The 121896-nt window shown below is 43.4% G+C and overlaps 3 protein-coding genes across 9 annotated transcripts; 1 reads left to right on the forward strand and 2 right to left on the reverse strand.

Moving 5' to 3' along the window:
• Positions 1–3334: 3334 nt before the first annotated feature.
• On the reverse strand, positions 3335–8729 carry LOC105855831 (5-hydroxytryptamine receptor 3C). Its single transcript, XM_012737039.3, has 9 exons — positions 8663–8729; positions 7218–7384; positions 6679–6723; positions 6094–6203; positions 5656–5825; positions 4724–4884; positions 4054–4258; positions 3679–3894; positions 3335–3564 (listed from the first exon to the last, which is right to left on the reverse strand). The coding sequence occupies exons 1-9, from the start codon at positions 8727–8729 to the stop codon at positions 3335–3337; spliced, it is 1371 nt and encodes a 456-aa protein (XP_012592493.1).
• Positions 8730–18686: 9957 nt separating this feature from the next.
• Positions 18687–25296, reverse strand: LOC105855832 (5-hydroxytryptamine receptor 3C-like). Its single transcript, XM_012737041.2, has 9 exons — positions 24936–25296; positions 23345–23511; positions 21943–21987; positions 21400–21509; positions 20962–21131; positions 20624–20784; positions 19655–19859; positions 19280–19495; positions 18687–19163 (listed from the first exon to the last, which is right to left on the reverse strand). The coding sequence occupies exons 1-9, from the start codon at positions 25000–25002 to the stop codon at positions 18937–18939; spliced, it is 1368 nt and encodes a 455-aa protein (XP_012592495.2). The 5' UTR covers positions 25003–25296; the 3' UTR covers positions 18687–18936.
• Positions 25297–36867: 11571 nt separating this feature from the next.
• Positions 36868–119539, forward strand: ABCC5 (ATP binding cassette subfamily C member 5). 7 transcript variants are annotated; one of them, XM_012736930.2, is made up of 30 exons: positions 36868–36991; positions 40377–40560; positions 61084–61241; positions 61728–61883; positions 62533–62680; positions 67456–67689; positions 67843–68016; positions 68790–68937; positions 70919–71067; positions 71574–71681; positions 76420–76776; positions 80305–80376; positions 82649–82773; positions 82879–82951; positions 84544–84747; positions 85848–85991; positions 88962–89064; positions 91239–91423; positions 91830–91976; positions 92266–92395; positions 93717–93870; positions 93960–94088; positions 96006–96192; positions 98140–98229; positions 100504–100693; positions 104771–104930; positions 114736–114814; positions 115808–115921; positions 116567–116731; positions 118081–119539. In XM_012736930.2, exons 2-30 carry the CDS (start codon positions 40432–40434, stop codon positions 118180–118182), a joined length of 4314 nt encoding a protein of 1437 aa, XP_012592384.1. In that variant the 5' UTR covers positions 36868–36991; positions 40377–40431; the 3' UTR covers positions 118183–119539. The 7 variants fall into 7 exon arrangements, with proteins under 7 accessions (XP_012592384.1, XP_012592390.1, XP_075859683.1 ...); XM_012736931.3 differs by lacking the exon at positions 36868–36991 and adding an exon at positions 37315–37472; XM_076003565.1 differs by lacking the exons at positions 36868–36991; positions 40377–40560; positions 61084–61241; positions 61728–61883; positions 62533–62680 and adding exons at positions 62741–66854; positions 66982–67024.
• Positions 119540–121896: the final 2357 nt, after the last annotated feature.

Raw genomic sequence — 121896 nt, forward strand, 5'->3', positions numbered from 1 at the left:
AGGGGTTAAATGTGAAATATGGTACTGTCTATAGACAGTCTGTAGATATTTTGGATTTCCAGAAGGTGGAAGGAATCAAAGACAGTGATTAGACCAAAACATATAATAAAAATGTTCAGGCTGGGCAAGGTGGCTCATGCCTGTAATCCTAGCACTCTGGGAGGCCAAGGTGGGCGGATTGCTCGAGGTCAGGAGTTCGAAACCAGCCTGAGCAAGAGCGAGACCCCGTCTCTACTATAAATAGGAAGAAATTAATTGGCCAACTAATATATATATAGAAAAATTAGCCGGGCATGGTGGCACATGCCTGTAGTCCCAGCTACTCGGGAGGCTGAGGCAGAAGGATTGCTTGAGCCCAGGAGTTTGAGGTTGCTGTGAGCTAGGCTGACGCCACGGCACTCACTCTAGCCTGAGCAACAAAGTGAGACTCTGTCTCAAAAAAAAAAAAAAAAAAAAAGAATGGTCAGATATATGGACTTCCAAAAGAATAAGTAGGGAGAAATTCTTCTTGCAGAAAGTTTTCTGAGAATTGTTTAAATAATAAGAAAATAAACAATGAGGTGTGAAGAGATTCTGAGCATAGGCTTGGATACTGCTAAGGAAAGGAGAGAATGGGAAGTTAAGTAGAAACGACAACCCATGAAGTTAGAAAATAATGTAGTATTTGATGAGAGTAGTATATCCAGGGCCAATGGTCTGGTTTTTACAAAGAGTTTATAAATTTTCAATGTACACTCTTAACAGAGGTTTTTATTTTTATTTATTTAATTTATTTATGTTAAGACTCATCAAATGCAATAGTGAGAAGGGGGAAAGAGTAGAACAAGGAGTTTGATTTGTAACTGACTGTGAACAATCAATTGAGATGGCACACTACCTTTGGACCAGCCTTAACAGATGTTTTTAACAGAAAACAGAGGAAAATAAAATAAAGTTGGCCGGGCGCAGTGGCTCACGCCTATAATCCTAGGATTCTGGGAGGCAGAGGCGGGTGGATTGTTTGAGCCCAGGAGTTCGAGACCAGCCTGAGCAAGAGTGAGACCTTGTCTCTACAAAAAATAGAAAGAAATTAGCTGGACAACTAAAAAAATATATATATATAAAATTAGCCGGGTATGTAGTACCAGGTACTCGAGAGACTGAGGCAGGAGGATCACTTGAGCCCAGGATTTTGAGGTTGCTATGAGCTAGGCTGACCCCACGGCACTCTAGCCCCAACAACAGAGTGAGACTCTGTCTCAAAATAAAATAAAATAAAATAAAGTTCTTATCACAAGGACTATTATATATATATATTCTTATTTTTTTTTTTAATGAGAGAGAGACACATCAGAAACCAGAAGTCCCCCCTCTCAAATTGTGAAACACTCATCACATTCTTGCCAACATGTCTAGGCTAGCACTTAGCTTAAAATGTTTTGCTTCATTGTGAGATCGTGTTTTAAACCACAAGGCTCATTTCAACATGAACATATCACCACGATGTTTCTTTTGCAAAGGGCGTCATCAAAGTATAGTCTTGGCACAGAAAACCTAACGTCATGTGTATATAAGGTTGAAAAAAATTGCAAGATGACATCTACAGAAATATACATGTGGAGATAGAGAAGGAAAAATAAATTATACAAAGGTAATTTAGGACATTTGAAATTCCTCAAAGGCTTGTTAGACACTCTTCATTGTAAGTTATTGGCAAAAACCAAAGATGAGTTTCTGAGTGAGAAATATGTTCCAAGTAGTGGAAAGGAAGAGGAAATATGAGAATCTGTTAACAGAAATGCCTTTATCAGTGTATAAGTAACATCTCTAAGAACTCAGAGATAGTTGTTGATGTGTGAGGATGGGTTACTGATTTTCCACATTAGATATAGGAAATAAAATATACTGGGAAGGAATAAAGGCATTGACAGCCAGAGCTAGCAAGATGTGCATTCTGGGTTGGCTAGCATTCATTCATACCTTCACTCATTCAATGAGTCCACATTAAGCATCTGTGAAGGGTCAGACATGGTGCCATGTGCTCAGCTGTACAAATGGATGTGACATTGTCCCTGACCTTTATAAGAGTACACTCTTGGGGGAGGCAGAAATGTAAATAAATAAATCCTTGAAATGTATTCACCTCACTGAAATGTAATCCAGAAATCTGTCTTTGGAATTCTTCCACTGTCCCTTTCAGTTTCTGTCTCTGCTCAGGGTCTTGCTCCCAACTATCTGTTAGAGCCCTCCCCACACTGCTGTCTGCTGATGACAGCGTTAACAGGAAACTGTTAACAGGGAACTCTTTTTAAAATTTTGTATATTTTCCCCTTTTAATAATAAATGTAATACATACATGCTCATTGAAAACAATTCAGAAAACACAGACAAGAATATAAAGGAAAAGAGCAATTATTCATAATCCCATTATCCAGAACAAAGTTTGCTAATGTTTTGGTGTCTAGTCATCCATACATATTTCTCTGCATTTCTTTCTATTGATCTATTTTACAGAAATTATGGATACATACTGTTTTGTAACTTGTTTTCTTTACTTAATATATCATGGCCCTGTTTCTAGGGCATCAACATAAATCTACATTCTCACTTTAAATGGTTGCATAGCATTCCACAGTGTGGCTGAATGACAACTTATTTAACCTGAACCCTTTAACTAGGGTCCTTCCTGGCCATCCTCCTGACATCAAAAGGCCCACTCTGTTTGATGTGAAATCAAAGAAACCTGTCAGAATAAAAACAAAATGGCACAATATATTATTTATTCCAAAGAGCAATTTCAGGAATGAGAGAAGTAAAGGAAAGTGAAAAAGAAATGGTTGATGAAAGGAACATTTTACTTTGTAAATATTTTATTGCAAATGAAATAATTTCTTACAAATAAGACTTGGTCTTTTTATTCTTCTGAAACCCTGAAAGTATCTGAAACACTTAAATCAAATCAGATTAAACCTGTTTAGCTTCTGCAAGAGGACTCTCCACCCTAGTATTTGTGGCCTTAACTTATAATAAATATACCGAGGAGCCAGTGCTTCCTAGAAAGTTGTTTAATGCAGTGATCAATCATGGAGAGACTCTACTGACCTGGACTTCCCTGATAAGGGAGTGAGGAGTTAGGTGTGGCTCAGGGACACTGAAAATGTGCAGGAATGAGGACCCTGGCATATGAGAAGTCAGGAAATTGTCTTCTGAATCTCTTCAATAGTGCTGTGTTGGAGTTTTTATAGTACAGAAGGGGACATGACAGTCACTGGGGGAAAGTGGCTGAGGTTAGGAAAGTGGCCTGGTCTGGCTGGCTCGAAGACCAGCTGTGATTTGCAGAGAGGTGGATGTCCCTCTAGGTGTTCCAGAGGCCGATGACAGTGAGGATGGAGGAGGCCATGAAGAGCAGGTAGAGGCGGAAGAGCAGGGTGTCCATCATGTGGCTGAACTGCACCCACAGCTCCACCCTGTGCTGCTTCTGGGCCTCCTGCTCCCGCTGGGCCCTTGTCCATCCTGAACCCCCAGCCGCCTGTGCCTCTCCAGGGCCTAGCGACTTCTCCACCAACTCTACTGGCTCCTTCAGGCCTGTGGAAAGGACAGAGACTCAGCTCTGGGCTGTGAAGGTCACCTGCCCAGGGAGGGAGGGGCAGAGAAGTGGGGGTGTGGGAAGAGCAAGTGTGGGGGGCCGACTTCCCTCACCAGGCAGCTGGGCTGGGGGGAGACCCAGGCCCTCGTTCCCTTTGTGGGACGCAGTGGGGCAGCATTTCCTTGGGCCGGTGCAGTGCAGCAGCAGGGAGTGGAGCCACTCCGGCATGGGTGGGGGCTGGGTGGTGGCCAGGTGCAGCAGGTAGGTGATGAAGACGGTCTCTAGCAGGCTGAGCACCATCAGCGACAGGCACAGGGCAAAGTAGACACCTGAGGGCAAAGAAAACTATACATAAAACAGAACTAAGTTCTTATGTCTCTTTCCCAAAGCCAGTCTTCCCTTAGAGCCCCTTCCTTCCTTGATTAGAGCAGCAGCTGGTCCCTGTCCTGTGCTGCCTTTGCTTCTCTAGAAAGTGGGAGGAGCCATACTGATGAGTGGGGTGCCACTGGAGGGGAGTAAGTCATTCATCATTAGCAGGAAGACGTTGTAGCCCAGCAGAAGGGTTATCTTGAATGGGGCGCGAATCTCGCTCTCTGCTGGTAGGTAGAAGCTGAGGGCGTCGATGGCAACCAGAAAGCCACTGGGCACCAGGAGGTTTACGATATAGAGGCTGGGCCTGCGCCTGATGGCCACCTGGAGAGAGAGTGGAGAAGGTGGCAAATAAATTGATTCCAGAGGCTCAACTTGTCTATGTCACTATCTAATCCTTGCCATGTGCTGTTAGGCTGGCTATGGGACAATCTTATTAGGTAACACATGTATATTTCATTATAAGTGCCTCCAATTTGTTGTCTAATTTTTATTTATTTTGAACCTTCCCAGAACACAATGACTGTAGAATTTTAGGGGCAAGGAGGGCCCTTTGGGCCATCCACTTGTTGCTGCTCCATTCTGAGCAGCAGTACTTGTAACAGCCCAGCAACGGGAATGAGTGGTGGGGGTTTTGGGGGGGCCCTGCAGGTCCTGCTTCAGGGCACTCAGGTGGGGGAGCAGGTGCTTAACCCTCTGGGGCTTCTTTTTCTTCTCAAAGAACCTTAGATCAAGAGGAAAACACAGACCAACTGGGACCGGAAGTCAGACAGGGACCCTGGGACTCACGTAGAACATGATCTGGTCATACAGGTTGTCTCCCACCAACATCTTTGGGGAGGCCTTGTTGATGCCCAGGAGCTCCCACTCTCCCTGGGTGCGGATGACGTTACGAGATGTGTCTGTTATCTCCCACACTTCCTTGTCCATGCCCAGGAGCATGCTATCCACTGTAAGACAGGCGGTCGGTCGGCTCAAACCAGAAGTGCTCCCAAACCTCCTGCCCACAAAATTCGATTCCTCCCCTGTTGAGCTTCTTCATCAAATGTTTCTCTGATCTTTTAAGGCAGGGCATCCTGGTTTTCTCAGCAATGGGTTACAGGACTAGCAATTCCTATGTGTGTGGGCTGCAGCATTGATTGTTGTTGAAAACAAGAGTGAGTCAAGGTTGTTTTGGGAATATTGAATATGATTCAAACGTGAGTCAAGAACTTTTGGAGTCATTCCTATTTTCCTTCCCAATCCCCTAGTGGTATGATGTTTTAGTGGAATCAAGCTGGAATTAGCTCAATATTTTTACAATTACATTCATGCCCATTATGATGATTAATTTATCCAAATCTGCCATATGACACTTGATGGCATTCAGTTACATTCATTTACTGGTTTAAGTGTGTTAGCTATTAAAGTTAAAAGATTTGAGCTAAAAATTATAGGTGTGCAGCAGCTCAGAGTCAGATGGGCCTCATTTGGCACAAGGGCATCCACGCTGTAAAGCAGTGGTTCTTAGTCTTGTCTGCACGTTAGCATCCCCTGGGGGCTCACCTGGAACAATTAAACTGGAATCTCTGGGGTGATGCACAGTTATTGGTATTTTTAAAAAGCTTTAGTGGGCAGCTGGAGTTGAGAAACACTGATCTAAAACCTTCCCTAACAATACCTATGCCATGTCAATATCTTCCCCTCAATCTTAAATAGCTATCAAAATGTGTCACACGTACCTGTGTAGAGGAAAGAAGTGAAGGTGAAGGTACAGTTCTGTTGGTCAAAAGGGAAGTAGAAGATGTCCAGGTTACAGATACTAGTCACCCTCATTGGCTTATCGTACTTTATGCGGCCTTCACTGCTGACATAGGCAGTGAGACCCGAAGGCGTCTCATCCTCATCCATGCTGTTTGCGAAAGGGAAGGGAAGGTAGGGTCCAGTTAGCTTTTGCTTCCCTTCCTTCTCAGGCCTTCCCCCACTGTGCTCTCCTTTTGGGCTCTTTCTCTAATGCCTCTCTATCTTGTCTCTCCCTCTCCTCGTAGTGTTTTGTGGAAGTCAGTTCATTGACACTGGGCCCCTGTCTGAGTCTTTTGGTGGCCCCGTGCCCTGCATGGATCCTACGCTGTTCTTGCAGACGGGGCTTCGGGCTGGCTTTCCCCAGCCCAGATACACACGATTCCATGATGAAGATGTCTGGGAGCCACAGGTTTTCAGCTGCTATCGTGAGTTTTTTGAGGCCAACACACTCTTCTGGGTTCCAGCTGATGAAAGGATTGTCCCATATCTGCAGCCAGGGCAGCGAGGGATGGAGGAAAATGACGGTGAGCTCGCCCCATCCGCCTCTCCTGCCCTTTCCACTCTTCTTTAAACCCTCATTCTCCCACTTACATTTGTGACCCTAAGGACTACCGCCTATCCCCCCTTTATTTAACAAGGCTCATCAGCCAAGTATCCCTTAATATCCCTTCTGCCAGGAACATCTCAAATATCGCCTAAAACCACGTAGAGCCAGGAACATACCAATTATTGGCCTGCAACCTCTTGGCTATCTTTGGGGAGTTGCCATTTCTACCTGCTAAAGCTATCCAGGGAGGTTTGTGTCCCCAGGGCCAGTCCAATTCTATATGGAGTTATTTTGTCCCAGAAAGATTTATACCTTGGGAAGAGATTTGGAGTAGAAAACCTTTTAAGTCACTTCTAACTTCTCAAATTTAAAATTATAAATGGAAGTGGGAGGGGGAGAGTTGACTCTGCCTTACCAAATTCATCCACAGGAATGATGTCAGCAGCTGGAGCTGTGCATCCTGATAAAGAAATTCCCACCCAGGATTATTTTTTTTTTTTTATTTTTTTTATTTTTTTTTAGTATCAGATGGCAGAAGCACCACCCAGGATTATTAGTGCAAAAAGATTAGGCTCACACCCAGCTCATATTCTCAACACTATTTACTCATTTGTTGGTCCAGGCATAATTCTAGCTGCGGGACTGTCTACCTTACTCGCCCCCCCCCCCCGCGCCCCCCCCCCCCCCCCCCCGTGTCTAGGTACAAGTCTGATTTTAATTGACATTAAAAGCATTTCAGAGAGAACAGGACTCAAGGACACATGTGCCCTAAAAAAATTTCACTGCAGTATTCTTCATGCCTCTCTCCTGCACAGGAAAACCGTCTGACTTGTACAACATCCATTTAGGGTACGTGTTGTTCACCACTGGACCAGTGCAACGTTGCGTTGACAGGGCAGAGGACACTTGTTCCCTATTAGAAGCAATGGGAAGAATGTGGGGACCAGGTCTCACCACTTCCAGGATGGCAGACAAGGTGAAGGAGACGTTGACGTGAGTGGGGACACTGTAGTTGATGACTGGACGGAAGGGCTTTTTGTCAAACACTGCTTGGAAGGCAGCAGGGTTCACCCCATGCAGGTTAAAGCCTGAGCAATTGATGGTGAAAGTGTCGCCTCTTCCTGTAGAGAGGAGAGACCCTGTGAGAGAGAGCCTCTATTTCCAGGGCTGGACCCTCTCTGCAGAGAGAGAAAATAGGGGGCATACTGGGAGGAGCAGGTGAGCCCCCCCTTCCTGGGCCAAGACTCCCCAAGGCCAAGGTTGGGGCGGATGGGCTGGGCTGGTAGGCAAATGGTGGAAGTTGATGTGGTGAGCTGGGTCAGCATTCCATTCTCATGCCCATTGTTTCGTTCTCATGCAAAATCTGCCCAAATCTATATGCAAACTTGGCCTCAGTGCAATGGCAACCACTTCAAGGAGTCCTTTAATGTACCCATCACAATCCTCTTGTTTCCACCTAGCAGTGGCACTGCTTTAGCACTGCCCTAAAACTTGAAGTCCAGTCACTTAGCAATCTGCTTTACTGTATTTCTCTTCCTGTTAGGGACTTCCATCTATCGAAGGCAAGAACTGATTTATCAAGATGATAAAAGAAGTAAATGCTGCACTTGTAAGGTAGATGTGGGAAACACACAGTAGGTATTCTGAATGGGTGCTTACCTTGGTGCTACGCATTTATTTTGTTTTTCTCAGACTTAGTGACTTCAGACACCTTGGGGGTTATTTCCAGCATGGGGATTGTTAGGCGACACACTGAGCATACACCATGTGCCTAATCACAGAGAGAGGCCTGTGCTGATACTGTCTCTTGGCCATGGCCAGGGAGGTATGTGGGTAGTACCTGAGCAGAAGCTCTGCCACACTGCCATCTTCATGTGGTCTTTTTCTTTGCCTCCTTCGCTGTATCTCCTTCTCTTTCCGTAATATTTAAGGTATGTACCCAGATTAGGAACAAATACTCCCTCATGGAAGCAAATATCTGCTCTTTTCTGCCTCAGATTGATCCTCACCTTCCCTTGGTGTCTTGCGCAAGCCTTCAGGGCACATTTGAAATCAATGGCTACTCTTGTCATAGACATCACAGCAAGAGAAAGAGAGACCAGGCAGGCAGGGGAAGAGGTGCGGTAGGAGGGGCATCAGAAGTCAGTGTAAAGGTGGAATCGCAGAGGTGGCGAAATGGGGCAGTTTGGTAGATCTCTGTGCAGACAGGAATCAAGAAAGGCTGTGTGTACTCATGAGTGATATGTCTTTCTATCTGCCACCAAAAGGAAATCAAGGAACAGACATTATGGAAGAAACATTTAACAGGTTAATTCCGAATGTGCTCCACGTGCTGGAGCTAAGACCTAGGTGTCCCTCAGAACCGCATCCTGGTCTCCCCTGTTCTTGCCCCATCTTACCTGGAAGCAGAAGGCTGACGGTGAGGCAGAGCAGGACTCCCTGCCTTGCAGACCACCCCATTTCCATTCTCCTTTCTGGACTCTTCTCTGGGGACTCACCAGGAGCCCCCAAACCCTTGAGCTTAAAGGAGCTCGGACCACACCTTGGTTCCTGGTTTTGAATACTGCTCGTGTCAGATGACCACTCCCTAACAAGGCTGTGGCCAGAGAGGTCACAGCAGAGTGTCCTGCTTTGCCCCTGCCCAGGTATGCCTTCCGGGCTCCAGGCAGGCAGCAAGTTGGGCCAAGACTCGGGGAGAAGCACCTATTTGGCAGCTGTGTACTGAGATCAATAACAAAATAACTTGCCTTAATGATAGAGCGTGGGCTGGGGAAACAAGGGAATTATGTTCTTCCAAGGCCAGGGAATCTGCAGATTTGGAAAGGTGGCAATATTTAGTGATTTGGTTATGAATGCTAAAGTATCTTTCAGCTTTTTTTCTGACATTGAGATTATTCCAAATACCAAATTATAAAGCTCGGTTTATACCTTCATCATCTCATGTCTGTGTTTTTCCAGTAGCCTCTAACTAAATTTCCTCTTTCCAGTCTCTCTGCCTTTCTGATTCATTCTCCCCAAACCAATGTTCTCCATATATTGTTTATGCTATGCACTGATTACATGATGATAGAAGTCACAAAGTTAAGACTGCAGCACTTTGTGCTGTCAATAGTATTATACATTATCATAAACTAGTAATCTCAGCTAACATCAATATTATTGGCATGTGTCAATGTTATGTCTTATGTCACATCCCTATTAAAAAACAATCAGATCAAATGAGTGAACTGGAGCATTTTCATATCAAGTATCTTAGTTACATTTCCAGAAAGACTTGGAAATTTTTTCTTTGCTGAAAGGGTGAAGGGTCAGGCCCAGAATACAAAAGAAACTTTGTTCGGAATGGAAGATCATGACAGCCCTAAATAGAAAGTGCTGAGCAAGGCAAGAATGATTTAGAGGCCCAAAGTAGGAAAGTGCAGGAGAAACGGCTGCAATAGATGCCTTCTGAGCTCTGCCATATCTGCTGTCCTTTGGCCCTACCAGCTCTGCAAGTAGTTTCTTCCCTCCTTCGGAAACTTGGACAGCCTGAGGTACAGGTTGCAGTGAAATGAAGAAGGAAAGAGGGGAGAAAGAGAAGAAAGGTAGCTAGAAGTACTGGGGGTGGAAGGAGTGGGAAAGGGAAGAAGAGAGGGGCAAAGAGGAATTGTTAGAAAACCTGTTCAAAGTTTACGGGCTCTCTTTTGTGACTTGAAAGGGTTCAGCTGGGAGGCAAGGGAGCACCAGGCAGCATAAGGTACTGGGTAGCACAAGGAGGAAGCTGTTGGTAGGAGGGCTAGGGCAACTGGCCAGACTACAGATGTTCTCCCCAGCTAGAAAGCCAGGTGGTCCTATAGTGTACCTTTAAAGCAAGCCAAACACAGGTGCAATCAGGGACAGAGCTGGGAGGCCAGGCATGTGGAGGGTTCAGAAAGTGGATGGAAGCAAATGAGATTCTAGGACCTTTGGTTTTGGACTAGAATACAAGGAAGAGATTTGGGAGCTAGGACCTCTGGAAAAACGGGCTATCATTCAGGGGAGATTCTCTGCTTAAAGGGGGAAGAGTGGGGTCTGAGTATGACTGAATAACCAGGCAGAAATTGAGCATAAAATCTGTGCTTCAGATTGGACCCATCATGCCCTGTAGGACCAAAGTACTGCTGTGTCTTTATCTACGTGGATGGACATACAGTCTTGCAGCCCTGGAGTACTGGAGTTCCATAGGCAGCTAGGCTGAGCTTCCAGACCTTGGATCCAGGAAAGGAGGGTTAACGTCAAGCTCTGTGGAAAGGCAGCTAAAGACAGTTGATGTTTATCTTGCTTTTATTGGTGTTGGTTAAAAGGCTGGAGTGGACCTGGGTCTATAGGTTGGACTCAAAAGTAGATTCAGCTGCCAGGAGATGGAGACAATGGAGACACAAGAAATAAGGCAGCAAGGCAAAGACTCACACCTGCCCGAGGAGTCAGCGTTTCAACGCTGCTGTTACTGTCGCTGCTGCTGGTGGTGATGGCTAAGGCACTTTATTATATGAGATAAGTGTCTTACCTACTTTATTTTATTTAACCCTCCCAACAGTTCTACAATACAGATATTGGGTAGGAGCATGTAGAAAAAGGAAATGGGGCCAACTAAATAGAAGGCAATTTGATCTTGCATTTCCTTTCCATATTTTAGAAGATAGGAAATTTGAAGAAAACATAAATTGTCATTAGCCAAAAGAACAAAAGCCACAATTAATTGATCATCTTAATAAAAAAAACCACCTAAAATGATGTGTTACAGACCATTTTCTAATCAAGCAATAAAAATGATAATACTTAAAACAAGCTCAGTTGCAGGTTTTACAGTGCTTATGGCCTACAACAAGCCAGAAGAATCTCATACTTTTTCAAAGTTAACAATCAACAGAGTAAAAAGGGAATCTATAGAGTGGGAGAAAATATTTGCAAGCCACATATCTGATAAGGGATTAATATATGAGGAATTTATATGAGGAAAATATATGAGGAATTTCTACAACTCAATGGCAAAAAATCCCAAAACCCTCAAACCCCAAACAAATAAACCCCCTCCCCAAATTCCCCCAAGCCAAAAAAACAAAACCCAATTAAAAAATGGGCCAAAAACTTGAATGGATATTTCTCCAGATAAGACATACAAATGATCAACTGACATATGAAAAGTTGCTCAGCATCACTAATCATCAGGAAAATGCAAATTGAAACTACAACAAGACATTACCTCACACTGCTAGGATGGCTATCATCAGAAAAACAAAAGATAACTTAGCAGGGCGTGGTGGCACGCACCTGTAGTCCCAGCTATTCAGAAGGCTGAAGCAAGAAGATTCTAGCAAGACTATATCTTGAAAGAAAGAAAGAAAGAAACAAAGAAACAAAGAGAGAAAAGAAAAGAAAGGAAAAGAAAAGAAAGAGATAACAAGTGTTGGTGAGGATATGGAGAAATTGGAGCCCTTATACACTGTTGGTGGGAATGGAAAATGGTAAAATGGGCAGCCTCTATGGAAAACAGTATGGTCATTCCTCAAAAAATCAAAAATAGATCCAGAGGCGAGGTGCGGTGGCTCACGCCTGTAATCCTAGCACTCTGGGAGGCCGAGGCGGGTGGATTGCTTGAGGTCTCAGGAGTTTGAAACCAGCCTGAGCAAGAGCCAGACCCCATCTCTACTATAAATAGAAAGAAATTAATTGGCCAACTAATATATACAGAAAAAATTAGCCAGGCATGGTGGCGCATGCCTGTAGTACCAGCTACTCAGGAGGCTGAGGCAGAAGGATTGCTTGAGCCCAGGAGTTTGAGGTTGCTGTGAGCTAGGCTGACACCACGGCACTCACTCTAGCTTGGGCAACAAAGCGAGACTCTGTCTCAAAAAAAAAAAAAAAAAAAAATAGATCCAGAAATCCCACTTCTAGGTATATATCCAAAATAATTAAACTTAAGATCTTGAAGAGCTATATGCACTCCTATGTTCATTGCAGCATATTTTTTTTTGGAGACAGGGTCTTGCTATGTTGTCCAGGCTGGACTTGAACTCCTGGGTTCAAGTGATCCTTCCACCTATCTCCCAAGCAGCTGGGACTCGAGACATGTACCACCGCACCTGGCTGTTACTGATTTAAAAAAATTTTTTTTTAGGAATGGGGTGTTTCTATGTTCCCCAGGCTGGTCTCCATCTCCTGCCCCCAAGCGATCCTCCTGTCTCAGCCTCCCTGATAGCTAGGATTACAGGCATGAGCCACCATGGCTGGCTGACCACATCATTTTTCATAATAGCCAAGAGATGGAAACAACCTAATTGTCTATCAAAGGATTAATGGATTTTAAAAATGTGGTATGTACATGCATTCAGCCTTACACAAGAAGAAATCCTGCCATATAAGACAACATGGATGAACCTGAAGGACATTATCCTAAGTGAAATAAGCCAGTTACAGCAGGATAAGTACTATATGATTGCATTTATGTGAGATATCCAAAGTAGTCAAACTCATAGAAACAGAGAGTAGAATGGTGGTTGACAGGGGCTTTGGGGAGGGGGAATTGAGGAATTGCTTTTCAATGGGTATCAAGTTTTTGTTATGCAAGATGAGTAAATTCTAGAGATCTGATCTACAACATTGTACCCATAGTTAAGAATGCTGTATTGTGTGCTTAAAATTTTGTTAAGAAGGTAGATCTCATGTTAAGTGCTCTTACCACAAAAAAATACAATTGGAAAAATAAAAGAGTGACATAGTTTTTTGGCATGAACATCAGGTTCCTTTCTACCTTCGGAATCGTTAGGGTGTGCAGGGTACTCACAGAACACACATTACTTTTTGTATTGGCCAGCCCTTCGTCTCAGACGAATAATTAAGCACTTAGAACGCTTGTTTAGGAGGCATGCTCGCTAAGACTAGCTTTCATTTGGAGTCTATCCCAGGACAGAATCCCCTGTTATAATGTGACTTGGACAGTCTCTCCTGGGAGTGCCTGCCTCTTCCTTCTCTTCTCCAGCAGGCTCTCAGAAAAGGAAATTCAGCTGTATTTAGACAGAGCTGAGATATCAGGGTCTAAGGCCATTAGGAATACCTGTCCCCTATGTTCTCTGGAATATTCTGGGGAGTCTCTAGGACTTTAACTCCTGGCACATGTCTCTCCTAAGGCAAGCTGTGGGCTTTTGTGGTGGTTCAGAAATTCTTAGCTGATTCACAGATCATTGTAGAAGGGCCAGCAGGCCTGAGAGCTTGCTTTCCTCTGGAATGAAGGCAGGTGTCACCTGCTGTCAGTTTCATAAGCCCCATGGAGGCACCAGATGAGTATTGTCCTGGCCTAGGGCACATAACTTATTCTGGCTGAGGGCTGCCCAGGGTGGCTGCACAGTCAGGACCAGGGAGTTCCTGAAAGGCCAGAGGCTGGACACAGGAGTACTTGGGCCTTCCTGGGATGAGGAGAGGCAGAGGTGGTTTAAGTCAGAGCCAAGGACACTGCTGGGCTGGGTTTCTGAGGCCTTCAGATTTGAAGGGCAGCCTTGGATCTGTTGGAGAATATCATTAAGTCAGGTGTGGGTGTTTCTAGAAATCTTTGCTTTTCCTTGGGATTCCCTAAGCCTTGGTTGCAGCTCTGCACTAGATATCCCTGAGTTGCCTGGGAAATCATTTTCTTAAGTCTAGGGCTGCCCCACCCTCTAGGTACCCCTTGTTTGGAGGGTAGCCTTGTGCAGCACAGCCAGCCTGCCCAGGAGGGTAGAAAGCCAAGGTGAAGAATTTCTCTGGCAACTGTGCAATACCATCCAAACCCTCCAGCTTCACATCTGATCACCTCCTCAGTGGTCTCACTCCCAGTTTGGCATTTTCTAGTTGTCCTTCCCACTGACTTGCAAAGGTGTCAAAGAATCCTGCTCAGTGTCCACTCAGGTGGAAATTGGTAGAATCTGGATTCAAAGCCAGGTCAAACTGATTCTATTGCTCTTTCCTTGATCTTTTCATTCCTTCATAGCTAGGGAATCTTGTGGACTGGGTCATTTCTCTAGGTTTCCCCCAGTGAAATCCCTGGGCCTAGATGCTTGGATCCAAAGGTAAACAGTGGGAGAAGAGCAGTTGTATTAATAATTTTGCGAGTGACAGACACAAACACCTGTCTTCTCATCTTATTCCGAAAGGATCATGCTATATGGCCCCTGGCAGCCCATCTCATCTGGGACTCTGGGAGATCTGATTTGGGATATAGCTGGCATCTGGAAGGGCAGAATTAGATGGTAGAAGGAGGAGGTGAGGGCCACTGTTTTGCAGCCAGATGGATGGAAATCACACAGAGAGGCCACTGGCCAGAGCTAAGGAGCCAGGAGCACAGGACGCAGCCCAAACACCCAAACTGCAGGGTGGGTCATCAGCTGAGGTCGGGCTGCCATGGTGCCTGGGAGCAGGAAAGTAGGAATGCCCTGGCCCCCTGAGAGGCACCTGAGAAAAGAGGCCCATGGACAAGCCTTTGCCTGTTGCTGCCACTTTCACAGGCCCAGGCTCTTGTCCCAGGCTCCACTGAATTATGACAACCCCATACTTGTCATTTCACTTCATTTTTCTCTTCTAAAAAATGCGGGGGTTGAACTAGAAAGTCTGTAATTCTTTATGTCTGTTGCCTCCCACCTAGGAGTCTATTTTGCACTTCAGATCTCAGCCTGCATGAAAAATGGATGCTCTCTAGTGTTTCACATTTTGTTTTTTAGTTTCTAGAGAATTATAAATAATTTTTCAAAAGCAATATTTCAAATCTAACTTAATTTGTGTTCTTAGCTCCACTTGACAAATGAAGAAATTTAAACTTGTGAGGTTAAGCCACTTGTCCAAGGTTACCCAGCTAGCAAGTAAGGGCATCAGATTAAAACCTGGGGCTGCCAGATTCCGAAGCATCAATACTGTACAATTTTTTCCCTGCTGGACAGGAGAACCAGTGCCAATGTGTGATCAAATAAGAAAGGTTATCAAAGGAAGAATCAGAAATTTGAGAGGTGAAAAAGGACAGGTTGAAATAAAGCCTGTGACTTCAATCCTGGAGTGGTCGAAGGAAGGGGGGAAGCAGAGATGGTTATGAGATGAAATATTCTCATGCCAGGTTAATATAAATCCAAAAGAAAATGGAGGAAAATATGGAGAAATATTGCACACAATGGTTTAGAGAACAAGAAAGTGAACAAAAATACGTGCAAGAGTCACAGGGTAGCACTACAGAGAAATGGACCAGGTGAGGAGCTGCCAGGAAGAAATAAGCCATCAGATGCCAGGAGGCATGGACAGGGCCAGCGCCTGTCAGCAGGTTTGGCTAAAGAGGTCATAAATTACTTTGCAGAGCCTTGCAAAGCTTTACCAGATAACAAGAGGAAAGTCTTTAGCACAAAGTGTGCTTATCATATGATTCCGTTATAGATGGAACAGCAAAGCAGCAACAGCACCTGTTCATTTTGGAAGAAAAATCTAGTCTCAGAGGTTCTGTGTGCTTATCAGTGATATGTTGGAATCACGCTGTTCAGATTTTGCTTTTGGAGAAAATAAAATCACTGTTATTATATCATGCCTTATTTTACTTAAAGGAGGTATAGAATCTTAATCCACTCACCATCAAATTGGTTTTAACTGATCAACACTTAAGTGCACATATAGTAGTAACATTCATGAGGTGTCGGGCAGATGGGAATGGAGAGGAGGGGATGGGTATATACATAAATGATGAGTGCGATGAACACTGTCTAGGCAGGGACATGCTTGAAGCTCTGACTCGGGAGGAGCAGGGGCAATATACATAACCTAAACATTTGTACCCCCGTAATATGCTGAAATAAAAAAAGTTAAAAAAAAAAAGCAAAAGCCCTTTTGGGAAGAAAAAACAAACAAACAAACAAAAGAATCTTAATCCACATGTCAAAAAAGAGAAACTGCAGACTTTCTATTCAAATAAAACTTAAAGCTACATATTGGGGGGAAATGTGAAGAAAAGAAGCAGAGAAATTGTACGTGAAGATGAAGGAGACAAAATGATGCAAATTGATCTTAGGAGTCCAACCTCTAGAGTCAGCCCGCCCAGGTTCAAATGGCAGCTCCTCCACTTAACTAGAGGTGGGTCCTGGAGAGACCCTAACTGGCAGTCACTTCACCTCTCTGTGCTTTGTTTTCTCCATATAAAAAATGAGAATATCAGGCCGGGCGCGGTGGCTCAAGCCTGTAATCCTAGCACTCTGGGAGGCCGAGGCGGGCGGATTGCTCGAGGTTGGGAGTTCGAAACCATCCTGAGCGAGACCCCGTCTCTACTAAAAATAGAAAGAAATTAATTGACCAACTAAAAATATATATACAAAAAATTAGCCGGGCATGGTGGCGCATGCGTGTAGTCCCAGCTACTTGGGAGGCTGAGGCAGGAGGATCGCTTGAGCCCAGGAGTTTGAGGTTGCTGTGAGCTAGGCTGACGCCACGGCACTCACTCTAGCCTGGGCAACAAAAGTGAGACTCTGTCTCAAAAAAAAAAAAAAAAAAAAAAATGAGAATATCAATACAAAACCAAAGTTCTAATTTCTGAAGAGCTTGAAAAACCAAGTGATTTTTCACAAATTATTTGGTGGCAAAACATGATTTGAACTGATGCAAGGCTATTCAGAGTTTTAGTTTTATTTTTGTTACCTAGTATGCATGTTTGTAGATTTCACTGCAGAAATACTGTTTGATTTTAGGGTGCTGCTCCATACCCCACTTTGGGGTGTTAGTAACATGCACAATTATTACCTTTTTAAGATTTAAAATATTCCAAATTCTGTAGCACATTGAGCTCTAGGAGTTTCTGGATCTATAGTTCCTACTTCATAGGGCTAATATAAGATTTAAAGGTGTCAATTCATATAGAACACTTAGAAGAGTGCCTGTCACACATTAGTAGCTTAATGACTCTTGGTTATTATTATCACTATTACTGTGTCTTTTCTGAAGGTCCACCTTGAGGAAGACTGTAAGTTGAGGAACTGCCAAAGTAAAAACAGATATAGCAATTTATTCAGGCAAATGTGAGGCCCCCATTTGAGCCTAGACTGTGTATGCACTGAGTTGTGGGCATGTATTGGACATGCTGGAGGATTAGTGATGGGGAGAGAAATGCACGAGGGGGTTCTGGAAACTGAGGAGCCAGAGGTCTTCCTAGAAGAACAAAAAAATGCATCCTAAAAGGAGAATGAAGGGACACAAATTTGGTTTGAAGCCCATGGGCCTGAGTGAAAGGATGACTCAGAGGACCGCAGGCCATTTCTGACACAATACTCCAAATTCCCGTGCACCCCTTCTGAGTCCCAGAGGAGGAGGACTCAAGGAAAGAGCAAGAAACAGCTGGCGCTGTTGACTCAGCATCCAGCCAGCGGCATCTGCAGCTCTGGGAGCCGGCCCTCCCCTCCCCCAGCTTCGGCTCAGGGAGAACAGATGCTCTTGCAGTGCATGTGGTGGGCACCAGCAGCACCTCCCGTGGACAGTGGAGACCTTGCCACTCTTGGGGCATCTACAGCGACCACACGGAGCTGGGGGAGTTTGAGAAAGAGCAGTGGAGAGGAGGAACCAGAGAAATATTGTTTAGTGGACAAGTCTGTGACACTATTTTTACTCCTAGACTGCTATGACCTGGGAAATACAGACTTCAGATGGAAGGTAGGGATAAATGAATACATGAAAGAAAGGGAAAGAAATCGTTGCTAAAAGTAAAAAATCATGTTTGAGTTGTGGTTAAGTTGCTCTCAAATAGGTGCTTTTCTGAACCAACACGTCGTACCACAGCTCTCATGCACAATGCCACAGTGGAGCTTGTCCTTGCACAAGGCAGCTACTGAGAGAGATGAGCCACCAGGCAAAGATTTCCAAAGTAAAAAGGCAGAGCTAGGAAAAGGAATTTTCCAGTTCATATAGGGGCATTTGTGTTTCTCTGAAGTAAAGGAGATGCCATTTTCAAATGTGCTTCCTTTGGCTTAATGTTCTTTTCTTAGAATTATTAAGGGTAGATCGACTCAAATTGTGACACAGACACTGTTAATGATAATGCAGGATTATGTTAACACTCTAAGTGCTTAATGATGAATGACTCATATGTCAGGCTCTGACAAAAGGCTTCACTCGTTAAGCAAGAGGGGCCTAATTCTGGCACATTATTAATTTCAGAAGCTTAAATCCAGGGTGACTGGATTTAGGAGGTTAATCTGTATTTTATTGTAATTCCTTCTAATAGATTTTGGCCTCTTCTCACCTTTCCCTCCACTTTACATGTTGTCTGATAAGACTTAAAACACACACACAGACATATGTGTGTGCGTGTGGGCAAAAATCCTTCTTGCTAACGAGGGGTTTCTGCAAGAAAACTCTCAATCCTGAGATTTTTGACTCTGTAACATAACTCAGGAAAAAGCAGATACCTTCTGCAAAGGGTTTATTGGGATGATCCGATTCAGGACATACTCCAGGAACCGGAATCATGAGCCCCCAGGGGGGCAGGACCCATGGGAGGGCCGAGGGGGCTGATGGCATGCAGGAGCAAGGGCCTCACTTTTGGAGGGCAGAGGAAACTATCCAGGTCTGGTCAGAAACTACACAGAGGACTGGGTTAAAAATGAGGTGGTTGCCAGGGCATGAGAGCCTGGCAAGAGAAGCTCCAGACAGAGGTTTCCAGATGGGCACCTGCCTAGGTGTTCCAGAGGCCAATGACCGTGAAGATGGAGGAAGCCATGAAGAGCAGGTAGAGGCGGAAGAGCAGGGTGTCCATCATGTGGCTGAACTGCACCCACAGCTCCACCCTGTGCTGCTTCTGGGCCTCCTGCTCCCGCTGGGCCCTTGTCCATCCTGAGCCCCGAGCTTCTGCCTCTCTGGGACCTAGCATCTGTCCTGCTAACACTTCTGGCTCCTTCACACCTACGGGAAAGACAGAGACTGAGCCCTAGGCTGTGAAAGTTACCCACCCAGGGAGAGAAGCAGGGGCAGAGAAGTGGGTGTGGGAAGAGCAAGTGTGGGGGGCCGACTTCCCTCACCAGGCAGCTGGTCGGGCGGGAGACCCAGGCCCTTGTTCCCCTTGTGGGGCGCAGTGGGGCAGCATTTCCTTGGGCAAGTGCAGTGCAGCAGCAGGGAGTGGAGCCACCCCGGCATGGGTAGGGGCTGGGTGGTGGCCAGGTGCAGCAGGTAGGTGATGAAGACAGTCTCCAGCAGGCTGAGCACCATCAGCGACAGGCACAGGGCAAAGTAGACACCTGAGGGCAAAGCAAAGTACAAATAAAACAGAACTAAGTTCTTATGTCTCTTTCCCAAAGCCAGTCTTCCCTTAGAGCCCCTTCCTTCCTTGATTAGAGCAGCAGCTGGTCCCTGTCCTGTGCTGCTTTTGATTTTCTAGAAAGTGGGAGGAGCCATACTGATGAGTGGGGTGCCACTGGCGGGGAGTAAGTCATTCATCATGAGCAGGAAGACGTTGTAGCCCAGCAGAAGGGTCATCTTGAATGGGGCGCGAATCTCGCTTTCTGCTGGCAGGTAGAAGCTGAGGGCGTCGATGGCAACCAGAAAGCCACTGGGCACCAGGAGGTTTATGATGTAGAGTCTGGGCCTGCGCCTGATGGCCACCTGGCAGGAAGGAAAGGGAGAGACAAGTAAGGAGAAGGCTGGGAGGCTGCCAGGCCAGATAAGAGCAAAAGTTGGGATTTGTCCTGGACCATAGTGTCCACTAAGGAAATGTTCCCTCCCGTCCCTCTCAGTACCCTCTCCATCTGAAGACATCTCGAGGTTTGATTCTGCCATGGCACTTACCACTGAAACTATTAGCCCAAGGTGTCAACTGTCTGCACTTAAATTTTTATTCCTCCCGATGTGTTCTTAGCAACACTGTGGGACCAGATACTTAGGTATCAGGTGCATTCTATCCTTTTGTCTCTGCTTGCTTTTCTCATCAAGGTCTAACCTCTAGGACTCTGCAGGTGGACACTTAAGACCAGTCAAAGGGAAAGCAGATAGTGACAGATATTTGGGGGTTGTCAGGATTTGGAATCATAGTATCCCTAAGATAGTGTTTCTTAACTCTTTCTACCATATCTTTGAAAAAATGAACAAAAATTCCTGCCCTCCCGAAAGTTCTCATAGCCCTTGAGGAATGGGAAGCTCACCCTCACTGTGAATCACTGGCACAGAAGTGTTGTATTTTTCCTCAAGGGGAGATTTATTTAGTGAATATTTCCTAAGTACCAGGTATTGTTCTGGTCCTGGAGATTTATCAGTGAAAAGAGTGACAAAAATCCCTCCCTCCATATTTCTCATGGGAGAGCTTACATTCTCATGGAGGACATAAGCTAGGACCCTTAGGAGAAGATCACAAGCAGGGCCCCTGAGCTCACGTAGAAAATGATTTGGTCGTACTGGTTGGAGGACACGGTCATCTTTATTGCTCTTTGGGTGATACCCAGAAGTACCCACTCCCCCTTGCTCTGAATGAGGTTCCGCGATGTGTTCGAGAGCTCTTGCACTTCCGTCTCCGTGCTCAGGATCATGTTCTCCACTGTAAAGGAGACACAGACAACTCAGCCTCCCCAGATTCTCCCACGTCCCTTGCCCACACTGAGTTTCCTCACTACTGAGCTTCCAGATTCCCTCACTGTTCCCAGCTTTCTGTCCTCCTACCACTTGAAACCCTTTCTCTGCCTCTCAGCAGTCTACTTTAATGAGCCTCACTCACCTGTGTAGGCAAATGAGCTAAAGGAAAGCGTGCAGTTCTGTTCATCAAAGGGGAAATAGAAGATGTCCAGATTACAGATGGTGTCCACCCGCATTGGCTTATTATATTTGGTTTGACCTTCACTGTTGACATAAGCCATGAGACCGGCGGGTGTCCGATCCACATTCATGCTGTACGGGACAAGGACAGGGAAGTAGGTGCTGTGGCCCCCATCAAACTTGGCCTTCTGTCTTTCTCAGGTCACCCCATTTCTGGGCTCCAGCCCCACTTGTATGATTTCTCCCTCCCGCCCACCGCCATGTTCTGGGGGTTTGTAAGCTCTGCAGTTCAGACCCTGCTCCCTTCTAAGCCCAGTCTTGGTGTGGCCCTTATTGGTTACACCATGCCCTTCCCTGTAGATGTGGTTTCCTTCTTGGTTTTTTTGTTCCTGAAACTCACAACTCCTGGATGAACATATCTGGAAGCCACAGGTTCTCAGTTGCTATGCTGAGCTTCTTGATGCCCCCACATTCATCTGGGTTCCACCTGATGAATGGATTGTGCCACATCTAGAGGAAACCATGGCATGAGATAAACAGGAACTAGTTTTACTCTTGCTCTGTCTGCTGCACTTTATCTTCCTTTTTTCACCCATTTCTTCACTGTCCCACCCCCTCTCCAGTGTCAGTTGTTACATTGCCGTTGTCTTGCTTCTTCCACTTCTACCTCAGTGTTCTAAGGGAGCCTGTGAGCTTGGCTTTGGATTCCCTGGGATAGAGCCAGTGAAGGACTGGCTTCCATGACCTTCTCCTTGTGCCCCTCTCTGCCCTCCTAAATTGGCAGAACAATCAGAAAGTTTGGTGTTTTTGTTGTTGGTCTGACTGAACTTGTCTAATTTATGGATATTCTCAGCTTTATCCAATATAATCTACAAAGTTGGACCCAGGAGTAGAAAGAGGGAGGTGCCATAGTAAAGTACAGGGGAAGCTGAGTCTATCATACCATACTGAGCCGCAGGAATGATGTCATCAGTTGAAGATGTGCATCCTGGAAAGACAGTTTTCATTCAGGATCATTAACTCCAGGAAGACAAGTCCAATGCCATCACCTTCCCCTTGATCATTTTCTAGGCTATTCCACATGGAAATTAAGATTTTAAATCGTGGGCAGGGGCAATATTTGTAACCCTAACAATATTTGTACCTCCATAATATGATGAAATAAAAAAAAATTTCCGTTTTTAAGCAAAACTAAAAACAAAACAAAACAAAACAAAACAAAAGATTTTAAATCGTAAGCCACTGAAAAATGTAGGTCAAAACAATCCAGGGTACATAGGAAATGTAAGGAAAGACCAGATCTAAGAAAGAACAGATTTTACCTGCAGTGATGTCATTGCAGAATTCTTTATCATGTCTCTCCACCTCATAGAACGCACCTTTAATTTTTTAACACTTTTAAAAACCATATTTTTCTATTTTTATTGTAATAAAATATACATAACACAAAATTTACTATCTTAACCATTTTAAGCGTACAGGTCAGTGGCATTAAATACATTCATATCATGGCACAACCATCACCACCATCCATTGCCAGAACTCTTTTCATCTTGCAAAATGAAACTCTATACCCGTTAAACAGTAACTCACTATTCCTCCCTCTCACCATCCCCTGGCAACCACCATTCTACTTTCTGTCTTTATATAAGTAGACTCATACAGTACTTTTCTTTTTGTGACTGGCTTACTTCACTTAGCATAATGTCTTTAAAGGTTCATGCACATTGTAACATGTGTTAGAATTTTCTTCCTTCTTAAGGCTGAATAATATTTCATTGCGTGTATGTGCCATATTTTATCTATCATTCGTCCACAGAGACTTGGATTGCTTCCACATTTTAACTATTGTGAATAATTCTGCTATGAATATGAATGTACAAATATATTTTTTGAGACCCTGCTTTCACTTCTTTTGAGTGTATACCCAGAAGTGGAATTGTCGGGTTGTATGGTAATTCTACTTTAAATTTTTTGGCGAGCCACCATACTGTCTTCCATAGCAGCTGCACCATGTTACGTCCCCACCAGCCATGCACGAGGATTCCAGTTTCTCCACATCATCACCAACACTTGTTATTTTCTGCTTTTTTTTTTTTTAAATAGTAGCCATCCTAATGGGCGTGAAATGGTATCTTATTGTAGTTTTGATCTGTAATTCCTTAAGGATTAGTAATATTGACTATGCATCTTTTCATGTGCTTATTGGCTATTTGTATAAATGTCTATTCAAATCCTTTGCCCATTTTTGAATTGAATTGTTTGTTTTTTGTTGTGAGTCTCTAATTTTACAAAATCCAACCAGAGGACCCACTAGACCACTCCAATGTTGGGTGAAGACTTACCACTTTTAGGATGGCAGACAGGGTGAAGGAGATGTTGACGTGAGTGGGGACACTATAGTTGGTGACTGGACGAAAGGCCTTTCTGTCAAACACTGCTTGGAAGGCAGCAGGGTCCACCCCATTCTGGTCAAAGCCTGAGCAATTGATGGTGAAAGTGTCGCCTCTTCCTGTAGAAAGCAGAGACCCTGTAAGAGGAGTGCCGGGGCTGGGGCCCAGGGAGTGTTTCTGCAAAGAGAGAAAACAGGGGGGTTTGGGGAAGCATGTGAGCTCCTTCTTCCTGGTCCAGGAAGGGTGGGCTGGGCAGTAGGCAAATGGTGGAAGTTGATGAGGTGAGCTGGGTCAGGGAATCTGTTCTCAATTCCATTGTTTCTGTCTCCATGCAAACCTTGTCCAGATGTGTATGCAAAGTCGGCTCTGACCACCGCTTTACAGTGTCCTGGTATGTTCTTGACAATCTTACCACAAACCCCTCAGCCTTCATTCAGTGTCTTTCTATTGCTCTCCTCTGCCCTTGGGGGGCATGTAGGTGATGTCAGTGACAAATTTCTCAATCATAGTTCTTCTCCATATTGTATTAATAAGGTATAGAATAGATGGTCATAAATGAATAAGGGAAGTAATCTGGTAGGTGGTGTGAGATACACGGGGCCTTAAAGAAGCAACCCAGTTTTTCAATTTAATAAGTATTTACTGTGACTCTACTATGTGCCGTGATTATTCTCCTCTAACTCTCAGCAGTCTTTATCACCAAGACTATCTTAAAGACAGTTCCTTGATACCACTCTATACCTACCTCCTTTCTATCATACTTTGTGGAGTACAAACAGATAATTGTTTGGTAACATCCTCCAGGAGAGTCCATTTTAATCTCTCTCTGATGTTGTACGATCCCTCATTGCTCACCTTTATTAATGTACAAGAAAAATATTCTAGCCTGGGAAAATTATACTGAAAAAATTTCCCTCTGCCACAACAGATTTTCTTATCCACCTCTTTCCCCTTAGGATCTTCTTTGGTCCATTTCATTTGGCTCCATTTCAAGGGAGCTGAGAGAGAAAAATTTTATTTTTCTTAACATTAGTTAAGAAAACTAATGCATATATAATGCATATAACTAATGCATATATAATGCATTCCTGAAAAGGCATGTATAACTACCACTGCCTCCAAGTGGAACATGCACTTATTTAACCTTGCTGCCATCTTTCAAAAAAAAAAAATGGAGGGATTTCACATGAACTGTATTTTTGGTACTCAAAAACCACAGGGACAGCTTATATGCCTGGCAAGAGAGAGATGTGGGAAAGAAGAGGCCAACAGACGCATAGGGAGTGGAGAAGTAGACAAAGAGAGGAGCCAACTCATTGTTAGGATCCTAGAAAGAGGTTCAAAGCTGTCAAGGTCATAAGTTTTCATCTTTACCAAAATGAATGTCCAATCATTGACTATCCAGGTATAATAAAAGCTTATTATTTTTACTTATTAACTGTATAATATTAAAATGCTATTTTTATATAACAGTTTTATGTTAATAGAAACTGTTTTCCGGGAGTTATATGTGTGCTTTGCCATTGCTGTTCTGCTGTCCTACCTTGCAGCAGAAGGTGAAGGATGAAGCAGAGGAGGAATCCTTTCTCATGGAGCCAGCCCCTCTCCATCTTCTCGCCTTGCCTCTTCTCTGGGAACCTGCTGATGATGTTAACCTTAAAAGACTTCAGGCCACACCTTGAGCCCTACCTTTGAATAATACAGGTGTCAGGTGGCATTCACTACCTCTCTAACAAGCATCTCTGGTGACAAGAGAATGTCATGGAGGAATAACTCACCCTGTGCTCCAACTGGGCCTGAATCTAGTCTCCAAAAGTAATCTGGCAAAGCAGTTTGGAGAGGAAAAAGCAAAAATATTTGGGCACTGGAGCAGTGCTAATAGCCTCCTGATACTTTAAAGCCACTCTGGCATATATAATGCATTCCTGAAAAGGCATGTATAACTACCACTGCCTCCAAGTGGAACATGCACTTATTTAACCTTGCTGCCATCTTTCAAAAAAAAAAAAAAAAAAAAAGTGTGTGGGGTGTGTTTTTTTGTAGACTCAACTTCAGATACTGAGGTTTTAAACACAACTTCAGTACTGACAAGCCTTAACTTTTGGTTCTTGGTGTGCATCAGAAGCAATTTGGACCCAAGTCTACTGAAAGAAGGGAGTGATTAGTGGGGTAGGAGATGGTGGCAGAGGTGATACTCTCTTTAGTGGAAGCTGATTTATGATTTTAAAGAAAAGGTCATGAGCTATTAGCCTGAGAGTTCATGTTATTTTTGGCCTTGCTAGTATTTTGAAGAAATTAGTTAGTTGTCCAACACTTAAAAATGGAGGAATTTCACATGAACTGTATTTTTGGTTTCTTTTGAAAACTAAGATCTAGCAACAGTGGGCTCACATTTCTGCTTGACAACAATCTTCCAGGGGTAAGTGGTTAAGCTCTTTGGAGGAGCATGTTCACTCCAGGTCATCACAGTCTCTATCACCCGCTCCTGTTTTACACTTGGACAGCTCCTCTCATGCATGTTACCTGCTTGGCCTCTGTAGGTGTTTGACTTTGCCTTCTGGTGTTAAGATTTTCTTGTGTGATTCCTAAAAAGCCAGGGGAAGTAATTTCAAAATATCATTCCATGACTAGGTAATCATCAATCTTATCAGATTTGGGGGTGTGCAGTTTTTCGGTTCATGGTAGAAACCAGACATGGTATGGTTAAGTGGGCCAAAGTTATCAGTGGCTTAACCTGTTTTATTTTAGAATTATTTCTGGTGGGGAAGGCTTTAGGGAAGATAATCAGTGGCTTAGAGAACAAAGAGGAAGCAATTGCTTCCATGAAGAAGCTTTACAAATTGAAGTAGCATAATGCAACAAGAAATGTCTAAGACTAAATCCTTTCTGCAAGAGTCATGTCACCTCTCTCAGCCTCAGTTTCCTTATCTCTAAAATTGGGAGGGTAAAAGCTATCTTAAAGTGGTCTTATGTGGTTTGAGATAATGTATGTATAATGCCTTGTCCATCTTAAGCAATTAATAAATTGAAGCAGAAATAACAGTAAAAATAACAGTGATAGCTATCCTGTCTAGCCTAAGATTGCCCAGCTTGTTCTAGACTAAATGGAATATTCCAGACATAAAACATCTCGGTTGACTGAAGCAGCCCTAGTTCCTGTGAGCAGAGAGCCCTTTTATTTCTCAGTCTCACTCAGCTAGATACTGTTGGGATTCACCCTTCTGCTCATCTCAGCATAACTCTTCATCAGTGGAGAATCCCTTCCCCTTTGGAAAGTTTGTTTTTCATTTTGGTTTTTCCTTTTTTTAAAAAAGGTGACTTTAGATCAGCATTTGCTGAAGCATTTTCTGCAGAACACTAGTTATACAAGATGTTAAATGTTGTTTCTAAAATATTATTTTTGTTATTTCATGTTCATAAAAGTCTGAGAAATGCTGAATTAAACAATGCTAGCCAGATTTCATTGTTGTAGGACTTCTCAGAGTAGTAAGCTAAAATATTAATGTGAATATTTTGAATACCATATATATAATTTCCCAAACTTAGTTTGCTTTGGAAATTCTTAACTTTCAGGATATCTTATAGGACTAGTATTCCATGGATTATTTTTGGGAAACACTGCTTTAGGCAAATAGAAATCTAGAAGAAAAAAACGAATAATTTGTCTCAAACTTGCTACAGATAGAATATAGAATGCAAGTAGCATATATATAAAGAAAGAAAGAAATTAAAAAAAAACTATGTAAGTATTTTAAAACTTGAAGATTGATTAGAACTGTAAGAAGCTATAAGCAAGTAGAAAGTAAAATAGATATATGTTTCAAGCTATTTCTGAATCCCTGAGAAATATAAACTTCATCTGACTCAAGGAGGAATATTTTTTTTCTTTTCCTCTAGATCAATGACCTTCCAGCTTCAGGCCACATGCTGTCCACCTAGATCTAATTTTAGGATCAAAGTTTTAAAAGATGCTTTGGTATCATTACTTCTCAAATATGCCCACACAGTAACATTAGTAGCTGAAAAGCAATGCTGATTTTTCTCAGCAGTAGTCTCTTATAATCAATAAAACATATAATCCGTGTTTCAAGAATACATATTTTTTCCTCATGGGGCTCAATAGTTGAATAATTTTGATTGAAAAGTAAGTGCAGCCTGCATGAATTTTTAATTTTCTTCAGCTGACATTCATGCCAAAAAGTTGTTGTCACCAATATAGACCAAAGTTGTCTATCCTTTTGTCTGATCAAAAGTCCATATTTATAAAGCAAAACACTCGAGAAGTTCTGGAGAATAAATGGGAGTGACCATTCCTCTAAGTCTGCCTAGGTCTGTTGTTTGGAGAAGGCTCCATCTTGGCTAGACTATTGGTTCTGGCTTCTCTGCCTTAGAGGGACCCTGTTTCCACCTACGTGGTGGCCTGAAAGACGCCCAGTCCATATTTCACAATAACATGGGAGAATTCTCCGTACACATCTTATCATTACACGTGTTAGACATACTGTATCATTTTATGCAGTTGAGTAATTTCTAATTGTCATTCTGGGAAGAGTAAAATCCCAAGACCTGTCTATGGGCTGTAATGTGTATTATTTTAGCTGAGTAGATTTAGAAGGTTGTTCTGGGTGGGAGGAACGGCTAGAGTAAGAACATGGAAATTACAGTGTTGTGGAGACCTCAGATTTGACTAGGAGAGTGAGAGGAGATGAAGCTGCAGTATCATGTTGGGCCAGATCACAGAAGGAGTTGCATACCAAGCTAAGGTTTGGTTTTAATCTACAGTTTGAGTGTTTCCCAAACTCAAATAAGGTTCAGACCTCTTTTAAAAGAACAATTATTTCAAACCCCTGATATCGACTTGTTATTTACATTATAATATTACTTAAACATGTCCATTTATAAAACCATGTACAAAGTCCTTATGCTTATAGCTCTTATACCACCATAAAGTTAAAATAATTTTTTTTTTTTTTTTTTTTTGAGACAGAGTCTCGCTTTGTTGCCCAGGCTAGAGTGAGTGCCGTGGCGTCAGCCTAGCTCACAGCAACCTCAATCTCCTGGGCTCGAGTGATCCTTCTGCCTCAGCCTCCCGAGTAGCTGGGACTACAGGCATGAGCCACCATGCCCGGCTAATTTTTTTTTTTTTTATGTATATATCAGTTGGCCAATTAATTTCTTTCTATTTATAGTAGAGACGGGGTCTTGCTCTTGCTCAGGCTGGTGTTGAACTCCTGACCTTGAGCAATCCGCCCGCCTCGGCCTCCCAAGAGCTAGGATTACAGGCGTGAGCCACCGCGCCCGGCCATAAAAATAAATTTTTAAGTTATATACATGCGAGACTATAAAATCTACACAATACTAATTTAATGTAGTGGATAATATTGTTTTGCTAAAATAAGATAATTGCTGTCAATTGTTTTCCTCTTTTAAACAAGAAGCTAGTTTTTGAACACCTTTTTTTTTTGGGCCACTCTAATAGTACATCTCAATATAATAGTACATAAGAAATTTAAGAAACAATTCTTCATTTTACACCCTTACTGATGATGAAATAAGGGAAGAATGAAGTAACAAGAGAAGTTGTTACTACAAAGTGGGAAATGTATAATACTTACCTTCATGACATGAGTGTGTGATATGACTTACCATAATATGCCTATACTACTGTGTACTTTGATGACTCAGCTTCTTTCATTGCAGTTTTCCATGAAAATTCTGTGAATCCTTTGGCCGTATAACATGCTATGAAGTCATCTGGCTTTCATTTAGCATTGTTTACAACTTAAATCCTCTTCTAATTGCCTGAGACCATTAAAGAGGTGCCTTATTCTTTCACACTATATTGTTTCCATGATGTCAAATAAAAGATTGGTTTATTAACTCACTTAAAAAGAAAGGTCTTATTCCATGAAAATGCTTTTCATTGCAAAATTGATCTACAAAAGAGAACTTTTGTCTTTATAACATGGCAACATGAGTGCCATAGCAGATGTCGGATGATAGTTACTATTTGATATTAGCTCCTGACAAGCTGGGTAGAGGAGGTGTGGGGAGGCTACTGTAGTAGAGCACTTCTCCTGCCAATGAACAGACTGCCATCCATCCAGTTCTACAACAAGGAACCTAGGTGTTATCCTTGAAATCTCTTTTTCATTCCACTGTATCTATTATTATATAACCCATCAACATGTTCTGTTGATTTTACCTCTTAAATTTCTCTTGAGTCCTTCCACTTCTCTCCATCTTTTCCAACATATTAATAATTCTAGTCCAAGCCACCAAGATCTCTTTCCTGGCAGACAACAGTCACTCCTAGCTGGCCTCTTCTCTCCCATGTACTTTTTAGCTTTATAATACGTTAGTGTCTTCGCACTAGCTATCTAGCTAGCTGTATAAAGATGGACAAGTCACTTTACCTTACTTTAAAAAAAAAAAAAATCTGAAATAATCATTGTAAGGTTTTTCGGCGGTGGCGAAAAGAAAAGAGACACAGAAAGAGAAAGAGTGGGGGGCCAAACAACGTGGCTTTATTATACACTCGTGGACGAGGTTCTGGGGCCCCAAGAGCGGGGCCCCGGAAGTCGCCGCCGTTTGAAGGGGCTGAGGCCTTTTATATCCTTTCGGCCTGGCTAGGGACTTTTGGCGGGAAGAGCTGGGGATTTTAGGAGGGGCTGGAGGTGTTTGTGGAATCCAGGAGCCAAAACATTCTTATCTAGGTGGACATCTGGGTGTGGATCCTCTCAGCAGGGCCTGGCAGTTTTGTCCTTGGCAGGTCAGGTCACTAAGCGTTTTCTTTTTCCATCTAGGGAGGGGAGGGGGCCCCTGCCACCAGCCTTACATTCCGGCCTTTTTGGTTATGATGGGCGCCGCTCTTTCTGACTACTTCCTGCTAGGAGGGGGCGTAGTTAGGGGCTATAGGCCGGGTCGGTTGGTGGAGGGGTGGTTGGTAGTGGAAAGTATGGATGAAGAAGTAGTTGGTTTACCGCCACTCGTGTCAGCTCTTGTAGGCTCTTGTAGGCGGCGCTGGAGGAACTGTAAAAGACAGGGAACAAACAGAAAGATTAGGCAGATGATGACACTGGGTCCTATTAGCGGCAATGGCCAGGTAGCCAAAGGGAATTGTATCCAGCCAAAGGGGGACGCATCCCAGTGGCGGAGTTTGTGCAGGTCTTTACTCAGGTTGGTGAGCTTGTCTATGTTCTGCTCCATAAGGCCTGATTCGCCGACATAGCAGCAGCATTCTTTATGAAGGAAAAGGCAGGTTTTTCTTTTTTCAGTCATCGGCAGATCTGCAAAATCTTGGGCAGATATGACACCATGGCCCAGGGCACCTCCCGCGAGCCCTGAGGCCACAATGGAAGAGGCTAAGCTGAGACTTACCATGACAGGTAGAAAGGTGGCTAGTCTTGGCTGGGGCCCTGGGAGAAGCCATTCAAACTCAGACTCACCGTATAGAGTTAATTGAGGGACCACCATGACAGGGAAACAAGGACCCGGGGTGGATGTATTGACGCAGCAGGTAAGTGTTCCGTTGCACCAGAAGAACTGTCCCAGAGCAGGGGAGGTGGTCGTGGTCACAGAATGGTTGGTAAGGTGGCGTCCATGAAGTTGTAGGTCGGGGTCAGTGTGGGAGGTGAGAGAACACATGAGATCTGCATAGGGTTGGCCTGTAGGCTCAGGTTCCCAAAGGGGAACACAAGTGAGCAGACTGGAGCATGAGGGAGTTGATGAGGGAGTTTGGGGGTTAGAATAATTTAGAGGGACAGCAGCCAGTAGGGGCTGCTGAAGGGAGGCATAGAGGAAACAGTGGGAAATATTAGGTATTATTTCAGAGGAATTGAGGAAGGTGAGGGTGTGCTGTATAATATCTAACCAAGAGGTGAGAGTGGGGTTATGGGGACAAGAAGGAACAAGTTGTCCAGCCAGAGTCTGTTCTGCCTTCTGGGAAGTGGTGCCTTTGGGGAGGCGGGACACCTCTGTAACCTGAGAGGTCGAGACAAGGGCATAGGCTGCCTGGCGTTTGCCGTCATCTCTCATGGTCGAGCCGCCATCAGCAAACAGTGTTAAGTCTGCATCTGAGAGGTCCGAGAGGTCAGGCCTAGAGGTGGTGGCAGCATTGACCGTCTCAGGGCAGGAGTGAGAGGAGAGGGTTAAGGACGAGATGGGCAGCAAAGTAGCAGGGTTTAAAGTAGGAGACTGTGTTAGGGTAATGTTGGGATTTTCTATGAATATGAGATGGAATTCCTGTAATCTAGAGGGAGTGAGGGGCTCCAACGAGCGGTGAGTTAGTAGATCTTGAAGGCAATGGGTGGAAAAGACATGAAGGTACTGTCTGAGGGAAAGCTTTAGTGCTTCCCTGGCAAGAGAGGCTGCCACGCCCAGTGCCCTAAGACAAGGCGGCCAGCCATGGACCGTGGTGTCTAGTTGTTTGGATAAATAAGCCACTGGAGTACAGGTGGGTGGGCTCCAGGAGCCTAAAGGCTAGGTGAGGACACTGAGGGCCAAGCCCTGGTGCTCATCCGTGTAGAAGTAAAAGGGTTTTTTAGGATGAGGGAGTCTTAGAGGTGGTGCCTGGAGTAGAGCTTCACGAAGCTTTAGAAATGCATGGCCGACAGCTTGGGGGTTTAGTAAAGGGCCAGCAGAGGCATCATGGGTTGCATCATAGAGGGGTTTAGCAAGGAGAGAGAAGTTAGGGATCCAGTGTCGGAAGAAACCAATAAATCTAAGAAAAGACAGAATCTGTTCGGCGGGCGTGGGTGGTTGGAGATCGCAAAGAGCCCGTTGGCGGTCAACAGTGAGATCCCAGGACATGGGGGTGAGACAAAGCCCAAGATAACTGAATGTAGGCTTGGACAGCTGGACTTTGGAGGTGGACACTCGACAGCCCTTGGAAACAAGGAAGTTAAGTAGAGAGGCAGTGCGGGTCTTAGAGTGCTGTAAAGAGGAACTACAGAGCAGTAGATTATCAACATATTGGAGAACAGTGCTAGGCTGTAAGGGACATTGAAGTAGGTCCTGGGCCAGAGCCTGACCAAATAGGTGGGGGCTGTCCCCAAACCCCTGGGGCAGGATGGTCCAAATGAGTTGTCTAGATGTATTTGTGTCAGGATCTTCCCACATAAAGGCAAAGAAATTGTAACTGACTGGGTCTAAGGGGATAGCAAAGAAGGCATCTTTGAGGTCCAGAACAGAAAAGCGGGCAGTGGAGGGCGGAATATGGGAAAGTGAAGTGCAGAGATTAGGCACCACCAGGTGTATGGGGATAACAGCCTCCTTAAAGAGCCTCAGGTCCTGGACCAGCCGGTAGGACCCGTTTGGCTTCTTTACCGGGAGAATGGGTATGTTATAGGGAGAATTAGTTGGGATTAAAAGCTTTTCACACAGAAGGCGTTCTATAATGGGTTTTAGACCTCTGCGGTGGGTCATTGACATAGGGAACTGGGGGCGGGAAGGGAAGGATGAAGGGTCTTTGAGTCGGATGAGGACAGGGGTGTGGTGTGTGGCCACTACTGGGGTAGAGGTGTCCCAAACCCGAGAGTCTACAATTTTAGGCGGGAGAGGGCACGTCTTGGGAGAGGCGGAGGGTGGGGGTGAGGAATCTGAAGAGAGGGATTGAAGGAGAAGGGCGGATGTCCCTGAGGAAAAGTGGAGTGTGGTGCCTAATTTGGCTAATAAATCTCTTCCTAAAAGTGGAACAGGACAGGAGGGCATGATAAGAAAGGAGTGGGTGATGGGATGGTTGTCTATAAGACATGTCAGAGGACCAGTAGTAGGAGGCCATGAAGGACTGCCATCAATACCCATAACCGACACCTGGGAAGGATAAGTAGGGCCTGCAAAAGAAGGCAGGACAGAGTAGGTAGCCCCCGTGTTAACCAGAAAGGACACTGTCTTACCCGCTACCTTGATTGTTACCCTGGGCTCAGCGAGGGTGATCGGGGTGGCAAAGCCGGGCCTTCGTCGGTCTTCTGCAGCCAAGCCCAAAACTGTCAACGGCAGGTCTGGGGGTGGAAGGACTGACCCTCTAGACCTTTGTCCCAAGGGGCAATCACTCTTCCAGTGTCCCTCTTGACCACAGGCCGGACAAGGCTTATTGGGCTGACGTGGCTGCGGGCATCTGTTGGCCCAGTGGCCTTCCTTACCACACTTGAAGCAGGTGCCTGGCGGAGTGCGGCTGGTGGCTTTAGACGAGGTCAATGGCTTTCCAGGCCCCACCGGCCGCAGGGCTGCAACCAAGGCTTGGGCTTGCAGGTGTGCCTTTTGGTGGGCACAGGCTTTCCTTTGGGCCTCTGCCTGTTTATCTCGGGAATTAAAGATTTTAAATGCCATGTTCACTAGGTCTCGGATGGGGGTCTGAGGGCCTTCTTCTGCCTTTTTAAGTTTGCGTCTAATGTCAGAGGAGGACTGAGTGATAAAGTGAGTTGCAAGGACGGTGGCGCCTGCTGGGGAAGTGGGGTCTAAGCGGGTATATTGGATGAGAGCATCCGTAAGGCGGCTGAGGAAGGCCGCGGGATTTTCATCCGGCTTTTGAGTGATTTCTCTAAGCTTATTAAAATTAACTGCCCGATGGGCAGCAGCCTGGAGACCAGCAAGAATGCATTGCAGCATGCGATCTCGGCGGGTTCTACCATCTTGGCCGGCGGGGGTGTCTGGCTGGTATTCCCACCCTGGCTCACTGCGTGGGACAGCCTCGGCCCCGACCGGCATGGTGCGGTCTGCTAGGTGGACTTGATCAGCATGTCCCTGAGCTGCCGTCCAGACACCTTCCTTTTCATCAGGAGTAAGAGTAGAAGCCAGAATAACAAAAATGTCATGCCAGGTCAAATCATATGCTTGTGTAAGATAGCGGAACTCTTTGGTGTAGGCTGCGGGGTCGTTAGAAAAGGAGCCTAAACGCTTATCAATCTGAGAGAGATCAGAAAGGGAGAAGGGAACATGGACGTGCACGACCTCTTCGGCACTGGCTACCTCTCTCAGGGGACAGAGAAGGGTTTGGCCTGAGGGCCCTGCATGGGATTGAGTGTGGTGACTGACAGGGGATGTTGGCAGAGAGCCAGGGCAAGCAGTAGCGGAGGACGGTGGGGCGCTAGGAGGAGGAGGAGGAGGAGGAGGAAGAGGACCCAGATATAGTGGAGGCTGAGCAGGGGGAGAGGTAAGGGAGTCAGGAGGGTCAGAAAAGGTGGAAGAGGTTTCTAACGGGTCCTTCGGCTGAGAGGTAGAAGAGGCCAAGGACGGTGGAGGACTCAGTGCAAGGAGGATTTGTGACGGGTCACAGGTCTGACAGAGGGAAGGACGGGAACGCAGATGGAAGAAAGCCTGGACATAAGGGATCTCCCACCATTTGCCATTTTGGTGACAAAAGTTGTCAAGATCTTGTAAAATTTTGAAATTGAAAGTCCCATTTTTAGGCCATTGTGACCCATTGCCTAATTTGTACATCGGCCAGGCGGCGTTACAATAGAAAATGAGTCGCTTGGGCCGAATATCAGACTTGAGGCCCAGGGCTGCAAGATTGGCTAAAAGACAGCCCAGAGGCGTGTTAGATTTGATTTTGGAGGGTTGACTGCCCATGGTGTCCTAGTCCAATGAGGGAAGAATGAGATCGGGAGCCGGCGTCCCAGGTCACCGATCAGGCCTTGGAGAGAAGGCTCTGAGCCTTGGAAAGGACTGACTGAGGGGATCAGGCGTCCCTGAGGCACTCTGGTCCTTGTAAATCCTTACGGATGGAAGGACTGACTGAGGGGGCTCGGGCGTCCCCGAGACACTCAGGTCCTTATAAATCCTTACGGATGGAAGGACTGACTGAGGGGGCTCGGGCGTCCCCGAGACACTCAGGTCCTTATAAATCCTTACAGATGGAAGGACTGACTGAAGGGGCTCGGGCGTCCCCGAGACACTCAGGTCCTTATAAATCCTTACGGATGGAAGGACTGACTGAGGGGGCTCGGGCGTCCCCGAGACACTCAGGTCCTTATAAATCCTTACGGATGGAAGGACTGACTGAGGGGGCTCGGGCGTCCCCGAGACACTCAGGTCCTTATAAATCCTTACGGATGGAAGGACTGACTGAAGGGCTCGGGCGTCCCCGAGACACTCAGGTCCTTATGGTGGAGGATCTCTGACTTGGGCTATGGACAGAGACCCTGGAATGGACTCATTGGGCTAGGAACACAAGGGCAGAGGGACTTACCCTGGCCAATTGGTTGGCTGGCGTCCGGTGGAGGTCCTGGTCCGAGGTCTGGATGACACGAGAGGGGACGGCGCGACCACGGCCCTGAGGCAGGCCGGCGCAGCCAAGACTCCCCTCCCGGGTTTCGGCACCAAATGTAAGGTTTTTCGGCGGTGGCGAAAAGAAAAGAGACACAGAAAGAGAAAGAGTGGGGGGCCAAACCACGTGGCTTTATTATACACTCGTGGACGAGGTTCTGGGGCCCCAAGAGCGGGGCCCCGGAAGTCGCCACCGTTTGAAGGGGCTGAGGCCTTTTATATCCTTTCGGCCTGGCTAGGGACTTTTGGCGGGAAGAGCTGGGGATTTTAGGAGGGGCTGGAGGTGTTTGTGGAATCCAGGAGCCAAAACATTCTTATCTAGGTGGACATCTGGGTGTGGATCCTCTCAGCAGGGCCTGGCAGTTTTGTCCTTGGCAGGTCAGGTCACTAAGCGTTTTCTTTTTCCATCTAGGGAGGGGAGGGGGCCCCTGCCACCAGCCTTACAATCATAGTATCCACTAATAGGACTTTTATGGAGATTGAACCAAACAAGAATGGTATGTACAGCACACAATAATGAGAAGGAAAGCATTAAATAGCCTTTATGTTATGACGTTGGAAGTACAGCTGGAACAAGAAATCACGGGATCAGTCCTGTTGGGAGCCTCAGTTTCATTTATAAAAGGAAGGGAATGAGTTAGCATACCATTTCCAAGGCTCTTCAGACTTCTAAAACCGTGATCCTGGGATTTTATTATCCAGAAACCAGGCAGCACAACATTAGGGTGATGGCCAGTTGGGATAAAAGGGAGAAAAGCGATAACTGTGCATAACTGCAGGGTTGAACCACGAGCAAGCAATCGTAAAATGTTAAGTGCCACAAGACATAAGATCTGGGGCTGCCTGGAGGTGATGACGACCCTTAACCCGGCAGAAGCAGACTACGATGACCTTCACGATATTTTCTGGAACAGGAAGGGCCACGCATGGTCAGGATGGCCCTGCCTACGAACACCAGGCTGCGTGCGAACACAGGGCTGTTGTCAACCCTCCCGGCTGCCCCCAGGGAACACGACTTCAGAGAAGTTTCCAGACAAGCTCGCAGAGGTTCGGGGACTGACGGGGCCGCGCCGGGAGCGCGGTGGCAGACTAGTGCCCGCACCGCCTCCAGGGCGCCCGTGGTGCTTCTGGGAAATGTAGTCCTTTGCCGCGTACGGGGCCTCAGGCTCTGGGAAAGGGGACTACAATTCCCTGCAGTCTGGGCCATGCTTTGTGCATCGCGCCTGCGCGGTGTGCCGGCCGATGCCGCTATAAAGGCTTGTTTTGCTCCGGGGCTGATGCTTGGGAGCGTGGTTGAGTGGCCCGCGCGGCTGTCCTGGAGCTGGGGCTCAGGTAGGTGGCTGCTATTGCTGCACTCTTAGCCTGCAGCACGATTGTCACGGGGGTCACCCCCTTGCGTTTCCTCAGGGCGTGGCGGGCAGTGGTCGGGGATGCGAGCAGTTAAGGGGAAGCTGGAGACCCGAGGAACGGGCCTGGCCTGCCTCCAGCCTCCTGCCGTCACCTCCTCGGTGCGCGACCCTCCGGGCCTCGGAGTGAGGCCCTGCGTCGGCAGGCTGGCATGCAGGTGGGGCTGGGATGAGCGATCGGGGACACTGGCGACCGCCGCGGTTGCAGCCACCAGGGGGCGCTGCGCTCGCAGCCCGTGGGTGTGGGTCGCGATCGCCTCGCCAGGCCGGGGCTGGCCGTGGGAACGCCCTAGGACCGGGGCATCCCAGGCGAAGGTGGCCCGAGAGAAACACTCAGCCTGAAGGTTGTGGGGCGGGCGGCCAGGGCACACCGCTCCAGCCCGAGACTGAGCTGCCCGACCTTCGAAGTAAGTCATTCTCTTCGTTTTTGCAAGCGGGTAAATGGAGGTACGTGACCTGAGCGCGCACAGCAAACCTGTGCCAGAGCCGGGAATGGAGCCCAGATCTCTAGACTGTCATCCAGTGCCCTTTTCACTTCTGCCGCACAGAGCTGCGTGTTGCTTTGTATTTGTCACACAGGGGTCATTTGGTTTCTGCATAGACGGGCAGGCTGGAGGCAGGTGGCACAGGAATGATTGGGAAAGTTTCAGAAGGTTTTGAAGGAGGAGATGGCAAGGTTACACTGGGGTCTCTAGCGTGAGTGAAAAGTGAGGAAGCTTGCAAGCGCAACAAGTGGATTGAAGGGGGTGTGGTAAATATGTGTCCTTTCAGCTTCATGTCTTCCTTCTGTAACTTCAGGGCCTGCAGCTAGGTTCCTGAGGTACTGGAAACCTATTGAGGAATGTTGTGAGGCAAGCAATTTGGAAACACCAGTTTGGCTAGTTAACAGTTCTCATAATCCTGTGCACCTTCCCTCCCCCGTACAGTTGTATCATTGTTCAGGGAGAATGTCTGCACTTTTATCTCTGGAGTCTTGATGAAAAAAAGGGCAGCTGGCCTAGTGGCCTCAACCCTGTTGATTTTGAGTCTGGGCACTTCTTTGGGGTTCTCCCACTTTGATTATTCTGCAACTGTCCTTGTACACCTCTGGCTCAAATATAAAAAAAATCTCTTCCCTTCCTTCATTGATAGCTGAGGCCAGTTAGCATTTTTAAAAGACTTTCTGACAACTTTAAGGGAGAACATAAGAAAATAGGGAAATACAAATAGTATCAATCAATAAAAAGTCTGGCCTAGTGATCCTTGCCTGCTTGCTTGCTTCAGCTTGGGGCCTTGTTCCTTTCCAAACCCTACTAGGCTTCCCAGCTCTTCCCTGGTTCCACGTGGCGTGCCCTGTCTTATAGTCCTGATCCACAGAAGATGATGTCCTCCTTATGTTCAAGGCCAAGAGACAGTATCTCTGTGCCTCCTTAGGGCCTGCCCATTCTCATGATTGTGTCCTTTTTTCCAGGAAATTATAGAGATGGGGGTGTTGGAGATAAGGGAAGACCATTCCACACACCCTTCATACATAGAATAACTTGGTCCCTTACGACAGTTTAGCACAGTCCATCACACTAGTCATGACAGGCACAAAACAATCATTATTTGTATCATAACAGGGAAGTCACTTCATTTCTGTCATTCTGTTCAGATGCTCTACTGCTTCTGCTTTATCCTTTGAAGTAAAGTGATTGAAAGAATCTTTGGTTATCATGGGTTGTTAGATCATCGGGAGGGAGAGGATTCTCGTGTTCTTCTTGACATGGCAATTCCTGTTGTAAATGAGTTATGTTGGGCTCCTCCCTTTCAAACTTCTTGCCTCACCTCCTGCCTTTGTAAAAAGTAGCACTAATTTTTTCCTCTTCCATAATCAGCTAGGTGAGGGAACCTTTAAAGGGGAAGGTTGGACTTCTGTGATCCTTGTAACAAGGTTACTCTGATCCATAGACATTGGAGACACTGGCAGATGCTAGGTCTGTTTATAGTTTAAACCTTAATGAGATCTCAATGACGTGATTGCTGCGCTCTTGCTTGGTAAAGCCGGTGTTCTTTATGGTGCAGTTTGTCATTGGACAAGGTGACTTTTTTTTTTTTAAGATAAGTAACTTAGCATTATCACCTTAGGGTACTTGAACCAAAATTCTGAAAGGCAGTAAATCAATCAAGCTTTCTTTGTGCTGGAAAGATGTCTCTGTGGGGATTTAGTCCTTTTTATTTAGAGGATTAGTGTTCATCGTCTTTTTTCTAATACCTTAAAAAATGAATTATGGCTGTTAATATTTTGCACTGCAGAAGTGGTACTTTTAAGTCACGGGGATAGCTAGGCATTTATGGAACCCGAAAGGCAACAAAGCTATACTACTTTAATTTCTAGTGAGGCTGGTATGAAAGTTGTTTGCTCAGCTTGTGTCTGGAAAGCCATGAACCATCATAGAATAGGGGAAATGTTTTACAGAGATATGCATGCGTTTATTTTTGATACAGTGACCAGAGTTGATGCAGGATCCTGCTTACAGTTAGCCAGGCAAGCAGCAGTTTAGAACAGAGTTTGATAGAAACTTAGTAGTACAGGGTGGGACATTTGTTTTTGTTATTGCTTTTTAATAATAGTTTTATTGAGATGTAATTTATATACCATAAAATTCAGCCTTTTAAAGTGTATAATTTAATGGGTTTTCTTAAGTATATGCACAGAATTGTGAAGCCATCACCACTATCTAATTTTAGAACCTTTTCAGGACCCCAAGGGGAATTTGTGTTTGAAGTTAAGTTATAATATTGTTTTGTATTTGAGCTGTGTAACTTTATGGAGCTTTAAAATAACATCAGCTGACTTATTAGTGAATTATAAAACTGCAGAGATGGGATGTATCATTGGTAGAATAAGTGTTTTATAAATTTTCATTTAGTAAAATTTAGTAGGGGAAATGATGTCTACTTTAAAATTATGGAGTTTGTAATGCTTGGGACAAACTGAAATTGTTTCCAAAGAGTGTTTAAAAAAAGGAAAAGCCTCGTACATACTCTATACATCGGATTTTAGCTTAGATGAAGAGGGTGGGTGTCTCTTTACTAAAGTGTTTAATTTTTCTAATTTTTTTTCCCTTAGAGGTAGGACAAGATAATTTTTCTTGATTCTATTATACTGATTTTTTTCTTTAAATAAAATGAAAATCTTTGAAAATACTTAAATTTTTTGAAGAACTTTTTATAGCTGTATCAGTAGAAAACTTTAATACTTTTGTCCTTTTTTCCTATTTTAAAGCACTTGAGCGTATGATTAAGCACAATTTAGGAAATATCTGTTCTTGATGAATTTTTAATTTCAGAAATTCTGAAGTGAAACCAAGAGTCTGTGAGCCCTGGCACCTCCACTCAGAGAAGATGAAGGATATTGACATAGGAAAAGAGTATATTATCCCCAGTCCTGGGTATAGAAGTGTGAGGGAGAGAACCAGCACTTCCGGGCAGCACAGAGACCCTGAGGAATCCAAGTTCAAGAGAACTCGACCGGTCAGTGTTTCCTTTCCTGAGAGTCACTTTTCTTATCTGCTTGTTGTACTAGACCAAACCTTTTTTCATATGACGCATAATTTAAAATTTTATTACACTTTATTGGCTTTAGGTCACTGTTGAGAATTTATGGTTACCTATGAAAGAATCACTGGTTCATATTAAGCACTGAATAAATAGAAGAGAGGTTGGCTTTCAGCCTCCTACCCATTTCGTCTTTAGCATTCTCCTCTTTTTCACTTTTACTCCATTTTGGTGCCTTCTGAAAAGGCTTTGCTTAAGAGAAGACAACTTATTGGGGGGGGGCACAAGGATTGTGAACTATTAAGCTTCATTCATGTACTTAAACAAAATTGGTTTTTCTTCTGCCTCTGCTGTCTGTAGTTTAAAATGCAAATCCTGGGCAGAGTGCGGTAGCTCACGCCTGTAATCCTAGCACTCTGGGAGGCCAAGGCGGGCGGATTGCTTGAGCTCAGGAGTTTGAAACCAGCCTGAGCAAGAGCCAGACCCCGTCTCTACTATAAATAGGAAGAAATTAATTGTCCAACTAATATATATAGAAAAAATTAGCCGAGCATGGTGGCGCATGCCTGTAGTCCCAGCTACTTGGGAGGCTGAAGCAGGAGGATCGCTTGAGCCCAGGAGTTTGAGGTTGCTGTGAGCTAGGCTGATGCCATGGCACTCACTCAAGCCTGGGCAACAAAGTGAGACTCTGTCTCAAAAAAATAAAAAATAAAATAAAATAAAATAAAATGCAAATCGTTTGGAGAGACTTACTCCTAAGTTTTTTCAAGTGAATTCATGACTGTAAAGCAGTCTTTAGATAATAATCTAGTTTCTGCCCTATGGAAATAATGACGATGCATTTTGACCTGGAGGAAATATGTTTTTTCTCAGAAAGAAAAGCATTATACCTTTTCTTGAATTGCAAAAGTAACTAATAAGGCAGAATGGGGGTGACTAGGTGTAGGAAGTTCAGGTTTATGTTTATGTATTTGTTAATGTGAAAACTTGAAAAAGTTAATGGACTTTGCAGGTGACATTACTATTCTTCTTTGGTGTGTTAAAGTTGTTACTTTATTAATCAACATTTTCTCACTAATGAGTCTTCTCTGTTCCCTACTATGTATGGTAGACTGCTTTCCTATTCAGGCCTAACTTTGGAGAAACATAGATTCAATGTGATCAGTGCCAAATACTTCTTTGGTGCTAGTTTTGTAACTTCTTTGTGTTCTTTTGTCTAGACCTTGTGTTAATTAAATACTTATTGAATATCTTCTGAGTGCTAGACACTGTTAGTGTAACAATAGAAGTAAAGGCAATAGAAGTACAGACCCAGAGGTATAGAAAAAGTGCAAAGCATGTTGGGTCTTTGGATAAGCTATTTACATAATTTGTGCCTGAGTGATTTATGTATAAAATGGTGTTGACAGTAGTACCTAACTCATGGGATCATTGAGGAATAAGTGAGATAATACATATAAAATACTTAGAATGGTGCCTGGCACATGTTCAGCGCTCAGTAAATGTTAGGTCTTAGAACTAGTTGTCTAGAGTGTAAGATATATAAAGGGAGTATTATAGGTCAGGGAAAATTCTTCATGCCATGCTAAGGAATCTTTTACTATGGGCATTGGGGAATTTTTTTTTTTTCAGACAGAGTCTTGCTTTGTTGCCCAGGCTTGAGTGAGTGCCGTTGCATTAGCCTAGCTCACAGCAACCTCAAACTCCTGGGCTCAAGCAATCCTGCTGCCTCAGCCTCCCGAGTAGCTGGGACTACAGCCATGCACCACCATGCCTGGCTAAATTTTTCTATATATATTAGTTGGCCAATTAATTTCTTTCTATTTCTAGTGGAGACGGGGTCTTGCTCTTGCTCAGGCTGGTTTTGAACTCCTGACCTCGAGCCCGGCCGGCATTGGGGAATTATTGGAAGCTAATGAGATTTTCTTTTTAACTTTTATTTTGATAAAATAAAAGATTTACATGCATTTGTAAAAAATAATATAGAGAGATCCTATGTATACTTCATCCAATTTCCCCCAGTGGTGACATCTTGTGCAGCTGTACTGCAATATCTCAGCAGCCATTAGCAAAATGCAAATTAAAACCACAATGAGATACAGACACACCTACAGTAAAAGCCAACATAAAAATACTGATAACACCAAATACTGGCAAGACATTGTTACAATCCATTGACTTTGTTAAGATTTCACGGGTTTTACATGTGCTCATTTGTGTGTGTGTGCGTGCATATGTTCTCTGCAGGTTTTTTACCTGTGTAGATTTGTATGACCACGTCCACAGTGAAGATACAAAAGTCCCATCACAAGGATCTCTCATGCTGCTACCTTTTTATAGCCACAGCCACCTCCCCTTGTCTTCCAATCTCTGGCAACCATTAATCTTTTCTCTATCTCTGTAGTTTTGTCATTTGAAGGATGCTGTATAAATGGAATCTAACAGCATGTAACGTTTTGAGATTGCTTTTTTTCAGTCAGCCTGATTCCCCCGAGATCCACCTAATTTGTCGTGTGCATTAGTAATTCTTTCATTTTTATTGCTGAAGAGTGTTCCATGTTACAGTTATACCACAGTTTGTTTAACCATTCATTCACTGAAGGACACAAGGGTTGTTTGCAGTTTGGGGCAATTATAAATAAAGGTACTTTGAACATTCAGGTACAGGGTTTTGTATGAACATAAGCTTTCATTTCTCTGGATAAATGCCTAGAACTATAATAGCGGGGTGGTATGATAAAAGTGCATATTTAGTTTTAAAAGAAACTATAATACTCTTTTCCCAGAATGGCTGGACCATTTTACATTCCCATCAGCAGTTACCCTGTTTTTCTGCATTCTTGCCAGTATTTGGTGTTATCAGTATTTTTATGTTGGCTTTTACTGTAGGTGTGTCTGGTATCTCATTGTGGTTTTAATTTGCATTTTGCTAATGGCTGCTGATGTTGAACTGAGAAGGGTCTTTTAAGACACTTGATTTTTATCTTAGGTTAGTCTAGAAACAATGCAGAAAAAAACCTCTACAGGAGAGAGAAAATACAGGGAGCAGTCAGGAGGCCACTGGGCCTGTCTAGGTGTCTATTTGAAAGCATAGAAGTGAGGATGGAAGAGAGGAGAGATTGAGTGGATCTCTGGAAGGGGGAGGGAGACACTGGGGTGTCTGAGATTGGTAGTAAGAATTTAAAACTATTAGTGGACATATGGAAAGAAAAGGAGACAATTTGAGAGATAAGAATGAGTTTGATTTTGAACATGTTGAAGTTCATCCTGGTAAAATTATCAGTAGATATTAGCATAGACAAGAAAAGTAGGGTGGGAAAAAATTTTTGGAGCCCTTAGTGTGTCCATGTAGATTAAGCTACAGGAGTGAGCAGGCTGGCTCAAGGGTGGCTTACAGAGCAGGAAAAGGTAGAGCTGTGGTCTGGGAAATTTCTGGGGACAAGGTTCTGCCCAGCTTATTAGAGCAGAGTTGACATTAAGGTATGTGGTAGCAGCAGCAAGCTTTTCTTCTATGTGGTGGAGAAGAACTGCAGATACAGTCACTGCTGTGCCTTTTGTTCCCTAAATGATGGCATTAGCCACCACAGTAGCAGTTTTCCTTCATGTGCTTGAAGCCTTGCTAATATCACTGTTATAAAATTTTAGGAGTCCACCTGAATTTTATTTTCATTATTATTCCGTATTTCCTAAACTTTTAAATTTGAGTACTGTTTTCCTGCTTTTTTTAAAGCATATCCTATACTCTCTGAACTTTTTAACTTAAAATCTTTTTTATTCTACTCTTTTACTTAGCCTAGACCTAAGCGGGAGGGGAACCACACACACAAACCAGATAGCTTTATTCAACCTATTTTTGTATACACATTAAAATGAATGCATAGCTATTAAGTATTTTTAAAAGTTCACATATTATTTAGAATCTTCCTGAACACTACCTGTCAAAAAACAAAATTTCTCTGATATGTTTATCTTGAATTTGTCTAATATATTTTGAGTTTGCTGACAGAGGGACTCAGCAACATGACAAAAAATTTTCCAGTCTGAGATGCTATAAAAATGGATAATTTAAGTAGTTGGGAAGAAGAGTGCCTATGTAAACATACAGCTTTTTTTAAAGGAGCTAATTGGGTAGAGATTGCAATTTCATGTCAAAACATCATAGCCATCATTTCTGTATAAGTTGTTAAAGAGGAAACCTGGAGCAGGACCTCCCAGATGCCAGGTATGCCTACTACCCGTCAGAAATAAAACACAGTACCTCCAAGTAACAAAAGATAATGGTATATCTGTGGCCCTTAAGTGGAAAATAAGGTTTCATTCACCACTGTTGGGCTTTGATAGATCCAATTAACATGGAAGCATGAAACTATGTCAATCACAAGTCATAAGCAAAGCACCAAGGAACAAAGTTCTGATTTTAAACAGAATTTTAAACTTAGGGCTTTTTTTTTTTTTTGCCTCAAGCTGTAATCAAAGATGCAGAGTCCACAGTTTGCCCATTTCTTAGATTGTGACCAAGTCTTTCTTTTGGAATACTCTTTGGGAAGATTGCTCTAATCAGTCATGTCTTGAAATATTTGTGGTTTCCCAGATTTGCTTAGAGGTAATTAGGGTCGAAATAATGCATTTGCACACCTACCCTTTCTTTAGGACTAGAAAGCTAATGCTTTATGGCCACACATAATTTGAAGCTTAGCAGACATCCTTTAATCCTGAAGTGTTAATATAGTGGTACCTTCTGTTGCTGTTAGTTCTTTGAGCTGAAGTGCTAACTTTGGCTCTTGTTAGGCTGGCATATTTCAGCTAACGTGAAGATTTATACCCTGGCCACTCCTTACCACTGTTACTGTGCTGGAGGCAGGATTCTTCAGGCAGAGCCCCTTTCTTCATAATTCCTTTTCATTTGTTTATTTAATTTCAAAATATTAAGTAAGGGGTACAAGCATTTTGTTTACATGGATATATGCTTGTATAATGTTTAAGTCAGGGCTTTTGGTGTGCCCATCACCAGAATAGTGTTCATTGTACCCAGTAGGTGAGTTCTTATCCCACACACTCCCTCCTGCCCTTCCCCTTTCTTAGTTTCCCATGTCCTTTATATCACTTTGTGCCTGTATGTACCCATATATTAGTTCCCACTTATTAGTGAGAACATGTGGTTTTTGGTTTTCCATTCCTGATACTTAATAGTCTCCAGTTCTACCTTTCCTTATAATTGTGTTCATTTATACATATGTGGATTGTACAACCCCATGAGCCCTGGTTTGTTTTTTTGAAGATGCAATGTTTATTCATTTTTATTTTATTTTGTTGTGTTTTGTTTTATTTTATTTTATTTTGAGACAGAGTCTCGCTCTGTTGCCCAGGCTAGAGTGCCATGGCGTCAACCTAGCTCACAGCAACCTTAAACTCCTGGGCTCAAGCAATTCTCCTGCCTCCACCTCCCAAGTAGCTGGGACTACAGGCATGTGCCACCATGCCCAGCTAATTTTTTCTATATATATATGTTTTTAAGTTGGCCAATTAATTTCTTTCTATTTTTAGTAGAGACGGGAGTCTCACTCTTGCCTAGGCTGGTTTCGAACTCCTGACCTTGAGTGATCCACCCACCTCGGCCTCCCTGAGTGCTAGGATTACAGCCTTGAGCCACTGCACCCGACCTGTTTATTCATTTTTATATTCAGCAAGCATTTGAGCACCTGCTGAATGCATGTGTAGTGCTGAACCAGGTGTTCTGGTGCAGGTAAAGATAAATTGATGCCTGCCTGCCTGCCTTCCAATAGAAGCTTAAACTCACACACATATACCATACATAGATTACTGTAATTGAGGTGCTATGGAAGTTAATAAGAAGGAGAAAGTGCTTTTCTCTCAGGAAAGACTCCAGGGGGAGGTAACATTTGACTGGAGACTTCAGGAATAGGTAGAATTTGGAAAGAGGAAGAACATGCCAGGCAGAAGAAAGAGTTGTGGGTAGGGACACCCAGGCCCTGTTGGCTTTAAGCAAAAAGTGTGTGAAGTCATCAGTACAGAGGGATAAGTCAGTGAGTTTCAGATTATGTGTGACCTTGAATAAGAAGCCAAGGAGTTTGGATTTTAGATGCTTTAAATTAGTATTTAAGTAAAAGCAAGACAAAGCTATCAGATGCTTTCATAAGCTTTGTTTTATTGTGGTGCTGATTTGTTTTCTTAATGTTCTCAGGCCAAAGCTAAGGGTGACTTGTTTTTCACTAGCATGTCTAATCTAGGAAAGGAGGAAGAATGGAAAATAAGCAGAAGTCAACTAAAGTTCATGCGCCATTATTACTGCATTATTTTTTCCCTTCTCTCTAAGGTGTACTATTAGTGCACCTTAGGATATTCTGCATCAAGGAAAGGTAACGAAGGAAGTATTCATGAAATCCAAGGATTTTCATTTAGTATTTCCTTAGATCTGTATAGGGCTGACCCTTTAACCTTGGTTGGAGTTTTCATAATTAGTGATTTTGGTGAGCTGAAGTTATATCCTAGGGATCAAGGATGTGGTCTGATCTCTTACCAGAAATGATTCTAAGGCATATTATTATGAAAGAAATAGGGGCTCATTATAGAGAATGTACAAAGCAAGATTATAGAAAACATAAATCACCCTTAACCCCTCTACCTAAGAGACAGCTATTGTTTTCATAAAATAGTTCAGTATATTACACTTTTAGAGAGTTTGACCCTGAAACTTTTCTTTACAGACTAAGGGTATGTGAATTTGTCTATGCCCTTGTGTTTTCAGAGTCAAGAATATTACTGGTGAGTCTGCTTTGCTGTTACGAAGGACAGCAGGATGAAGGAGATTAGTATTTTGCAGCTTTGCATTATTTTTCTCTATTGATACTCAGTGACTCAGCAGATTTTCTGGACAGTGTTAAGATGAGTAACACTTGCGGGGTTTTTTCCCCCCTCCCTGTAGGCATTCATAAAGCTTTATAAGGCTCACTCCTCCTCTTAGGCGCTGCTGGGTGTGATATGGTATCTGGCTTAGTGCCAGATGTTGGTCTCCAATAGCAGCCTGGAGCTCTCTGGCCGAGATAACAACAGTGCTGCTATTGGTGCAGAGCCCAGGTGGCTCTCATGCTCGGTGACTGCGTCTGTAGCTCATGATGGGGCTCCTGAGGTTGGGCTGCTGCCTCGATCATGGGTTCTCTTACGATGCCGTTGCCGGCTGCAATAAGACTGCTGCTGCTTTCCTAGGAAATGCTGCTTAAGGGAAATAAATATAGCCTGTTGGCATGAGTTAAAGGAGCTTTCTGTCAAACGGGAAGAAAAGTATTGGAATTAGCTTCCTGTTTTTAAAGCAGTTTTAAGTACCCAAGTGTTTATTTTGTTAAGATAACTTAGAGGTTACAAATGGTTAATGAAAACTTTTTCAATGAAATCTTGGTTCCACAGTTAGGTAGGTAGCCTTCTGCTAATGCGTTCTTTAATGTCTCACCATTTTTCCTTCTCTCTTAGTTAAAAAGGCCAATGCCAGGGACAGGAAACAGCGCCTTCCGGAAGTCTTTGCAATGGTCGAAGCTATCAGTGTTAAGCTTAGAGATTAATGTGAAGTTAATTTGGTGCACTGAAGTCCACTAATTAGGAGAATTAAATTTATCTGTGCTTCCCTCCCTTCCCCCTTTTAGGGAGTTAGCCTATTTAGATAATTAGATGTTATATATGTTTTAATAATTTAATTATTTTCTGAATTAGCTGTTGAAAGAATCAACTTAATTGTTGTTAGATAATAGATGAAAACTTCTTTTTACCAAAGACTGCTCAGGGACGCAGAAAGTAAGACTGACTTTATAAATAAATGTGTGTACTTTAAAAGATGGATGGACCCTTAAAGGCTGTCCTGCCTGGTTCCCGTTCAGCCTTGCCTCTCTGTAGGAAAGGCTTACAAGAGAAGTTCACTCTGGCAGGCTGGGCTAGGGCTGTGTGCTTCTCCCAGTGATGTTATTTCTGGAGTTGGATGACGCGGAACAGAGCACTTGGCTCCTCTCTGAAGCACGATGGTTCTCTGCCCGCTCTCTGTACCAGTGTGTTGGACAAGGAAAGGAGCGAGGAACAGCCAGCAGACACCAACAGTGCTGGCACCTGTACCTGACCCTGGAGCTTTGAAAGTGAATCTTGCCAAGAAGGATTTGTGTGTTATATGATGTCTATCTTATGTCACAGAAATAGGCACACTCAGGCTTTTAGAAGTCAATGATAAATGGTTATAGTTGTTTGGCTTTTTAAGAATCCCATGAATTTTATAACCTTCTGTTTACTTTAAGTTAGTATTATAATAGGTATGGCATTGAGCTGTCGCTTAGTTTTCTTAAATGTTGTGTCTCACTGTGGAAAATAGCCAAGCTGCCCAACTCTTAATCATCGTGCTGGCTTCTCAACATGGCCAGCAGTTGCGGCCTGCTCTGCCATTCAGTGGTCACGTGGTGGAACCCCTCATGCCATGTGCTGAGCATTCAACACACATTGGACTAGGCACTGAAGGAAGTTTTATATGAAAATTATATTATGGCTTTTTTTTTTAAGTTAAAGCCTGAAAATCTTGTTGAAGGGATTTTGTCAAATGCAAAAGACCGACATTTATGAATTCCACTATCTAAATCGATGATCTTCAGGCCAGGCTGCATATTAAAACCACTTGACGAACATTGAAAAAAATTTACATGTACTGGGGCCCTATCCTAGCCAAGTTAAATCAGTCTGTAGGGTAGAACCCAGGCATTGGTATTATTTTAACATTCCCCTGGTGATTCCAGTGTGTAGCCAGTGCTGGGAACCTCTGCGCTAGATCTTATGGAATAAAGTCTGTTCTATTCCCTGAGTGATTGTGTTCCAAATGTTTCCTATAAGTCCTTTTTTCCCCTGTGATTCATTTGCAGTTTAATCCTTTGAAACCTTATCATGGTATTAACAAAGTTAATCTTAGTCCCACAACACAATAGGAACGTTGAATAAATTCCTTGGAATTTATCTTATGAAACAACTGAAAGCCCTCAAATCCCTGCTGATAATGGGGTAATGCTAGGTTATGAACTGCAGGAAAATACCTGCTTTACCATGGTGGTGGTGGTGGTAAGTTACGTCCATTGGCTTTATATATTTACCCTTCTGAATCATATTACTAGCTGATCACTGGCCTGAGAGTAACATAACAGCTTCAGAAGAGTGAGCTGGTGTACAAGTTAATTCATTTTCCCAGTGTAGCATAGCTGCTGAGTGGTAGGGCTGAGTTAGCAGGTTTCCTGACTTTGAAAAGTAGGCTCTTCTGCTTCTCCCCATATAGGTTGGGTTGTAGAATTTTGTTGACCCTCTTGGCTGTAATTTCCAAGTTCTTAAGGGAAGAGCTTAAGATGGTTAGAGTTAGGCCGCGCGCGGTGGCTCACTCCTGTAATCCTAGCACTCTGGTAGGCCCAGGCAGGAGGACTGCTTGAGCTCAGGAGTTTGAGACCAGCCTGAACAAGAGCCAGACCCCATCTCTACAAAAAATTAAAAAATTAGCTGGGCATGATGGCTTACACTTTTAGTCCCAGCTACACGGGAGGCTGAGGCAGGAGGATCACTTGAGCCTAGGAGTTTGAGGTTGCAGTGAGTTATGATGACACCACTGCACTCCAGCCTGGATGACAGAGTAAGACTCTGTCTCAAAAAAAAAAAATAAGGTCAGGGTCATGTCAACAACCCACTGCAGGGGAAGGGGGAGGGGTTGTGGTAAGGATTGGGAGAGGAAATATGCTTGGTAACTTGTTGAGGATAGGGAGGGTAGCAAAGCCTAAAGTTAGCTGGTCTTGGGAGGATGTCAGCTTTTTAATTTCTTTTTAAATTTAAAAGCAACATTTAATTTCTTCTTTTTCATTTGATATTTAATATTCTGAGTCTTGGGAACTGTATCTGATGGTACAGTAGTTCCCCTTAAAAGCTTGTCTTTCTGGATGTTTGTCACAAAGGCTGCTGTGGGACTGGGACATCTGCAGAAAGCTTTTCTTAGGCTGGAGGGATTTAGAAGAGGTTTCCTGTTCTGTGTTTGTCTTAAGATCTTGCGAGTTAGGGAGAGGAGAGGAAGACTGTATTGTGGGATTTGAGCCCTATTGATTCTGATTGTGCCCTAGATACAGTGATACTTTGAGGGGTTTGCCAGACAGGAGTGCTGCAGCCTTTAATCCCCTTGGAAGCTGAGAGCACCTCTGTGTTCCCAGTTGATGCCTGCAACCTCTGCGTTAGGGAACAACTTGGATGAATCCTCCGTGCGGAGGCTTAGGAAGGCTACCCTGCTGCTGTCCTGCGTCAGGAGGAGATTGGACAGTTTATCCCAGGGGATGATTTCTGGTCCCTGGTATCTTGTCCCTGGGGCCTCGATGCAGGGCAAAAGCCTGCGGTTGCCCTGTCAGCAAACATTCCACCCTGGCGGCCTGTTAAAAAGAGATGGGGCAGCCAGATGCGCGGGGAGGTGTGCTGTGATAGGTGCACTCTTTATCGCAGACGTGAGGATGGTGTTAGTGCCACAGAGGAGGGCGGCAGCTCTCTGTGCTTATGGATCAGTTGTTCTCGTTTCCCTCACCAGATGTGCACATATTTGAGCGTGTGTGTCCCTAGCCTTTGTCTGAACCTTGGCAGAGTCTGAATTTCATCATCTCTTTTTAGCTCCCAGTGTCCCCACTCCTGCCCTATCACCATCACCCTGGCAGGACAAAGAATGCTCAGTGTCTCCCAGCCCGTGGTCATAAGGAAGGTATCAGTGGCAGTGGAAGTTTCTTGTTTAATTTTTTTCTCAACTCCTGAATCAAGCAGTATTTTTCCCTTTGGAATGAATCATCTGCTGCAGATGCTTTTCTATGTGACAGGGCTGTTCGGCCGTGGAGAGCCTTTCAGTCTGTCATGTTCCTTTAGAGAAATAAAGAGAAACGGGTGCCTCATCTTAGGAGAAGCTTTAAAAAGTTACTTCTAAAAAGGATTGAAAGCATTATAACATAAAAAGCAAATGGCCTTATAAAATACATTCCCCTGGATCAGAATATATCCAGTAACTATGGTTAGCTATTTCAAGCTATACCTTTGTACTATTGACATTTTGGGCCAGATACTTCTTTGCTGTGGGGACTGTCCTGTGCATTGTAGGGTGTTCAGCAACAGCCCTGGCCTCTGCTCACTAGAACTAGTAGCACCCCTCCAGTGGCAACAACCAAAAATGTCTCCATATATTGCCCGATTTCCTCTGGGCAAGCAAAGAACACTCACTTGACAACTACTGGGCTATACTGTCTAATACAGTAGCCACTAGCCACATGTAGCTGTTGAGCATTTGAATGTGGCTGGCCCAAATTGATATGTGCTATAAGTTTACACACTGGATTTTAAAGACTTAGTATAAAAAAAGCCTTCATTTGTAAAATATCCCATTAATAATTTTAATATTGATTATATGTGAGAAAGAATATTTTTATGTTGGTATAAATAAAATACATTATTAAAATTAATTTCACCTTTTTTTAAAGAAATGTAGCTACTAGAAAAATTTAAATTACATTATGTGGTTTATATTATATTATTATTGGACAGTGCTGAGCCAGAGTGTTGATCTACTGTGTTTTAGTCATTAATCTTGTATTAGGCATTTTGTTCTCTATAAACCCCTGGGTTTAAATAATTTTTTTTTTTGGAAGATTTTTCTTCATACAGTAAAATTATGGAGACTCAGAATATGTAAAGTGTTACATATTACCAGTTTGCTCTCTTGAGTACTTTTTGGTAGTATATTAAAAATCACTTGAGTGTTCAGGTAGTATATGCCTACATTTCATTAAGGTATATATAGTTGTATCTTAAAATTTATTTATATCGCTTTTTTTTTTGACATCTGAGATCTGGGAATACTTTCTGTTTCTTTCTTTTTTTTTTTTTGAGATAGTGTCTTGCTCTGTTGCCTGGGTTATAGTGCAGTGGCATCATCATAGCTCGCTACAACTTCAAACTCCTGGGCTCAAGTGATCCTCCTACCTCAGTCTCCTGAGTAGATGGGACTACAGGCATACAGCTCTATGCTTAGCTAATTTGTCTATATTTTGTAGAGATGGGATCTTGCTATGTTGCTCAGGGTGGTATCAAACTCTCAGCCTCAAGTGATCTTCTCACCTCAGCCTCCCAAAGTGCTAGGATTATAGGCGTGAGCCACCATGCCAGGCTAAATAATTTATATTTCTTGATTGGTGATATTGGGTCTGTTTGTTCTCCCTTGTGTCTCTAGCATCTAGTACAATGCTTAGAACACAGTAAGCCCTCAATAAGGCAGTGAAATGCACCTCTAGTCCCAGGTCCTTTGGAGGCTGTAGTGGGAGGATTGCTTGAGGCCAGAAGTTCAAGGCTGCAGTATGGTATGTTTACTCCTGTGAATAGCCACTGCACTGCAGCCTGGGCAACATAGTGAGACCCTGTCTCTAAATATAATAGTAATAATAAGTACTTGTTGAATAAATGGATTAAAAGATTATACACTTTTCAGTAAAACCCAGTATTTGAAATATATTTTATTAGTTACCTGGTCACTTCTTTAGCTTTATCTCTTTTCCTTTATGCTAATTTCATTATGCAAAAAGTTTCCTTTTTATATTTAAACCTGTCTGTCTTTCCTTTGATAAGTTTCTGACTTTTAGGGGGTTAAATAAGTCTATCTCTCTTCCATAGCTGGGCTAAATATGCTATTTAATTCTCTTCTATTTATTTCATCATTTTTATGTAACTTTTCAGGGGTTAATTCCAGGTAGTTTAATGTCTGATATGAAGCCTGGTCTCAATTAATTCATCTACCATCTGGTATTTATTTGTCCCAACAATATTTATTGACTCGTGATTCCCTATCCTGTTATTTATGCTTCCATACAATAAGCCCTTATTGCTTGAATATATTAAGTCTTTTGTCTTGGTTCATTTTCATTTTCAATCCATTCAACCTTAGAATGTTGATAACTCACGTTATAGAATGTTAACTATGGTAGGTTTTATATATATATATATATATTTACCTTTAACAGACACACTTTTTTTTCCTGGCATGCTTCAGCTGTGTAAGCTTTTTAAGGAAGCCTAGAGAGGAAGAGAAATTAGACATCTAAGCATATAGTTACAAATGCGAGACATCTGTGTAGTTACTGGCAAGTTAGTATAAAAATGCATTTATTTTTTGTTTAAATATAAGTCTGTAATGTATGTGTCCTCTAGTGTCTGCTCATCTTTGGTTTGAAAACAATTATGGATGTGCATTTTTGCAATTAAGTAAACCAGTTTACTTTTTATTTACATTGTATTGTCCTGATCATGTAATTGTGACTGACTTTGGAAACTGCCATTTGCTTATAATGAGGTTAGTTAGGAGAGTCAGAGTTAGAGAATTTATTTTAATCTGGTACTCATGCTGGGGAAGAGAGGAGAGCTATTTATGAAGGTACATCTGAGATCATCTTGTACAGTTGTGATTTATTTACTTGTTTTTTTCTTTGAAAGGCACATAACATAGTGAGTAGGAGCCTCAACTTGAGTCTGGTTTCAGATCTCTGCTACAACTTAATATCTATATACCTCAGTTTCCTCAGCTGTAAATTGGGATAATAGTACCTACCTCATAGCATTGTTACAAGGATTAAATAAGTTAATTGCTATAAAGCATTTAAAACAGTGTTGTATTAATTCATAACGAACCAACATAGCATTTACTATTATTATTTATTACATAATAAATGCTATGTTGGTTCGTTATGAATTAATAAGTGTAGATTTTCTTGTTGCCTTCAAGTAAATGGTTTGCCTTTACAAATACCACATAGTCATGAGATTTGTCTATAAACAAGGAAGATTGCCCTAGCTTCCTTTATTTCTTGCTAATGGCCCAGCGTAGGTGGGGAAAAGGCAGCCCCCAGTCAACGAAATAGAAATGAAAGTACTAGAGCTAATAGCAGTTCTCTTTTACAATAATACCAGAGTATATATTCTGTAATAAAGTTAATTGGGGCAAACTGGCTAGATGTCTAATTGGAACTATACTCTTTAATCTTGTAATCCCACTGATAGAGTTTATCCTAAATGATCCAGAAAGAGAAAAATAAAACTATTATGTAATTGTTTATTATACTATTAATTAAAAGCCAGACATCTAGAGAATCTAAACAGAAGTGGAATGGTTAAGATCTCCTTAGTGGTATATCATGCAGCATTAAATGATGTTAATGCAGACTATGAGGCAACAGGAAGGTATTTTAGTTGACATTTGAGTAATATCGTGTTTCCCAGAAAATAAGACAGGGTCTTATATTTATTTCTCCTCAAGAAGACACCCTAGGGCTTATTTTCAGGGGATGTGTTATTTTCCCCTCAAAGCCTCAGCTTGCAGCACCCACAGGATGGCCGGGACCTGACAGGGGGAGCCGACCTTGTTGGTGGGGCTGCCCGCACCTTTCCAGTCACCTCTGGGATAGTAGCTGTCATGATGGAGCAGATGAGAAGGGCTGCTGGCCTCTTTACCGCTCTGCTACGAAATGCATGGGTTGTGCAGATACACTGCGTAGCCTCGCCCATCACTAGTTCTTATTTTTGGGGTAGGGCTTATTATTGTGCAAATGCTTAGAAATCCTGCTAGGGCTTATTTTATGGGTAGGTCTTATTTTCGAGGAAACACGGTAGGTGGCAAGCTCGAGTCTAGGCTGTGCTAGGGGCCAGGGAGGCAAAGGAGAGTAAGACAGCATTCCCTCTAGGAGCTCTTACCGGAAGTGGCTGACTGCAGTGGTGTAGGTTGCAGGGAAGACATAGGAGGAAGGAAGGAAATAAATTCCATGACCTTCAAAGTATCAGGAAAGCTAAAGGAAAGAGGAAATAGATGAGATAGGCCCTAAGTTTTATTGGCTAGATAAATTTGGGTAATATAGTTAATATGTATTAAATGTTTTATTATACATCCAATACTTTGCTAAACAGTTTCTATTATCCTGTTAATTCCTCTTAACTCGATGTGGCATGCACCATTGTGAAAATGACTAAACTGAAACTTAAAGTAGTCATCTGGTAACATGCTGAAGGTTGGCAGAGTCAGCATTCAAACCTCTGTCTGTCTTCTAGAATCCACATTTGAAATCACTGTACTTCACTATGGCTGGCCTCCAACTATGGGAACATTCTACCTATGGAGGTATTACTACATTAAGGCCATGAGAGAAAACAGTTTTGTTGGAGTAAGAGAATTCTTTTCTCTTTGTGGTGTTTTTTTTTTTTTTTTTTTTTTTTTTTTTTTTAATGTTAACATGTGAGAGTTGTTGCCAGCAGCTCAATATCTGTTGCTTATTGTTTTGGGAGACTTCTCCCTGAAGGAGCTGGGTGCAAATATGAAGTGGGACTATGTTTCCTTCAAAAGAGAGGATCCTGCATCAAGGTCCCCATATTTCCATCTGATATTTCATTTTCCTGACATGGACAGTGAGTAAAGATATGACAACTTTGACAGTTTGGAAAAATGTTTAGGAGGGAATAGCAGAAATGAGATGTGACTTGGAAAGTGTGTTGCTTACAGTGGCAAGTTTTGATTCTCTTAGATCAACAATATAGACTTCTCCATGCATTTACTGTGAGAATTCTTACTCCACGTTTTATTAGTACATGAAAAATTTGTAGATTAGTGCTATTTCAACCACTTTTTAAAAATATATTTATATTTTAATTTCAGAATATTAAGGGGTACAAATGTTTAGGTTACATATATTGCCTTTGCTCTGCTATTTCAACCACTTTTATGAGGATTTGTCGTTGTCATGATAAAATCGTACTAAGAGTCTTGTTCTAAAGGCAAAGGCGGTATAGGAGCCCTCAGTCCCTGCGGAGTTACAGGCACTGCATAATGCTGCTATGGTACTCACAGTAAACCTGGGGGAGTGAAGGCTTGCCTGCCAGCTCTCATTTGAATCTTTTTAAAGAGACTTTGAATTTGGTATTTTCCAGTACAGGAAATAACCTATTACTCAGGAGGTGGTGGAACATGACATTGTTATATATAGTCAAAGGAACAAAACTCATGCAATCAGAAGTTTTAAAATTAAGTCTGTTTACTTTTCTGTTAATAGGTTTTGGTGAAAACTGTCACTAGGCATTTTAGAGATAAAGAAATGAAATAGTGTGTTATACACATAGGAATTGGCATATTTTTGTTCTCACTATCTGAAATAGTCTTGTACATAGGAGGTGCTTGGTAAGTTATTTGTTGAAAGAATGACTGAAAGAAAATGTGAATGTTCTAGTTTCCTCTTAGTGCTCATATGCCATTGTCATGTAAGTATACTAATGGATGGCATACCAAGTTTTCCTTTTCTGGTGCTTCTAAAACATCGACAGATGTTTATAAAACTTTTCTAACACTTGAACTTAGTTCACCTGGAAAGGCAAAAGAGTTAGAATAGCTAAAACAATTTTAAAAAGGAAGAATAAATTTGGAGGTATCACAGTACCTATTTTAAGACTTCTTTTATAGCTACTGTAATCAAGTTAGTGGTGTTAGTACAGGGATAGACAAATAGATCAATGGAATGGAATTGAGTCCAGAAATAGACTCACACAAGTATGGCCAACTTTTTGACATAGGTGCAAAATAATTTGAAGGAGAAATGGTAGTCTTTTTAACAAATGGTATTAGAACAATTGGACATGTATAGCAAAAAGAAAATGAATCTTTCCCTAAACTTGATACTTTCTGCAAAGATTAACTCAAAATGAATGGTAGATCTAAAAGTGAAATGTAAAACTATAAAACATTTAGGAGAAAACATAGGAGAAAATCTTCATGGCCCAGGGTTAGAAGAAGAATTCTTAGACATGACACTAAAAGTATAATCTATAAAAGAAAAAAATCAATTAGACTTTATCAAAATTACAAACTTTGCTTTGTGAGTGGCCCTATGAAGAAGATAAAAATATTCCATAAAATGGGAGAAAGTATTTGCAAATCATATATCTGACAAAAGACTTGAATACAGAATGTATAAAAAGGCTTTCTAAACACTAAGAAAATAATCCACTTAGAAAATGGGCAAAAGACTTGAACAGACATTTCACAAGGATGTATATGTGGCAAGTAGGCACAGCTGTTAAGCATCATTTACCATTAGGGTAGTGCAAGTAAGAGCTGCAATGAGATACCATACCACATTTATTAGAATGACTAAAATAAAAAATAATACCAGTACCAAGTGCTGGTGAGAATGTGGAGAAACTGTATCCCTTTTATATTGCTAGTAAGAATATAAAATATAGTACTGTGGTGAATTTTGATGACAACTAATATTTGAATCATAAATAATGTCAAGCTGCTTTATATACTTGTGCTGTCAAAAGTTAAAATGAGAAATGAGATCTCCATTTCAATACAAATATGTAGTAGATAGATTTTCTAAGCTCAAATTATGATTCTAGCAGTGTTTTTAAGACTTCAGTGGAGTACAAAGGAAATTTCCATAATTTAAGATCCATTTGTTTTAGAAATAGATAATGTCAATGGTTGTACAACATTGTGAATATAATTAATGACATTGAATTGTTCAGTTAATAATAGTTGATGTGGCAAATTTTTTTTTTTTTAAACAGTATCTCACTCTGTTGTCCAGGCTAGAGTGTAGTGGCGTGATCATAGCTCACTAAAGCCTGAAACTCTTGGACTCAAACAATCCTCCTGCCTCAGCCTGCAAGTAGCTGGGACTATAGGCATATGCCACCACATCTAGCTAATTTTTAAATATTTTATAGATACAGGGGTCTCGCTATGTTGCTCAGGCTAGTCTTGAACTCCTGCCCTTGGCCTCCCAAAGTGCTATTTTTACAGCCTTGAGCCACTGTGCCCAGCCAGCAAATTTTATGTTATATATATTTTGCCACAATAAAGAAAAAATCCATTTAACTGTGCCAGTTAGTAGCTTCCACACAACTTTAAATTGGAAATGATTAATCAGCGATGTAATGACATGATAAAGCCAAATGTCAAGAGAAAAATCTAATAGAATTCTATAAGGCCTTCCAAGAGATAAATGTGCTCAATTAAAATCATATACTCATGGATTGATTTCAGTATTTGGCAGTACCTATCTTCGTGAAGACATTTTCAGAGATGAAATGGCAAAATCTCATTACAAATCAGCATTAACAGGTGAAGACTTGCAATCGATTTTGATGAAAGGGAGAACTGTTTTAAACCCCAGCTAAGTGAAATGTTACTCCTCCACAAAAGGATTACATTCTTCTTGTGAATAGACCTGTATTATAAAAAAATTATACTCTATTACAATTTGAATTTTGTCAATAAACCTTTTTTTGGAAATTTGTTTTCTCTTATAATAGAAGTACCTACATAATATCCTTGATTTTGTTTCTTGGCCCCCAAAGCCTAAAATATTTACAGTTTGGCCCTTCACAGAGAATATTTGTCAACCCTTAACTTAAAGCATTGATTTTTATGTCTTCTTTACTTACATATGCTTTTAAAGCAATGGCAATTTCACTCTATGCTCTGCTTTACCTGCATCTCAGAAATTTTGATGTATTGCAATTTGTTACTGTTTAGCTCAAAATATTTTCTCATTTCCATTTGATGTATTTTTTTAAATTATTTAGAATTATATTGCATAACTTCTGAATATTTGGAGATTTTCTTGTTACTGAGTTCTAATTAAATTCCACAGTGGTCAGACCCATACACTGTATGATGTCATTCTTTTGAGACTTATCGCAGTTTGCTTTATGGCTCAGGACATAATCCATTTTGGCAGATACTCACTGTGTACCTGAGGTGGTATTTTAATCTTTTGTCTTCTTCTGAAGCTTTGGATATCTAAATAAGGATATCCAAATCAAGTCCTTGTAACATTCTGTACCTACAGATTCCAAGTTTCTACTCACGTATAGTATGTGTGCTTGTATTTTTAGAGTATTTTTCTTCTCTCTCAACCCAATAGTTTTTTTTTTTTCTTCCATTTGTGATTACATGCAGCTTAAAGGTAAGAAAAAAAACTTTGGTTGTGTCCTTGAATCTCAGCAGTCCTTAATTCATTACTAAGTGCTGGAGTCTCTAACCACTAAATTAAGTGTTCACCTTGTACGTAAAGAGCGAATCCTTTCTTTGTTCACCTTATAAAAGAGAATCCTTTTCTTCTTGTTGACTAATTTGTCACGTTGTGTGCTTATTCTCTTGAAACCTGGTCTATCTTGCTTTTCACAAACAAGTGTACATTCCAGGGCTGTAAACTTTCTTGATACCAAGCAGTTATCTTATCTGAAAATAAGCAACTGTGCTGTGAACTGAAGCCAGGGTATTTGATCTGCTTTCCCATCCAGGTGATGCCTGTGCACAAATGCCACCCTTTCAGTTCTGCTACTATTTGAGTGGCCTCTGTTCTTTGTGGGAAAGGGGTGGCATATAAAAATAGACTCTGCTTTGTGTAAGATGTGGTGTGTTGATGCTGCACCACCTAGCTTTTTCTTGATTTGGGGATCTATTCTTTGTATTTCACAATAATTGCTGGAAATATTTGTGATGATGTGAGTTTCACTGCTCAGAGAGAAAAGGAAGATAAGGAAATTGAGGAAATTGAAGCTTCTTCTTCTGCAACAAGGAAGCATAAATTTTGAGTTACCTTTAGAGTTATTTTTTGAGCACTTTTACAGTAAGTGGGATAGATGTGTTCAGATTCTTGGCCCACCCTCTTCTGCCACAGTCAGACTTTGAATTACATGTACTTTTGTTAATCTAATTAATTAACATTTATAAGCTTTATAATAAATAATATGTAACTATATTTCAACTCATGAGGTCCTCTGCTTCGTGCTGCAGGAAGGGCAGATATGAGCTCTTTAGCTATGCAGCCAGGCTGAGAACCCATGTTCTGTTCTCTCTGTTGCTGATAACAGAGAGATACAGGGGCTCTTACTGCATGACAGGGATGTTTAATTGGGGCTGATTGTGAAATTTTTGTCATAGAAAATGAGCAATAGAATTTGCAGTTAGTAGTAAAGTAATTGACTTGTTTCTCATCTTGAGAAACAAGATAAAATATTCGGCGATAAAAACAAAGAGTGAAGCCTAATGTAACCTGAGGACTTTACTTAATGAATCAGCATTGGTATGTGAATTGTAACCAATGTACCACACTAATGGAAGATGTTAATAATAAGAAAAATGGATGGGGAGCAAATGGGGGAGGAGAGGAGGTATATGGGAATGCTCTGGACTTCAATTTTTCTGTAAACCTAAAGGTGTTCAAAAAAGAAAAATCTGTTAAAATTTTGAAGTATCTAGCTGAATGTTCTTTAGTGGGTCTCTGTCATACAAAGTTAGTGTTGAACCTCCTATCCCTTGGGATTTGTCAGTGAAGATGAAGCTGGTTTGCTTCATCTACCATCAGTTAGATTTGTCTCTCACCTGACTGTTAACTGTGCTCTTGCCTCCCTCCTTGTCTGTTGGAACAGTTGGAATGCCAAGATGCCTTGGAAACAGCAGCCCGAGCGGAAGGCCTTTCTCTGGATGTCTCTATGCATTCTCAGCTCAGAATTCTGGATGAGGAACATCCCAAGGGGAAATATCATCATGGCTTGAGTACTCTGAAGCCCATCCGGACCACTTCCAAGTAAGAGGGCCTGCTGGTTAATGACTCATCAGGGAAGCATCAAAGCATTTTTGAAAATTCAGGCTAAGGTTAGACCAGTTGGGGAGAACTCTGTTTGCTACATGGTGTTTTCTGTTTTTGTGTTTTTGAGATGAAGTCTTGCTCTGTTGCCTGGGCTAGAGTGCAGTGGTGTCATCATAGCTCACTGCAACGTCAAACTCCTGGGCTCAAGCAATCCTACTGCCTCAGTCTCCCGAGTAGCTAGGGCTACAGGCACACATCACCACACCTGGCTAATTTTTCTATTTTTTGTAGAGACAGGATCTTGCTATGTTGCTCAGGCTGGTCTCAAACTCCTGGCCTCAAGTGATCTCCCGCCTTGGCTTCCCAAATTGCTGGAATTATAGACATGAGCCTCCATGTTGGCCTGCTCAGTGTATTTTAAATACTGGCTGATCTCTCGGTGTGTGTGTTGACAGTTTTGTGATTTTGATTTTCTCTCCTTAGACACCAGCACCCAGTGGACAATGCTGGGCTCTTCTCCTGCATGACTTTCTCATGGCTTTCTCCTCTGGCCCGCATGGCCCACAAGAAGGGGGAGCTCTTAATGGAGGATGTGTGGTCTTTGTCCAAGCACGAGTCCTCCGACGTGAACTGCAGAAGGTAGGCGTCTCTGGTCCACCCTGGTCTCCCAGTGCTGGGTGGGTAGGGCCTGAGCTAGGAGTGGGAAGCCCGCAGCTCTGTGTCCTCTGAAGAGCCGCGCAGTCCAGTGGAGGGAGGGCGGCCGGGGGATGACTCTTTCTCTTTGCTCTTTTGCTTTACTCCTATTTCACCTTTGATCCTGTTTTAACCACGGGCTTTCTCTCTCTCTCTCAGCCCCGCTTCTCTTCCTGAGTCTGCAGGGAGATTATGTTGCTGCCTTGTGACAGAGTACATTTTTGTGGTAGCTGATTGTCATGATTAAAACTTAGTTCACAACTTTACACTTTACCACAGGAACCTTCAGAAAGGGTTGGGGACCCTTGAGAAAAGGAGTTCTTACACATTTCATTCAGGGGTGACTTTTCTGGGTGGAAGGAAAGGCTTTTGCTCGCATCATTTTTCGTATCCTGAGAGGCTCCCTGGACAGGGTCAATCTAGCTACCCCGGAAGGGTATTTTCTTCCTGAAGGTGAAGACTATGTGCACAATTTTAAAGGAGAGACTTGTATGAGTGGTGACAAAGCCTGGAGACAAAGAGTGATGGCAGGAGGGAAGCTAGGTGTGCCTTTTCCCCTGGGGAGAATGTAACGAGGACATGTGCCCTTGTTAAGACTAGAGAGACTGTGGCAAGAAGAGCTGAATGAAGCGGGGCCAGACGCTGCTTCCCTGCGAAGGGTTGTGTGGATCTTCTGCCGCACCAGGCTCATCCTGTCCATCGTGTGCCTGATGATCACGCAGCTGGCTGGCTTCAGCGGACCAGTAAGTCTAACCATCCTTTCTGACAGTCTCCAGGGGCCCGGCCACGGCCAGCTCTAACGCTCTTGTTCTGTTGCAGGGGTTGTGCTCAGCTTTGGGCTAGGTAGCCTTAGAGATGCTTCCAGGTCTGTTGAAAGGGGTCGATGGATTTTGAAGCAAAACAGTGGCTTGTCAGCCGCTGGGAGGATGAGGGGACAGTGTTGCCAGAGAAGAAACAGAACTGGCTTGCTTTCCTGGGTCGGGGGAGAAACTGAACTGATTCCAGTTCTGCACGGGACTGTGCTTCTTGGTTGTGTGTCCACATGAAATGACAGTTTTGGGTCTAGGCAAATGTGTCTTGTGGTGCTGTGAGTGGGTGAGAGAACGTTGCGTGGCATGGCTGGTGAGCCAGCGCCGATGACATGCTGGGTGCCTGGAGGCAGAGTTGTCACGTGTTTGGCGAGTCTGTGCAAATGAGCCCTGAGGAAACGAGAGGACTGTCGAGGTTTTTAAGAGTCTGACCTGGAGTCCGCTTTAAGTCTGGCTTATAGTGTGAACTATGTGGCAAGCATGGGGTGGCAGCTGTGGTGTTTCCTAGACTGAAGCAGAGTAGGTGAGAGAGCCTGTGACAATCACGCTGTTTTCTGGGCACCTGTTCCTTACACCTGCTGTGCTGCCTTACACTTGAGACTTTGATTAAATCTATTCTCTACATATTTGCCTTGAGGCATCGGAGCAGTAGTACTGCTTATACTGTGCATTTTCCATGTGTGGGTAAGCTGGAGGTTCATGGTTTTGGTAAGTATGCAATCACGATGTATAGTGATTAGGTAAAACTAATTTGCAGTTTTGTTTTTGTTTTCCTTAAATGTTTGATGCCTCTTGTTAAAGTGTTGATCTCTTTTCTGAAGCAGAGAACACTACTTTTCTGGTATTGAGTTTCTATATTAATTGACCAACTAACATACTTTTACATAAGTTTTAAGTAAGAAGGACCATGTAATTGAAATGTTGTGTTATGTTATTGACCAAATTGGCAAACATTTTCATAGAGCCAGCTTCCCCCAAGAAGAGCTTCTGTCATTGTTTCACTACAGGGTTGGTGGCTGCTCTGATCCTTCCTAGAATTCTTTCATCTGGGTAGCACCATATGCAGGCTTTCTTAATAAAGCAATAACGGGCTTTCTCACTTCCAGTTGGCCAGTGCAAGAACTTCATTGGCTCCCCTCAAAAAAAAAAAAATTCCATGGATTATTGGGATTTTAATATTTTTTTTTGGTAAAAAAGAGTTATCTGTGCATGTTCAGCTTGGTGGCTTTCCAGTCACTCCCTCGAGCATTTGTATATTTCTTAATTTCTCATTTATGGTTACAGTGCACTGGGATACTAATTTCTAATAAACTCTTCTAGATGCCAGGGAAAGCTGAGAGCCTTCCTTTAACAGGAAAACAGCAGCATGCTTTTTCTTCTCTCTGCCCTTTTGGGGAAGAGCACCTCAGGGCCAGTGTTATTTCATGAGATTCTATCCTAGAACAACTGAGAAAGCAGTGGATTCATCCATCCCTCTTATTGATAAAGAGATTTAAAAGTGTAAACAATAAAGATTTAAAAGTGTAAACAATGCAAGCTTCTTTTTTGGAGCTCCAGTTCTAATGCATTTCTTTGAATTGGAAATCGAAGAACCAGGCTGGTTTTGAGATTAGTACTAGCAATGAGCAAACCTCTTGTCTGTGGATTTAAATCCTTTTGAGGAACATCCATTTTAGATTTTTGGAAATTTCTAGTCTGGCATGACTTTCAAACTAGTTTAATCTGTTCTAATAGAAACCTATGTAAGAATGGGCTCCCCAAATGTGGGCTCCTCAAATGTAGCATCATTATTCCTTGTCTGCCCTCAGGTCTCACTGAACCTTGGCAGCCACACACACAATGAATGAAACACAGTCAAAGTTGTTGTATTTTGGTTTTTTGTGGCTGCTCGCCATTTATGGATCCAAGGTTTTGGTGATGCCAGTGGACCACCGCTGTGTGCCGGTTGCCCAAGGGTCACGATAACGTTACTGGAGTACCAGAATCTATTGAGTAGCCAAATTGCTAAATTTACAGAGATGCTTTTGGGGCCTTTCTGGATTAAGACAGTTTTAAAAGACCAGGCCTGACCTGTAATCTGTTTGTAAAGAATTAGCATCCGCCCTGTAGATCTGCAAGAGAAGGCTACCTCCTACAGTGCTATCTCTTGGTGAATGCTAACTCTGCTCCAGGGCCTTTTGGGGAAAGGACAGTGTAAAGCCTTTAGAGAGGTAAGTTTCCCGCCCTTCCAACCTCTCTCCAGCTGCAGCTTGCTTGGTGCTGTCAGGATCTGGATTTGGGGGGAGTCTCTCTGTAGTGGAACCAGTGACAGAAGCTGTTCTTTAGAATTTTCAGGATGGCTGTATTCTGCGGTCAGAATGAGAGAGTCAAGCTGGGCAGAATCTCTCGCCAAGAGTTCAGGTAAGGTAAAGTTTATTCACTGAGAATGCTTTCCACAGCCAGACAGCTATGCTGACAGTCTTGAGTTTTCTTCCAGTTTGTTTAGATTTAAATGATAAATTTGTAAACTTTTTAAAAACTAAATTTTGGTTGGATTTTTCATGAAAATCTTTTTTTTTCTTTTATCCCATACAAAATGGTTTGAAATGTCATTGCTTTTTAAAAACCCTATGTGTTGGAAATTCTTTAATCTGCTGTTTCCTCTTTTTCCCCCCTTTGAAAGTTTTGCATAGTGTAAACATTTATTATGTCTTTTACCTTCCCTGCTCCTCCCCTCTGGGAGGTGCTAATGCTATTACCCAGTGCTGAAAAATGGCACTCTAAAGGTATGGGAAGGAAGGAGCCCAAAACAACAACCTGCTGTCCCTTCAGCCTTCCTTTGGAGACTGCTCCATCAGTGCCGAGGTGTGTGGGAACATGCTTCACTGCACCGCCATCTTACTGAGTTGCTTCACGTGAGGAAAAGGGGCTTTGACCCTGTGACTCAGTTCCACATTTTGGATTGCATACTGGAAAAGAAGCCAATCTTCTTGCTAGTAAACCAACAACCAGCTGTACACAGTGGTGACCCAAGCAATGGATATAAACCTAAAAATCTGAGTGAGGGGAGAGGTGGAATACAGTAGTTCTTGGAATCTGAAATCTCCCATTTGATCAGGTTATTTACTGGGACTTGACGTAAATCTCATTGGTGGGGATCTCTCCTAGGACCTAGTGGTCATCTGGTATTAATTTACTCTCAGGAAAAACTAGAAATACAAAGTAACCTGGAGAGAGTCTGGGTTCTGGGATTCGGCATTAGTTACCCCAGGACGTGTCTGGCCTCCATTGTCTGTCATTCAGCTCTGGCTTACGGCTGCAGTAACCTCTGCTACAAGGAACCAGGATAGATGGGTGGATGGGTTTCAAGATAATTTTTTTTCTTCCTTTAGGGTGGGGGATTGATTTGGCTGCCTTTTGTTGTGGTTTGTTTTGTTTTATTTTTGTCAAGATCAATTTTAGCTACAAGGACTTGAAAAGACTCAGAAGGGTGCCACCAGTTTTTCCTCAAGGCCTAGAATTCTGTATTCTGTCCTGAGCCGAGGTAATACCTCCCAGCTTAGCGTACCAATAGCACCAGCAATTTTGAGCAGGATACCTCTTTGGGGGAGTTTTTAGTTTTGTTTTGTTTTTTAATTCTCTTTCCTTAGCAGCAAGGTCTTTAATCCTAGAGAATCTACTCCCTTGCAGAATCCTTACAACCTCAGGAGCCCTAACTGCTTGAGTGCTGTCGGCCTGGTGTACTACTTCGGACTATGGAAACAGATACTGGTTCTATTCTGTATTTCCACTGTGTGTAGTTAAAACAACAGTCAGAGGCCAGATGACCTGTTAGATGGCTAGCCCTGTATAACTCGACTCTGTATGTTCCCATTGTATGTTACTGCAATGCTCCTGTTGTACAGTGTTTGTGAGATGCTCTTTGAAGATGGTACTTTTATATTTTTTTCATTTTCAATAAAAGTACATTACTTCCCACTTCTGGTATTTAATACTGTTGCTGAATGTGCCTTGTGTGAGTGTGTGCTCCGGCGTTGCAGGACCTCAGAGCTGGAGGTGGCACTCGGTGGTTCTTGGGGGCTGGCTGCCTTCCCTCTCTGCAGGTGGTGTTAGACATATGCTACCTGAGGTAACATGTTTTTGTTTTTGGGAGGGAGTCGGGAGTGGGGAGGGCTCATGGGAGGGTCTCTGGATTTTTGATAGTCTGCTTTGTTTGCTCTCTTCTGTACTATTAAACTGCTGATGTTTATTTTCAGGAATGTTTTGCAAATGCACTTCTCACTCTTCCCCAGTACAACTGTAGGTACACTGTTCCTTTTTATCAAATAAGCACGTTTGAAACGATCCAAAAAAGGTCTTAATTTCATTTAAAGAAACGTATCCATGTGTGGAGTTACTGGAATAAGGTCAAAGATATACTTTTGAATGACCACGTGTTTAGAATTAATTTCAGCTCATGGACAGGTTTATGTTACATTAGAAAGAGTAATGGTTTTGATAGTGTCCTTAAGAAGAAAGTCTCAAATTAGACTTACCTCCTGAAAAATGTCCTGAATAAATTACTGCAGGCAGTTTGTAATAATATTTGGGCCTCCAAGAAGATTTTCATGTGCTTGCACACTGGTCGCTGTACAGTGGAGCTGCCTACTCTTTCTAACTTAACATAAAACTATGGCATTGTGTGTGGGTGCTGTGGAGATGTTGACAGTGGTGTATGTTTCTCCCTGTAGGCCTTCATGGTGAAACACCTCTTGGAGTACACCCAGGCAACAGAGTCTAACCTGCAGTACAGCTTGCTGTTAGTCCTGGGCCTCCTCCTGACAGAAATTGTGCGGTCTTGGTCACTGGCACTCACTTGGGCGTTGAATTACCGAACTGGTGTCCGCTTGCGGGGGGCCATCCTAACTATGGCATTTAAGAAGATCCTTAAGTTAAAGAACATTAAAGAAAAATCCCTGGGTGAGGTGAGTGAGGGATGTTTGTTTCACAGCAAAGACCAGCTTCCCAGCATGAGCCGCTTTCTTTCCTCTGGGGCCCTGCTTTGTCCCTTATCTTCCTTCTGAGACAAGTGACCTGCGTCTTTGCAGGGCCCTCTCACTACTCTTTGTGTCTTGTAGCTCATCAACATTTGCTCCAACGATGGGCACAGGATGTTCGAGGCAGCTGCTGTTGGCAGCTTGTTGGCTGGAGGACCCGTTGTTGCCATCTTAGGCATGATTTATAATGTAATTATCTTGGGACCAACAGGCTTCCTGGGATCTGCTGTTTTTATCCTCTTTTATCCAGCCATGGTGAGTAAATCTCCTAGCTGTGTCTTGGCAGCTTATCCTTAGGAGATGAGTTACTTCCAGGGAGTTATAGTAGGCATCAATGGGGTATCACATCTCTGATTGGAAATTTCCTCAAAGCAGTTAGCTGGTTTGGAAAAATCTGGAGCTGGACAGTGCTCGGTCCATCTGGGCAGAAATGTGACTTGAGAGGAAGTGAAGTGTCATTTGCATAAAGGCAGTGGCTCCTAATGACATTTAAAAAGAGAGAGGGTCTTGCCAGCCATGGTGTCACACCATGGTAGCTGGGTGGTCCCAGCTACTTGGGAGGCTAAGGCGAGAGGATAGCTTGAGCTGGGGAGTTTGAGACTAGCCTGGGCAACATAGCCAAGACCCAGTTTTTTTTAAAAAAACACCAAAAACCAAAAAAACTATTAAAAAGAAAAAGAGAGAGTCTGAGTGAAGGAGAAGACCAGCAGGTGAACCCCTCCTGGCTCCAGGTAACACAGGAGTGTTTGAGTCATGCCCTCTCGAGTTGGTTCTGATGTGGCTCTCCTGCTTCCCCTTTGGTAGCACTCCATGTCTATGGTCACTGTGAGAACGAATATTTGTCTTCACTGCCTTGTAAAGAGAAGATAATTAATATTGTCAGTCAGTAGGTCACAGTATAAGTAATGAAATCTGGCTTGTCTAAACAGAATTATATGCTTATTTTATTTAGAATGACCTTAAGCAGATTAGGCAGTTCTCAAGTTGGAATGAGCTTTGATTTGGTGTGGCATCTCTTTTCTTTTCAGATGTTCGCATCACGGCTCACTGCATATTTTAGGAGAAAATGTGTGGCTGCCACAGATGACCGTGTCCAGAAGATGAATGAAGTTCTTACCTACATTAAATTTATTAAAATGTATGCCTGGGTGAAAGCATTTTCTCAGAGTGTCCAAAGTGAGTTTAAAGATTTCATATGTGCATATGGTAGAAGGACTTTGGATTCTTTGGGTCTGATTACTCATACAGCTTTGTTTCCTGAGGACGTTAGATACTAGGACACCTAATGTCATAGGGTCATAATAGTCTTAACATATACATAACAGTCTTTGTGTTTAGAGGCATCTTAGAGAGTTATTATACCTGTAACCTCATGTTACCTATGAGGAAATTGAGACCTGGGAAAATTGTGATTGTCTCAAGATAAGTCAGCTAGTTAGGAACAATTCAGTTTCAAAGCCCCTGAGTATATTCTTGGCTTGTCCATGATTTCCTGGCCTGGCCATGAGACTGTCACAGAAGACAGTATCAAATGACTGCTGAGAATTCCACTTTTGCCCCTTTTGCTCCATGGTTGCAAATGCACCAGAGGCGATTGTATGACCTGAGTGGTGATCTGGGAGTCAGGATGGCTGGACTCTGGTCCTATCTGCCACTCACTAGGAGCTTTTTTGTTTGTTTTTTAGTTTTTTTTAATGATTGATTGATGTTGAGTCACAAGGTTCTCAGTGCCTGGCCCCATCCTGATCTGTAAATTCAATGCAGACATAAACATGTGCAATATGTAAGTGTCACAAAGCTAGGAGGAATAATCAGCACAGACTGGGCATTCAGAAAGATCTCAACAGAAGTTGGAATGATGGGCCTTAAGACAGGTAAAATTGAAGAAGGATGTATTTAAAGGCATGTGAGAGTTTAAATATATAGGTACATTTCATCTTTATTTAAATAAAAAAGATATGGGCTGTTAGTAGACTATAAGCTGACTGAATACAGTGCTGTTAAACAGTTAATGCAGTTCTAAGTGGAATAGAAATACAGTGTTCAGATCAAGGCATCTGATTTAGTTTCCCTGACTCAACCTTCAGGAACTTTATGTCCAGTGTTATTTATGAGGGCTGTTAAGCTAAGAAGCATCTACAGGAGGTGACCATGCAGAGGTGTCCAGCAGTGGATTGGGCTGCCTTGTTAAGTAGCAAGTTTGTTTCCACCGGGGTGGAACAAACGGATTCCGAATGGATGTTTGCCAGCATGTTGATGGCAGGATGTCTCTTCAGGGTTCTTTCTGCCTCTCAGATTCTATAGTTTTATGATCTTGTTTCTAAGATGGCACCCATCCTTCATCTCTGACTGGTGTCTGTACCTGTGTGTGTTAATTTGCAAAGAGCAATGAGTTTTGTGTTTTTATGTGACTTACAAATTAGCTCTGAAGATAGTTCCCAATGCAATGGTAATACCTTTAAGGTAAGTGCATAGCCTCTCAGAAGAATTACTTTTATATTTAAAAATACATCACCATTTTATCGTTCTACTCCCTGCTCTGTGGTCTTTAGTATTCCATCATTGCTCTGTTAATGAGAGTGTTGGTTTTGTAGATATTTAATAAAAATTGTTCTGCCTATAGAAATTGTATATTTCACCCATCTTCTTCCAATCATCCCTAGAGCTTTTTGATATGGAAGCTTCTATCCCATTGCCAACATACAGCAGGCTCTCTAGGAAATCTCAGTCCCTTTTTAATTCTCCACTGCCATTGTATAGTCTTCCCTATAGTGCCTTAGGCAAAACAAACATAACACCTAGGTAAGAAAACAAACTGCCAATTGTAGAGACAATTAATGCTTCATTCCTTCAAAAACTAAGAAATTTAAAAGAAGAATCAGAAAAGGGCAGAAGGTGGTCATTGTACTCACATGTAGTGACAGCTTCCTGTTAGATTCATTCCTGTGCCTTGCTCCATTTCAAACCTCAGGCTTATGTGCCATCTTTAATGGCAGAACTGATAGTCATTGACCTAGTGTCTGCATCATAGGTGTTAAAGGGTCATTTTGAAATTTATGTGTGGCTGAAGACCAACAGAGTCTTATTTGGTGGTGGAGGAGCAATGTTCCAAGGTTTCTTTTAACTTGCTTTGAAATTGGCTTGCTTTTGTTCATAGAAATCCGAGAGGAGGAGCGTCGGATATTGGAAAAAGCTGGGTACTTTCAGAGCATCACTGTTGGTGTGGCTCCCATCGTGGTGGTAATTGCCAGCGTGGTGACATTCTCTGTTCACATGACCCTGGGCTTCGATCTGACAGCAGCACAGGTCAGGGAACCCTCAGGGACGGGGAACATTTTAGAAATACCATAGATTGGAGATTCCCCCAAGAACTAGAAGGTGTTTTTTCATACACGTGATTGAGCTCAGAAGTGAGCCAGCCCTTATGCACAAATAGTGTGTGGGTTGTTTTAGATGACCTAAGTTTGGTTTTAAGTATGAAAATACAGATCATCCTGTGTTTCGGATTTAGTGAGAATTTTTTTTTTTTTAATTTTTTAAATATTTTAATTTTTGAAAAAGGCCGCGGCGCGGCGCCACCGACCCAGCCCGACCGTATGGGCCGCAGCCGCCGCCGCCTGGCGCAGAGGCTTAGTGAGAATTTAATTGAAGGTCTCATAAAAACCCTATTTTTTAAAAAATGTAACTAACTTGTAGTGACATTGGACAGTCAGGCTGTAGCTGTCCTAGTGCCTGCAAGGAAATTGCTGATGTCTTGTTGTTTTAAGTGCACAGCCTAATCAGGCTCAGATTCTGCTCTTTCCTGTTTTTAGGCTTTCACAGTGGTGACTGTCTTCAATTCCATGACTTTTGCTTTGAAAGTAACACCATTCTCAGTAAAGTCCCTCTCGGAAGCATCTGTTGCTGTTGACAGATTTAAGGTAAGTGGCTCCTTTCCCTCCTCCCATGTCAGGAGCCATCCTGGCACAACCAACTGCTGCCTCTGTCCCAAGGGCCACGCAGGCCGGCTGCACTTGGCTTTGGCTTACTGTTAGCCTTTTGGCAAGTTGATAAGAAAGGGGGCAGTGGAGGAGACTGAATTAAGGAATGAGACTAGTCACCTTTTTAAATTACTGTGAATTTTTATGTCTTGTGGATGACGGGCTCTGGCCTCCCAGGATTTCAGTGTTCCCCTTTAGCGCTGGCCTCTCCATCTGGGCCTGACAGGGACATGTGTCATATCTCACTGGGCCTGGAAGTGATTTAAATCTAGAAGAATAGTGCTGTTAGGTGACTCTCAGGGTGTTCTCCCCTTGATCTTTGCATCTTTGCCTCTGTCATTTTGATTGGTTGACATCCTAATTCCTTTTTTTTTCTTTCGAGACAGTCTCACTCTGTTGCCCTGGGTAGAGTGTGGTGGTGTCATCATAGCTCACTGCAACCTTAAACTCCTGGGTTCAAGTGATTCCCCCTGCCTTGGCCTCCGGAGGAGCTGGGACTATAGGCACATGCCATCCACCTGGCGAATTTTTCCTTTTTTGGTAGAGATGGGGTCTCAATCTTACTCAGGCTGGTCTCAAACTAAGTCCTTTTTGATACTTTTTTTTCTTGCCCTATGGTTGTCAATCATAATGCAGGGAATGCAGTGACTTGGAAATAGTCCTAATAGATCATGTTGAGAAGTACAGTTAATTATCAGTTTCTTTTCTTTTTGTTTTTTGTTTTTTTGGGTTTTTTTTTTTTGAGACAGAGTCTCACTTTGTTGCCCAGGCTAGAGTGAGTGCCCTGGCGTCAGCCTAGCTCACAGCAACCTCAAACTCCTGGGCTCAAGCAATCCTGCTGCCTCAGCCTCCCGAGTAGCTGGGACTAGTTGGCCAATTAATTTCTTTCTATTTATAGTAGAGATGGGTTCTCACTCTTGCTCAGGTTGGTTTCGAACTCCTGAGCTCGCATGAGCCACTACACCCAGCCATCAGTTTCTTTTCTTGCAAGTGGTTGGTTGATCATACTTTGGCTGTGTTCTTTGTGCCTTCAGAATAATACAAATACATGATACAAGAGGAGGGAGTTTATTTGGGAAGGAGAGAGAGAGAAAGATTTGAAAGTGGTTAGCATTTTACAAAAAAAGAGGAGTGTCATGTGGGCTGGAATTCTTTGACAATGCCACTGTGTAGATTAGCTCCTGGGCTCTTGCTTATATGTCCTGGCCACTGGGAGCAATACAAAAATAACTTTGGTGACATGAAGACTTGAAGCCCAGATGTTCGAGGGATGAATATCATCATCTTAGAGGTTTGGGAGAATACAAATTGGGTTTTCCTCTTCAGAAGAATGAAGAATAGCTTTCCAGGATTTATTTCTGTTCTACTTATTTACAGTTAACTAAGTGAATTTTATTTGGTCAAGACAGTCCTCAAGAATGCACTCCCATCCCCACATCCTCCCCACCCCAGCCTGGCTGCTAGGTCAGGAGCAAGGGTTGTGTGAAAAGAAACGGTCTAAGGGTAATCAGAGCTTTATTTTGCTGAGCCCACAATGCCGAGTCATGGAAAAACGCATTTGATCATAAGTTCTCCCCACTGTTTGTTCCTATATTCTGTTTTATTTTTTGTTTTGTTTTGTTTTGAGAGAGTCTCGCTCTGTTTCCTGGGGCTAGAATGCAGTGGCATCATTATAGGTCACTGCAGTCTCAAACTCCTGGCCTCAAGTGATCCTCCTGCCTCAGCCTCCTGAGTAGGTAGAACTACAGGTGTGCACCACCATGTTTGGCTAATTTTTCTGTATTTAGTAGAGACAGGATCTTGCTCTTGTTCAGGCTGGTCTTGAACTTCTGAGCTCAAGCAATCCTCCCACCTTGGCCTCCCAAAGTGCTAGGATTACAGGCGTGAGCCACTGTGCCCAGCCTGTTCTTATATTCTTGTTAGTGAATGAATTTTGTGGCATTTTGGATTAAGAAATGAGAGTGTATAGTGTCGGTTTGTTCTCTTGTTTTTTGAGGGTTCTCTTCACTTATCAGTAAGGACTTATAAGCAGGTGTCTTTTCACACCATAGTTCTCTCCTCTGTGCAGGAAGCTTTGGAGTTAACAATAGAAGCAAAATCACCCAGAGCTCTATTATATGCCCCATGAGACGTCAGTCCCATTCTGTCTTATTCCTCTTTGCAGTCTTTTCCCCCACTTTTTTTAATTAAATACTTGGCCGAAGATAACAAGTATTTATTCCTTAATCCCCCCAACTCTAAGCCGGTTCTTCCTTATTATCTTCAGGTGCTTATTAATTAGCATTGCATTTACTTCCCTGGGGTTTTGGGGGGGGCCTGTCTTAGCTGTAAGGCAACTGTTTTCTGAGTACATTAAAGGAAATCTGCCTGAATCCTGGGGGATCATCTAAGGCAGGCTTTTCAAAAACAATAACAAAACTGTTCCTGAGACTATGTCTTCCCAGAAAGCACCTGCTCTCCCATCATTTCTAGGAGATGGACGAGAGGACAAGGGACTTGCCTCTTTATTTTTGCAGACCTTGAGATTCAGTGAAGATGTTGTGGAAGCCTCCTTTTTACCCTGTGCCTTCTTGTTCTGTGTTACTTCCCTTCTCTCTTTTTTTTTTTTAACTGGAGTTGGGGATCTGATAGATATGCAAGTGTAGCCTTTTCTCTATCTGGCCTTCCCCGAAAGTGCATCTTGCAGAAGAACTTGTCGCCTCCTATTGGGTAGTATGAATAAAGGATAGAAGGAGAGATATAAAATTTCTAGGAGGATATTAAGCTGTAGAAAGCCACCAAGAAGCCACCTTATGGCTTTTCTGGTCAGAATGTCACTAGTGTAGTAGGGTGGCCAGCTCTAGCAAAGAAAAACACAGGTCACCCAGTTAAATACTGCACGGGCATAATTATACTGAAAAATTATTCACTGTTTTTCTCGAATCCAAATTTAACTGGGCATCCTGCATTTTAGCTGGCAACCCTGTGAGTAGTCCGCTCTCTGCCCAACAGATACATTCTGATTTGATTCTTCTTGTGAGTGAGGGTAACATTTTGATGGTCAGTATCAAAATGTGGTGAGGTTGAGTCTTATGCTTTGTGTACCTCTAAGATTCTTTTGCCCTGGAAAGTGCACATCCAAGTAGACATAAACTCAAGCGTGTGCTGAGGCCCTTCTCTGCCTGTCAGTATGTCAGGGCAGAATGACCTGAAGCCGAAATCCTCCTGAGAGGAGGGCAGGGCTGCAGGGAGTGGAAAGGAAGGACAGGGAAGGAGCTGTGCAAACCTATTGGTACCAGCATGTTTGTTTCTTAATAGTTTATTGAGGCCTAAAACATCTTCATCCTTTTAATAACTTTTGAGGGGAGAGAAATGATGGGAATTCTGTCAGCATATGGCTTTACTCTGTGAAAGTGACCAAAATATTAGGCATGTTATTCTTAGCTCCTTCTTTTAGGAAGGCTCTGAACAAATGAAACCAACAGCTGTTTTTAGCAGGGACTAAACCTAAGGTAGACCAAGAGTAAGGATTATCCAGGAAATTTAGAAACATGACACTTCTAGGAAGATTAGAGATTAGGAATGAATGGGAGAATGGTGTCTTAAGGGAGGACAAGAGCAAGTTTGGAAGTTTAGGATCCATTAGAAAGGGTTTGTTCTTGGGGAAGAAGATTATATATTACATTTAATAGCACCTACAAACTTCAAGATTGTTGGGGGTTCTCAGTACCTAAGCAAGAGTCCTGACCCTAAGAGTCATCTTTTCTCTAAAGATTTTCTAATGTTTTAAAATTTTTTATTAAAAAAAAAATTTTTTTTTATCATACTAGGAATCCAACTGGGATAGTATTCTGTAGAGAAGGTCGCTGGTCTAAGAGGGTCACCAAAAGTGGATTCAAAGTCTTATGGGAAAGTCCTGGGCTATGATTTATTATGGTCAGTGTTTCACATCTTATTTTAGGAACACTTCTCTTTTCAAGAATTCTGTATTCTCTTAACTCAGTGGGACTCTGGGAATGAGTGGGAGGAAAGAGCCTTGTTCTCTTCCTAAGGGATATTTCTCCAGGAGGTACCTTTCACTTCCATGCAAGTCCATTCCTTTTGGTCATTTAAATTCTCACAAATTCCAAGGCAGGGCTTTGAAGACATAAGAATTTCTTGGCAAGAAGATGTACTGTATAGTAGATAACACCTTTAGATACTCTTTTCTAACCCTAGCAATGTAAACCTAGTGGCAGTCTCAGTTCAGCCTGCCCACAGATGGGTGCAGTGTATGGGTGAGGGATTTGGGATTCTGCAGGAGGGGTTTGGAAGAAAAACAGGGTAGTGAGTGTCTATCCCCTTTGGTTTTCCTACCTGCTACTCAGCAACTCATGAGTGAGCACAAGGAGAGGCATGCCATTTAGCTGTTCTTAGGTCCACATTAGGCTGATAGAAAAGGAAAGGGTAACTTAGCATGCAATGTGTATCGAGTGTGGGTCGATTGACAAGGCCCTTGTACCTCCTGAGCTTGTCCCCACACTCCTGATGACCCCTGATGGGCCTGAGACTGGGCTACACTAATGAGCTACTTTTGCCCTTCAGCTTCCTTCCACTGTATAGCCTGATGTGTTTTGCTACGTGAGTGTACGCCCTAGGCTTGTCTCCCTGGTCTTGATCCAGTGTCTCATCTTTGCACCTCTCTCACAACTCCTATCAGAGTTTGTTTCTAATGGAAGAGGTTCACATGATAAAGAACAAACCAGCCAGTCCTCACATCAAGATAGAGATGAAAAATGCCACCTTGGCATGGGACTCCTCCCACGCCAGTGTCCAGAACTCGCCCAAGCTGACCCCCAAAATGAAAAAAGACAAGAGGGCTGCCAGGGGCAAGAAAGAGAAGGTGAGGCAGCTGCAGCGCACTGAGCATCAGGCGGTGCTGGCAGAGCAGAAGGGCCACCTCCTCCTGGACAGTGACGAGCGGCCCAGCCCTGACGAGGAAGAAGGCAAGCACATCCACCTGGGGAGCCTCCGCCTGCAGAGGACGCTGTACAGCATCGACTTGGAAATCGAAGAGGTAAGTCCTGCCTCTGCCTCTGCCTCTGCCTCTGCCCACTCCCGCTCCGGGCCACACCCCAGCTATCGGGACACACGCCTTCTGTTCTGGCAGGAAAAGTACTTTGTGGCTATGACTGTTTTTGAACTAAAGAGCATATTGGACTAGCCCTGACTCTAAAAGAACTGTGTAAACATTTTACCAAAGAACTTAATAACAACTGATCTTGTGAGGTTCTCATTTTATAAGCAAGGAAATGAAGCTTTCAACTGATTTTCCAGGATTTTTTCCTGTATAGGCTTCTGGCTATTGCAGTTGTCTGTGAGCTGTGATGATTATTTCTGGTTGTTGCAGCTCTGTGTGGGCTCCTCGTTAGCACCAGGCTGTGCATCACACAGAACCTGGCGCATAATAGATATTCTCAGTGCTGCTGTTAGCGACAATTGTGTTATAAATTGATTTTTTTTTTTTTTTTTTGAGACAGAGTCTCGCTTTGTTGCCCAGGCTAGTGTGAGTGCTGTGGCGTCAGCCTAGCTCACAGCAACCTCAAACTCCTGGGCTCGAGCGATCCTTCTGTCTCAGCCTCCCGAGTAGCTGGGACTACAGGCATGCGCCACCATGCCCGGCTAATTTTTAATATATATATCAGTTGGCCAATTAGTTTCTTTCTATTTATAGTAGAGACGGGGTCTCGCTCTTGCTCAGGCTGGTTTTGAACTCCTGACCTTGAGCAATCCGCCCGCCTCGGCCTCCCAGAGAGCTAGGATTACAGGCGTGAGCCACCGCGCCCGGCCGTAAATTGATTTTTAATATAAGTAAAGGATCATGATGGTGTATGATGTCATGCACAGAGAGCATAGGATTGGAGTCTCAGAGGCTGTCTTGTAGAGAGTGCCTGGAACACGGACTCCAGGTTTAAGGCTTTTTACATACAGAATGTGCCTGGAAACCAGCACCATGTCCAGAGGGCCGTATCATCCAGAGGGTCCCAAATGACTAAATATTCATTCAGCGGCCATTTTTTGAGTACCAGCTCTATGCTGGGCGGTGTCATCGGGCTGGGAATATAGCAGCAAAAAACCAGACAGGGAGAAACATCCCTGCCTTTCTGGACCTTATGTACTAGTGGGCAGAAACAGATGATAAACAAGTGAAATAGATTGCGTGGCAGGTGGTGACAGGACTGTGAAGGAAGGGATGGAGAGTGCTGGGCAGGGAGCAGGTGTGGTTGCAGTTTACTTAAGTTGCCTGAGGGAGGCCTCATTTAAAAAGTATTGTTTGAGCAAAGACCTAAAGGAGGTGGCCGAGTGAGTCATGTGTGTATCCTGGGGAAGAGCATTCCAGGCAGGTGAAGTAGCGTAGAGCACAAAGGCCGGAGTCTGGCCTGTGCTCCGCTGGAGTGGAGCGGGCCTGAGGGAGGGTGGTAGGTGCTGAGGGCAGAGGGGCGGTCGGTGCCAGAGCCTCTGGTGAGACTTTGGCTTTACTCTGAGTAGGAAGAGAAGCCGTGGGAGGCTTTGGAGCAGAATGACATGGTCCCACTTATGTATGAGGAGGATCATTCTAGCTGCTGGATTCGGAAGAGCATGTAGGGAGACAAGGAAACGAGGAGCACAGTTAAGGTCTGTTACTGCAGTAACACAGGAGGAAGCTGAGGATGTCTTGGGCCACGGGTGGCGGTCATGGAGGGGGTGAGGGACGTTTGTCCACGTGACTGGAAGTAGGCAGGAGGTGGATCTAATGCTGTAGGCATGTTAAGCAAGTCTAGAGCTAGACTGAGAACAAAAGTGTCCAGCTCTTGAAAGCTCTAAGCAAGAGGGGGAGATAGTCCTTAGTGGACCACCTGAAACTATTAGTGTAATTATCACTGAAGGACACTCAAGTCAGTTTTTTACTACAGTTAACTCCTAACAACAGGCTTTTTATTTAATGACCATTACCTTGGTTATTGAGAGAGCTCTGTTACGTTGCTAATCAGCTCTGTTAGAGAATCATTCCTCACATTCAGCAGAAATTTACTCTTCTCCTTTGTCTCTTTTTTTTTTTTTTTTTTTTTTGAGACAGAGTCTCGCTTTGTTGTCCAGGCTAGAGTGAGTGCCGTGGCGTCAGGCTAGCTCACAGCAACCTCAAACTTCTGGGCTCGAGTGATCCTCCTGCCTCAGCCTCCCGAGTAGCTGGGACTACAGGCATGCGCCACCATGCCCAGCTAATTTTTTTTTATATATATATATATTAGTTGGCCAATTAATTTCTTTCTATTTATAGTAGAGACGGGGTCTCGCTCTTGCTCAGGCTGGTTTTGAACTCCTGACCTTGAGCAATCCGCCCGCCTCGGCCTCCCAGAAAGCTAGGATTACAGGCGTGAGCCACCACGCCCGGCCCTCCTTTGTCTCTTGATCCTCCCGCCCTTTAGAGCCCACAGACACATGACAGACCTTTAGCCATTTGAAGAGAGAGACTGTAATTCTCGCTGGGCCTCCTCTTTAGGGAGGGGAAGGGAAGACAGTGTTTGCCAAATGTCTTCTGTGCAGCAGGCACTTACTTTTTTGTTGGTGTCTCATTTAGTCATCAGAGCAGCGTTCTTCTCTGTGTGAACCTGACTGGTCTGAGCAGAGATTGAACCTGTGATTGACTTCCTAGTAGCACCAGGTGGTAATCCTTCAAACTCCTGGATCACCTCAGAAACTATTTGTTCAAAAGACTTTTATTACTTACTGGACACTCTACTTGGTTTTACAAGGGTAGCTCCTTTCTTCAAGGTGCTTGGAGTCCACAAAGGGAGACACAGTATTAGTTTAAGTAACAAGGCCAGGATCAGACAAGTAGCAAGTGCTAGTGGAGTTGGGATTCAAGTTGAGACCGGTCTGCCTCCAGAACCCATGCTTTTTCCTCACCACCTCTCTTCCTTCCTTCCCTGGGAGGCTTGAGCCAGCACAGGGTTGCTAAACAAGTGCAACCCTGTGTCAACTGTCCTTGAAAACTTTCAACACTACCTATTGAGACCTCATTATCTTGCCTGAGGACATTGAGTTAATCAAAGGCTTGACTTTCCACTTTTATGTGGGATTGTGAGTATAAATATTCCTCAGATTCCTGGAGATAGCTTGCAGAAAAATGGAAGCAACAGAGCACTTAGATTTTATTGAAAATAATTTATAGACCCTGGAGAAAAATCATAGTAGAATGATTGAGTCCTGCCTTCTCTTTCCCAAAACAACAAAAACAAACAAAAAACATGGGTTACCACCAAGGTAGGAAAGTGGCTGAGCCTTCCTAAAAGTGCCTGTGGGATTCCTTAATGTGTGTGGCACATTTAAGTTTTCCCAAGGGCTTTAGTTTCTGTACTTCAGTGTGTCCCCCACAGAAACTGTACGTGGTGGGCAGCTGGCAAGTGGGAAACGAAAGCCGGGTGACTTGTTGGGTTGGCAGGATGATGATTCCCATGGTGATGGACTATAGTTAATGTGCTTCCCCTCAAAGACATGGCGGGCCGTAGAGATGAGGGGTCAGTAGTCTCTCAGTGACCATCCTCTCTCCGTGTGCTTTGTCCAGGGAAAACTGGTCGGAATCTGTGGCAGTGTGGGAAGTGGAAAAACCTCTCTCATTTCAGCCATTTTAGGCCAGGTAAGATTTTTGTTATTGTCCTTGGCATTTTCTGCTTTCTCTGGACTCTGCTTAGCAAAAGTCTCAGAAAAAATGAAGTAATTTCCTGAAGAGAGTCAGGAAAGGTGGAAATAACACGAACCCTTGGTCTGCATCATGCTGCCACCCCTTCCCCCATCCCGTTTCCAGGCATCACAGCATTGTGCTGCAAGGGGGCTCAGTGGACACCTGATGAATGATGGATTGATACCCCCACTGGGGTCATTTGTTTCTCGGGCCTTCTTTTATTCAGCCTATGTTTATTGAGTGCCAGAGGCGTGCCAGACTGTGAGTTGGGAAAAGGCAGAGATAAGAGTTGAACAAACACTGGTGCTGCACTGCGGACACAGAGTTAAACTAGAGAAGCAGGACAGCCGGCACTACCAGCCTCTGTCTAGGACAGGAATCCTCTGTCAGAATTTGATCTTTGTGGGTGATTACATACACCTGTGTATCCTCTGTCAGGATTTGATCTGGAAGCAAAGCCCCACTCAGTTTTCAACCTAACCACCAAAAGAGTCATGCCCTCAAGGGTTCGAGGTCCAGTGGAGCTAGGCCTCGTGGACACACCAGCATGTCACAGGGCAGTGAGGGAACAGTGCGCAGAGGGGCCCACAGACAGCTGCCAGCTCTGGTTTATAGAGAGAGGGGTGCAGGGACCACCCAGCTGAGATGAAATTATCTTTACTGTGTTTTAGGACCTAATAATCAGGAAAACCCCAGGATACCCATGTGCTTTTAAGCTTGAATTAAATTATCTTGACTTAGATGGTTGAGATGAACATAAACTTGAGATCACCCCCTGAAAGGTGAGGTCCCCTGAATTGAAATGAACAAATGAGGGCAGGGGGTGGGGAAGGGTGTCCTTGTAGCCTCCAGGTTATGGGATATTTTCTTGTCTTGTGTGGCGACAGCTGTCACAGTTGGTGAGTTGTGGTGCCCAGGGCATTGGGAGGAAGGCTGCGTTTGGATCATTGGGTGTCAGCCCCCACCCCATGCTCACGTCTTCTTTATGACACTCTCCAATGGTTGAGACTCAGCCATTGGTCTTTGTGAAAAGCAAAAAACTTCCCAGGTGATTCTGATAATCAGCCGGGCATGCTTTGAGAGCTAGTGATGAGAGACAGACTAGGGGTAGGGGCAGGAGAGAGAAGGTCAGTTTCGGAGTGCTACTCAGTCGTCTAGCACGATGCCCCTTTTCCAGGGGGTGGCTGGGCTGGGCGAGTTAGATTGCAAACCCAGTGAGGCTTTGCTTCTGGATCAGATCTTAGCAGCCCTGTCCTATAAGGAAGGTGGGTAGTGTTGGTCCTCTCTGCTTCTTTAGAGTTTAGCTCTTTGCTGACAGTGCTGCGGTATGACGTGTTTGTGCAGCAGCAGCCAGGGCTGGGTTACCACAGTAGGCCCTCCACGAGTTCCTGAACACTTTGAAGTACGCATCAAAGTGCTTGCCCCTCTGGGTGATTAGGGACACCTGCATATGTACACTGTGTGTGATGGTGTTTGAGAAGCCACGCTTATATGTGTGAGTACCACACAGGCTGGTTGATAAAACTGCTTCAAAGTTATAGCTTCCCTAACCCAAGATAAATGACTGCTGTCGGTCCCAAAAGAAACCACGAAAGAGGAGAAAATGAATAAATCAATTCATGTCAATCACTGCAACTGAAAACACAATTCAAAGCACATGGCTCACGCAGTCCTTCATGTTGGAGGAGAACGTCCATCATCATTCTGTGGATACTGTATAATACTAGTTGATGTCTAACCTGAAATTTTTTCCCCTTTGGTCCACATTTTGTAGAAGCAGCTGGGCTAGCCAACATCCTGGATTAATTGTGTAGATGAGTTGGCCTGCCTGCATCTTGAAGCAGGCACTAAGCTGCAAACCCTGGCTTACACCATCCTCTCCAGGGGAATTCCGAAAGGGCCTTCTTGCCTGTGCTTGCTTCCCCTAATTAAACAGTTTGCAATTAGGAGGAAGTGTAAAATGGCAAATGGGCTGCCGAGTGGTATGTTTGTTCATTCAAGTTATGGGTTGTGCTGGGCTCCCATCACACATAAGCAAGGAGAACTTTGATTTTCTTTGCTGCTGTAGCTCTCTTTGGAACAAAGGTGGGGATTTGGATTTGGGTCCAAAAAGCATCCAAGGAAATTGCCAAAACTTGTAGATTCCAATGTGGAATGTGGGGGGTTCTGTTGGCTTAGGGTGATGGTTTTGAGTTATGATGCCATTGGATGGTGTCTGTCTCCCTAGATGACACTTCTAGAGGGCAGCATTGCAATCAGTGGAACCTTCGCTTATGTGGCCCAGCAGGCCTGGATCCTCAATGCCACCCTGAGAGACAACATCCTCTTTGGGAAGGAATTTGATGAAGAAAGGCAAGGAATGCTTGGTTTCCATCTTTGCCGCGTGAGACGCAAGGCAGCCCGAGTCAGTAGGCTTTACTGAAGTATGTCCCTGATGCTGTCTCTTGTGTCCTCCAGATACAACTCTGTGCTGAATAGCTGCTGCCTGAGGCCTGACCTCGCCATTCTTCCCAACAGCGACCTGACTGAGGTACAGGCCTTAATGCCCCTGACAGGGCAGCATGTTTAGCAGAGAGGTTCCGGGGGATGAGTGGGAGGGCTGGGCCAGAGCCTCTCCTAGGATTGCGTCTTAAATGCTTGGTGGAAGAACCTAACAGGGAGTTTTGCTTTCACTGGGCCTTTATGTTAGGAAAGCATTTATTCTTTAGGTCAAGGACATTAACACTACTTGCTTTGAGTATCTAAGTACTTCAGCAAAATCTCATTGTTGATTCAGAGTTAATGTTTTTTACTCTAATCAGAGTGAAACCACAAGTCAAACGTGTACGTGTTGAGCTTCTTCCCCGAACTTCATTTTGCCAACCTCCTTACTCAGATATGGTCTATAGAGAGCGCACTTCCATCAGAAAGACAGACCTTTAGCACAAATCCATCTTTCTTTGGTTCTCTGCCCTGGAACAGTTTCCAGAGGCATGTCTTTGCACTAGTTTGTGTTCTTCGGTGTTACAGCTTGCCTCCAATAAGCTGCCCTGGAGGTTTCTGGGACTGGCATCTTTACTCAGCAGTCAAATCCCCAAAGCAGATTTGGTGAATGGCTTAATTAGTTCAGAGGTTCTCAAATCATGGTCCCCAGATCAGCAGCATCAGCATTAACTGGGAGCTTGTCAGAAATGCAGATTCTTAGGCTGCACCCCAGACCCACTGAGTCAGAAACTCTAAGGGTGGGGATCAGCAATCTATTTTTAACAAATCCTGCAGGTAATTCTGATGGAATGTCAAGTTGGAAAACCTCTGAATTAATTGAATTTTTCTTTTTTCTTTTATTTTTCACTGATTCTTCCAATGAATGATTTTTTTTTTTAAGGCAAGATTTTTCAAAAATACAAAGCTAGTAGATGCTTGTTATGTGCAGCAACATGTGCAGAAACTACTCGGCACTGAGAATATAAAGGAATATGGTGATAATCTGTACCCTCAAGAAGTATTCGGTTAAAAGGATAAGATGCCCAACAAATAGGCACAAAGTAAAAGAACCTCCTTTCTTTTGGGTGTTAGTGGAGAAGAAGCTGGGGGAGATTTCAGAGGAGATGATGCCAGAACGGAGCAGACACACTATAAGCAAAGGCATGACATTGTCGTGCGTGTAATTGTAGCACATAGTTCGAAATGGCTTAGACCCCAGGGTGTAGAAGGGGCTGGGGCAGTGGAGGCTGAGAACTGTAGGGGGAGCTGGGTGGCAAAGGGTCTGTTTTGTGTGCCATGTTTGGGTGTTTAGATTCCATTCCTGGGGGCTCCTGAAGAGTTTTAAGCAAGGGTGAGACCTGGTGAGCTTTGTGTTCTGGAAAGGTCTTTCTGCCATGTAGAGAATGTGTTAGAGGGGGTCTGTGGGGGAGGGGTTGGTAAGGTTGGATGTAGAATTGATTGGTCTCCCATGGTTGTGAGAGAGGAGGAGGCATCTGGGCTGACTCCTCAGTTCCTGGAAGGATCACAGTGGCAGTTCATCTGTGGGAAATCCAAAGAAGGAGCCAGTTTGGGCGGGAGGGTGGAGCGGTGAGTGGGGTGACCCCTAAGCGCCATTCCAGAGTTGAGCTGGAGGTTCACTGTGCTGCTGGGCTCCTATAGATTGGAGAGCGAGGAGCCAACCTGAGCGGTGGGCAGCGCCAGCGGATCAGCCTCGCGCGGGCCTTGTACAGCGACAGGAGCATCTACATCCTGGATGATCCCCTCAGTGCCTTAGACGCCCATGTGGGCAACCACATCTTCAACGGTGCTATCCGGAAGCACCTCAAGTCCAAGACAATTCTATTTGTTACCCACCAGTTACAGGTATGGTGCTTTCTTCCCTAGGCTGCCTACCATGGCTTGGGGGATCAGAAACAGGGAGGTGGGCTTGGTCTAGGTATCCTCGTGGGGCAACTAGAGATTCCTGGAATCCAGTTTTCCTCGTTGTCCCAATGTACCGGCTGGCCGTCTGAATCAGATCCTGCATTGTCAGCTTCTGCATATAGATCGAAAGGAAAGAAGCTGGGAGGAGTGGGCCAGAAATGGAATTTGGGTATGAGCTAGTCTGGAAAACATTGTGTTAACATCTCTATGCAAGTGGGAACTGTTTTGGGAAAACAAGCTCTTCTCCCTCTGTCATTCCATGATAAGCAGCTACTTTGGAGAGCAGCTCAAGGATGTTGCCATCTGTTTCACATATGCTGTCAAGTTTGGGGGCCTGGCCCCCCATTCTGCCATAGAAAATGTGTAATTATGTATACTTCTGAGTGCAGTGGAAGAGTGTCAAATTTAATGCAAGGCTCATATGGCTCCATCAGCCGATTCATGTCAAAGACTGAAGGAACTGCTCTTTGTACTACATCACAAGGCACGATAAACTAAAGCAGGGTTCTCAATCTTGGCACTCTTGACATTTTGGGCTCGATAGTTCTTTGTTGTGGGGGCTGCTCTGTGTATCCATGGCCCGTATCAACTAGATGCCAGTACAGATGGTCCCCGACTTAACGATTTTCCAGCTTTATGATGGTACCTGTACAACCATTCCATTTTTCACTTTCAGCAGGTAGTCAGCAAATTACAAGAGCTGTTTGACACTTTATTATAAAATAAGCTTTGTGTTAGGTGATTTTGCCCACTGTAGGCTAATGGAAGTGTTCCGAGCATGTTTAAGCTAGGCTAGACTAAGCTATGATAGTATTTTCAATTTATGTTAGATTTGTGGGAACATAACATCATCGTAAGTCAAGGAGCATCTGCAGTACCTGCCCTCCCAGTTGTGACAACCAAAACATGTCTCCAGATATTGCCAAAAGTCCTCTGGGAGGCTAAATCGCCTCCTGTTGAGGATGACTGAATTAAGGCATGGGCTATTTGTATTTGCACAAATGTCAGCAATATTGTTTTGTCTCTGCCTTTGTCTCCAGTACCTAGTTGATTGTGATGAAGTGATCTTCATGAAAGAGGGCTGTATTACAGAAAGAGGTACCCACGAGGAACTGATGAATTTAAATGGTGATTATGCTACCATTTTTAACAACCTGTTGCTGGGAGACACACCGCCAGTTGAGGTAAGAGTTGCTGGTGTTTTTGTGTGTCTCCTTTCTTTGCAAGGGACACACAGCCGTAGTGAGGGATAGAGCGATCTCAGCTGAATTCAGTGTCTGTGTCTTACTGGCAGGGGGCCCTGTTTTCTGGTGACCAGGCTGCTGTGCTCTGGTTCACATGCTGATTCTACTGTAGGAGAGCAGAACTGTGGGGCTGATGAGCAAGATCTTCTGTCACTGAGAACTGAATTATTAATAATAAGGCAATGACGGGGAGGACACGACCTATGTGAGGGTGGAGATGTGTGCTGCTGTTCTGTCCTGATTGAAGCATTATGAAACTCTTTTTTTACTAAACAAGTGAAGAATGTGCCAGGGAAGGGAAATTAAATATTGCATAGATTTGAAAATGCTCCATGTTTAGTTGCTGGCTTGGCACTGAACGTTAACTAATACCTGCTGTGTTCCAGTTATTGGATTAGGCACTTTATAAGATATCATCTATTTAGTCATTTTAACAGAGCTATGTGATAAAATATGACTATCCTCGACTTTTGCAGGTAAGGAAACTGAAGCTCAGAAAAGTTAAGTAACTTACTAATAAGGGTGATTTGACTCCAAAGCACTCTCTCTGGCTGCTGCCCTGCCTCCTGCGGCAGCTTCCCAGGTCGCTCTGGGCTCCGTTAGGCACATACAGGGGCACACGTAGAGCTCACCGGAGAGGTGATTTACTGTCTGCCCTCTCACCTGGGGCCCCTGGGGTGCTCTCAGGCCGGGCTGAAAGCTACTTTCTTGGCTGCCAGGGCATTTTGACATCTATGGGATAAAAACAGAAAGTTGGGACCTCTCCTGGGGAGTCTTATTTCAGTGTTTGGGTTTCGTTACATTTGATTTCAGGTACAGTACAACTAACTGTTCACACAGCTGATGCCTTTTGATATAACTCAGACGTTCCAGGCGTGATCAGTAACTTCCGTAGAGACACTCTAATTCATATTTAGATTTTAAGAGAGTCTCTTCTTGTGACTCTCAGGGTCCTTGGAACCTTTCAGATATTTCCTCATTATGTAGACATGGAGGGAAAATGAGAGGGAGAGAGAAGCTAAAATACAAACTGTCCAAGGAGCAAAGAACACTGAGAGTCAGTGTGTTACAGTGGAGGAACCGTACTTTCAGTATGTCATGTAATTTCCCTGAACATCGGTTTCCCCACCCTAAAAACAGGGATGATATCTACCTCTTGGAGTTGTTTCATTGATTAAATTAAATATATGTAATGTTCTTGCCCTGGGAAGAAGTGGTGAACATATGGTAATTTTCTCTTTAGAACAGGGGTCCTCAAACTTTTTAAACAGGAGGCCAGTTCACTGTCCCTCACACCTTTGGAAGGCCGGACTATCGTTTAAAAAAAACTATGAACAAATTCCTATGCACACTGCACATATCTTATTTTGAAGTGAAAAAACAAACGGGCAAAAACACCCGCATGTGGCCCGTGGGCCATAGTTTGAGGACGCCTGCTTTAGAGAGTGCATTTATTCACGCAGTACAGTAAGTATAAAATTTAGAGCCCTGTCTGTGTTCTAGATGTGGCTGTAAATTTTATATTATTTTCTTTTTTTTTAGAAATGAGGTTGTGGTCTGTTGCCCAGGCTAGACTACAGTGGCATCATCACAGCTCACTGCAACCACCAACTCCTGGGCGCAACTGATCCTCCTACCTCAGCCTCCCAAGTAGCTGGGACAACAGGCATGCGCCACCATGCCTGGCTGATTTTTTCTATTTTTTTGTAGAGAAGGGTTCTCACTACGCTGCTCAGGCAGGTCTCAAACTCCTGACATCAAGCAATCCTGCCTCAGCCTGCCAAAACGCTAGGATTATAGGCCTGAGCCACCACGCCTGGCCTAAATTTTTTGTTATTAATATCCACTTTTTTTCACAGTCAGTTTAAAAAGTCTAGATGGAAAGCCAACTGGGGGCATGAGGCTAACTATGACATAGAATTAAATGCGGTGAACTATACTAAGAGAATTTCCTATATAAAGACATGAGAGGAACTTGGAAAGGAGGGCATTAAATAGTTTGTTGTCTCAGGTTCAATCTAGTGAATGTTTATTGACTCCCCATGAGCCCTGTTATGGACAGGTCCTGGTGGTAGGGCCTGTGTAGGTTACAACCATGTGGGAAACATCACTCTGTCCTTGAGAGACTCACAGTGTTCTAGGGAAGACTGATGCTTTTATGCTGTACAGGTAACACCAGGTCACACATATAGCAATGTGCTATAATAGAGATACTAGCAGAGTGCCAGGGAAGAACAGGAGAACTTTCCAGGGAAGCCTCGTGAAGAATGTAAGATTAGAATCCATCTGAATGGGGGCAACTGCGACTAGGGGAGGGGCATTCCAAGTGGAGGAACCAGCGTGGACAAAGGTTCAGAAATGGGAAATTGCAGTGTGGTGTAAGAAATGGTATAAAATCCAGTGTGGCTAGAGGGTAGGGGCCATGGGAAACAGTGAAATGGGAGAGGAACTGGCAGAATTAGGCTAGGGATAGAATACTGAGGTCCTGCAAAGCCAGGCTGAGAAGTTGGGGTTCATCTAGTGGTAGCAATGAGAAATGATCAGATCTATGGATTCGATTTAGTGATGTGGGACTCAGAGACAGGAGGAATGGAAATGACTCCAGCCCTGAAACTCTGGACAACTTGGAGTGGATGAGAACAGAATAAAGGCTACTATGTTGGAAGTTTAGTGACTCTGGGGAGAGCAAATGTCAGTGGACTTACAGGGTAGGAACCCAGATCTCAAAGATTTGAGGAGGTGTGGAGGTACACAAAGTGAATATAGGTGACTCTTTCAAGAAGTCGAATGTATCTCTTTTCGGTAATAGCTTGATGATTCTCTGATATGTGTTCTGTGGACATTCGTCTGGATGGGCATCTGGATGGCTGTATCATGACTAGAGAAACTTTTTTTCTTTAATATTATTAGATTAATTCAAAAAAGGAAACCAGTGGTTCACAGAAGAAGTCACAAGACAAGGGTCCCAAAACAGGATCAGTGAAGAAGGAGAAAGTAGTGAAGCCAGAAGAAGGTAATGACTTTTTTTTTTTTTTTGAGGCTTTTAGCTTTGTCATTAAAGTTTATCATAAATTATGCCATGCAGTAATTCATGATTTTTGCTAGCATGATATTTTTATAGAGTACCTAGTCTTATATTTCTGGAATAACAGAATATTTATATAATCTTGGGAGACCATGAGGCACCTTCTGTTTTCTTAAACAGACTGGGGCAAGGGCAGTAAGAATGACCTTTGATTCTATGTCTGCTCACCCTGCATAAGGTGGGGTCAGGTCTCTCCCTATTCAGCTGAGTCATTCTGAGTAAGGAAGAATTGAATGATGGCCAGAGGGATACCCCTCCTTCCTGTGACTCACCTGTGTGTCCTTCCCAACCAAAGCAGAGGTGCTGTGGCTCTAAGGAGCCCGTGTCCTGTGTTAGAATAGTAGACTCATTGCCTGGCCCTCACAGCATTGCCCTAGGACTCTGGTGACAGGTCACAGAGAGAGGTTTTTCCTGCTTGGCTTTTCTTATCAAGGTCCTGTTATCAATGGAAATAAATCTTGGGAAACAAATCTTGAGCGTTAAGAGACGCTATCTGCAACAACATGGGCATTTTCACCTTTGTGAATTTTTAAGCTACACATGTGCAATCTTGTTTTAAAGCCTTCTTTTTGTCGCTTCACCTCCCTTCCTGACCCTTTTGGATCCAGAGACTTTCCTGGGCTTACCACTGCTTTAGGGATGGGCCTGTTTCACTTCCTTGTCCTTAAAACTGCAGCAGACATTTGGTATGAGTGGTTGACCATTCTGAATTACCACTGTCTGCTTCCTTTCTTACCTTTAAAAAAATAAGTATGAAGTTGTTCAAGTGTGATTTATGATATATCCCCCAAAAAAGCACAGCCTGGAAGACTAAGTTTGTTAGTTCTTGCCACAGGCAATATAAATCAGCATATCATGAGGGAATATTTATTCTCATCTACATAGCCACTTAACCTGGCTCTCACAACTCTTAGAAAGTTACTCAAGACTTGGGTGGCTTATTCCAAGATTATTAAACATTCTTTGTGATGAAGAGGCACAGGCTTCCTGTATGGCTGTTTCTCTGTACTCTTATGTTAGCATCAATCATCAGACCACAGCAGGGAGACTCCAGACAATATCTTTGAACCTTTTCTCTCCTCTAACAGCCAGCCAGTCACCACCTCCTTCTGCATTTACCTCCCAGACTCCATCCGCTGCCACCACCCTAGTCCAGGCCTTTATCGTCTCTGACCTAGAGTGTTACAGCTGCCTCCTTTCAAATCTGTCTTCCACAGTCAGGGGGGAGATCTAGTTAAAAGCAGGACACCAACCAGCTTACTTTCCTGTGTGAAGTCTCTCACTAGCCTCTCATTTTCAAAGCAGTGTTTCTAATCTTGTTCCTGCTGTGGCACACATAGAACACGCTAGTATTTGTGTGGAACACGGGGGGCATGGAAGGGTCTGCTCGCTGCCAGAGGCAACTGCCTGCTAGTGTCAGTCATGCCCGCCCGACAGGAGTCCAGTCTCTGCACACCTGTCACCCCTTCTCTTGAGAAGTTCTTGTTTGTTCAAATGGCTTTATCCTCCGACCACAGCCTGTTTAATCAGCCTCATCCTATTTCTTGCCACTCCTGAAGTGTACACCTGTTCCAGCTGTGCTGAATTGCTGCTTGTCGGTCGGTACATACTGTTCTGCTGTTTTACCACCTCTGTGCCCGTGCCCGTGCCATTGTCTCTGCCTGCTGTCTCCCCACCTGCTTGACTCTGGTTACCTTTCCAGAAGCGATACAGACTGCCCAGAGTCTTCCCTGATGCCTGCCTGCTAACCACCCCCACCCCTGCCAAGTAGGTCAGGCACACCTCCTCAGTGTTCCCATGCTGCCTTGCATAGTTCCATTCTTTCATGTAGCACTATAATGATTGTTTAGCTGCCTGTCCTACAGACTGGTAGGCTTCTCAGCCAGGTCCTCAAGGACAGGGACCTGGTCTAAATCCTCTTGACTGCTCCTGGGCCTGGTTCATGGAAGGTGTTTGGTAAATTTTAAATGGATCAACAAATGCTTCTAACATCTAGAGCCCTGTGAAACCATAGGCTCTCTTTGATTCTGCTTTTGTCTTATGACTTAGTTTTGTGGCAGTAGTTTTTCCCTTCTAAGTTTGTTTCTTTTTTCCTTATGTAGGGCAGCTCGTGCAGCAGGAAGAGAAGGGACAGGGTTCAGTGCCCTGGTCAGTATATGGTGTCTATATCCAGGCTGCTGGGGGTCCCCTGGCGTTCCTGGTGATCATGTCCCTCTTCATGCTGAATGTGGGCAGCACTGCCTTCAGCACCTGGTGGTTGAGCTACTGGATCAAGCAAGGAAGTGGGGTAAGCTTACTCATCAGGGGGCAAGCCGCATGTCTACACACATAGCTGTCTCTCTGTATTCCCTGGCTGTTCTTAGGGAAACTGTTCTAGTGTTCACTTAAAAGTAATGAAGAAGGATTTTCCAGGATGGAAAGATGAGTCCCTAACGTAGCCTCACGAGACAGAAAAAACCCCTGACACCCCTCCCCCCGCCACAGGTGGTAGAGCCTGTCAGTAGGACTCCTGCGGCTCTCTGCTCTCGTCCATTAGAAAAGAGAGAGGAGGTGGGCACAGCCTGCCTTGTGTGTGCCGCAGCCAAGTCCCAGGGTCGTTATCCTGTACCTTGCCCTTGGGTTGAGACTGGCCCTGAGCAGGGTTCTCAGCAGTCTTTAGGAGTCTCGCCTCATAAAGCTTTGCCTCCAAACAGAACACCACCGTGACGCGAGGGAACCAGACCTCCGTGAGTGACAGCATGAAGGACAATCCTCTCATGCAGTACTATGCCAGCATCTATGCCCTCTCCATGGCAGTCATGCTCATCCTGAAAGCCATTCGAGGAGTCGTCTTTGTCAAGGTGTGCGGTGGTGGGTGGTCTCTGCTTGTCCTCCCTGGTGACTGTGTGGTCAGGCTTCGGCGTGGCATCTCCCAGGTTTATTCCCAGTAGGGGACTCCCTTAAAGCAGGATGGCCCTAGCAGCATGACTTGTATCCCATTAGCCTCAGCCTTTTCTCATTTGTCGCCACATCCCTCCTGACCACTTGCACTTCCCCGGCTTTGGGAGTGGCTGTCCGGTGAAGTAGTTACCTAGATAACAGGAGCTGAGCCGTCCCTGAGCCCTGATCACTGTGTGCTCGGCTCCGCAGGGCACGCTGCGAGCCTCCTCCCGCCTCCACGACGAGCTTTTCCGAAGGATTCTTCGAAGCCCTATGAAGTTTTTTGACACCACCCCAACAGGGAGGATTCTCAACAGGTTTTCCAAAGACTTGGATGAAGGTATTTCTCTCTGATCCTCTCTTTTATGCTCAGAGCACAAATTGGAGCTCACTGTGCTTTCAGCCTTCCTAGGTGGTTCCTCAAATGTGCAAATCTACCTGTCCTTAGATTTAGAGAGCCAGGGGCTGCTGGCGTTTTCACCAGGAACATTTCTTCTAAGTTTTCATTCCGTCTTATTTGACCTGAAGCCAAGTTCAGTGGATTGAGTTAGCAGAATGAAAGGCTTTGGACAGGGGCACCTGGGATTCCAAAATACACTTTTACTTTGAGGCAATGCCTTGGTTCCTGGACAACTACAGCCTCTGACAGGTTTTCTGACTGTTGCATGAGCTATGCCTGCAACAGAACTTAACTACCATGCTCTCCATAGCCCAGAGTAATAGCAGTGCCACCTGACATTGATTGAGAGTTACTGTGTAACAAGCAGTGTGTGGAACATTTTATGCACATTAGCCTAACCCTCATAGCAGCCCTATGAGATGGGTGTTTCACTTACCGAATGAATTTGTGAGAAAGCTGGTATCTAGAAAGGTTAAGTAACTTGCCCAAGATCTATGGCTATTGGGTAACATAAGCTGCAAAGCTAATGTTTTAATTAAGGTAATGTACTGCACTGTGGCTGCCTCCAAAGGAGTTTGTTTTAGGCATTGACAGGCCATTGTAAGGCCATGGCCAGAGGTTACAAGGAATCAGAACCATCCCTGATACCAGACTAATGGATGATACATTCCCATTCCTGTTAAACACATGCACATGCACACACATGAATGGAAAAAAGTCAGTGGTATCAACATGTCTGGGATTTGCATGAAAATACTTTAGCCAAAAGAAAAAGAGGGTGGGATAGGGAGATAGCTGGAAAGAGATGAAGAAAAGTTGATAACTACTGAAGGGTCTATACTCTGACCTTTGTGTATGTTCAAAAATTTCCATGATGAAAAATTTCTTAAACCTTAGCAGAAGTGTATTGGTAAGAATACAGATAATTTTAGCTTTCTTTTTTGCATATTTTCTAAATATTAATATCTCATAACTAGCATGTATTACTCTGTAAAAGGGGGGGAAATGTTTAAAGGAGTTGAGCAGTTAGTGAACCAAAAAAAGGAAATGGAGAAAGAAGATCACTTTAAATTTTCTTGGGACAACAAAAAAAATTAGAGTAATTAGGTTTCTAGATTTTTTTTTTCTTTGATCATACTGTTTAAAGATAACATCACAAACTTCAGATAGGAATTTTGTGGAGCCTCCTCTTTTTTCAGTTTCGTTTTTCTTGGTTTTGGATCCCAACAGTCTGACATTTGTTCCTTTATGATTTCCGCAGTGGACGTGCGCCTGCCATTCCAGGCCGAGATGTTCATCCAGAACGTTATCCTGGTGTTCTTCTGTGTTGGAATGATTGCGGGAGTTTTCCCGTGGTTCCTTGTAGCCGTGGGGCCCCTCGTCATCCTCTTTTCAGTTCTGCACGTCGTGTCCAGGTAGACAGAAAGTGTTTGTGCCCGCAGTGCAGAGGAAAAGCCTGAGTTGCTGGTCTGCCATTATGACACAGAGCTCGTTCTCTCTCCAGAGTCCTGATTCGAGAACTGAAGCGTTTGGACAATATCACGCAGTCACCTTTCCTCTCCCACATCACATCCAGCATACAGGGCCTTGCCACCATCCACGCCTACAATAAAGGGCAGGAGTTTCTGCACAGGTTAGTGCTGATGGGGGCCAGAGGCCTTGAAGGGGAGCCAGCAGCCTAGCATTTAATAAGAGTCTGAGAGGCCCTTCGAGGCCAGAGTTGGGATTATAAAGCTCAATAATAAGGACATTAGTGATTTAATGGAGTGGTCTCTGATTAAAATTCAGTTGCTTGGTGTGAGACTTCCTTCTGAGCAAATGAGAAGATAGAAATACACATTTGGGCCAAATGCATTGTCACCTGCCTATAGTCCCAGCTACTCAAGAAGCTGAAGCAGTTCTCTTGAGTGCAGGAGTTTGAGTCCAACCTGGGTAACACAGTGAGACCCCTTTTCTCAAACAAAACAAAACAAAACAAAACAAAACAAAAAAGCCTACAGATTTGGAGTCTATTGGCTTTTGGTCCTAGAAAACTATAGCTGATGGAGTTTTGCCTTTTTTTTTTCAAATAGTAATAGTAATAGTCATTGATATTAAAGTAGCATATTATTTAGCCAATGAATATTGTTTACTTGTAAAACGTATATACATAATCATTGTGGAGATTTGTATTAACAAGAGATTGGAATTAACTAAAATGTCCTTCAAAAGAGGACTGGAAGAACATAGTTTTATTCTCAATCTTTATGAAATAAAACAAAAGAAAAAAAAAGAAAATAATATATATTAAAAAAAAAAGAGAGAGGACTGGTTAAAGAAGCTATGGTATGCCCATATAGTGGAATATTATGTGGCCCTTAAAAAGAATGAAAGAGCAGGGTACAGATGTAGGTAGGTTGCATGCTGCATTTGAGTATGTGTTTGTATGTATAACATTTGGAGTGTCTCTGAAAGTATATGAAAGAAACTATTAGTTGCCACTGGAAGGGGGAACTAGATAGCTAGAGGACACATGGGAGAGAGACTAACTTTTCATGGTAAACCTTTTATAACTTTTAAATTTTTTATCCGTATTTGGAATATTGCCTATTCCAAAAATTAGGCAATTATTTTAAAAAAATAAATTATTTTCAAAGTGTTAAATGACTCAAAAATACTTCCGAACTGTAGGTGGAAAACAGTGAAATTTACTGAATATGTACATGTGTGTATAGATACAGTAAATTTAAGTCCATTGAAAAAATGCTGGGAGAAAGTGCAGCAGAATATTAACTATGGTTTTAACTGGTTGATGAGATTACTGGAATTTTACATTTTCCTCTTTTATTGCATTATTTGAATTTTCTCACAAGAGTACATACTTTATTATAAGGAGGAAAAATGATTTTTTAAAGCACAGTACATTGCTCTGGAGTTCTAGTTGTACATGGTACCCCGAGCCTTCAGATGGGTCTCACCCACTCCCTAGGCCCTCCCATGACAGCCATGCCACCCCCTTTCAAAGGCAAAGGTCATCTGAGTCTCTCTTGCTGTGGGTTGGCTCTCTTCTCCTGGTTCTTAACTCCATGGCCTTGAGGAACGAGTACCATTCTGCCCAGTGGTGGTGTGTCAGCACATACATGCAACTTTCCCATTTTCACTCTGAGAGTTTCTTTTTCTTGGCCGTGGACCATTTCTGCTGTTTGCATTTGTGACCTTCCTTTGAGCAGATGCCCCCTGCCCTAGGACATTCTTCTAAAGCTTAGCACCAGCCTCTTCCTTTGGTCTCCTTCCCCATGCTTTCTTTATACTGTTAAGGTAGATTTTTTCCCTAACATCCTCAATATGGGTTTTGTTTTTTTGAAACAGTAGCTGAGATTAGAAAACCCCATGTCCTCCTCTGTGTGAGGCCTAGCATACCTCTTGAAGTTTCCATGTCATTGTCTCAGTTAGTAGCAGGAAGTACTTAAATATTTGCCCTCCATTCTGTGATTCACTGAAGCTTTGCCTTCATCCATGAGCAGGGTTGTGTGGTACTTCTTTGCCCATAGGTATTCTGTCTTCCATGCAGGTACCAGGAGTTACTAGATGACAACCAAGCTCCCTTCTTCCTGTTCACGTGTGCCATGCGGTGGCTGGCTGTGCGGCTGGACCTCATCAGCATCGCCCTCATCACCACCACCGGGCTGATGATCGTTCTCATGCACGGTCAGATCCCGCCAGCCTTCGCGGGGCTGGCCATCTCCTACGCTGTGCAGGTCAGTCTCTGGGGCGGGGGCATCACCTCTGCTTGCTTGAGTTCTTCCTGTGCTGGCTTAGAAGAGCCATGATGGGGGGCTCCACCCTAGCCGCCGCTTCACCTCTGGACCCCTAGAGCTCCTCCTGCTCTGATCCAACAGTAACAATCTGGATTTGACTAGGGCAGGGAGGGGTGCAATCTTGGAATGAAGGGGTTGAGCTCTGTTGCGTGTGTTGAGAAATAGGTGCTATTTTCTTCATAAAAAAACATGATTTTGAAAATAGTTCCTTAGTTTTAGTTTTCTGTATTCACTATATCTCATCTCTGGCCTCTTCCTTGTCTTCTAAAAAATACTATTAATATATCCTCAGTATGCTTCTTATGTGCATTTTCTTTTCCCAATACTGATTTTCCCAATACTGTTAAATATATAAATCTACTGGCCTCTTGGCATGATTGAAGGTCTTCAAATAGCTCAAAGAACAATAGAGAACTTGAGCACTGACTAGATATTTGAAGATACCAACACATTTACTGCCATGGAGTTGTATTTAACTCACACCAGTTTTGAGCCCGGGGCCTTGTGAAGCATGTGTAACTCATACATCTCTTCACCTTGAGAGACTTGAGAACTATTTTTCAAGTTGCATATAATTCACACACAAAAAACAGTAAAAACAACAAATTTGTCATTAAATTAGAAAGGATTATTTTATTTTCAAAGTTTTTGTTCTATTTTCATAATAAAACATCATGGCCCCAAGGAAAAAAAAATTTTTTAGTGTGACAGTCAATGTATTAAGTAATTGTTAATTTTTTTTAAAATAATGGTATTGGAGTTGTATTTTTCTTTCTTTTTTTTTTTTATTTTTTTTTATTTTTCGATTAGCAGCTTTATCACAGATGTATTTTTCTTCCTTCCTTCCTTCCTTCCTTCCTTCCTTCCTTCCTTCCTTCCTTCCTTCCTTCCTTTTTTTTTTTTTTTTTTTTTTTTTGACAGAGTCTCGCTCTGTTGCCCAGGCTAGAGTGCTGTGGCTCATAGCAACCTCAAACTCCTGGGCTCAAGCGATCCTCTTGCCTCAGCCTCCCGAGTAGCTGGGACTACAGGCACATGCCACTGTGCCCGGCTAATTTTTTCTATATATTTTTAGTTGACTGATTAATTTCTTTCTATTTTTAGTAGAGATGGGGTCTCACTCTTGCTCAGGCTGGTTTCGAACTCCTGGCCTCAAGCTATCCACCCACCTCGGCCTCCTAGAGTGCTAGGATTACAGGCGTGAGCCACCACGCCTGGGCTTTTTTCTCTTTTTTTAAAATTAAAGATCAAGTAAAGAGTTGTATTTTTAGAGTCTCTGTGTAAGAAAGCTAAAAGCTGAAGCATTTATCGATGAAATAATAGATTATCTGGGATTTACTTCCAAATAATGTGGGGGAGGAGGGCAGGAGTGGGTGGGACTGTAGATGAAACAGTATTGGCTGTAAGTTGATCATTTTATAAGGTCGAGTTTTGGTATGTGGGTTTTCATTATTCTACTCTTGTATATGTTTGACATTTTTCCATATTGGAAAGACAAAAATAAACAAGTAGCCCAAGGAATCCCAGAAAGGTGTGTTCACAGATATCCAGAGACGTCTGCCCACATATGCAGACTGACTTGCTGACTGGGTGGGAAGACAGCACGTTACATGTGCAGTGTTTTAGAATCCCCAGTGTGAGGTGCACAGGGGCTCTGCATTTGCTTTTTTCCCAGCGTTATATCTGCATTCACCAAGCACTGCAGTCAATGCAATGTGACAGGCTTTGTCTTCACTGTTCAGAGAATGACTAGGTCCCTAAAACCAGCTGCTGCATGTGCCCAGTCCTTATGATTGAGGTATGGCCTTCTAGATGAGGGATGTTTTTTAGCATTGGCCTGATGTGTATTGCTGATGAATTCTTTCTTGGATTTCTGATTCCCATTATCAGTTAACAGGGCTGTTCCAGTTTACAGTCAGACTGGCGTCGGAGACAGAAGCCCGATTCACCTCGGTGGAGAGGATCGATCACTACATTAAGGTCAGGCTGCTGCAGGCCTTTTACTGTGCTCTGACCCCTCTTACCCTTTACTGTCTAGGTGGATGTGCAAGGAGGGGCCGGTTTCCTCTGCATGTGTCTTCCCACAGAGGAGGACCAGCAGTCTCTCCACCAGGCTTGGAATGAAGCAAAGAATACCATAAAAGTTTCTAAATATATTTGTAAATTGTGTCTAGTTGTGAACTTATGTTCATGGATTAGTTTCTAGAATGTTGTTGGTTCAGTTTAGCTGACGAATGTAGCATTTTCCTTACAGTATTTAAAACCATGTGTTGTTTTCACTCTTACTCCAGTCCAGTAGTTCTTAACCAGGGGTGGCCGTCAGGATCCCCTACTGAGCTGTCATCAGAGACAGGCGTGGCCCCATCTCTGGAGATTCTGACGCAGTAGATTGGGGTGGGACCCAGGCTTCTGCAGTTTTAAAAGCTTCATAGCTAATTCTAAACCACATTCACAGTTTAGAAACCAGAAATCTTGTCGATACTGAGAGTATCTAGCTCTTCCCGCCTTGCTCCAGAAGGCTTTCAGTCGCCATGGGGTGGCATCTTGCTGGTGTCCTACTTGGAACTCATAAAGCAATTTCCTACAGAAAGAAGCAGAGTCGTGGGCAGTTAGGATTTTCAAATTTAACTCAGATCTCAAGAGTTACCTCTTTTGTGAACTGCCCTGAGACTTTACCGGCATTTATGTCATTGTTTATATGGGAATAATACATTCTGAGTTTCCAATAATTGACTTAGAAACATAGTTTTGAAAAATTATTCTTTTGGTTGAGAACTGAGTATATGTAAACTGTATTTTCTAATAGAGACATGCTTCACTGATTTGTTTTGACAGGGAACTTCATTAGTTGTAGGATATTTCTTTCTTTCTTTTTTATTTTTTTGAGACAGAGTCTTGCTCTTTCGCCCTGGGTAGAGTGCAGTGGTGTCATCTTAGCTTACTGCAACCTCAAACTCCTGGGCTCAAGTGATCCTCTTGCCTCAGCCTCCCAAATAGCTGGGACTACAGGTGCATGCCACTGTGCCCAGCTAATTTTTCTATTTTTAGTAGAGATGGGGTCTCGCTCTTGCTCAGGCTGGTCTTGAACTCCTGAGCTCAAGCAATCCTCCCACCTCGGCCTCCTAGGGTGCTAGGATTATAGGCGTGAGCCACCGCACCCGGCCCAGTTGTAGGATATTTCTTAACTAACAAATGATTGTTTTCAGAAAAAATAGCAGGTAGCTATCTAATGTATCTGGTAATAGCTATTCTTTATATTTAGACTTTAGCCTCTTTGCCCAGTGTTCTGGTCTGTGGGCAACACATGTGTGTACATATGGGTGTGTGTTGTTTGAATTAATATTACAGATGGCGAGAGTCTCATGCTGGGGAGAGGTCAGGATTATGGTCAGTGGTGGTACAAAGTGGACCCTCTCAAACCAGTCACATTTCTGAGGACTGTTTGTCCCAACACAGAGTCTTTCCAGCTTGGTCCACTCCCTGGGCCACTGCAGTCTTTGGCTATAACTTCCCAATAAGGCTACATATGCCATAGCTAATTGCCATAGAGTTTTAAAACATTGTGAGGTGTGACTATTGGTGACAAAAATTACCCAAGCAGTTATATCACAGCATTTTAAAGCTATATCACAGCATTTTAAAGATGGAATGGATTTCCAAGATCATCTAATCCAGTCCCTACAATTTGCAGATAAGAAACTAAGACTCAGAGAGAAAGAACATGTCCAGGTCACACAGCTGTTAGTGCCAAAACTGAAATTATAAGTCTGTGTCTCCTGGATTGACCAAGACAGTATCAAAATGCCAGGATCTGATTAGATGTTTAATAAATGTTAGTTTGCATCCTTCGGGTTTAGGCCAATGGTAATCAAATGGTAGGATTCTATTTCAAGTGGAACATTTTCAAAGAATTCCAATAAAAACTGCTGTGGTTGAAGAGGGATGGAAGGCCTCATGCCTCTGTGTAGGCTTTCCCTTAGCCCTTGAGGCATGTTTGTGGGAGAGTTCCTTATGACAGAAAGCAGTTTGAAAATTACTGCCCTCCCTAAGCTGCTGCCAGTAGCCGTTGTGCTCTGTCTCATTTAATGAGGATAAGCATTTACTGCCAAAGGACTCTTTGCTGGCAAGGAGCCTGGGTGGCAGCTGCCTCTGTATGGCTGCTGTGTTTGTCCTGGTTTTAATTCTCTGTGACAAAGACTTGTAGCTCCCCAGCCATCTGTGGTCAGTCTGAACGGGCCACTTCTGTCTCCCCAGACGCTCTCCTTGGAAGCACCTGCCAGGATTAAGAACAAGGCTCCCTCCCCTGACTGGCCCCAGGAAGGAGAGGTAACCTTTGAGAACGCAGAGATGAGGTACCGAGAGAACCTCCCTCTGGTCCTGAAGAAAGTGTCCTTCACCATCAAGCCTAAGGAGAAGATCGGCATTGTGGGGCGGACAGGATCGGGTAAGGACGTGCAAAGCCCTCTCTGGGGAACCCAAAGGTTCCAGAGAATGTAACAATTTATGGAATATCACTTTCATCCCTTTAAACCAGATCCCTTTTAGATTAGTGTTTAGTGTCACAGGCCTCTCGAAAACTAATATTCTAGGTTTATTTTTAACCCTGCCTTGATGACATGTAATGCTTTTTCCAATCATAAATGTATGCATTATCAATGCAGAACACTTGGAACATATAGCAAAGTGCCGAGAGGAGAAGCACTCAGAACTCCACCTGACAGAGATAAGCACTGTAATGTTTTTGGTGGATATCTTATGAGGCTTTTTCTGTTAGCACATATGTTTGCAAAAATGTAGTCATTTTACACATACTGTTTTGTGACCTTCTTTTAAAATTATTAGTATTTTCCCATGTCGATGAATGATTGCTATGCAGTATAATACAAAATTCTGTTTTGTAGATGTACTGTTTAACCAGTTAAATTTATATTTATATTTAATCATAGGCCAATTTAACCAATTTAATTGGTTAAATTTATGTTTAACCAATTGGTAGGGAATTGAGGTTAATTTTTCACAATTATGAGTAGCATTGCAGTGAATATTCCTATTTCTAAGAAGTCAAAATTTATGAATAATTTTAAAGACTTTGTGACATAATGCTAGGATAGTCTCATATTTATCAGAAACTATATTCCTTTGAAGGCAGAAATTATTTTTCTTGTCTGACATCAGCTGTAAAGAAATTGAGGCCAGGCACGGGGGCTCATGCTTATAATCCTAGCACTCTGGGAGGCTGAGGTGGGAGGATTATTTGAGCCTCAGCAAAAGTGAGACCCCATCTCTACCAAAAATAGAAGAAATTGGCCAGGTATGGTGGTGCATACCTGTAGTCCCAGCTACTTGGGAGGCTGAGGCAGGAGGGTTGCTTGGGCCTAGGAGTTTAAGGTTACTGTGAGTTATGATGATGCCATTGTACTCTAACCACGGTGACAGAGTGAGACTCTGTTTCAGAAAAAAAAAGAAATAGAGAAAATAGAGAATTGGCCTTCATTTTAGGTGTTTTGCTTCACTTTTATTCTTGGAAATGTGTTACTATAGGCCCTTTGATATCTAAGGTCAGTACCTGAGTGATTTATTTCTTTCCCTCTTTCCTTCTTGAATAATATTTCAAAGATTGAGTCTTGTCTTATTTTAGTAACCTGTTATCCTTGTATTACTATAAGAGGTCTCTTTGGTTCAGTTATTATTGGCTTTCTGGACTTGAGGCTTCCTTGGCATCAAAACTCTTGCATGTTTTTTTCTTGCCATTAACAATAACAACAAAAGTCTTTTATCTTTTCTGGCCAACTTAACTTTAAAGTACTTTCTAAGGAAGAAAAGAAAAAAGCCTTTCCTGCTTTCTGTTTGAGGGAATTATTTCATATCGAGACATTGCCTCCAGGTTTTTCACACTGGGAAAAGAATCTTCAGCCAAGGGTGTAGGGTGCGGGTAGGGCCAGGGGGTGCTGTCCCAAAGCACCCTAATCCTAATATCTAATCCTAATCTAAGCACTCTAACCCTAATATAGCTGCTTCCAGGTTTCATGAGCCCTGGCTCTGCCTTGGTCACAATGAAGGACACCACTATGAGGACTTTGTTGCCCTTCTTACCAGCACATTCCATCTGTGCAAAGGTAGTCTAGGTTCAGAGAACTGTGAAGTCTTCCAGCCTAGGCATTCCATACCTAGGCACCTTTTGTTAAAGTGGAACAACCTGACCCATTCATTCGAGTACCATTCCTTTGTTAGCTTAGATGTTAAAACAAAGTACTGCCTTGGTCCTAGCGGAGTGTCTCTCTCCCCTCCTTATTATCTGGGTAGGGGGCCCGCACATGACCAAGTCCTCCAATCCTGAATAGAGTCATCCATTTCTAGGAGAAAAACTGTCCTGCTACATAATCAACCAGGTTTCCCAACTTGTTTCTGGTAGAGAGATGTGAGGATTATTGCATTAGGAAGATGGGTTGTTTTCAGGTTCCTGTTAGGTAGTTTGACAGGGGTGTGCCCAGGGGACAAATCCCAGCTGCAAGGTGTGACTGTAGACACAGGGGGCAAATCAGGCTATTTGTACCCTCAATGACTGCTGAAGAGACAGAGTCATAGTAATCTCGGCGAGGCTCTCATGATAGGTCTTTCAGAACATACGGGCAGGAGAAGGGTAGAAGGATCAGGCACTAGGCGTGTAGCCAAAGGAAAGTGGTCCAGCAGTTAAGACACTGTAGCTCCAAATCTAAACTGTGGCTCCAGGTTGCAGAAAGGTAGACAAGACTATAGCAAAGCTTTTTTTTTTGACACTATATAGAGAGGCTTTTAAATGTTTGTATCCTTTGACAGATAATTGCAGTTCTGAGATTTTTTCCCAAAGAAATCATCTGAGGTAGCAGTAAAGTTTCAGCCTTAAGATACATGCCACAACATTATTATAATAAGTTCTATATAAACAAAATGTCCAACATTAGAGGGCTGGTTAAACAAGTAAGAATACCTCCACATGATGAAATGTTGCAGCCACTAAAATTTTATCTTAAAAAGTTCTTAATAATATGGTTGAGTGCTTGTTATACAATGTTAAGTGAAAAAAAGCAACTACAATATTGTATCTCTGGGACGATCTCAATTCTGAGAAAAAGACTGAAAGGAAACATGTCAAAAATTACAGTACTGGCGGGGCGTGGTGGCTCACGCCTGTAATCCTAGCACTTTGGGAGGCTGAGGCGGGTGGATTGCTCAAGGTCAGGAGTTCGAAACCAGCCTGAGCGAGACCCCGTCTCTACCAAAAATAAAAATAAATTAATTGACCAACTAAAAATATATATACAAAAAAAAAAAAAATTAGCCGGGCATGGTGGCGCATGCCTGTAGTCCCAGCTACTCGGGAGGCTGAGGCAGTAGGATCGCTGAGTCCCGGAGATTGAGGTTGCTGTGAGCTAGGCTGACGCCACAGCACTCACTCTAGCCTGGGCAACAAAGTGAGACTCTGTCTTAAAAAAAAAAAAAAAAAAATTACTGTAGTGAGATCATGAGAGACTGATGTTGTCTTATATTACTTGTATAACTTTTCAGATGAAGATGTAACTAAGAAAGCCTGTGTTGCTGGTCTCTTTAATACTGAACTCACCATTCTCTCCCCCAAACCTGCTTCTCTGCGTAGTTTACTGTCGTGGTAGGGTCATTGACATCTGCTTGTGGACTCAAGACAAAACCTTCTTCCCTTGCATGTGTGTCCCTGGAACTTCTCCAGCTGATGCCATGGCAATGGGAGGCCTTGTCTAAGTCTCCCCCTCTCAGCTCTGATAAGAGGACAGAGAGAGGGAAAGTATCTTGTCCTCTGGTTTCCCCTCCAGATGCCTGCTGGGAGATCTCTGTTCTCTTGACTTTGCCTAAGAGGTATCAGACCCTGTGTACCTGTTCCTAAGGTGACCGGAGGCATTTTTCTGTTTTATTCTAACAGCATGGTCCCTCTCACTCCTTCTCAGCCTGAAGCTTTGTGATTTGAAGCTATCTGTTTGGTAGCTCAGGAAAATTAATCACTTTTTTCTGTTTCTGTCATATTATACATCTCAGTTAATTGGTTGAAATAATAGTTACATAGAAATAGAAAAATAGATGATTTTGCCCTGAGGATAAACCAGTTTTGTCTTGACAGAATGCACTAATACGGTGGCTCATGCCTGTAATCCTAGCACTCTGGGAGGCTGAGGCGGGCAGATTGCTCGAGGTCAGGAGTTCGAAACCAGCCTGAGCAAGAGCGAGACCCCGTCTCTACTATAAATAGAAAGAAATTAATTGGCCAACTAATATATAGAGAAAATTAGCCGGGCATGGTGGTGCATGCCTGTAGTCCCAGCTACTCGGGAGGCTGAGGCAGAAGGATTGCTTGAGCCCAGGAGTTTGAGGTTGCTGTGAGCTAGGCTGACGCCACGGCACTCACTCTAGCCTGGGCAACAAGCGAGACTCTGTCTGAAAAAAAAAAAAAAAAAAAAAAAAAAAAAGAATGCACTAATAGAGCTGCTTTTCTGTATGTCTTCTGACCCATCAGGGAAGTCCTCTCTGGGGATGGCCCTCTTCCGTCTGGTGGAGTTATCTGGAGGCTGCATCAAGATTGACGGAGTGAGGATCAGTGACATTGGCCTTGCTGACCTCCGAAGCAAACTTTCCATCATTCCTCAAGAGCCAGTGCTGTTCAGTGGCACTGTCAGGTGAGGACCTGAGCACCTCGGGCTTCGTGCCTCTCCTAGAGGCCTGGTGGGCATGTTGGACCGCATGGTGCTGGAGCCTCCACGTGGAGCCGAGCTCTCGCGAACTCTGGTCCAATGCTCTCCCCTGTGCCATGTGCTTCCCGTTGCGGAAGGGTGCAGCAGCTCCACTGCACACGCTACTTTGTTAACGACATGGGGCGGGGAGGCCTGCAGCATGGTGGTGAAGAGGTCAGAGAGATTTGGGCCCAGAGCTCCGTTTTGTGGCTTTGGATGATTACCCATCCCTAAGCCTGTTTCCTCACCCATAAAATGGGGATACTTTAGAGGCCCATTGTTGTGAAGATTGAGTAAATTCATACAAACTATATAAGTACAGAGCCTGGCAAATGGTAAGCATCCGATAAATGGCAAATGCCTCATCACCTCATCATCCTCCATCTGCCTCCTGCTCCATTCTGTCATCTGTCCTGGGTATGCTGAAGTTGCAGTTCTAATGATGGCTTTCAGGCATAGTGCTACTCAGGTGTTGTAACTGTCCCGTATCTTCTCCCACCTTTGATACTTACTCTGGAATGATGTTTCTTTCTGAAATCTGCCAGCATGCTAAGATAAAATTCCTCTTTGTGGCTTGTTAATATAGTAACTAGAAAGGAAATCTATTTATTCATATTATCTTCCCTATACTTGGGTTTTTTTTTTTTTTTTTTTTTTTTTTTTTTTGAGACAGAATCTCACTCTTGCCTGGGCTAGCATGCCGTGGTGTTAGCCTAGCTCACAGCAACCTCAAACTCCTGGGCTCAAGTGATCCTCCTGTCTCAGCCTCCTGAGTAGCTGGGATTATAGGCTTGCACCACAATGCACAGCTAATTTTTTCTATTTTTAGTAGAGACGAGGTCTCACTCTTGCTGAAGCTAATCTTGAACTCCTGACCTCAAGCAGTCCTCCAGCCTCGGCCTCCTAGAGTGCTAAGATTACAGGCATGAGCCACCACGCCTTACCAGCCTTAAGCTTCTGCCTCCTAAAAACAAAGATTTCCATAATTTGTGTCCATTTCTATTCAAACTGCCATTCTTTGGAAATAAAAACAGCTTTAACTATATATTTGAGTTAGATTGAGCTTTTTTTAAAAATCATTCTAAAAGTTATATTGCCATTTTTCTTTAATTTTTAGCAGTTTCCATAAAAATAGGTACCAACTTAATTTCGAATAACTTCAGGCAGTATTCAAACTTGTCTTTAAAACTAGGCCCTCCCTTTTCTTTGGAAATGGCATTTGAATTCATTTATTCAAGAAGGTTTGGTAGATATCTTAGTTTGCTTAGACTACTATATATAACAAAATATCATAGACTGAGTGGCTTAACATAATTTATTTAACATAAATTTATTCCTTACAACTCTGGAGGCTAGGAACTCCAAAATGGGTGTCTGGTGAGGACCCTCTTTCTGGTTGGCAGACACTGTCTTGTGTCCTCACATGGCTTTACCTTAGGACACATAGAAAGAGAAGAGAGAGGTCTCTTGTGTCTCTTCTTCTTCTTATAAAGGCACAAATTCCATTATGAGGACCCCATTCTCATGACCTCATCTAAACCTAACTATATCTCCCTAAGGCCCCACCTCCAAATACCATCACATTAGGGTTTCAATATATGGATTTTGGGGGCACACGTTTAGTCCATAGCAGTAAATAAACTGAATGCTCATCTATATTCATGTACAGCCAGTACTCTTGGGTGTGTTTATTTTGGCATTTCTCTAATTGAATTTGGACAGCATGTACTGGATCTGTTGATGATAATAAATCATTCCCGTTGGGTACGGAGGTAACAAGGTCAAACCAGTGACATCAGAAGAGAATTAGAACTTATTAAAGACTTAAGTCTAAAATTAAGAAATTAAAAAGTGTTGCCAAATCTGCTCTTCCCATAATCCTGTTTTTAGACACCATGGGAACACCTTTGAAAAAAAATTGGCCCTATAATATTTGGTTCTGTTCAAAAGAACTATGTATTTTTAAAAATTGTTTCATCATCATTTGGAACTTTAGACTCCTTGAAAATGCTGCTACCAAGAAGCCTCAGTTTTAATTTTAAGATTTTATAGCACTTCATTTAGGCTTGTGAATTAGGGGCTTCTGGAGTTAATAGTTAAGAATTGACCTTGGGCATGTGATGTGCAGCTAGTGTTTATAGAACATCCTGGAACTGTAGCTTCAGCGGGATTGGGACCATTTGTTACCTCCAGAGAAATGTGTGCTGCTTTGTGGACAGCTCAGTAGTTGGTTGCTGCTGTCCTGGGTTTGTAGTTCCTGAACTTAGAGTGCTGTTTGGGCAGTCAGCTATGCAAACTAAGAAAATCATTTAAGTTTTGCTCTAATTTTGGCTTTTCAGTCAGTAGTAGATACTGAGGAAATATTAAATCCCAGAACTTCTATCTTCTCCTTTTATACCCCCAGCAGGGGGGTGGGGTGGGCTGTGACCTCAAGGCCACATGTGGCCCTCAAGATCCCCAAGTGCTGCCCCTGACTGAATCCAGATTTCACAGAACAAATCCCTTTATTAAAAGGATTTGTTCTGTAAAATCTGGATTCAGTCAAAAGCCCTCACTCAAGGATCCAGAAGGCCACAGATTCCCCACCCCTGGGGGGGCAGTTTCTTACAGATCCCAAAGAACATTGAGCTTGTAGTATCTTTTCTTTTCTTAGAAGATGGAAAACCTACAATGGGTTTCCCAAGGAAGAGCAGGATAGATCAGCTGTTTCTCAGCTGCCTCCCGGAGACCCTGAATTTGGAAACTATCTCCACCACCGTTAACCAGCATTGGGGTTGGGTGCATCTTGAGATACCAGCCAGCTATTAAAACTTGGAAGAGGGAAAGCAAAGTAAAAGCCAAGTCAAACAAAGCTCAGAAAGTCATAAGATATAAATTTCTGAGTTGTTATGTATACAAATAAGTCATGGCCCAGATGATTTGGGACCACGCCGCTCCTCAGATTAGCCCAAATGTCAGTCTAGTCCAATACCTGTGTCCCATCCCTTTCTCATCTGTCTGTCTCGGTTTGAGCTCTCAAGCCTGTGTTTCTGTGGCCTGTCACTTTCCCCTGCCTTTTGCCCTGATAATTGGCCCCAAGAAGAGAGGCCCTTTCTCCAGGAGGACTTAAACACTTTCACTGGCCTCCCTCTCTCATGGCCCTGGCACCGCTTTGCTTTCCTCTCGCTTTTCCTCGAGGTTCCAGGAAGCCCAGCCCTGGCCTCTGCCTTAACCTCCCTGCTTTCTGTCCTGAGGACTATCTGAAGCCTGGCTAGGCGGGTGGTGAGATTGGCCATGTCCAGCTGTCACTCTAGTCTGTCTCTGACTCTTGGTCCCCTGAGGCTGTTGGGTACCTTCTCATCACCAGGAGCAGTTCTGCTTGGCATCCATTCATTAACATGAAGCACTATTCTTTCTTCTTCCTATTTGGATGCTGTCTCTCCTTTGATCTGCTCATTAAATTTTCTTACTTTGGAGGAACAGCGCTAGATCTCAGCTCACAGTCACAGCAAAAAAAGAAACAGTCCACAGCTGACTGGTTTATCCAAGACTCAAAGCACCTCCAGACAGAAACATCTTGTACTGTAGGTGGCATAGAAGTTGCTCCAGATTTGTTGAAGCAGCTTCTTAGCATCTCAAGGCCTTTCAGTTGTTTCTAACTTACTTTCTTACTCTGTTGTTTAAGGGAACACCCTTTTCCTTTTTAGGCAGTCTCAGTCCCTGTAAAACTTGGGAATTCTGCAAAACTTCTAGTCTCTATGTCAGAAGGTAATGCCAAGTCTAGAATAACTCTCTGAAGAGCCCTGGGTGGCATCTAGCATACGTTGAAAAGTTGTTCTATGCCAGACACTGCTGGTGTAAAAAACAGTACAGCAGCAATAATAGTTGCTAAGCTTATTAAGGACTTACTATGTGTCACATACTGTCCTAAGCATTTAAATTGTCTTAATTCATTCAATACTCAAAACTCCACAAGGATAGGTACCACTATTATGCCTATTTTATAGACAAAGAAACTGAAACCTACAGAGCGAGCGTCAAATGACTGGCCCAAAGATACACAGCTAGAAGTGGCAGAACTAGAATCTGAACCCGCTCTGGCTACAGTCTGGGCTCTGCTCACCACGCACTGTGCTGCCTTCTGAAGTAGGTTAATACATAAAATATTTCATTAAATATGAAATGTCCGATTTCAAATCAAAAGTTTAGTTTATTATATTTCAAACAAAAAGCAGTACAGTTAATCATAGTATGTGCCTAAACTATCAACACAATTTTGACATTTTAACAGTAGTTTGTTTATGCCAGCAGCGAAGAATTCTAGAGATTGAGTGGCAATGAAATCGCAAAAGGCGTTTTCCACAGCTTGTTCAGAATTGAATATTTTTCCTTGCAAGAAGTGGTCCAAACCCTGGAAGAAGTGGTAGTCAGATGGTGCAAAGGTCTGGTCAATACGGTGGTGACAGAGAGTTTCCAAGTCCAACCTCTGTAGTTTGAGCAGTGTTGTTTGTGCCACATGTGGTTGAGCATTGTCTTGCAAAAGGATTGGTCTGTCTCTATTGACCAATCTTGGCTGCTTAATCGCAAGCATCCTCACCATTCCATACAATTACATACAGTAGACATCTCCTGTAATGGATTGACCAGGTTTCATGAAGTTGTAGTGGGATAAAACCAGCGCTGGACCACCAGACAGACACTATTAGCTTTTTTTGATAATTATTTCGTTTTGGACTATGTTTTTGGCACTTCATTTTATCCAGCCATTGTGCCAAATGGTTGCAATTGTAAACAAGAATCCATTTTTCATCACACACAACTATATGGTGTAGAAATCTTTCGCCTTTATGTTGTGACAGCAAAGAAAGGCAAGCTTCAAGATGATTTCTCTTCTGATGCTCATTTATTTAATGCAGTACTCATCTGTCCAGTTTATTTATCTTGCCCATTTGTTTCAAATGGTCCAATATTGTTGGAATAGTAACATCAAACCTTGCTGCTAATTCACATGTAGGTTGAGACAGATTTGTTTCCACTACAGCTTTCAGCTCATCATTATCCAGCTGGTCTTAGGTCACCCACGTGGCTCATTTTCAAAATTGAAAGCATCAGAATGGAACTTCGGGAACCATTGACAAACTGTGTTCATTAACCACATCCTTCCCAAACACTTCGCTGGTATCTCGAGTTCTGTGCATAGCATGGGTTCCACAACAGAATTCATATTCAAAAATAACACAAATTTTTGACTTATCCATGGTTTTACAAAAATTGCTGGAAAAAAAAATTTGAAAGATAATCACAAGCCAAAAACTGCATTTGAAAGAATGAGAATGTACTTTCATAATAAAAATAAAATGAGAAGTGTCAAAGTGGAAATGTCAGAGATAACAACTATTGAACTTAGTACTTAAAGAAATCAGACACTTCATACCTAATGACCTAATCCCATGACACCACTATTAACCACAACCTTGAGGTACATTCATCTCTCCAAAATCAAGCTAGGCTTGCCTCCTCAGGGGTCTTGACCTTTAGTTATATTTCTTTTCCCATCATCTATAAAATATTCTTTGCCTCCCACATCCCCCCAAAATTTTTACACAATTTCTGGTGCTCTCTCTAGTAATTTTTCATTTACTCTACTTTTCTTCTTTTAACCTTTTTCACTTTATTTGTACTCTTAACAACTAAAAGCCAAAATATTTCTGAATAACTATTCTGAGCTTTCCTTTAGCTTCCTAGTAGAAGAAGGTATGTGAATCCCAACATCTGCTCTGAGGCCTAGGCTGCCAAGGAGTCACACCACAGTGGGCAGGACAGCATGGCAGCATGGTTTAGTACCGTGTCTTCTGTACCAAGAGCGAATTGCTGCATCCTCTCACACTCTGGGAGATATCCTTGGCTTCATTTAGTAGTGGTCAATAGGCTAGCGTAGGCTGTTGCTAAAAATAAAATGCAAAGAACAAAAGTTGAAAACGTGCTTTTGGCAACATCAGGACTCGAGGGGTTCTGATGATTAAAAATAACCGCCCTCATGTTCAGATACTTTTTTCCTATCCATCCACTTAACTGAACACTCTCGATGCAGTGCATGCATAACTTTGCTTTCCATCTGTGGGTGGGACTCAGGACCATCTGGCTTCTCTAATGAGGGTGTATTTTTTTTCTGTCCCTGATTGAGATGATTAAGGCGAATGTGCATGTATACCACCTACAGGTGTGTGTCAGTGTTCCTTTCACATGTGGAACCCACTGGTGAGTCCCCTGAGGCTCCTTCCACTGGTGTGATGGGCCTAGGTGGGCAGGGTCTTGAGCCTGTCAGCGTATCTGCTGAGTCTTCACCCTCAGAGAGTCCGATGGGGCAGTCTCAGTGAGCAGGCCACTGCGGCCTTGCGTACAGCAGTCCCCCCGTCCCCGTGGTTTCACTTTCTGTGGTTTCAGTTACCCATGGTCAACTGTAGTCCAAAAATATGATATACTAGAGAGAGATTTTGTGAGAGACACCATGTTCATATAACTTTTATTATACTATCTTGTTATAATTGTTATATTTTATTGTTAATCTCTTACTGTACCTAATTTATAAATTAAACTTTGTCATGGGTGTCTATGTGTAGGAAAAAACATAGTATATACAGGGTTCAGTACTATTTGAGGTTTCAGGCATCTATTGGGGCCTTGGAAGGCATCCCCCACAGATAAGGGAGACTGTTGTATTTGCAGTTTGTCTGAGAAGAGGTATCTGATGAACTCACTATGTATATTTGTTTCCTAAGGCTGCCATAACAAAGTGCCACAGACTGGGTGGCTTTAAACAACAGAAATTTATTCTCATAATTTCCAGGCCAGAAGTCTGAAATCAAGGTGTCAGCAGGGCCATGCTCCCTCTTAAACCTGTAGGAGAGAGCCTTCCTCGCCTCTTCCAGCTTCTGGTAGTTTATAGCTATCAGTGGCATTCCTTGGCTTATGGATATATCATTCTAGTTTATGCCTCCATTGTCACATGATATTCTCCATGTGTGGCTCTGCCGTCACATGGCCACCTCCTGTAAGGACCAGTCATATTGGATTAAGGGCCCACCCTGCTCTGCTACTCCAATATGATCTCATCTTAATTAATTATATTTGCAATGACCTTATTTCCAGAGAAGGTCACATTCTTAGGTACTGGGGATTAAGACTTCAGCATATCTTTTTGGGAGATGTAATTCAACCTATACTAGTGGGCATCACTCAACAGTGTTAGAGAACACTGCCTAGGCCAAGTTGAAGGGAGTTATCCACACATTCCTATTCTGGGGACCAACATTATGGACTCCTTCAGTTTTGAGCATGTATTTATTGAGGTCTTACTCTGTGCAGAGGACTCGACTCAGGGCTCTATCAGAACTATTGCAGATCCTGTATCCACGATCCTGTGATTATTGTGTACTTGGGAAATACAGTCAGTGCCTGAGAAATGTCTGATCTCTTTTCCCATTGGTCGTTCAAAGCCCAGCTTGGCAATATTTTTTTAAGAAAGGATTTTCCAGAGGGCAAGTGGAGCTGCTCCACGAGAAAGTGGGAAGGGGTCAGAGCCCACTGGCTCTTATCTCTTTTCACTCTGAAAAGAGTGACTCGGAATTCTTTTCTGAGTTCTCGACTCAACTTGTGAACTATGAACGATGAGTAGGTCCGTATTAGACCACATGAATAGGAGAGAGAATATTTTGTCATGAAAGTGTGCATTGCCACCTGGATGAATGTCACTCGGAGGATTGTCTTGCTAACCTTGCCCCATAGGAGCTGCCGGCAGTCTTTGTTAAACCAGACAAAAGTGTGAGTGACCTTTCACTCCTCAGACTTGGGGCAGAGAACAAAGTTTCAGGCTGTCCCTAATTGTTGGTGTATTGGTGCAGAAGGTGCCCTAAAAGGCAGCTGGAAAGGAGAACAGTACGCACTGATCTCGTCATTCTGGGCACGTGTGGAGGCGGACTGCAGAGGGACAGAGGGACAAGGAGGATCAGGAGCATCCAGTACCTCTTGGTTTGTCTTTCTGGTTAGAAGCAGATGAACCTCTCCTCAGACTTATCCCATGGATTATCAATAAATTGGACACCTTCTTTTTTAATTAAGGTGCCCTTCGTAGATGGTATGCCCATGGAGATAAGTCTTTCCCATCCAGACCTTTCAGGCAGGACTTTATCAGAACTATTTCAGATTCTGTGTCCAGGATCCTGTGAGTATTGTGTCTACTTGGAAAAGGCATTGAGTAGGAGTCAGAAATCACCAAGCTTTAAAACCAGACATCGAACATGCCCACATGGACCTTGTCAGTTTAACAGATACCAGTAATTGCTGTGCTCCAGGCACTGTACATATACTATCTTAATGTTTACAACAACCTACTTAGTAGTGTCGCTATGTCCCCATTATACAGACGAGGAGATTGCAGAGTAATTCGTCCAAGGTCCTGCAGATGTGAGAGGCAGAGCCGCAATTTGAGGCCAGTCTTCCCGGACCTGGTGTGCACACTCTCCCTCCACTGCGCTGCTCTTTGCCTGAGCTATTACAGGAGATGTAGAAGTTGTGACTTACTAATGTCTCTTATCAAGAAGTCGAATACAGATGGGAAGAATAGATTCTTCTATATACAAAAATAGTAAACAGTGTGCTGGTGATGGGACACAGCCGTGAATAAGATCCAGCAGGGTGGAGAGTGGGGAGACCATGACGGTGATGAGTGCCGTAACACGGGTGGGCACAGGGACACGTGATCTAGGCTGTAAGGGGCAGGGGACTTCCTGACGGTGACACTGGTTAAGACCTGAAGGACAAGAAGGAACTGTAGCCATAATAACAACAGTGATAGCTTCAGAGACCAGAGTCTCACAAGCAGAAGAGTGGGGAGCACATGTGCACGGGGGCAAGAGGGCTTGAGAGGGCAGGGCCACAGGCCCCCCGCAATCCAGAGAAGCCCATGTGACAGGCCCAAGGCAGAAAGACGGCTTCTCTCCTCCTCTCAGGTGGAGTTGAGTGATGATGACCTGCTTGTCTTCGCATGCCAGTAACTGGCAACCCCAGACATAGAGACAAATGTGCCATAGAGCTGAAGTTCATGTTCCTCCCACAGATTTCCCTCGCTCCCCTGTGCCAAGCATAATTTTATGAGCAAAGCAAATAATACTTTCAGATGACAACCTGTAAATGGTATGTTTAGATCAAGACATGGCACTTAGAATTACTATAACATCCCAGTTTTCTACCACCAATTCTCCACCCTCATCCTTACTGGCAAAGATATTTTTCTCCTATCTTTAACATGTCAAATCCTACTCTTTTGGTATCATCTCGATTTCCTTGAGGAAGATATTGTTGATTCAGTTCTAAGTTTGTACATAAATAGATGCATTTTAACATATGTATGAATAGAAAAAATTTAGAAGGATATATGCCAAAATTTTAGCAGTGCTTGTTTCTAGGGGTATCATTAGATGTGATTAAACCGTGTACTGATTTTTGTTTTATGTCTCGCGTATCTGTATTTTTAAACGTTTCTATAACTAACTTGCATTATTTACATAATAAAGATAATAAAAGTTCAATCAAGTTTTATAAAAAGGAAGGGAGGCCCAGCCTGTTCTCATAGCCTGTCTCTGGCTGGGTGGGGAAGGAGCCATCCATCTGTGGCCGTCAGGGTTTTGAGTCCCCCTTCTCTGTGCACAGGCACCTGTTGCAATTAGGTGGCTTACATGCTGGACTTCTGAGAAATTCTTGTGTTTCTCCCTAGATCAAATTTGGACCCCTTCAACCAGTACACTGAAGACCAGATTTGGGATGCCCTGGAAAGAACACACATGAAAGAATGTGTAAGTGAAGAGCCGAGGGGGAGCTGTGCTAGAATTGCAAGGGAGGGAACACAGTAGTGCTATTGCTGCTCCCCAGCCTGCACTGGCTGCTGCTTCCAGAACATCTGTGGAAAAGGACTTCAGGGCAGGGCTTCCCAGGCCTTTCAGAAACTTGGGAAGAGTTGACCTCTCCCGGCCCCACCTCCCATACCATCTGTGGTCATATTGGCCTTATACTTTCTGTCCAGTGACAAGATATTAATGACAACTGAGAATTCAGTAATACTCTTAAGTTAATTTCTGTCTTGTTAATCATAACAATATAACATGCTTTTGAAGCATCCACATATGTGCAAAAGAGCTGCTATTTATCGAGTGTGCAGAAAATGCGGCGAGTGCGTCTGGATCACAGCCCTCTTAGGATAACTCAGCAGGCGCCGCCAGCAGCCGCAGTCTGCACTTGGTACCCCTGGTCTCTAGTGTGCCTGGGATCTCGGAGTCCTGCCTTAATTCAGCTGGATGAACTCTGCTCTTCTCTCCTTTATATTGGGCTTCCTCAAACAATCTCAGGTGAAGAGCAGGTTCTGCAGCTTAAAGAAAAGTTTGACAGCCATAGGCCTATAGCTTTGAACTTCAGAAGGAGAGTAATTTTCTTACTCCATTTCCTATTGGAATTTCTGAGATATTTTGACGGTATAAGCTAACAAAATATTATTTGAAATGTGGACCGTCCTAGAAAATGGGGCTCATAGTACACATGATCATCACACCTGTACCTTATTTCTAGATGAGCCAGGTTCTTGGCTAGGAATTCTTTTTTTTTTTTAATTTCAGTATATTATGGGGGTACAAATGTTACGGTTACATATATTGCCCATGCCTCCCCTCCCCCCTCAAGTCAGAGCTTTAAGTGTGTCCATCCCCCAGACTTGGCTAGGAATTCCTTAATCTGTTTCAGAATAATTCCTTTTTGCCTCTGGAGTTTTGAAAAATATCTATTTGCCTCATCCCTAGATTGCTCAGCTACCTCTGAAACTTGAATCTGAAGTGATGGAGAACGGTGATAACTTCTCGGTGGGGGAGCGGCAGCTCTTGTGCATAGCGAGAGCTTTGCTCCGCCACTGTAAGGTAAGGCAGCCTGGTGCCTGGCACGAAAGGGGGGGCCGAGGAGCAGAATGGGAACATTGCAGTGCAGCCTTGCCCTGAGGCATGGGTCTGAAGGTGTTCCTGACTTTGAGCTGTGGCACTTTTAAGAGCATGACCAGAGATGTTTCTAAATTAACCTTGATACAATTTGGTCATACAGGTTTGCAGGGAGGTGGGGGCTTGTTTCATTTTTAACTTCAGTGAGCCTTCCAGTATCCAAGGATGACTTGTTTCTGGCCAGCGAGTAGCTATAGTACTGCAAACCATAGACTTGGAAGATTTAAAAATTGCAAGAGACTTTCAGGTCATCAAATCCAGCCCCTTCATTTCACAAACGGGAAAAGGGAGGCCCATAAAGGTTTAATGTGGAATACATGTTCATTGGCACAGAACAAGGAGGGGCAAGTATTTGACTAGATCAGTATTACATGAATATGCTATTTGTGGAAATCAAGGCAAACATGTGGGTTTGAAGTTATATCAATTCTAAGCAACAGGATATTTTTACACATGTGTGTACCTATTTGAAGAAATCAAAATAATGAAATACATTTTAGTAAAACCTAGATTAAAGTGAAGGCTTAAGGAATTTATTGGATCTCTCTTTCTCCTCTGCTTCCCTGGCAGATTCTGATTTTAGATGAAGCCACAGCTGCCATGGACACAGAGACAGACTTACTGATTCAAGAGACCATCCGAGAAGCATTTGCAGACTGCACCATGCTGACCATCGCCCATCGCTTGCACACAGTTCTAGGCTCTGATAGGATTATGGTGCTGGCCCAGGGACAGGTACTGAGCCCTTCAGGGACCTTGGTTTGGCATGCGGCCTTGTCTGGAAGGAAAACTGGCCCCTGGCAGGGATGGACTGACTGCCATCTTCGAGTGGTTCTGGGCCCTCAGATAAGCTGTCATAGCAACCCTATTCTGGTTGCTATTGGGAAGGATACAGCTCTCCCAATCAAGAAATCGAATCAGGCACACTCTTAGGGGATTCTCATTTCACTTTACTGCTTATTCTTTTGTTGCTATGAGCAGACTTAAGTCAGAGAGCACATGTACTTATGATTCATTCACATACGCAAGAATTACCCAGGGCATATTGAGACCAGCCACCACATGTTTGATTTTGCAATTATGCAACGGTGCCAAACTTCTTATCCTGTTGTTTTATGCTTTCCCACAGTCTGGCCCCAGCCTGGCCTTCTTTATTTCCCACTCTTCTCTTGCAGGTGCTGTTGACTGTAGATAATTTTGTATCCTCTAAGCTTTTCACCTGTCTTTACTCAGTTCCTTCTACCTAAAACATCCTTTCCCCTTGTTCCCTCCCCCATATCTCCATGCTCACAATCTGCCTGTCCCTGAAGATATGGCCCAAAGCTTCCAGGGGCAGGGCCATACCCATATCTTTGGGTTCCTGGCATGTTTAGTACTACAGTTCTTTGCACAAGTAGATGTTAAGTAAATGTATGTTGGACAAATACCTCCTTTGTGTGCCCCTGGGATGAAAGTAAATTAATTATTTGGCAGAAATAACAAGCCATTTGTAATGAGTAACTTGTCTTCTATTAATAATAATATGTCTCCTTGGCCAAGGTTGTGTCCCATGCCTTTGCCCCACGGCAAGGGAGACTAGGAAAGTGAGTGTGTGCATCTTCATCCTGTCATAGGTGGCAGGTTCTGCCAGCGTGTCATTCAGTTTCTACTGCAGTGTGATCTTCAGCAGCTGCATAGAAGTCCATCATAGGAATGGACAATTGACTGAGTCAATCCCTTATTTCCTTTTCCCCCTGCCAAGTAGGCATCCTGAGCTCTCCCTGGTCTTAGATAAGCTTGCATACTGAAATGACATTTGTCTGGTGTGCCCTGGACTTGGGCTGTGACTGTTCCCCCTGTAGTTTGTAGAACCTATTGATTCCTTCATTCTCAACGCTGAAAATTGGCATTTACATGAAGGAGGTCCAGAGGCCATTTTCCCTTACACCCTGGTTAGTTTAAAAGAAAAATAGGGCATGGCAGGTGAATTGTCCCCTGATTCCATCTTCAGGTGGCTTTGGGACTTCCCTTACTGAGCGGTAGATCCTCTAAATCACTCGGACTATCCCAGAGTCACATCCTGATTTCATCTCCTTCTTTTGCAGGTGGTGGAGTTTGACACCCCATCGGTCCTTCTGTCCAATGACAGTTCCCGGTTCTATGCCATGTTTGCTGCTGCGGAGAACAAGGTCGCTGTCAAGGGCTAACTCCTTCTCACTGAGGAAGTCCCTTTTCTTTGGAGCATTGCCATTCCCTGCCTGGGGCGGGCCCCTCATCGCGTCCTCCTGCCGAAACCTTGCCTTTCCCGATTTTATCTTTCGCACAGCAGTTCAGGATTGGCTTGTGTGTTTCACTTTTAGGGAGAGTCCTATTTTGATTATTGTATTTATTCCATATTCATGTAAACAAAATTTAGTTTTTGTTCTTAATTGCACTCTAAGAGGTTCAGGGAACCGTTATTATAATTGTATCAGAGGCCTATAATGAAGCTTTATACGTGTAGCTATATCTATATATAATTCTGTACATAGCCTATATTTACAGTGAAAATGTAAGCTGTTTATTTTATATTAAAATAAGCACTGTGCTAATAACAGTGCATATTCCTTTCTATCATTTTTGTACAGTTTGCTGTACTAGAGATCTGGTTTTGCTATTAGGCTGTAGGAAGGATAGCATTTTGTTCTTCTTTAGCTGGTGGTTTCTTGGTGCCAGGTTTTCTGGGTGTCCAAAGGAAGGTGTGTGGCAATAGTGGGCTCTCCAGGCCCCCCGTGCTGCCTGCCCACCTCCCCCAGGGCGGGTGGAGCAGGCGGGGCTGCTGGAGGCCGTGCAGAGCGCCGTGGATTCTCAGGGCTCCTGCCTTCTGTCCTGGTGTCACTTATGTTTCTGTTAGGAGAGCATGGGGCACAGCCCCAGGCCCCTTTTCCCTCCCTCCAACAGGAATAAGAATCACAGAAACATTCCTCAGAGTGGGGGGAGTTTCTTTCCTGCCTTCCTCTTTTTGCTGTTGTTTCTAAACAAAAGTCAGTCTATTCACAGAGTGTCCCACTGCCTCAGGTTCCTAACGCTGGCCACTGCACAGAGCTCTCCAGCTCCTAGACCTGTTGGTTCCAAGCCCTGGAGCCAACTGCTGCTTTTTTTAGGTGGTACTTTTTCATTTGCCTGTTCCCACACCTCCACAGTTCAGTGACAGGGTTCAGGGTTTCGTGGGTCTGTTTTCCTTTCTCACTGCAGTTGTCGCACAGTCTCTTCCTCTCTCCAAAGTCTGCAACTTTAAGCAGCTCTTGCTAATCAGTGTCTCACACTGGCGTAGAAGTTTTTTGTACTGTAAAGAGACCTACCTCAGGTTGCTGATTGCTGTGTGGTTCGGTGTGTTCCCGCAAACCCCCTTTGTGCTGTGGGGCCGGTAGCTCAGGTGGGCGTGGTCACTGCTGTCATCAGTTGAATGGTCAGCGTTGCATGTCGTGACCAACTAGACATTCTGTCGCCTTAGCATGTTTGCTGAACACCTTGTGGAAGCAAAAATCTGAAAAAGTGAATAAAATTATTTTGGATTTTGTAAAATTCTTGGTGTATAACATAGTTCTCTGGGAGGGGAGCGAAATGTCCTTAAATGGCTTTGAAGTGCTGGAGCCTGGGATCCGAACATCCAGCAGTGGAGGTGCATCTGGGAAGGGCCCACAGCAGCGCTGGTTGGTTGCCAGGGCCATGGGGCATAAGATGCCTGGAATCACCTCTGGTGGCCTTAGTCCCTCCAGCCTGTGTCTGGGCATCATCCCCAAATAAAGCTCCTTTTCTGCTAATAAGAGATTAGGGAGTGGGAAAGGTGAATGTTGTAGAGAGGTGGGTGGTCAGGATAAAATATATTTAAAATGAATAGTTTGTTGAAGATTCTCAGCAATTCAAACAATATAATTGCCCTTTCAGCCAATTCATTCAAATTAAGCCATTGAGAGAATTAGTTCCCATTCAGAAAGTCAGAAACTCACTCCAAAGTTTCTGACTATATTGTGTTGAATGTAGCCAAGAAAACTTTTAAACTATTTGGTATTGGTTCTGCTGGTCATCAGTGGAAATCATATCTTAAACCCAGCCCTTTTTATAAACTACCTGTACTGTTTTGAAAATTCAGGTGCATGGCTCTAAAGTTAAAAATCCAGTTCCTCAGTTGTCACATTTCAAGTGCTCAGTAGCCGTATGTGGCTACTACATTGTATAGTGCAGATACAGAACATGTCCGTCATTGTAGAAAGTTCTGTTGGATAGCACTGATCTAAATGGTAACCACTTACTGGTGCACTGGATTTATCTTCCAAAAAAGTAACAAGGTCAACAGAAAGACACCCTTCATGGTCTTCCTGTCCCTGTTGACATGATGCTGACTTCCCTCTTTCAATTCTGTTCTCTCACATCTCCTAGTTCTCCTCCCACCTCTCTCAACCTGCTTTGCCACTTAAAAGGAGATACTGCCCTGACTTCTGTCCACTCCCTTTTCTGTATGGATTCTTTCACTCCCACCAGCACAGTGACAAACCTTCAGCTGTGGACATGGCCTCTGTCCTTAGGACCAGTCTCTAGCTGCCTGCAAGGGCCTCCACTGGGCATTTCCTGGGCGCCTCAGACAGCACTCCTTGCCTAGTAATACCATTTACCTCCTAGTCCTTCAGGGTAGAAGCTTCGAGTTCATCCTTAACTCTCCTACCCCTTCTCTCCAAATTCAGTCCTTGCAGTCCCTGTGCATCACCATCTCCTGCCCCCTCCCTCTGCCCTCATTGAGACCCACCTCTCTTCTTTTTATGTTGTAGTTAAAGCCTCTTAACTGGTCTCTCTGCCTCAGTGTCCCTCTCTGAACCATTGTCTACTACTGCCAAAATACACACCAAAAATACAAGTTGGTCAAATACTTCTCCCTCCAGGAATCTCCAGGGGATTGTGGCCTCTAGAGTGGCCCATATTCCTTACCTCCGCAGTCAAGGGTGTCCGTTATCTGGCTCCAACCCTCCTTTTCTACTCAGTGTTCCTAAATTACAGGCCATATATTTTCTCACCTTTAAGTCTTTGCTGTTTTCCCAGCCTGGAATTCCTTGATCCTCTCTTGTCAAACAAAGTCATGATTTTTTTTTTTATTTTAAAAAATGTTTAAAGTTTTTAAAACTTAGGTCAAATATTATCTCCTCCACAAAGCCTTGCTCTTCAAACCAAATTTCTCTGGGTTCCTACAACACTTTGCAGACACATACATCTATTTTAAGGTTTATTTCCTTTTGCTTTGTATATGATCACTGATTAATTTTTTTACATTTCTAAGTATTATGTTTTACACATAAACATGCTTAGTAAGTATCACAGTATTCAGCTGACTCTTGAATAGTGCCTTATACATGGATGCTCATTGAGTATTAATATAAATCAGTGTTCCAGACTTTTTTTCATTGTGGTCATGACAAAAAGGAATTGAATTGCTTCAGAGAGACAAAGTCGGATCAAGGAAAAGAGCCCGTTATAAAATGCAATGACTTCCATTTTGAATGACTTCAGAACAGCCAGGAAATAATTCATAGTGTTTGCTGAGTGGCTAAATGATGTGCCAGCCCCTTCCTACCCTTTTCCTGATTGATCACCTGGAAACAGGGCATAGCGTTAAAGGTAATGAGCCTCAGGGACACAGAAAGACACAGCTACCCAGAAACTTATCTTGCACTGATGGTTGCCTACACTATTGGGTGCCACATTTCTTTCTTTTTTTTTTGAGACAGAGTCTCGCTTTGTTGCCCAGGCTAGAGTGAGTGTCATGGCATCAGCCTAGCTCACAGCAACCTCAAACTCCTGGGCTCAAGGGATCCTTCTGCCTCAGCCCCTGAGTAGCTGGGACTACAGGCATGTGCCACCACGCCCGGCTAATTTTTTGTATGTATATATAT

This window comes from Microcebus murinus, chromosome 1, assembly GCF_040939455.1.
Source record: "Microcebus murinus isolate Inina chromosome 1, M.murinus_Inina_mat1.0, whole genome shotgun sequence".
Taxonomy (NCBI): domain Eukaryota; kingdom Metazoa; phylum Chordata; class Mammalia; order Primates; family Cheirogaleidae; genus Microcebus; species Microcebus murinus.

Excerpts from the sequence above, each read along its gene's own strand:
- LOC105855831 (XM_012737039.3), bottom strand. The coding sequence starts at position 8,729 with ATGGAAATGGGGTGGTCTGCAAGGCAGGGAGTCCTGCTCTGCCTCACC. Across the intron at positions 7,385-8,662 it reads CGTCAGCCTTCTGCTTCCAG|GAAGAGGCGACACTTTCACC; the intron begins GTAAGATGGGGC and ends TCCTCTCTACAG. Across the intron at positions 6,724-7,217 it reads TGTCTGCCATCCTGGAAGTG|GATGCACAGCTCCAGCTGCT; the intron begins GTGAGACCTGGT and ends TTTCTTTATCAG.
- LOC105855832 (XM_012737041.2), bottom strand. The coding sequence starts at position 25,002 with ATGGAGAGGGGCTGGCTCCATGAGAAAGGATTCCTCCTCTGCTTCATC. Across the intron at positions 21,988-23,344 it reads TGTCTGCCATCCTAAAAGTG|GATGCACATCTTCAACTGAT; the intron begins GTAAGTCTTCAC and ends CTGTCTTTCCAG. Across the intron at positions 19,164-19,279 it reads CCCGCCCGACCAGCTGCCTG|GTGTGAAGGAGCCAGAAGTG; the intron begins GTGAGGGAAGTC and ends TCTTTCCCGTAG.
- ABCC5 (XM_012736930.2), top strand. The coding sequence starts at position 40,432 with ATGAAGGATATTGACATAGGAAAAGAGTATATTATCCCCAGTCCTGGG. Across the intron at positions 40,561-61,083 it reads AGTTCAAGAGAACTCGACCG|TTGGAATGCCAAGATGCCTT; the intron begins GTCAGTGTTTCC and ends CTGTTGGAACAG. Across the intron at positions 104,931-114,735 it reads CTGTTCAGTGGCACTGTCAG|ATCAAATTTGGACCCCTTCA; the intron begins GTGAGGACCTGA and ends GTTTCTCCCTAG.